Source organism: Antechinus flavipes, chromosome 4 (genome assembly GCF_016432865.1).
Source record: "Antechinus flavipes isolate AdamAnt ecotype Samford, QLD, Australia chromosome 4, AdamAnt_v2, whole genome shotgun sequence".
Classification (NCBI taxonomy): Eukaryota; Metazoa; Chordata; class Mammalia; order Dasyuromorphia; family Dasyuridae; genus Antechinus; species Antechinus flavipes.
In genome coordinates, this window is record NC_067401.1 from 375,109,141 (window position 1) to 375,253,319 (window position 144,179).

The 144,179-nt window shown below is 35.9% G+C and overlaps 1 protein-coding gene across 3 annotated transcripts; it reads left to right on the forward strand.

Moving 5' to 3' along the window:
• Nucleotides 1–2,591: 2,591 nt before the first annotated feature.
• Nucleotides 2,592–90,292, forward strand: LPGAT1 (lysophosphatidylglycerol acyltransferase 1). Of its 3 annotated transcripts, none has more exons than XM_051998435.1 (9): nt 2,593–3,080; nt 10,114–10,354; nt 11,021–11,285; nt 50,633–50,751; nt 58,003–58,098; nt 61,499–61,772; nt 67,834–67,960; nt 83,747–83,853; nt 89,519–90,292. In XM_051998435.1, exons 2-9 carry the CDS (start codon nt 10,178–10,180, stop codon nt 89,668–89,670), a joined length of 1,317 nt encoding a protein of 438 aa, XP_051854395.1. In that variant the 5' UTR covers nt 2,593–3,080; nt 10,114–10,177; the 3' UTR covers nt 89,671–90,292. The 3 variants fall into 3 exon arrangements, with proteins under 3 accessions (XP_051854396.1, XP_051854395.1, XP_051854394.1); XM_051998434.1 differs by lacking the exon at nt 2,593–3,080 and adding an exon at nt 9,513–9,665; XM_051998436.1 differs by lacking the exon at nt 10,114–10,354 and having other exon boundaries at nt 2,592–3,080.
• Nucleotides 90,293–144,179: the final 53,887 nt, after the last annotated feature.

The following is a 144,179-nucleotide window of genomic DNA, read 5'->3' on the forward strand; positions in this document are numbered from 1 at the left end:
AATTCCCTGAAGAGCAGAGAGTGACCTTCTGGACCAGAGCCAGCAGCAGCTAAGGTGAGGATTCTCTAGAAGTGGAATGGACACTGGAATGGACAGTCCAAACTGGGTAGGAACTAAGCTAAATTTTGAGTCTACTCCTCCCAGACTTTGGGGTGTTTTCAGGGACAGTGTGCTCCCAGGTGTTAAAGAAAATGTATTTTGTTCTTGCTGTATCTCTGAAGCAAATACTCATTTGTAAAAGCTAATTGATGTTAAAGGTTAGATAGAAATGGATCTTAGTCATTGGGCCTAACAATGGAAGGGGGCAGAATATAGTCTATGAGAACTGGATCTGACAATCATAGAAAAAAACACCCTAATTACCAATCCCTTAAAGTTACTCCTCAAACCCTGATTGCAGATATAGCATCCTGGATCTTGGAGAGCATATATTAAAAATCCATGACTTCACTATTCTAAGTAGTCTTACCATTAATACAAATTATAACTCCACTATATTTTAATGTAGCAAAATCTCAAAGGGGTCAACCCACACTCATAGATAGCCTGCAAGGGCAATCACCACTCAGCTTACAACTGGAGTTGACAACATTCATTCTCATCATCCTGAATTCTAGGGAATCCAGGGATATGTTTGATTTATTTCCTTATTCATTACTCATTATACCCCAATAACAACCTAAAGAAACCTGTTTACCTAAAATAAATAGTTTTTCTCTCCTTTCCTCTCTCACATCCTCTCTCTTCTCTCTTTTCTTTTTTTCTCCTCTTCTCTCTCCCTGCCTCTTTCCCTCTCTCAAACTTTTTCATATTCTCGCTCTCTGTCTCTTCTTCTTTCTTATCTTTTACACTAATCTCCTGGACACAAATACAAAAGCTACCTGCTACATGTTATGTTAATAATATAGACAACAACACACAATGGAAATAATTATTTTTAATGTTTTAGCTATGAGAAAGCTCATAGCCAAATAAATTCATCTTTGGCAATATCTATTGCTCAATTTCCCCTCACTTTTAGCTCAGAGACCAACTTAACTTTCAGAGTTGCAGCTAAAGAATTTATTTTCCATATTTATTTGTAACAAGGATTAAACAGATCTATTGAGGAATAAATACATTTTTTCTTTTTTAAAATTAAAGCTTTTTATTTTCAAAACATGAATAAACAAGTCTTCAACATTCACCCTTGCAAAATCTTGTTACAATTTTTTTCTTCTTCCTTCCTTCTCACTCCTTCCCTCGACAGCAAGTAATCCAATATAGTTAAACAACGTGCAATTCTTCTATATATATTTATACAATTATCTTGCTGCACAAGAAAAATCAGATCAAAAAGGCAAAAAAAAAGAAAAGAAAAGAAAACAATATGCTAGCAAACAACAAAAAGTGAAAATACTATGTTGTGATCCACCCTCATTTCCTACAATCTTCTCCCTGGATGCAGATGGTTCTCTTCATCATAAGACCATTGGAACTGGCCTGAATCACCTCGCTGTTGAAAAGAGCCATGTTCATCAGAATTGATCATTGTATACTCTTACTGTTGCTGTGCACAATGTTCTCTTGGTTCTACTCATTTAATACTTTCTTTCTCCATCCTATTTATCTTCTCACAGTGTCTCCAGCTGTTATTGGAAAAGTCTTTTCCAAAAGACAGTTTAAAATTCAGGCTAGGTTTTTTGTTTTCTTCCTTTTAAAAAAAATAGATAACAACTAAAAACTTTTTGTATCCTCACAGTCTCCTGAGGAAATGGCAATTAACTGTTATTTTGCTTTTCAAAATTCCAAAGCCCACTAAAGATATGGTAACAGTTTGTCTATGGAAGAGGCTATTGAAACTGCTGTCATATTAAAAGATGGTTTCACTAATTACCTCGGTTCACTCTCCACACCAAAAGGCCATCACCCAGTGATCAGCCTTGAAGATCATAACCCTCAAATGGAACTAGTCTCCTGCCTTCAAATCTAGCCCTCTTTCTACTGCGCCACACCCAATTTTTAAACTTAGGCTGCTTCTTGTACAAAAAGACATCACCAATCAGGCGTAAAATCCAAGCTCCAGCTTGTTCCCCATTCATATGTCCTTTAGGACACTGTTATCCCCTCACTCTGGTCAGAGTAGGATTTTAGGGAAGATGGTACTTCTGGTTATATGATTGCAGTGGTCATTTTAGCAAGGCTGACTAGGTGGCTAAGTAATATCTTCCCCACCTGTAATATGCAGTTTTCCTTGGTATGATAATCAGAGGGGATCATTGTCCCTTTCTTTGAAAAGGCAATCCTAAAACTCAAGGATTTACACATTATATGTTAATAAAGACCTTATGGAATTGATCAATTACTCTAGTAGAAATAGCCTCTGTCATCTAAAAGGTCATCAGTAAGACAAGTCATCATTGATACTGTAAATGTTCTTGTTTAAAACAAGCTTTGAAATTGATTTATCATTTTTGTATATAAAAAATATACTGAGAGGCAGAACTAACCCTATGCATAAGCATAGAATACTAAGACTTTTATTTTTGTCTTTGTATTGTTATCACCTAGGAAACTGGCTGCCATATAGTAAACACCTAACACATACTTGTATTGTTGAATGTTAGGTAAGGAATACTGTTAAGATACTTGTATCCCCCAATAAGTCATCATACTATCGGGGAATTTAGAAAAGGAAGAATGTTAGGAAACATCTACTTTGACCTCTTATTTACAGATAAAGAAACTGAAGCTCCTATCTGTCAGTAGCCTGCTATAGTAACTGAACAACTGCAGATAACTTTATTCCTTTGAATTAAGACAAAGCTCCAGCAGTTCCAATTCAAATACAAAAACCCTTGCTCGGATGTGAAGGAAGTTTAATGAAGTTATCAGCCACTAACCACTCAAGTCTAAATAAGTCTATCAATTGACTAGCAAGGGCTCTGCCTGGAATGACTCAAGTTGGTGAGGTCAAACTGGGCAGTCTGTGGCAGACTGAAGATTTAATATACAGTTAAGGTACATAGTAGTGAACTAAAACTGTGGAACTCCACGAGGACTCTATGAAGGGAGCACAGGACTTCCAGTAACCAGACATTGTAAGTAACCCCTTTGCAATGTATATTTCTGTTCAAAAATCTCACTATTTTTATATTTTAAGTTTGTAGCCACTCTCCCCATCGACTTTGTGAGAGACTTTTAGAAGGCACAGAATATTAAGGACTGTTTCCGAGCTGCACTATTTTTGTTTCAAAGGAAAATGAATGTATATGTGGATTATACTTGTGTCTAATTTTTGTGTATTTTGTACATTGTGTTGCTTCCTTTAGTATCATTTTTAATGATCGTTTTATATTAAAAAGCATACAAGTTTATATCTTCATATTTTGGGTTTTTTGTTTTGTTTTATTAACACTAGATAAAGAACTAGAGATCATTACTGATTACAAAATAGAAAATTTTGATTATATCAAATTGAAAAGTTTTTGTACAAACAAAACTAATAAAGACAAGATTATAAGGGAAACAATAAACTGGGAAAACATTTTTACAGTCAAAGGTTCTGATAAAGGCCTCATTTCCAAAATATATAACTGAATCTACTTTTAGGAGAAATGTTATTTTACCAACTCTTCTTATTATATATCTTGGCTAAAATTAGCTAAATAAGTCTGCTCAGTGTCATTTGGAACCACTTTAGTGGGTTATGAGCTATGGTATGAAAAATTCAGATCTTTAGATATTAAGTGCTAGAATGGACTGACCCTCTAGGGATCTATTCCTCATGATTGAGAATTGGAGAAGTAGTCCTAGAAGTATTGCTAGACAATGAGTTCTTAACTAGGATTGTTATTTTATTTTATTTTTTTTTTACATTTTCAAGGATCTAGTAATGACTTTTTCCAACTGGGATTCTGACTCGAATATTCTAGTTCACTGAAAGCCATTAGAGAAAAAATAACATTTTTTTCTCTTTTGATTATTCACTGCAATTAGTCTATTTTCTGTTATATCCCTCAAAAGAGTACTTTTTGTGCTTTGCACATAGTAGATGATTAATAAATGTTACTGACGAATGATTTGCACTTGAGTTTTGGGGACACTGGGTTGATTGGATTGAAAGGACAACATGGGAAAAGGAAAAGGAAGATGACAGCTTCTTCTGGTATTCATGGCTACAAGAGATTACAATAAACCAAGTAAAAGCAATTCAGGAAGCCAAGCAAGCCAAGTTACATGGAAATATGGAACAAGAAAATGAGTATCATATATATGGGGTAGGGGTCAAGGAGCTGGTTTTGAATCATAATGGCCTGTCAGAACCAATAGCTGAAACTTCTTGATATACTACAAGCTGCCTTGGAGATTGTGTCCCAAATACTCTGAAGGGAAAGGAAATGTGAATTCATTCATGATTTTGTGTGAAGATCTTTCCATTATTATATGTTTGCATTTCAACTAAATATTGCTATTTCAAAGAAATATTAGCCTGGGTTCTGTTGGCACAGTGGACAACTGAATAAATAGATTTGACAGACTTTAGGAATTCTTAATTTAAGATATGATAGAGAAAACCAGCCAGCTGGGGTACATTATCATTCACAGTGTCCCTACAATTTGGATCCGAAATCATGTGAGTTCTATGATGAGTGGAATATGGATTACATAATAATGTATTTATCTTCCATTAGATTTTCAAACTCCTTCACAATACTGTTTGTGTTGTACCTTATTATTTCCAGAGCTTTCCATGTGTCTTAATAACATTTATTGAATTTTGGAAGGGAAGTACATAGCTAAAAGTAGATTCAATCATTATTTATCTAGTCTTAGTAAAAAAAAGTGAAGGCTATAAACTTGTATATTTTTTAATATAAAATGATCACTAGAAATGATACTGAAGGAAGCAATACAATGTACAAAAATTAGACATATATATAATTCACAGGTACATTCATTTTCCTTTGGAAAAAAAACTGAGTGCAACTTGGAAACATTCTGAAATATTCATTTCTAAGCTGTTTGTTTTCTAATGATTGAATATAGTGGGGTATTTGTGGTGAAGCCATGTGAAAAGTCACAATAACTCAAAAGAACCATTGATCAGGAGTCCTGCCATAGTGACAATAACACTGGGAGGAATTGCTTATTACAAGTTCAGTGCTGAATTCAGACAGGTAGGTGAAATCTGGTTTATAATTGCCACGAGGAGGAAGCGCGGGGCCTGAAGGACTTTTCTGCCCAAGGGAACCTCTCCTTGGCTGGAACCTAATTGGCAATACCCATGTGAACAAGATGGATAGAATTAAATCTGATTGGGTTGTTTTCAAGTGGCTGGGGACATAAGGAAAACAATATTTGAGTCATATTTCTACACAAAGGAATATCTATTTGTGCTTCATATAAATATAAAGACTGGATTTTTAAAAATGTTACACTATTAGTGTGTACGGCAACAAGATGAGTGTCTGAAATATATTCCTCATCCTCTAGGAATGTCTGAAAGTCTGCAACATTTGATTTATTATCTGACTTTACAGTTAAGGAACATAGCTTCTGTAATAGTTGAACACTTCAGATCCTTGCTCTCTAGGAATCCACAAAAGCATGAAAGGTGGTACCTCAGATTTATAATGATTAGCAAAAATATTTGTATAGTATATGAAACCTGTGCTAAATTAGTACTGTTCTAAATGATGAGAGTCATTGCAGAAAGATGTCATGAAGCTGAATAGGTAAAAAAGCAGATAAATTTCAACTGAAATAAGTGAAATATAATAAATACATTTAGGGCAATATAATAGAAACTATATTTATGAGATGATGGGCTCTAACCTATCAGTTATAAACCAGGAATAGCATCTAAAAATAATTTTGAATTGCTTTCTTAAGATTTCTCTATGGACCCCCACAGTATATTGTGTAGCACATTGTGCTGTGTGTAGCATATTGTATAGTCGTGTCTTGGATTGCTCAAGAGTCTAATCAAAGTTTCTATCAAAAAAGTATAAACTACATAGGAAGCAAAAGAGCAGAATGGAAAGATAGCCGTGTTTGGGGTCAGGAAAATCTGGATTAAAGTCCTCCTTCTGAAATGTCCTGGCATTTTGCATGTGAGCAAATTACTCTGCCTCAGGCCACTCTTTGATTCTCAGTAGATCTACCTAGATAAAAGGAGTTCCCCACATCACTGAAGGCCGTTCTGAAGTCCGGTAGACTCACTGTTTCTGAGTTCAAGTATGGCTTCAGCTATTACTAGCCCTGTGATCCCCGAGTAAGTTACTGAAGAGGACCAATGCCATCATGATGGTGATATCTGGATTTGCGCATGAATGGATTTAGATGAGGCAAAGTTTCAAAAAGCCATCCACCTTACTCTCTTCCATATCCATCGAAGACAGGCATCAAGATGACCAGCAAGATGGGATGCAAGGGGTGACCTGGACCTTTCTAAATTAAGATCTTTCCCAGGCCTCAGCTTACCAGGAGCAATGCCCACTCAATGGCTAAGGAAAGGGAGATCCGGCTAATCATCTTGATAAACTGAATCTGGGTCAGCCCCAATCCTGGAACCTGTTGGAGTGTCTGCCACAAGCAGGATAATCAGTCAACAAGCATCAAGTCTTTGCTACAGTCAGGGACTGTGATGAGCCATGGGGGCTAGAGTAAGCATCCGACACTCAAGATGCTGAAGAAGAATTTCAGTGAAGCAAGAGAACGAATTTGGACATCTGAAGACTTGATTCTCTGTACTTTGTGTGTAGTATTGTGAATGAATGTAAAGATTAGGTAAACCTGAAAATGTTAATTTTATCATTTTTACCCCTATGTCTGTTACTCTGGAGAGGTATATGGGGTTTTCAGGGAGGACTTGCACCTTTGCTGTGTGTGAGGTAAACAGCAGGCCTCAAACCTGAATTGGGGGATATCCATCTCAAGGATGTGAATTTCCCTCCCCCTCCCTCGTGGAAAGGGTAGGCTGATTTGTCCCAAGATGTTGAGCTGAAGTGGGCACTGTTGGGGTGCTTAGTGCTTGGTCAGGCATTGAAAGCACCAAGGTATCCAGGACCATTGTTGGTCATCTTGACTTTTGTTCTGTCCCTGGGACTTCAATGTCTCTAGGAGAATAAGGTTGAGTACTTCATACAAGTCTGCCTATCAATTGTCATTGATCCTCTTTGAAAAATAAAAAGGATGAACAAGTCTTCTCTTTAGGGTTTAGTAGTAAAACCATCATGAACAATTAGAAGTACAGAACAAATTATATATACTAACACCAACATTATAAAGACAATTTTGAAACAATAAGAACTCTGATCAATGTAGTGACTAATCATAGTTCCCAGAGGACTGATAATGAAACATGCTGTCCCTTGACAAACATGATAGATTCAGGGTATAGAATAAGTTATAGTCCTGAAGTATGACCATATGTGGGAATTTGTTTTGCTTGATTATGTTGTTACAAGGGTCCCCCTCCCCTTCTCAATGAGGAGAAGGATGAAGATAATAGATTATTAATTGAAAACATAAATTTAAAAAGGAGGAAGCAGTGAAAAATTGTAGAAGAAAACTGGGGATAGGATGAGGTTGAACATGGGGAAGAGCTGAGGCAAGCGTCTGATGCAGTAAGCAAATTCTTACAGAACTGGGTTATATGCCCCTCCCTTACATCATTTAACTTCCTTGGACCTGCAGAATGAGAAGAATTAGATCTCTGAGAGCTCTTGGCTCTAATCTGTGACCTTAAGGCATTTTCTCACATCAGCCTTTTGAAATCTTTCTCAGTTTAAATCAGTTGCCACCTAAAGCCTTACCTTATATACTTATCTCCTCCATTCCCCAGATGACCTTTTCCTTTATAGTGTCTTTTATGTCCTGTTGTAGACACCCCTCTAATCACGAGGTGTTTAGAATACGAAAATGGAGATTCAAGGGCTTATTAAGCATTTATTGAATAAAAACATTGGGATGCAAAAATTAACTTAAGGGAACCTGCAGGAGGTAGATTGCATAGTCTTAGGTGGTGAAGTAGAAAGACCTCTAGACTTTGGCCCTAGTCCCAAATCTCTCATTAATTAGCTGTCATTTTACATAAATCACTTCCCTTGAAGGAGTTTGAGCTTTATAAAGTCCCTGTCAGTTTTGACATTACTGTACATAATCAACAAATAATCCTTAGTGCTCACTTTAAAAAAACTGGTGAGTCTTGAAAAGGAAAATATGACAGAAAACAACCAAGGCCTTTATCTTTAGTTTTCCTTCAGATCATTATCTTCAGGAAGGCTCGGCATGTGGTCCTTTGTTTTTCCTCTGTAATACTCAATACCGTGTCTAGATTGCACACCCTGGGCTAAAGAGAAATTGAGGCTGACAAAGGAAGTTGAGAGCCAGACCTTGGAACCGAGCCTCATGTTCGTTCTATAACATTTTTGAAATGGGCAGATGGGTTTTTTTCCTTCCTGCCTTTGGGTCACCAGACAAGGCACTGGGGACAAAATAACCTGTTTCAGGAGGTCATAGATAGAGAAAGCCGGTTCCCTTTCCCTACTCCAAAAGCCCCGCAAAAGGAGGAAATTGAGATGATTAGGGATTTGAGAACCCCTCTGGAGTATTCTCGGCTCCCTCCCAGGGAGGTCTCATTTCCCTGAGCACAGTTCAGTCCTTCAACTTGAAGCCTTGGGCATGGTAAAGGCCTGCGGGTGATGCTCCCTACTCCGGCCCAGCGGCGTGGGTGGAGGGACCACTGCTACCGTTTCCTTCCGAGGGCCCCAGGAGATGGGTAAAAGTTCCCATTTTCCGGGTTCATCCAATAAACGATCCTGCAGGTCTTCTCCAACTAACTAGTGGGCTAGCATTTATTAAGCCCTTGCTATGTGCTGAAATTGAATGGAAATTCCATGATTCTAGGCTCCTTGCTTTCAGCAGTCCTGAAAGAAGTCCCATTCAGGCTTGTGGATTTCTTGGGGAAGGGGAAAGAATTTCTAGGGAAGAAAAACGGGGTCTACTTCCCCGAGGAGTAAGGCACTTCCCACTTGAGGCCACGGTGGCCGTCATGGCCCGAGAGCGCGCTCAGGCTGCCCCGGAGCAAGGTCCCGGGGCGGGGGGAGGGGGAGAGGGCGGCTTTGGCCACTCGGACTTTGTTTGGTCACACTCTGCGGGGGGTTGATGGCCTTCCGCCCCCTTTTCTTCCCCGCCGGAGGCGCGCGGTCAGCCCAGACTCTCGCCATTGCTTCCAGCCCAGAGGGCAGCCGCGAGAGCGTGGGCGAGCCCCTCGCCCGCCTGGCGCCGTGACAGCTCCCAATTAGCCGCCGGCCTGGCCCGGGGCCCCCGGCGGCCTCGGGGAGGCTCGTGCGCGGGGCGGAGGCGAGGGCAACGGGCAGGGTGGCCGGCGGCGGCGGCGGAGGCCCGGCTGTTCATTAGAGGGCGCTCTGGGGGCGGCGCTCGCCGCAGTCTCGGCTCCCGCCGCTTCCTCCTCCTCCTCCTCCTCCTCCTCCTCCTGCCGCCGTCGCCTCTGCCGCCGCTCCCCCGTAGCGTCTCCCGGCTGCTAGCGGGCCGTGGGCACCAAGCGCGACCCGAGGCCGGGGTCCACGCCCGACAGGTCGCCCAGAGCCGCCGCGGGCGATGAATTCTTGGGGCTCCTCTCGCCCCCGCAGCCCGGCGAGGGGCCAGGCCAGCCCGAGGTATAGCCTCGGCTCTTCCCCGCCCTCGGGGCCGCGCGGGTACCAGGGGGTCAGGGCCGGGGCGGAGGGGAGGAAGAATTAAGAGCTGGGGAACGCGGAGCAGCCCCGGCCCGGTGGATCGGGAGGGCAGGCTCGGAGGCGGCGGCAGCCGGTGCGGGGACGGTTGGAGGCGTTGGCGGTGGGGGGAGGGGAGCGAGGGAGGGGGAGAGGTCTTCGTCGTTGTCCTCTGGGAGGAAGCCAGAGCCGCTGCTGCCGCCGCCGCCGCGGGTCACGGGGGGGGGCCGCGGAGGAGGGACCCCGGGCTCCTTAGGCCCTGGGGCGGGGGGGGGCGGCGGCCCCGGGGGTGTCTGCTCGCTTTCCCGCAGCCCTTACCCGCCCCCGGCTTGAATGGGACCCCGCCCCGGTGACAGGTCTGCTCTCTGTCCCACTGGCCTCCATCTCTCCGCAGGCAACTGGAAGGGGAGTGAGAGGCCGCCGCCGCAGCCGGGGCCGGTTCGGCCGCTGCCGAGTCCATGACCCCGACTCCTCCTCCGGGGACCGCCGCCGCCGCCGTCCCGCAGCATCGGGCCCCCAGCAGCCGGCTCTCGGCCCCCCAGACCCCAGCCCCTCCTCCGCCTTCTCCTCCACCTCCTACGCTTCTTCCACCTCTCTCTCCAGCCCTCGGCTGCCCGTCCTCGGGGCTGCAGAAGGTGAGTGAGGGGCTCGGCCCCCTTGTCCTGCACCCCTCCCCTCCTCACATCGTTCCTTCACCCTCCTTTCATTGCCTTGCTCCTCCCTCTTAGCTCCCCTCCATCCCCACCCCCTTACTCTGCTATAAAATAACTCTAGCCTCTCCTTTGCCCCGCACTCTCCCCCTGGCCACCTTTCTGTCCTTGCCCATCCTGTCCCTGTCCCTGCTTCCCCCTCCCTCCGTCGGCCCTCTCTTGTCTTGGAGAGCGAACCTATTAACCGTCCTCTCCGGGGGACGTCAGGGTGCTTGGGGGCGGACGGGGACTTGTGCCCACTTAGACGGTGCCGTGGAGGCCGGGATTGCGGGGGCGTCTCGATCGTGCGTGTACCGGAAAGGTGGGAGATGCTAGGAAACTTGTGGGCTTTTATAATTATTTGGTAAAGTCAAAGGCTGTAATAAGAATGAGTAGGGGTGGGGAGGTTAGTTATTTGTGTTTGGAGTTTGCATTCACATGTGCTAAATATATTATGGCACTGAATCTCAGCAGCTCCTTGACCTTGCGAGAAACCTCTTTCCGTCCCCCTCCCCCCAATTTCCCTTGGAGATCTGGTAGATATTCCACCTGGTAGGTTCTATACTCTTACGGACAGGACAGTCACCTAAGTGTTTATTCATTTCTCTGCAGGAAGAGGCTTCAGACTTGTGTGTGAGAATGGCTTTGTCTTTGGAAGAAGTTCCATGGGTATGTGTGACCTTTGTGAAAGCTGTCCTGAGGTTCCTCTTCATGGTCATGAATAATTTGGTCGCCATTCCATCCTACGTCTTCTACATCATAATTCTTCAGCCTCTCCGAATGTTAGACAGGAAGCAATTCTGGTATATCGAAGGGATCATGTACAAGTGGCTTTTAGCCATGGTGGCTTCCTGGGGTTGGTGTGCAGGTTATACAGGTAAGAGTGCAAATATCCTTATTGATTATTGGCTGATGAGAGTAACTTTTAATGAAATACCTAAGTTGGCAACAAAGTACACGGGCTTCTAGATGATTTTATGTTTATGTAATACAGTTTAAAATAAATAGAATAATTGAAAACTCTGAAGAAATTTTGACAATTGGAATTGCATTTTATTTTAGGAAGCTAAGCATTTGTTGGAGTTCAGGACTGCAGCTGTGGTGAAAATCATCTTAAACATGTATATGTGTAGATAAATAATTATGTGGAAAAAGAAAACATAATACATAATATGATTAAATGTTATTTATCAAAATTGGCCTTCAGAAATTAAGCCAACAAAAATAGAGTGGTTTGCAATATAAGGCACAGGGCCTACCAAATTTAAGATTTAAGCTTATAACCCATTGTAAAAGATTAAAAAGTTTAGCACAGGTCAAACAGTAATAACACCTAGGTGTAGTGTGGTTGTTTTGTTTTTGTTTTTGTTGAGGCAGTTGAGGTTAAATGACTTGCTCAGGGTCACACAGCTAGGCAGTATTAAGTGTCTGAGGCCAGATTTGAATTCAGGTCCTCCTGACTTCAGGAATGGTGCTCTATCCACTGTACCATCTAGCTGCCCCTAAAAATTTATTTTAGGAAGTATAATAATTTAATGTGCCAATAGTTGTCACAAACTATTATTAAAATGTGTCTTAGTCCTTGTGTTTGCATTTTTCCCCCTAAACTGGTTTATACTATATTAAGTCTTTTTAGGAAGTTTAATACAAATAGTTAACAGTTTGTCACATAAACTCGTGCTAGAGATCAATTTTTATGCACAGTACAAAATTCCATTTCTACTTTTCACAGGGTTTTGGAAAAGGGCCACTTTACTTTGAATTGGACTTTTGTAGGAATAAGTGAAAAGCAGTATCCTATTTTCTGTTTTTGAATGTCTGTATGTTCCCAGAACTGTTATACCTTGACTCTCAAAATTCTATATTATATGTCCGTCTTTCCTTCCTTCCTTCTTTCCTTCCTTCCTTCCTTCCTTCCTTCCTTCCTTCCTTCCTTCCTTCCTTCCTTCCTTCCTTCCTTCCTTCCTTCCTTAACTTCCTTAACTTCCTTAACTTCCTTTCCTTCCTAAATGTTTATTTATCTGGATCATATTTTTAAAATTCAGAGGTTTTTACTTTTGTTCTTAGTGGATTTTCATGTTTTAGATTCTTAAAATTTTGAGCTGAAAGAGACTTGTAGGGGTCAAATCAAAGGTGTAATCAATAATTTTTTGTATGCTCATAGCTTGAGAGTGGCAAGAGGATGGGTACTATGTAGAATAGAATAGTACCACAATTTCCCTTTTACACTGTTTATCTTCCTCTTTCTTGCCCAGGCTGTATCTGCAGATTTTATCCATATTTACAAGAAAAAGGATTGACAACATTCAATCTTTATGAAGTCTGAGCAGACTCTTGCTATATCAGAGCATTTGTCTTGTCCCAGATGAAACTTTTTCACTTTCCAGCAAAGACACTTGCAAGAGCTGAAGGTCCTGGGATAGTTTTAATCTGGTGATTCCTTATCATATGCCTTAACAAGATGCCCATACTCTTTGGAGATCCTAGGTGAGCTTCCAGTGCTTTTTATGGGAGATAGTGGCAGTAAAGCTGGTGTTAGAAAAGTGAAGCTCTGACCGGTGGTGCTGAATTCTTGCCAAGTTGCCCTGCAGTATTAGAATTGGCTTTGCCTGGAATAGCTTGAGCTTTCCCAGGTATGCTCCATGGAATTGCTGGTTTTAATCCTCTGTTCACAATGCTTCATACTGCTTGTTGAAAATAAGTTCACCTAACTATAGTTATGGATCTTGAGATTCACTGTTCTTAAACACAATGAAGTTGCTGCAATCTTCTTAGCTTGTGTGTGTATCTGTATGTCTGTGTGTGTATATGGTGGAAGGACTGGCATGATGGTACGGATGACAAAATTAATTCAGTATTGACCTTGAAACTCTTATGGAGAGTAGTGGAGGTGAATGTTGATCATTCTTTGACCACAGCTTGGCTGCCAGTGTATTTTAAGCATATTTTCTTGGGGATGTCTCTCCCTGCTGATGGCAGATCGAGGTGGTTTCTTTTGCCACCTGCTTGGAAAATAGTCTTGGCATGATGTGCATATTTTAGTTTCTATGAAGCATCTGCTGTACGTTGTACTGTTGCTTTTGACAACTTGATCAGTTTGATTTATTTAAATATGGAACTTTTTATAAAGTATATGGTTTGCATTTTAAATTGTTTTTTCTGGTAATAAAAATCCTTGCTCTTTGAGTAGCTCAGTTAGAGACTTTATTGCAGCAGAAAAAAAAATCTCACAAAGGTATAGTTTTATTGAAAGCCCCAGTTGGATTCAAAGAAATATATTTAATCAGGTATTGATTGGAAAGGTTGTCTACCTAAAAAAGATCTTAAATATTAAATTTTTATCCCTGGGAATTATATCTTTATTTTCTCCCATTCATTTCAGGAGGTTAATGAAATTTGCTGTGAGGTGGAAAGTTGTTTCTTTCCTTTTCTTACTACTTATGCATAAGTTTCCTGAATGGAATGATGTTTCTTTAGGGCTTCTAGATATAGTAGATGTACAATTCCATTCGAAAGAGAATAGTTGCTCTTTTTGTTAAAGGTCTCTAAAGATGTCAGAATAACACTAGATATTAAATGGGAAAATGAAATCAGTGTGGAAACATAAGTTTAAAAAACCTTACCATTCAAGTTTTAAGAAAAATCAATTTTAGTGAACTCATTTGTCTGCTTAGATGCTTTTACTTTTAGTGGATGATAGAAAAAATTTTACTCTTAAGTAGCTGGACCAAATGTTCAATATGTAAACATTAAGTATAAGTTTTCAGCTTTCCTTAGGAAAATAACATTTAAGCAAGTTGTACAGGTGCATTATACTTTATTATTAAACAGCATCTTTTTCCAAATCCATTTTATTTTTGCCATTTGAAATTTTAAGAGATGCTTTTGTAAAACATGAGGTATTTATTTCACCATAATGAATTTTTAAAAGTATAAATGAAATGTTCAACTGTATAAACTGGATTCTAACTCATATGCATTTCTCACATACCTAAAAGTATCTCATGGGTAAGGATTAGGTAAGTGAATGATTCTGTAAAACAAAAGCATGTTTGCTTCAGCTTTGAATTCTCAGAGCATTAATAGTGACTGAAATTAGGAGGAAGGAAAGTATATTCTCTTTGCTTTTTTTTTTTCTCCTCCTTTGGACAGGATACATTGGTTAAATCAAATCCTCACTGTACAGCTTCTTGAGTGCAGAGATGCGCTGTCTCCCCCTTTTTGTGAGCTGCTCTCTTTGCCCTACACTACTGTAGAAGCAGTTAGGCCTAGACTCTGCTTTTTACTTTTCTTGTACTAGCCAGATGTAGATTTTTTTTTTCTCTGATTCATGGTAAGCTTGCTTATCTTGATCTTCCAGTAACTTGTTTTGTAAAACCTCCCCTTGAGAGTCACAACATCAAGTTGGTCATGGTGTTGAGGCTGTGCCTGTAGAGCCTAGGCTCTGACAGAGTATGATCAGGTCCTGGTAATCCCTGTTGTCCAAGAAAGCCTCAGTTCAGAGCTATTTATCACCAGAAGGATGGCCTTTAGTTGCTATGGGGATTTTTCCTTAATTTTTGTTTTTTGTCACTTCTCAAGAAAAAAAAAAAAAAACTTGATTACACTATAGAGGAATTGCAGTCCCTTCCTAGGTGATACTCAAGCTGATGAAATTGAGAATTTTTTTAAGTATTGAAAAAGATCATGCATACCATCTGAGCTCACTCTGTAAATGTCTAGAGGAAAATTATATAAAGATTGTGCCTTGCAAAAGAATCTGTAAATATTTTTAACTTGTCTATATTTAGATTTTATGCATTTAGTAAATAAAGTTTTAAAAGAATTGACTGGTAAAGTTTGCAAAGTATTTTTCTCACGATAGCCCTGTTACATACTCATTCTGTGCAAATATTATTTTTCATTTTAAAAGATAAAGAAACTGAGGTTTAGGTTAGGTCTTTCCCAAGGTCATGCAAGCCGATGTGCAGAGGTGGGCTTGTACCTGAGGCGTCCTACTTGGGAGAGGTCAGGTGCGATGACATGGACAACATCCCTGCTCTGACTGTGGTTATTGCTGTGCTCAAGGAAGGGGAAAAGGTTCTTCATATATTTGATGTGTTCCTTTAATCCAAGTTGTATAAGCATGTTCAAGTCTTCCACAATAAGGATGTAAGTTCTTTGAGAGTAGAAGCTTTTTTTGTTTGGAGCCCAGCTCTATGTTTTGCATATATGGAAATACTCAACTGGATCTGTGATTTCACTGGTGTATCTGTTTCCTTAAGTGATACAGGTTGCCATCCGCTGTCACTGCCCACTGTAAAACCGATGGGCATGTTTGTCTCAGCTTTGAATTCCCTGAGCTATAATGGTGACTGAAATTAGGAGGAAGAAAACTGCTTTCTCTCTTTTTTCTTTTTCTTGCAACTTCTGGGCAGGATACACTGATTAAATCCTCACTGTACCCCAAGATTAGTTGCTGTACAGTCATTTTCAGCTGTGTCAGACTCTGCCTGGTGGTAGCTATCTTCCATAAGTTCACCACAGAGGGTTCCCCTTGTCATGGGTATCTTTATCTTGACATCCTGAAGTTACCAGTGCAGCCCTTCTTCGATGTTTGTGCTTCATGAGCACTTAATATTGGATTCAATCGACTGAAAGAACTGGGAGCAAATAAAGAGTATAGTCTCTAAGAAGATGACTGGAGGTGCTTATGGATTGTACAAATACCTCTTTTTCTTTCTGATTCTGGTATAAAGAGTTGACTATTAATTAAGGTAGAAGAGAAGAAACTCATGTATTAGTATCCAAGCTGTAGATCCCAGACACATGCTACCCATGAGATTCAAATACTTTGGATGCCTCCTGCCCTTCAAAAAGTGAAACTAATCTGATCTGTGTGATAATGAAGTAATATACTTTCTACATCCAGCTTCTTTAAAAAAATACTGTTTTTTTTTTTCCTTTTGGTAAAACATTTTTCTGCTCATGTGTTCCTTGTATTTCTCTGATTTCCTATAGCGCTTGTTTAAGTTATGAATAAAATGTTAGAAAATTTTTTTCTTTACAATATGGGTAAGAGATTGTGTCTCTAGTTTTCCTCTTTTAAGGATGAATTCATCAAATCTTAATATTTAGAGCTGGAAGAGGCTTAGAAACTCATTTCATCATGCCTCTTTATTTTATAGCTAAAGAGATTGATGCTTAGAGAATTTTGCTAATTTGTCCAGGGTCATATGGGTGTCAGAGCCGAAGGACTTGAACCCAGGACCTCTGATCCCAAATTCAATGCTTTTTTGTGTATGTTGGTACATTATTTTTAATGTAGTTTAAAATCATATAGTATTTGGAACCAATTTAAAATTGCTATGGCTGCATGTTTATCTTTGTTAAAGAACCAAAATAATGACTTCTTTATAATGGGCCTCCACATACCTTGGCATCCTGAAGTGATTCTTGATTTTTCTGTCCATTTACCTTTGTGAATTTGGGACATAAATGTTTACTCCTGTAGCTGCTCCCATATAGTACATGAAGTCACATCGTATGTAGTAAATTAATGAAAAATACATATTTCAAAGCCACTTTGAGTATTTGATTGATTTATACTACACGCTTTAAGAAAATATCTCTTAACTAGGTCTATGACTTAGTAGTATCTTGAGTATGACTTGTTTTAAAGAGTATAATATCTGGGACAGCGAGGTGGTGCAGTGGATAGAGCATCAGCCCTGAGGTCAGGAGGACCTGAGTTCAAATACAACTTCAGATACTTAACACTTAATACTTCCTAGCTGGGTAACAACCCCAATTGCCTGAAAAAAAAAAGTATTATATTCCCATTTAAGAAAAAGCATTTTTAAGAAGTTCAAGTAAATTTAAAATAATAAAGGCTGAGGAGAGAGGGGAAGTGAAAAAATTCAAAAGTCACTACTTTCTCAATTTATGATTACTTTTAATTGTCATTTGAGTGAAAAGGATTTACATGAATTAATGTAATGTCTATGAGGTAATATTTTAATTTCTCTAAATTGATGTATTTTTAAGAAGGCTTATTACTTAGTAGTGGGATAGTTAGACTTGAGTACATAGAGCTTGGTACATACAACTTGCCTTGAAAATTCATGCATGCTCTCTCATTCTTTCTGTCTTAAGGCAACCTAGCTAGTCAGAAAAAGAAAAAAAATTATTTAAACCAGATTTGTCAGTCTGAGGTAAAGACAGATAGTTTTTCTGGCAAGTAGAGAAATTAAATGGAATTTCTTTTAGATAATATGTCTTTGTAAATCACCAGGAGAAAGAAGCTATATTGATTACAGATTAGTGTGCTGTTTCTTTAAAATTATTAATTAATAGACAAAGTAAATACTATGTCAGGTCTTGAAGATAAGACAAATAAAACAGCCCCTGACCTTTGTCAGGGAAAATAACAAGTACCATCTTAAATGAACATAACGTGTACAAAGTAAGTACAAAATCATTTTGGAATGGCTGTGTGGCCCTGGAAGCTGGGAGGTTCAGGAAAGACCCCAGGTAGGAAGGGGAATGGAGCAGCTAGGTGGTGAGTACCAGGCCTGTAGTGAGAAAGACCTGAGTTCAAATGTGGTCTCAAAACTAGTTGTGTGACCTTAGGCAAGGCATTTAAACCTTGTTTGCCTTAGTTCTTCATCTTTGAAATGGGGACACACCAGAGAAGGACATGGCAACCCAACATCTTTGCCAAAAAAATCGCATGGACAAATCCCTGGGGTCACAAAGAGTTGAACACAGTGAAATAATTGAACCATGACAGGAGGCAGCAAGTGAGCTAAGCTTTGAAGGGAGTTAGGGATTGATTCTAAGATGTAGAGATATCAGAGTACAGTCACAGAGAGGGAGGATGGAATATCATATGCACAGTACATTAATAGGCTACTTTGGACTTTAGAGTTCATGAACAAAGTAATGTCTAGTCTTGAAAGCTTGACTGATAGCAGATGGTGAAAGGTTTTCAGGTGCAAATAGGAGTTTGTATTTTATCCTACAGACAAGAACAAAGCATTGGAGCTTTTTGAGCATTTTTTGAACAAGGGATGACATGGTTAGACCACTGTTTAAGGAATATCTCTTTGGTAATTGTGTGGTGGGTGGATTGGGGAGGGAAGAGGCGAAAAAAACAAGTCAGAGAGACCCTTGTTAAGATGAGAGTTGAAACTATAGTACTGACTGTTGGAAGGAAGCTCACACACAGGGTCTGATAATAAAAAAAGTTTTGTTAAGTGGTGAATTTCATTCAGGCCATTTTTTTTTTGTTGGGTACTATATTAGTGCCCAATTTAAACATCCCTACTATTATAGGTAATAGAAGAACCAGAGATGTAAATAGACAAAAAACCCAGGAAGGAGAGTAGCTTTCAGGAAGCTACTTTTCCATTTGTTTTACCTTCAGCTTGGTGGCCAAAGGAGTTTAAAAATTTTAGTCACAAATCATACTTGGTAGCCTTTGTTTATTTGGCTGCTGTATTAAATTTTTTGTAATTTGCTGATAAATAAATTTGTTTTACAGTTAATCAAAAGCAAGAAACCATACTACTTCAGATCTTCATTTCATTTCAGTTCTACAAACTTTTCAAAGTGCCTATGATCTATAGGACACTGTATTAGATACTGGAAAAAGATGAAACTCTCCTTATCCAAAGCAGTTTTAATCTAAATCTTATGTAATAACTAAATAACTTTGACAATATCTTTAACCTTTAAGCTATTCTTTTAGTCCAGGAATTCTTCTCCTGCTTTAAAAAGCTGAAAACCACATGGCCAATTGTCTTTATTGTCAGTATAAGAAAACTTTATTATATTACAACTTGTCATTATTTAAAAATCACCAAACATTAATTTTGGTGATATATTAATAGTACGATAATATAACTGTTTTGCAACCAAAGTGGTAAAGTTGAATATAGTTTTAATTTTAAAGCACAGGCATTTTCACATAATAAATATTAATATTCTACTGCACTTTGGACCAGTTGGAGGACTTAAGACTGTATCTTGAAAATCAATGTTTAAAGTGGTTCTTTTTATTTCCTCTTTTAAATTATAGATTAATTTACATTTTAATCTAGTCTTCCCTCCCCCTTTTTTAAAGATAATTTGAGAGTTGTACTTAGAATATACCTGTTCATCTTAAAATTACAGTAAAATAAAATGAATATTTCCCAAGAATTTCCTCTTCATTTCATATCACTCAGATCTTCTCCTACAAATCCTTCTTCTTTCTTTTTATGATGATGAGATCAATATACTCTCTTCATTGCATCCCTCCTCATCTTCTCCAGTAGATTTTCCCTACTATCAACTCCACTTTTCTTCTAATCTTCAATTTATCTCTCCACAAAAACTCCTTTGTGGTTGTGCACTGCTCGCTCTCTCTCTCTCTCTCTCTCTCTCTCTCTCTCTCTCTCTTTCTCCTTCCCTTCCTCCCCCCCACAGTCCAAACTTAAAAACTTTTTTCAGCTGACAATCACTGCTAGCCATCATCCAGATTTTTTCCATTTCCCAACTAAACTCCTTTAGAAAGCTATCTGTACTTTGTACTTCTACATCTTCTCTTCCGAACTTTCACTTTGGCTTCTAACTCCATCATTCATATGCAACTTGCTCTTCAAAGTTACTAATGATCTTTTAATTGTCAAAACTAATGGACTTTTCACAAGCATCTATATGTAGCTTTTGATACTCTCTTTCCTTTGTAGATTCACTTCTGGTTTTCCTACCTGTTTGGCCATTCCTTTTTAGTCTCTTTTATGGATCTTTATATAAGTTATGTCCCCAAGGCTTTGTCCTGGACCCCCTTCTGTTTTCCCTCTAGACTGTTTTTCTTGGTGATCTCATCCATTCAGTTATCGCTATGCAGAAGATCATAACTACCCTTTGGACATCTCTTGAAGCTGATATATTATAGATTTCTTAAATTCGACATGTCTAAAATAGAGCTCACCATCCATTCCCTTACATCCTCTGCTCTTCCTAACTTCCCTGTCACTGTGGAAGCTGTCCTCCCAGTGACTGACTTCATCTGCTCTTCTGCATCTTGAGCTCCTCTCTGGGACTTAGCCACCCCTCCCACACCCAGCAGTGTGGTTGGACTTTTACAGCATCTGATGGGCAGCCCCCATTCTAGACCCATCTCCACCTTTTATGTGGACAAGAGCAGTAGATTCCTGGTTGATCTCCTTGTCTCAAAACTCTCCTAAACCCAAATCTGATTATGTCCCTTCTTATTTGATTTCCTGTTACCTTTAGAATTACATTTAAAGCTATTTGGCATTTAAAGTTCCTTAGAATCTGGTCCTTTCCTACTTTTGTAATTTTATTATGTTTGTATATATTATTTATTTGTACTGATATTTGACTACTCTGCATGCACCCTATGATTCAGCTGTGCTGGGCCCTGGCACAGCTCTCATGCCCGTTCACAGGCTGTTGGCTGAACTTGTAATTCTCTGTCCCCTCATCTCCATTTTCTTGGAGTTCCTTTTACACTTAGCTCAAAAATCCCACCTTCTGCAGAAGACTTTTCCTAGTAGTACTCTTTGATGCTAGTGCCTTCCTTCTGAGATTGCCTTCTATTTGCTCTTGTTTATGTAATGTATATGAAGATTTATTTTCTCTCCCTTATTTGAATGTGAGTTCTGTGAGCATTGACAGCATTTTTATCTTTCTTTGTGTCCCCAGAACACATCTCCTGGCACAAAATAAGCACTGACTATTTTTTTAATCTAGCAAATTTATTTATTTTAAATATACATTACTTTATGAATCATGTTGGGAGAGAAAAATCAGAGCAAAAGAGAAAAACCATGGGAAAGATAAAGAACCTAACATGTGTTGATTTACATTCAATCTCCTTAGTTCTTTCTCTGGATGCAGATATCATTTTCTATTCAAAATCTGTTGGGATTGCTTTGGACTGACTGATTTTTGATAGACAAATCAGTTATTGACATTATTAGTAATAGTTAAAAATAGATATAAACTATTATTAGAAAAGTTTTTTTAAAAACCAGCTTTCATCCTTTGGCTTTTTTTGTTTGTTTTTTTTTTGCTGAGACAATTGGGGTTAAGTGACTTGCCCAAGGTCACACAGTTTGGAAGTGCCAAGTATCTGAGGCCAGATTTGAACCCTGACTTTAGGGCTGGTGCTCTATCCACTGCAGCACATAGGTAACCCGTCCCCAGCTTTTATCCTTTGAAAGTAGAGAATCCCAAAGGTAAATAGCTTTCAACAAGAGCCTTAATCAAAATTATTTTTCCCCTTCAAATTTTATACATTGCAACCCTGGCATGAATCTATATGGTACATATGAATTATACTACAAATACTATCTCATTCGATAGAATAACATAGAATCTTACTTTCCAGATGAGTGATTATCAGGCTAAACTAAGATTCTTATTTTTAAAAACCAATATTTACTTAAAAGAGAACCCAAAATGCAATGAGCACCCCCATTTGTTATATAGTTGAGCACTTAGAGCTAAGATAACAATCTGCCCCCCAATTTTTTTTGTGTGCACAGTTGAGATAAATATGGCATACCTTAGTTGTTGAATACCTTAGAATGTTGAAGTTGATCAAATTTTTTTATCCTTCTCATCTTTCTGACAACCCACCCATCCTTTTCTTGAATCCTTTGCCATTGAAAACTAGAAATCTGTTCTGTGCTTATTGGGCTGAGCTGACCTATATTTGTTTGGCAGAATTGTTTAGGGCTGGTGCTCTATCCACTGCAGCACATAGGTAACCCGTCCCCAGCTTTTATCCTTTGATTGTTCCATTGATAAATATGTTATTTTTAAACCTTTTTTTTTGTTTTTTAGTATGAAAAATTTTCATAACTTCAGGCATTAGCAGGTAGGTAGAGAAATATTGAGAGGTGTCAGGGGAAGTGTTACCATATATACCTGGGAGGTATAACCATATGTTAAGATTAAGCATCTTTTGTTCACACTAATGAAAGGCATATGATAACCCCCACATATATCACCTTTTTTTTTTTTTTTTTTTTTTTTTTTTTTGCTACCACAACGGTCCTTGTGGAATAGGGGAAAGGATAAGGACCTGGACTGTGACTCTTGGTTTCTGGGGAGAGGAGAAAGACCAGAGGGCAGACTGAGGGCTATGGCCAACTTTAGAGAGGGGAGGGTTTCCTTTGTCTCTTCACCTCTTAGGCTTTTTGGTGCCTCTCCTTCTGGCAACTCAGTATTCTCATATTCTGTAATGACCAGCCAAAACCAGTACTCTCCTTAGGCAGCAATTTCCTCATGTTCCAAAATTAGCTTGTTCTCTCAAAAAAAAAAAAAATCCCAAATCCTTATTTCTTTAGTCCTCATTGTTAGGAAAGCAATATGACTGAACTGAATTTCTATTCAGATGTAGAGATTGTGACTCAGTTTTAGGCATTTAAGGTTTAAATAATTTTCCTTAAGCAGAAAGATTGGTCTTGTCACTTTATTATTATATTCAGTACAGTATATTGCCTGATAATTATAATATGCTTCATTGAAAATGTTGCTGGTTTTGGATCTTGCTTTTTAAAAAAAAAAAGTTTTTATTGCTTTTTGCTTTTACACAGTAGTCATTAACATTTTAAATACCTCTTTCCCCTGTTGAATTTGTTGAAGCAAAGAAAAACTAAGTAAAACTAAGTAATGCATCAATAGTTCCTATCTTTACTGAGAAGAGGAGATATAGTTTACGATCAGTCCTATAGTTTTCATCCTATTTTATGAATGTTCCTGACTTCTACTAGTCTTATTGCTTTCATGATTGTAGTCATGGTGTAGAACACAAAGATTCTACTTTTTAAGCTATGTTTACTTGGTACAGGGGAGAGAGCCCTCGAGTTGGAGTCAGAAGACCTGGGCATATTTATGACATTGGGCACATCACTCACTTCTCTGGACCACGGGAGCCTCTTCTGTAAAACGACATGATCTCCAGTGTTCCTTTCCAGCTGTAAATCTATGATCCTATGATTACTCTGATTCCACAAGGCTTATGTAGCTTGTTTCTTAGGATTGCTATTATTTCTGTTTATGACACACAATAATATTCCATTACATTTATATATTTCAGTTTGTCTTTTTCTTAGGTACCCATTTTGTTTCTAATTTTTGTCTTTTTCCCAGTTATCCATTGTGTTTCTAATTTTTCTACTGTTACAGAGTATTGCTGTGAATATTTTATGTGTAGGCCCTTTTTTTGTCATTAATATCTTTGGTATAAATGCCCAGTATGAGAAATACTGTAAAGAGAATAAAGTTATTTGTCCAAGGTCATACAGACATTAATAATTCTGTGACACAAACCAAGAGCCTCCTTTGGACAAGTTATTTTCTGAGATCTGGACCACAGTAAGCCCAGTTGTACCAACAAGAACGTTTTTCAATTATTCTTTCTCATGAGTAGTTTTTATTTCCATTTTATTAAATAGTCAGTGGGATTGAGGTCTCCCTTTGTATGGGATAACTGAGAACCTTGTGTTTTATGGCATGGCTGCTGACACAGGAAAGCTGTAAACTAGCAAGGAGGAGATTGTGGTCAGAATGTCTTTGAGAAACCCATTTTCTGTCACTCTCTGGGCCTCTTGGAATCCATTTTGGCTTCTGCTGCTTCAGTTTTTCACTCATCTTCTCTCTGAGCTTCCATGTCTTCTGTCTACTTGATATGTGTTTTTCCCTCAAGGAAAAATCATATTGTATTTCCCTAACAGCCTATGAACAACCAGGCTAGGAGAATCCAATAGGCAGACCAACTTTTAGTTCACGGTTTGAATTTGTTCCCTATCTCGAATGGATCATCATCAAGATAACTGAAAGTCCCATGAAAATGTTTTTTAGAAGCCATTTAGGATTTGCTGGGTGACCTGTACACATAAATCTCTCAGTTTCTGAGATGCTGCAAAAAGAGAGTGACTTATTAATAAGTATTTACTAATTTAAAGTACTTGTAAAATGACATGCTAGATAGATAAAGAGTTGGAATGGATAACAGAGATCACCTGTTACAGCTTCAGATCTCAGCAAGAATTCCCTACAACATCACTAATTTAAAGTTGTCATTTAGCCTTTACCTGTCCTAAAAATAATCAAGTTTTAAACATTTGTTAAACGCCTATTATGCCCTGGATACAGTCTTAGATACTGAGGTTTTAAAGATTAAAATGAAAGTCACTTTCTAGGAGTTTACATTCTACTCTGGGACTAGAACACATACTTGGATAAGTAAAGAAAATATATACAAAATACACAGTAATTTGTTTTTTTGGAGGGGGAGAGAAGCTCTAACAACTGGGATAATCAAAAAAGATTATCTTTCTTGTAGAAGGTTGCTCTTGACTTGAGCCTTGAAAGGAGCTAAGGATTCTAAGAAGCAGAGGTAAAGAGGAAGAGTATTCCAGGCTTGAGGGAACTCCTGCCAAAGAGAAAGCTTTAGTGATAGGAAGCAGTGAGCAGTGCCAGTTTGGAATGTCGGTTGATGAGGTGCAACTTTGGTGTGATCTCCCTGGAAAGATTGGTTAGAATCAGTGTGAAGGGCTTCAGAGGCCAAATACTGAATTTTTATCCTTGGAGAAATAGGGAACCACGGAAGTTTCTGAAGGAGAGAAATGACAAAATTGGGGCTGTGCTTTAGGAGTGGAATCTTAAGCTGGGAACTGGATATAAGATGAGGGAGAGGATAAGCTGCATTCAGGGAGATCTTCTAGGAGGCTCTTGCACTACTTAAGGGGGATCTGAGCTAGGATGGTGCCTCTGTGAGTGCAGCTACTAGGAAGGTGCAGAGGATATTTGGAAGGGGAAATGACACAGGCCACTGACTAAGGTGTGTGGAGTGAGCACCTGATAATAGGGCTGCAGATCTGGGTGACTGCTCTCCCATCGCCCCAATAAATCATTGAAAAGGAAGGATGAGTTCAGAGAGAAAGGTAATGAGTTGTTTTGGATAGGTTGAAGTGGAGATTGTCTCTGGATGTGCATGTAGGCATATGTGCCCACCATGTACTTGATGATAATAGATTGTTGATTAGGGGAATGATAAGGATCAGATATTTAAATGTGAGATTCATTTACATAGAAGTACAGTGAAATCTGTAGAATCTGTGCTAAGATCATTAAGAATAGAGAGAAGAGAAAGGGGCATCATAGAACCCTGAGGATATGCCGTGTCCAGTAGTGGTGGGCACTTAGGTAGCGATCTGCTAAAGGAGACTTGGAAATAAGTCTAGAAGATCCAGGAGAGAATATATCACAAAAATCCAGGTATGGGAATTTTATTCAGTAAGAGGGGCCAGGCAACTTGCTACAAAGAAGAATGACGATTTAGAAAAGCCAACAAGTGTACTGAGGTGGATTGAAGCATAGAATGTTCTCCTTTGTTGTGGTTTGCTTATTTTTTCTTACGTTTTTCCCTTTCAATCTGATTATTCTTGCAAAGCATGATGAATATGGGAGGTTTTGCATAGGTGAATGTTGAAAGCTATCTTTGCATGTATTGGACAAATAAAATATTATTATTATAAAAGAAAAAAGAAAAGCCACAAAGCCTTGGGACTGGCAGCATCTTCCCACTCCCTACCTTCCCCAGCGCATACCTTTAGCCCATTTGGAAGGGTCAGTGTTCAGCCCAATTCCTGCAATAGTCCTGGGAGCCTGTGAATTTGGGACCTGGTGATTTCATCTGAAGATGCTGCCAGCCCAATTCTATACAACTGTCCAATTCCCATAGCTACTGAAGAGAAAAGAAAGTTTCAACCACCAAAATCCTTGACACTGTCAGAAGTTCATTGTCAGAAAAAGATAGGATTTCATTAGTTGAAATGACAAGAAAGATGTTTTACAACTCTGCACTTTAAGATGTGTGGGATCTTTTCCCTGCGACTTGGAGCTAATACTACTCTTATATATGCTTTGCCTCCCTTGTTAGGTGAGCTCCTTGAGAGCAGGAACTGACTTGATTTTGCTTTTTGATTTGTAGCCTCAGCACAGTGCTTTGTACATAAGTGCTTTTAGAAAGTGCATTTTCATTAATTTCTTCAGAAGGCCATTTAGCAAAAAAAAAAGAGATCATGGATGACCTTGGAAAAAGCAGTTTCAGTCCACTAGCAGGGAAACTCCTCCAAGAACTTAAGCAGAGTGAAGTGAGAAAAACTAAAAAAAAACATTTCACACAACAATATTATAGAGAAAAACAACTTTCATTAAAAATTCACTTCATTAAGTTTTCAGGTCCACATTCTCTCATTTCTGACCTTCCCTAGACTCCCATTGAAAAAGTCCCTTATAAACGCACATAATCAAGCAAAACAAATTTCCTGGATTGGCTGATACACACATACACACACACATACACACACACACACACACACACACAAGTATAGATGAATACATATGCATAAGTGTATTGTATATTTGTATATTTAGTTTTTAAAAGAAAGAAAAATAGCCTCTTATTACCTTAGACCATTTGTCTTTTGGGGAATGGCAGTTGGCAATACAGTGGAATGAGTGTTAAACATGGAGAAAGGGAACCCTGACTTCAGATACTGCCTTAGATTTTTACTAGTTTGTGATTTGAGCTCGTTCTAATTCCCAGATTCTCACTTTAATATGCGAAATGAGAATGACAATGGCACTTATTTTCTACAGTTGTGAGAATCTAATGAAAAAATTTTTGTAAAGCTCATTGAAAACCTTAAAGCACTGTATAAATCCTTTTACCATTTACCCATTTGACTTTAAAACAAGCTTTTCCTTCTAATTTTAATTGTATTGGTTTTGTTTTTGAACTTTTTAATTTTATGTAATCAAAATTACCCTTTTTTTGGGGGGGGGATAGTCCTCTCTATCCCCTATTTGGCCATGAACTCTTTTCTCATCCATAATTTTAAAAGGTATTTTTTTTCCCCACACCTCTAATTTATCTCTTAAGTCATGTCTCAATTTAGAACTTACTTTGTTATGTTGTGTGAGATTTACTTTCCAGTTTTCCCAGCAGTTTTTGTCAAGTAGTGGGTCTGTAACCTAGTATTTGGGATCTTTGGATTGTTGAACATTAAACCACTAATCAATCAGTAAACTTTTATTAACCATTTACTATGTGCAGGGACTATGGATTTGGAAAGAGGCAAAAGGACAGTCCCTGGCTTCAAGGAGTTCACAATCTAATGAGGGAAACCAAAAAATATGATAAACAAACCTATATGGAATAGATTGGAAGTAATTAAAAGAAGGAAGGAACTAGAATTAAGACAGATTGGGAAGGGTTTATTGTAGAGGATGGGATCCTAATTGGGAAGTTGGGATGCAGAGAAGAGGAGGGAGAACATCCCAGGCCTGGAGGATGGCCAGGGGAAAAGCCTAAAGCCGAGAGATGAGTGTCAAGGATACCCATGTCACTCGATCTCTGGGTGAAAGGTGTAAGGAACCTGTAAAGGGCATAATGGCAAAGGGCATTGAATACAAAGCAGCATTTTGTATTCCATTCTGGAGGCCACAAAGAGCTTATTGATTAGGCAGGGGATAAGAGCCAGACCTTTGCTTTGATTGTATGAATGGATTGGAGTGGTGAGAGACTTGAGGCAAGCAGACATGGCAGCAGGCCAATGAAATAGTTTAGGCATAAAATTATGAAGGCTATGTTTGTTTTGTCATATTCTGTGCCTAATTGGTTCCAATGATGTATTTTCTATTTTTATACAATACTAAATAATTGTGTTGATTAATTTGCTGCAAATATTCCTTATGAATTTTCTGATTTTAGTTGAATTTTATGTGTGTGGGTGTATGGGTGTGTGTACAAACTTTTAAAGTTTACATAACCAAAATTGATTATCTGGTCCTAGGTTTTTTTTTCCTTTTGGGATTCATTTATGACTTGTTAAATTTCTTTTTCTAAGCTATTTAAATATTCTATATTCTTTTATGTTAATCTGGGCAATTTATAATTTTTTTGTGAAGATTCAATTTCATTTAGATTGTCAATTTTCTTTGCATATCATTAAGAATACCTTTTAGTAATTTCTTTTGTTCATTTGTTGAAAAAGTCATCTTTCTGATTTTTAATACTTATAATTTGATTTTTTTCTTTAAAAATCAAATAATAACATCTATTTTATTGTGTTTTTTAAACAACTATGTGTATGTTTTTCTATCTATATAACACTTTTTTCGGGTAATCTCCATTGATTTTCAGGATTTCTATATTGGTATTTAATTGAAGGTTTTTAAATCTTTGGTTTTCTCAGTTTTTTATTGGCATGCCAAATTTCAATATTGATCTATTCTTTACCTTTTTTTTTATTGATGTAAGCTTTTAGAGATATAAATTTTCCCTTAAGTACTGCTTTGGCTACATTCCGCAGATTTTGATTTGTCATCTCATTGTCATTATCTTTAATGAAATTATTGTTTCTATGACTTATTTTTTGACCCACCCATTCTTTAGGAATATGTTATTTAATTTCCAATTGATTTTTAACCAAGGTTTCAGAAGGCCTTTATCAAATGTAATTTGTATTGCATTATGGTCCATAAAAGTTGCACTTAAAATTTCTGCATTTGTTTGTGAGATTTTTAAACCCTTACACATAGTTTTTTTGAAGGTACCATGCATAGCTGAGAAAATGGGTATACCTCTTTCTATTCCCACTCAGTACTTTCCTGATGTCTACCATATCTAACTTTTCTAAATTCTATTCAACTCAACTTTCTTTTTTTTTTGTCAATTGAAGTTCCCTATAAATACTTTTACTGTCACATTACCTTCTACTTAGAACTTTTAACTTTTTGATCAAGAATTTAGATGCTGTGCCATTTGATGCATATGTTTAGTATTTATATTTATTGTTTAGCAAAATTTAGTTTCCCTGTTTATATTTTTAATTAGTCCGGACAGCTAGATGGTGCAGTGCATAGAGTATCAGCCCTGAAGTCAGGAGGATCAGAATTCAAATTTGACCTCAGATGCTTAATACCTCCTAACTTTGTGACCCTGGACAAGTCACTTAACCCCAATTGCCTCAAAAAAAAAAAAGTACATTTTTCATTATGAGTTTTGGTTTTGCTTTGTCTGAGATCATGATTGCTACCTTTGCCTTTTTTTTTTTTTAACTTCCATTGAAACATAATAGATTCTGCCCCACTCCTTATTTTTAATTCTATGTATCTTTTTGTTTCAAATGTATCTCTTGTTTTTTTGGTTTTTTTCTTTCTTTCTTTTTGTGTGTTTGTGAGGCAGTTGGGGTTAATTGATTTGCCCAAGGTCTCAGAACCAGGAAGTGTTAAGTGTCTGAGGTCAGAGTTGAACTGTGCCATCTAACTGTTTCTTCAAATGTATTTCTTGTAAACAAGATATTGTTGATTAATCTATGCTTGCTATCTTTTTCCCTTTCATGGGCAAGTTCATTCACATTCACAATTGAATTTGTTAATTGTAGATCTCCTTCTAGCCTATTATTTTTTTAAATTTATTTTCCCCAAGTTACATGTAAAAAGAACTTTAACATTCATTTGAAAGTTTTTGCGTTTCAAGTCTTCTCTGCCTCTCTCGCCTCCCCCCTCCCTGAGACAATGAGTAATTTGATATAGATTATGCATGTTCAGTCATGTAAAACATATTACCATATTAGTCATGCTATTAAAAAATATAAACCCAAAGAAAACAAAATACAGAAAATGAAAAATAGTATGCTTTGATCTGCATTCAAACTCTCCTAGTTTTTCTATGGAGATGTATAGAGTTTTTCGTCATGAGTCATGTGGAATTGTCTTAGATATTAATCTAAGTCATTCACATTTGATCATATGATGGTATTGCTGTTGCTGTGGGCAGTTTTCTCTTGGTTCTGCTCACTTCATTTTGCATCAGTTCATTTAGGTTTTTCTGAAATCTGCTCTTTGTTTCTCATAGTACAGTGATTTTCCATCACAGTCATATACCACAACTTGTTCGGGCATTCCCATTTGATGGGCATCTCCTCAATTTCTTTGCCACAACAAAAAGAGCAACTATAAATACTTTAGTACAAATGTTTCCTCTCCCCCTGTTTTTGATTGCTTTGGGATAAAATCTTAGTAGTTATTTTATCCTCTTTCACTTTCTATTTCTCTCTTCTCCCTCTTTAAGAGTTTGTTTTCTGACTAATTCTTCCCTTGGTACTTAGAACCTTACTTTGGAGTTGGGTTCTTTGAGTGGAGGGGTGCTCCTGGCATGAGCTTCGGCCTTTTATGCCTTACCCGTTTTCTCAGTTTTAGCTTAGAGTCTATACACTTTCAATGAGCAGGAACGTGATTCACGACAAGGTCTGTTGGTAGAACTCCTGAGCTGAGCTTTTCATTGACCCAGGTTTGGTCTGTGGGCTTGTTTCTGCTTGGGAGTTTGAGTAGCCTAATGGACTCAGCCCTTATTGTTCTGCTGGGAGTTGTTGCAGATTCGTAGAAATGGAAGGGCCAGCTTTTGTTTGGTTTGGAAATCCTGCCCTGGTTATCCCACTGAAAGCTTCTGACCTGGGTTGCTGGCTAGAATGAGATTCCTGTCCTGCTCCTGAGATCAAAGTGGGTGTTTTGCTTTGGAACATGTTTCCTGCTCACAACGTGTATTTGACTTCTCCTCTCCCCATGTCTGTTATGCCGAACATGGTACATGGCTCTGCCGGCCTCTATCACTGGTCCCTACACCTTGTAGAGATGTCCTGGGATCTCTTCCCACTTTGTTACTTCCTGACCCAGGCTTGTCTCTCCTTCAGTACCCGCACGCTGCAATGATTCCTGCCCACATCTCATTCCCAGTATTTGAAATACTTTTTAATTCCTTAAGCTGCCTGGAGTGGAAAATGATTCTGACTTTCTCCAGATCTTTGGAAAAGATGTGAGGAGATAGGTGGTACTGCTTCCTCTGTCCTTCCTTCTCCATTAGGTCTCTAAAGTGTCATAGTTATAAAAAATTGTTATAAACCCCCCTAAGTATATTTTTCCCAAGTGGTTAAGCAAAACTTCTTTAAAGAGTGATTTCAATGAGTGACACATGTTGCTTTGTACTTTTATAATTTACTATTTGTTAGCAAAAAGGAAGGTTATGAACTTTAATTTTAATAATTCATACCAATGCTATTTCTTGTATCTGACTTGAGTTTTGTTACTCTTTAGTGTTGCCTTCATTGTGTTTATTGTCATTTTTCTTTCCCTCTGGTTCTCTCAGTACTATTTTATTTGGTAATTTCATCAACTTTCATTGATTCAATTCTATGCTGATAAATTTGTAAATCTACTTAGGTAATGTTTCTGGAGCTCTCAGCAGAATAATTGCCACAAGAATAGTCAGGGATAAAATCCAGTCTTTATTGTCTTCTTCACACTCTGTCTCCTTCCCCTGGGGCTTGGGCTAGCTTTCTGGGGGATAGGCCTTGGTTTCAGTGGAGAAATGCAGGAGGCAGGAGAGCCACCATGAGGTTGATCAAAGATGGAATCTCTCTCATTTCAGTGGAGAAGTGAAGGAAACAGGAGAGCCACCATGAAGGTCGTTATCTTCCAGTCTCTATTCCTCCCAGATCTCTTACTCTTATATACTCTATTATAAGTACATCATCTGTAGAACTATTATATCACCATGCTAAGTACTAAGTATATGTAAACTAGATAACCATTGTGTTATCAATTCCACTGAGTTAAGACCTTGTTGTAGGATTAAATCAATCATACTGAACCTTAAGTATATTTCTCCCAAGTTCCTTCCCTTTACATCTCCTGCTTTCTTTTATTTTAGAACATAGGTGGTCACGCCCTCCCTGACTTCTCTGGAAATGGGGCAAAAACACCAAAGAGAAATGAAAAATCAAACCAAATTTTGTTAGTGGGTTTCTGAAGGGTCTCACTTGAAACAGGTATACACAAATCCACAAATAGGAAGTATTACACAAGCACATAGTAATATAACAGACTAGTAGTGATGTAACAAACAACATGAATCAACATGAGGAATCATACATGTCCATAAGTCCTAGAAGTAGTCCAGAACAAATCTATTGTCCATTACTTCATGTGTCAGGGAATCCCATGATTCCTGCAGATTTTGAAGTCTTGCAACAGTCTCATCAATAATTTTTCATCTCAGGGAATATGATGATTCCTGTGGGTTTTGAAGTTCTGTAACATCTCATTATCAGCTATGCTCTTTCAGTGTCAGATGTTTATTGGGTCTTCTCATTTGTTTCTGTCTCACGCTGATGGACAAGGTGAATATGGCTCATTGACACCCACCTAATTCCTTCTCCATTAGTAGAGATACAAGCAAACCCTCTCCCCCAAGCAGTCAACCTATCTGGTCCCTTCTAATCACCACTTTCTGGATCTCTCCTCATCATCTGGCGATTATTTTGGAGCTGCTCACGCTGGACACTCCTTTCTGTTGGGTTATAAAATCTGTATTCTTCCTAATTGTAATCCCTTTTTCCCATCTGATTGCTTCTCTGCTGATTGATCGTGTCTTAATATTGAACTTCTAAAGACTCTCTGGGTGTAACCTCAGCTGCTATCATGCCCCACCTGTTTTTTTTTGGGGGGGGTTTGGGGGGGTGGGGAGGGCCGCTTCTCATTTCCTTGTCAATCTACATTCTGACGCCCAATGGAAGCCTCTATTGCATTTTGGACATGGGGTTTTGGGTCTTGTTTTCCCACCCTGTTTTCTCACTCTGTCTCTATGCCAACTATAGTTGTCTTATAGTTTCCTTCACAGTCTGTCTCCTTCATCTGGGGACAGGCTAGTTTTCTGGGGGACCTTCAGATGGGCCTTGGTTTCAGTGGAGAAGTGAAGGAGACAGGAAACCTACCACAAGGATCTTTATCTTCCAGTCTGTCTTCCTCCCAGATCTCATGTACTCTATTATAAGGACATCATCTGTAGAACTATTACATCACCATGCTAAGAACTAAGTATATGTAAACTAGATAACCATTGTCTTATCAATTCCACAGAATTAAAACATTGTTATAGGATTAAATCAATCATACTGAGCCTTAAGTATATTTCTCCTAAGTTCCTGCCCTTTATACACTTATCCATTCCTCACCCTTCTGCTGACCTCCATTGTCATATCTCTCTGCCTATTGGGCATCTCTTAACTGGATGACCTGTAAACATCTCAAACTTGGTATGTTCAAAACTAAATTCATCTTTTCTCAAACCCCCTTCCACAACCTCTAGAACTTACCCAGGCTCACAACCTAGAGTCATCCTCTTTTTTTATTATTATTAAAGCTTTTTTGTTTTCAAAATATATGCATGGATAATTTTTCAACATTGCCCTTGCAAAGCCTTGTGTTTCAATCCCCTCCTTCCTCCTACTCTCTCCCCTAGATGGCAAGTAATCTAATATATGTTAAATGTGATCAAAGATAATGTTAAAGTAAAATAAATCCAATATACATATACATATACAATTATCTTGCTGCACAAGAAAAACAAAAAGTAAAAAAAAGGAAGAAAATGAAATGTAAGCAAACAACAAAAAGAGTAAAAATACTACATTGTGATCCACCTTTAGTTTCCACAGTCCTCTCTCTCAGTGTAGATGGTTCTTTCCATCACAAGATCATTGTAACTGCTCTGAATCATCTCACTGTTGAAGACAGCCATGTCCATCAGAATTGATCATAGTATAATCTTGCTGTTGCCATTGTAAATAAAGATCATCTATTTGGCTCTGCTCACTTCATTCAGCAGCAGTTTGTGTAAGTCTCCACACCTTTCTGAAATCATCCTGCTGATCATTTCTTATAGAACAATAACATTCCATAACATTCATATACCATAATTTACTCAGCCATTCTCCAACTGATGAGCATCTACTCAAATTTCCAGTTTCTTGTAGGGTCACCTTCACAACATCTTTTCTTCTTTTTTTAAAAATTCAAATCTTTTTTTTCTGTTTAATTTTTTTATTTAAGCTTTTTGTTTTCAAAACACATGCATAAATAATTTTCAACATTCACCCTTGCAAAACCTTGTGTTCCCCATTTTTTCTCTCTCCCTTTCCCTCACCTCTTCCCTTAGATGGCAAGTAATCTAATATATGTTAAAACATGTGCAGGTCTTCTATACATATTTCCACAATTATCATCTTGCACAAGAAAAATCAGATCAAAAAGGAAAAAAATGAGAAAGAAAACAAAATGCAAACAACAACAAAAAGAGTGAAAATGCTATGTTGTGATCTACACTTAGTCCCCACAGTCTCTCTGTAAGCACAGATGGCTCTCTCCATCACAAGACCATTGGAACTGGCCTGAATCACCTCTTTCACATCTTTGCTACACACTTTTTTCTCTCTCCTGCGACACTGCCACCAGCCTGGCATTGGTCCTAATCACCCCTCTGCCCTGCTGCATTGGTTGGTGTGTCTTTCCTCCCATTTATCCTCCCCTGAGTTGCCTAAGCAATCTTCCAAAAGCACAAGCCTAACCATATATACCCAGCCCTGACTCTTACAGCCCCCCCAGATAAAGTGTCAGTGACTTCATGCCATCCCAAGTCTGTAACCCTGTCTTCCCCATTTCTTAGACCTTTCCTGTTCCTGACTCTCCTCTAGCTATGTATGTACTCTGGTCCAGGGACTCGAGACTCCTTGCTGTGCTTTGAACAAAGTAGTAGTAGTGCTTCTCCTGGCTTGCTGTCACACCTGAAATGTTCTCTACTTATCTCCACCTCCTTGTTTCCCTAGGTACCTTCTACAAGAAGTCTTTCCCAAGCCCATTTAATTCTAGTATCTTACAAGGCTGTGTTGATTATTTCCAATTTATCTGGTATATAATTGCTTGTATTGCATGTTGTTTCCCCCATTAGATTGTGAGCTTGTTTAGCTTTTTACCTTTCTTGTTTTTACCTTTCTTTGTGTCTTCAGGAATTACCCTGGCAAATAAAATATTTAATATATGTTCATTGCTTAGCTAACTGGATCTATGTCATTGAACAAAAAGTCTTTTCATATTTGAAAACCTTTCAAGTTATCCTCCTGTATTTCTACTACCATTATCTTGGTATCTAGATCATTATTCATTCCCACTGACCTGAATTAAGCTCTTAGATCTTTGTATTACTTCCAGATTATTTTTTCTCATGCATGTAATTTTTTGTTCAGAATTCCTCACTGCATACCAAATAAAATTGAGACTAATTAGATTATCCTTTAAGATTCTCCATCTATCAATGACGCTGTCTTTTCTTTGTTTTCTCCTTTTTGTACATAAGTTCGAGTCAGGTTGAACTTAAGGATTTGTTGTGTACATCCCATGCTGTCCAGCTTCTACATATTGGTTCATGCTCTTTTCTTGCCTGAAATGCCCTTTGTGTTCATAAGACCCAACATAAATACCATTTTTCCCATGCCAATGAGTAATTACACTGCCCTTTTTCCTCCCACCTTAATCCTCATAAAGTATTTAGTTTATATCTCTTTATACCTTGGACTGCGAATTCTATAAGAAAAGGAACCACATTTCTACTATTTTCATTTTCTTACTATCTAACATGATGCTTATAGTGTCATAAGTACTTAATGTATGCTGAAATTGAATTCAGTATTGATTTGAGGCAAAATATGTATATGGTTTATTTTGCATATTTTTTTGAAGTATTTTAGCATTGTGGTGATGTTTGGATTTTTTTTTTTTTCATCTAAGACTTTGAAACAATTTAAATTCCTCTTGGTAATTTTGCTTCTAGTTTTTTTATTATTCTTTTCTCAGTCATTTTGCTTATAATTATGAGATGTGTGACTCTATTCTGCCTTGAAACTTAAATGAGGAAAATTTTAGTTAAAAGTATTTTTTCCATCCATCTAATCTGAAACAGTGGAAGGATTGGAAATATCCATATTTTCCTAGGAACATATAATAAGCATTTTTCTCATAAATATGGGTTCACTCATAATGCTTAGTGATCTTGGAAAGGACCTAATATAATTGAATTAAGGCAATGCTTATTTTGTGAATTGAATAGAAAAGTATATATATACAGAGATCAAAATATATGTTTTAGAATATTTTGTTCATTTGAACGTCCTTTTTGAATGTTATCTTCTAAAAGAAGACATAAAAGGAGAAGGGGGAAAAAGAGGAAAGAAAGGAGAGAACAGAAACATGTCTTGTTGGATGAGTTAATTGATTATTACAAAATTCAATCTAAACTGCTAAGGCCTGCTTATGCAGGCGAGGGAAAGGTATATTTGGAAATAAATGTAATTAAAAAATAAAAAATAGCAAATAAAACCAAAACAGTGGGCCTTATTGTAGTAGTAACAACTAGAATTTAATACAGTATAAATACAGTCTAAGAGCTCAAGTAATAATATATTTATGTCATTTTAATGCTTACGTTGCAATATATATATATATATATATATATATATATATATATAAAATCTCATTTAATCCCTGTAACAACACTGACAGTGACCTTTCCCTGTTTTTTTTCTTTTTTAATGATTTTATTTCTTTTTTCTTATTTTGTTATCAGTAGATACAAAGAACAGCAAAAAAGATCATTTACTTTGCCACAAATTTTTCAGAAATTAGTTTTGTAAAGTTAGGGAAAGGGGATGCATGTAACTTTTATAATCTGCTAAAATATAAGATTTTTTTTGTTATGTAGCTTTTTTTTTTGGTGATGTCTATCAAAATATGAGATCTTAACAGAATATTATTTGGAATATATGGAGGGAGTAGGCTACAGTGGAGAGTGTATTGGATAGGAGAACCTGAGTTCAAAATTTGAATTTAGAGAAACCATTTAACTTTTATATCTCAGTTTCCTCATTTGTAAAATGAGAAAATTAGACTAGATGGTATTTGAGAGGTCTATTTCAGCCCTAAATCTATGATTCTATAACACAAGCTCCCTTCCAACTCTAAATCTGTGATCTTGATCTCTTAACTTTTCTAAAGTGAATTGTCTAGAAGTTCAAAGACAAGGAAGGATGGTGTTTCAGTTAAATCTGCTTTACAATTAGCTTTCTCACCTACAATGCTGCCTCAGTGACCTTTCTCACAAATCTGCTTTTCTATCATCCAGAATTCTGGTAATATTTTCACAATATTAGCCTGTTAGCTTTCCTCCAACAAAAATTTAAACCAAAAGCAGTTTAATGAAACTAATCAACACATTGTGTCTGACAGCACAAGGAACACTCACGATTCCTTTTATTGATATTTATAGTAAAGGAGGTATATTTTCTCATCTCTTCTCTGGGACTTGGTCATTATAATTATATAGTATCCAGTTTCATTTTGTTTTTTTTTATTCTTTCCATTTATATTTTTGTGGTTATTTTTGCATAGTTTATTTTCCTAGTTCTGCTTACTTCATCACATTAGTTCATATATGTCTTATTGTCGTCATGTTTAAATTATATATGTCTAAATTTTTCATGTGTGCCATTTTTAGGGTACAATAATAGTCTATTCATCTTAATTTGCTTAACTACCCCTTTATCATTGAGCTTATACTTTATTTTTAGTTTTTTGCCTCCATAAAAAAATGTAATTATGTATGTTTTTCTATGAAGATCTATTTTTTGTTCTTGAGAACAAACTATGGTATGATTTGAGCCAATACTTCCCCACTTTTTTAATGAAATTCATTTTTTAATAGGAAAAAATTTTGCATACCTCCTACAGAAACAGAGTTGTATTCCTAGCATCCATTGTTTGAGAAAATATCTAATTGACAGGGATGCAGCATGACACAGTAGATAGGGACTTGAACTTGAGTAAGGAAGACCTTGGTCTTATCTTCCTCAATTGCATGCTGATTGTGAAACTTAATTTTTTCCATTTAGAAAGAATAATTCAGGAAAGTATTACATGATAGAATATTTCCTCTAAGGCTTTTAGTTTTGTTTACTTATTTCTTTGTCCTTAAGTTGTAGTAACAACAGTATTTGTTCTTTGGGATTAAAAAAAAAATGTAATTATAGTAATTCAACTTGGTTATTTTCAGAGTTATGTTCAAGGACCATTATACTTATGCTTTATTTTGATATTTATTTTATTTTCAATAGTCTTGAGATGCAAAGGAAAAATGCTTGTTTTGACTTTACATAAATAAGTTAGGTGTTTGTAGCTTCCATAAAAATCATATCCACTATAGGAGATTTGGGGGACGAGGGAAGGGGAAGTAATAAAGTGAGCCCATAATCATTGGGATGGGAAAGATCCTATTAAGATCTGATTAATAGACAAGCTGAGACACTAGAGGATGAGTCCTTTACAAGTTTCCTGTTTCCTGCTCTCTGACACCTGGCGGTGAGAATCTGGATAGGCCGTGGTTGGGCTGAGGTAGTCTTTTTTTTTTTTTTTTTTAATTTAAATTTTATTTTATTTAATAATAACTTTATATTGACAGAACCCATGCCAGGGTAATTTTTTACAACATTATCCCTTGCACTCGCTTATGTTTCGTTTTTTTCCCTCCCTCCCTCCACCCCCCCCCTCAAGATGGCAAGCAGTCCTATATATGTTAAGTATGTTGCAGTATATCCTAGATATGATACATATTTGCAGAACCGAACAGTTCTCCTGTTGCACAGGGAGAACTGGTTTCAGAAGGTAAAAATAACTCGAGAAGAAAATCAAAAAATGCAAAAAGTTCACATTCGTTTCCCAGTGTTCCTTCTCTGGGTGTAGCTGTCTCTGTCCATCATTTATCCATTGAAACTCAGTTAGGTCTCTTTGTCAGAGAAATCCACTTCCATCAGAATACATCCTCATACAATATCGTTGTCGAAGTGTATAATGATCTCCTGGTTCTGCTCATTTCACTTAGCATCAGTTCATGTAAGTCTCTCCAAGCCTCTCTGTATTCATCCTGCTGGTCATTTCTTACAGAACAATAATATTCCATAACATTCATACCACAATTTACCCAGCCATTCTCCAATTAATGGACATCCATTCATTTTCCAGTTTCTAGCCGGGCTGAGGTAGTCTTGGTATGGTTATTGGATATCTCTGATCTCTGGAAAGGTTTGATAAGTAGGATAGTGTTGGGCTAGGATTTTGATTTTGAATTTCCTAATTTATTTTTCAGAATGTATCTACTAAGTTAAAGATGAATTTCCTTGTCATCAGTTAAGATATACAAGTCTGAACTGGTGCTGAGTTCAAATGATGAGGAACCACAAAATCATACAACCTTCATGTACAATTGTAGTGATTGTGTATAGAGTTCAAGTTCTGTTTATATTCCTCTACATCATTTTGTAAAGGTCTTTCAATGTTTCTTTGTATTCTTTTTTATTTATACAGTTGTCCCTTCTATTTCACAGGGACTAGCAGCACAGTGCCTCCTCAATCTGGAAAATCTGTATAAAATATTTTGGTCCTCTCTTTACACCAGAGAAGAAGTCTGAATATAGTTAGATATGAAGGACAGTTAGAAGACAGCATAATTTTGCTATAATTTGGAATTTATGTAATTTTTTTAAATAGTGTAAAATGATATGAAATGAAGATTGTTTCATATAGTTTACTTTTGTGTTCTATATATGTGGAAATACTAATTTTTAAACTTTTTAAAGTAGAGAATAAACAATTTAATTTAAAAATAAATCGTCTTTAAATTAGCATGGCTGACCTGAAAATCAAGATAACCTATTTTCAAGTCCTTCTTCTGACAATATACTGAATCTGTGACTGTGAACAAGTCATTACACTTCTCAATGCCCTTGGCAATACTTACAATAAGTTCTAGAACAGTTGCATTGTTATAGTTTTCTCACTGGGAGATAAATCTGTCACTTCTGGGAAATCTCAGGTTCTAATGCCAACCCAAGTTAATCTCCCCTCCCCAAAAAATGACAAAACAAAACAAGGAAGATTATGGTTATATAACTTTGCATATGTAATTAATAAAGCCTGATTTTATTGAAAGTTTGTCATTGCATGTTAACTTTTCAGTTAGCCAAAGTGCCCCTCCTCGTTTTTAGCAAGATTATATTTTGGTCTTTTTAAGGAAGCACAATCATTAACTATAATTTGTCAGTACCATATTAACAAGAGAATAGATTTTTAAATTTAAAAAAATCACCTATTTTTATTCATTTTTTGTTATTCTACCACAAATTGATTATTATAAAGTATTTGCTTCACATTTTTTTTTGTTTTTCTTATGTTCACATTTCTTCTCAAATTGGACATAAATAAAAGTATGGTTTGATTTATATATATTTTAGATTTGTGGTATACAATAGCATATTTTCAAAACCCAGTAATATCTGGAAGACTTCTTGAGGGAATCGTCCTTTTTTATTTATTTAGAGATGTACAAGATATCTACTACGGTAGTAACTAACACTTTTGGCAAACATATTTGTTTTATGCTCTACTTGACATTATCAAAGGGTGGTTGAAGGGTTCTCTTTATAGTTGTGTTTATCTTACTGTGTTTTATCTTATATAAAATTTTTTTATTATAACTTTTTATTGATAAGAGCCCATGCCTGGGTAATTTTTGCAACATTGTTCCTTGCACTCACTTCTGTTCCAACTTTTCCCTTCCCTCCCTCCATCTCCTCCCCTAGATGGCAAGCAGTCTTATACATGTTAAACATATTAAAGTATATCTTAGATACAATATATGTGTGTGGATCCATACAGTTCTCTTGTTGCACAAGAAAAATTGGATTCTGAAGGTAAAAATAACCTGGGAAGAAAAACAAAAATGCAAGCAGTCCACATTCATTTCCCAATGTTCCTTCTCTGGGTGTAGCTGATTCTGTCCATCATTGATCGATTGGAACTGAGTTAGATCTTCTCTTTGTCAAAGATATCCACTTCCATCAGAATGCATTGTTATACAGTATCGTTGTTGAAATGTGTAATGATCTCCTGGTTCTGCTCATATCACTCAGCATCAGTTCATGTAAGTCTCTCCAAGTCTCTCTGTATTCTTCCTTCTGGTCATTTCTTACAGAACAATAATAGTCCATAACATTCATATATCACAATTTACCCAGCCATTCTCCATTCAACTTCCAGTTTCTAGCCACTACAAAAAGGGCTGCCACAAACATTTTGGCACATACAGGTCCCTTTCCCTTCTTTAATATCTCTTTGGGATATATATCCTATATAATCTTAACATAGTCTTGAAGGAAATCTTTAAGGTTTTACTTTGTTCATTTTTTAAAATACCATTTATTTCACTTTCAGGTACCTCCCTCTTCTCTCTCAACTCCTCTCTCCACATTCTCCCTGAATATTGAACCCAACAATCCTCTGTTATTTAAAAAAAAAGTGGGCAACAGATTTATTAATCAAATCTAAAAGAAATATACTTTCCCTCTGAAATGAGGGAGATCGCCTTCATTATTTGTTTTTGGGATCCAAAATAAGAAATTTGTATTATTCAGATTCTTGACATCCTCTAATGCTCATTTTATTTACTTTATTCTAACTGTTTTGTGTCTTCTGGTTTTATTTCTTTGACTCTGCATCAGTTTATAGAAATCTTATATTTCTCTGTCACCTTCTACTGCACAATAATCCATTTTCCACCTGCAATAGTTTGTTCATCTATTCTCCAAATGAAGAATGCATCAAATGTGTTAATAAGGCTATGTATTCCTTATCTCTTTTAGTTCAATTCTGTGACCAGAAAGATGTGATCTGTCAGAGTGTTCCGCCTATTCTTTTTCCATTTTTTCATTGAGCTTGTCCTCAATTCACATATAGATAATTTTTGTAAAGATTTTATTAAGATAAAAATTAATTTTATGGGGAGGGTAGAGCCAAGATGGCAGAGTAGAGGCAGAAATCTAACTGAATTCTCTGTGTTCCCCTTTAAACAACTTTAAAATAATGTCTCAGATTGACTTCCAGATTGGCAGAGTCAATCAGTTTGAAGTGAGACATTTTTCCAGCCCAAAATAACTTAGAAGATTGGCAAGAGAGATCTGTGACATTAGGGAAACACTAGCCTAATTAACAAGTGGCAGTGATAGCAAAATTAGCCAAATTGTGGGGGGAGGGAGGAACCCTCTATGGAAGTTCACTGAAGATAATAATTATTTAAAAATTAAAATTGGATATGTGGAAGCTGAGGAATATGAGATACCAAGAAACAACAAAAACAAAGATAAAAGAATAAAAAAATAGAAGAAAATGTAAAGTATCTCATAAAAAAACAATCTGGAAAATAGATCAAGGAGAGATCATTTAAGAATTATTCAGCTACCTAAAATCCATAAGCAAAAAAAGAGGTTAGACATTACATTTCAAGAAATTAGCAGTGAAAACTCATTGATATCCTACAAGCAGAAGGAAAAAGGGAAATTATCTGGAAGAGACTATTCATCACATCCTGAAAGACATCCCAAGATGAAAATTCTCAGAAATAGCCAAATTTCAGAGCTTCCAGATAAGGAGAAAATGTTGCAAGCAGCCAGAAAAAACAACAACAACATCATTTAGATATTATGCAGCCACAGTCAGAGTCCCATAGATGCTTTAGAAAATTCCATGCTAAAGGAATAAAGAGTTCAGAATATGATATTCAAGAAGGCAAAGAAGCTAGGATTATAATCAAGAATAACCCACCCAGCAAAACTGAGTATAATCCTTCAGGGAAAGAAAGGGATATTTAATGAAATAGAAGACTTTCAAGCATTCCTGATGAAAAGACTAGCACTGAATAGGAAATTTGATATTAAAAATATGAGACTCAAGAAAAGCAAAAAAAGTAAACATGAACCAAAAATCATAAGGGACTTTAATGGTTAAATTGTTTTCATTCCTGTAATGGGAAATAATGCACGCAACTCCTAAGAACTTTATTATTATTAGGACAGTTAGAAGTAGTCTACTTAGATTGAAGTGTGAGTTAATTATGTTGGGATGATCTCAAAAAAAAAAAATGAAAGAGTGAGGGAGAAAGGTAAACTAGGTAAAAGGGAAAGAAAAGGGAAGAATGGAGGAAATTATCTCACATAAAAGAGTTAAGCAGAGATGAGATTTTACAGTGGAGGCGGAAATGGGAGGGGCAGATAGGTAATGCTTAAACCTCACCATCTGAATAGGCTCAAAGAGGGAATAATATATACAGTCAGACTCAGTTGGATATAGAAATAAATCATTTTTACTAAAAAGGAAAGTAAGTGGTATGGGGATATGATTGGAAAAGGGGATAAGATGGAGAATGATAAAAAGCAGAGCAGATTAAGGGAGGCAGTGATCAGAACCAAAGCAGATATTTGAGGAAGGTAAAAAGAGAGGAGGAGAAAGAGGAAAAAAATAGAAATACACAATAATCATGTGGATGTGAGTGGGATGAAATTAACCATAAAACAGAAGCAGATAGTAGAGAATTAGAATCCCACAATAGCTGTTTGCAGGCAGCACACTTGAAACAGGAACATACATACACAAAATTTAAAAGTTGTTTCAGCTGAGGTTAAAAAATAAAAGGGGTGTGTGTGTGTGTGTGTGTGTGTGTGTGTGCGCGCGCTTGCACAGGAGCAGTCATGATCTTGGACAAAAAAAAAAAAATAGACCTAAAAGAGATTATTAAATTGACTATATTTTGCTAAAAACATAACAAAGATAACAAAGTATTATCATTCTAAATGGCAGAGCATCCATATTCTTAAAAAAATATTAAGGGAATTGTAGGAGAAATGGGCAGCAATACTGTATCAGTGGGGTCCACAATTTTGCCCTCTATATATCTATAGCTATATCTAATTATTAAATCAATAAGAAAGTAGACCTCTGGAGAAAATTGAATGGAAATAGAAAGGAATATGCTGTTTTTTCAGTGATACATGGCATCATCACAAAAATTGTCCATGTGTTAAGGCATAAAAACGTCACAACCAAATACAGAAAGGCAGAAATATTAAATGTGTCCTTTTCATAGGTATGTAAGAAGAATTTTATAGGAATGTACAGGAATTAGATTCCAGAAAGGCCATGAAAGCTTAGATTAAAAATTAACTAAAAACTGAATAATCTGATCCTAAAGAACTAGTGGGTTGAAGAAAAAAAAAAGCATAGAAACAATCAATAATTTTATTAAAGAGAATGACATCAATGAGACAACATACCATATTTGTGGGATTCAGCCAAATAAGTACTTAAGAGAAAATTTCTATCTCTAAACTCTTACATAAGTAAAAAGAGAGAGAGAGCAGATCAATGAGTTGGGTATGCAGTTTAAAAAAAAAAACTAGAAAAAGAACAAATTTTAAATCCCCATTTGAATGCCAAAATAAAAATCCTGAAAAATTAATGGAGAAATTAATAAAATTAAAAGTAAAAACATGCAATAAAAAAACGAGGGAGTTGGTTTTATAGGTGGGAAGAAAACCAATAAAATAGATAAGCCATTGATTAATTTGATTTTTAAAAAATTAGTTTTTCCCGAATTTCCAATATCAAAAAAAATTAATGAATGTACTACCAATGAAGATGAAATTGAAGCAATTAAGAGCTGTTTTGCCCAATTATATGCCAATAAATCTGACAATTTAAGTGAAACAAATGCATATTTTCAAAAATACAAATTTCCTAGAAGAGAAAGTAGAATATACAGCGATACTTTGGTATTCGTTAATTGATTCCAGAAAGCATGATGAGTGGCAAAATAGCAAGTACTGAGCAAATTTTTCCCATGAGAAGTACATCTCCAGTCCACAGCATCCCTCATCACCTAATACCCCAAAGGGGCAAGTGGAGCTTCCAGCTGCAAAGAAAGAACACAGCCCCATTCAGCCTGGCTCTTCTTTTTTTATCCCAGCTCACTTTTTGAGAGAAAGCACCCCCTTTATTACCCCACCCCCATGCCAGAGGGTCCTAGATATGGAGGTGGAAGTTGTAGTCCCGCACCCTCCGTGGCTCAGGGTTAGGATTACAGCAGTATATCACATAAATCATAAATGACCAGGTAGGTTTTATACCAAGAATGCAAGACTGGTTCAGTATTAAAAAATATATACTTTTAGAAGATTTTAGAAGATAATAATGATGTTCATGTAGAAAATCTCAGAATCAACTAAAAAACTACTTAAAATAATTAATAGCTTTAGCAGAGTTGTAGGATACAAAATAAGCTCACATAAATTATCAGCATTTTTATAATATTACCAACAAAGTCCATCAGCAAGAGATAGAGAAATTCCATTTAAAATATTTGTACATGATATAAAATACTTGGGAGTCTATCTGCTAGTAACTATATGAATATAACCATATAGCACTTTGCACACAAATCACAACTACAGATTAATTATTCATAGTTGTCATAAAAATGACAGTTCTACCTAAATTAATCTATTTAATACTGCACAAATCAAACTATCAAAAATTATTTTACACAGCTAGAAAAAATAATAGCAAAATTCATCTTGAGAGAACAAAAAGTCAAATATATCAAGGAAATAAGTGGAAAAATCTGAAGGAAGGTGGTTTAGGTAAAACAATCATAGTGGCTAAGAAATAGAATGGTTTATCATTGTAATAGATTAGGTATATGTTACATTATGAGAAAGGGTCATACACAGTAATCTTATATATGATAAATCAAAGAGCCAAGTTTTTGGAAGAAAAATTCATTACTTGATGAAAACTGCTGGAAAACACTAGGGAAAAACATGGCAGAAATAAAGTATAGACAATGATCTCACACTGTATACTAAAATGAAATCAAAATGCGTACATGATTTATACATGGAATAGTTTGTCAGATCTACACATAAGGTAAGAATTTAGGACCAAAGAAGATCATAGAGTATTACAAAATGTAAAATAGATAATTTTAATGATACAAAATTTTGAAAGTTTTGCACAAATTTTAAAAGTCTTCATCAAAACCAATGTAACCAAAGTTAAAGGAAAGCAGAAAACTGAATGGGGGGAAGGTAGGATTTTGCAACAAGTATTCCTGATAAAGGCCTCATTTCTCAAATATATAGAAAAGTGAATACATTTATAAAAATGTAAGTTATTCCACAATGGTTGAAGGATGTGAACAGATAGCTTTTAGGCAAATCACTATTGAGTTGAGAAGTGTATATTAAAACAATTCTTAGGTGCTATCCTATATTATTAGATTAGCGAATATGACAGAAAAGTAAAATGACAAAAATGTTAGAGGGGATGTGAGAAAATTGAAACACTAATGCATTGTTGATGGAGTTGTGAACTGATTTAACCATTCTTGAGAGTAATTTGGAACTATACTGAAAGGATTGTAAAACTGTACATACTTTGATCCAGTATAACCAACCACTAAAAAGTCCATAATCCAGAGATTTAAAAAAAAAAAAAGCAAAAAGACCTATATATACAAAAATATTTACAGAAGCTCTGTTAGAGGTGACAAAGAATGGGAAATTGAGGGGATACTCATTAATTGGGGAATGGCTGAATAATGTGTGTTATATGATTATGATGGAGTATTATTGTGCTCTAAGAAATGATGAACAGGAAAAAACCTGAAAAGATTTACATGAACTGATGTACAATGAAATGAACAAAACCAGGAGAGAAGAACATTGTTTCTAGTAACAGCAAATATTATATGATAAAAAAGTTATCAATGACTTATCTATTCCCAGCAATATAGTGTTCTAAGACAGTTCTAAAGGACTTATGATTTTTAAAAAAAAAATACTACCCATCTCTAGAGAAAGAAATGGTGGCTCCTCGAATGCAGATTGAAGCATAATTTTATTTTTCTTAGTTGTGTGTGTGTGTGTGTGTGTGTGTGTGTGTGTGTGTGTGTGTGTGTGTGGATATGTGCTCTTTTTTTTTGCAATATGATTAATATGGAAGTATGTTTTGTCTAATTACACATGTATAATCTTAAAGTGCTTGTCATCTGAAAGGGAGGAAGGTAAGAGCTGGAGGGAATTTGGAACTCAAAAATTATATTTAAAAGAATGTTTAAAATTGTTTTCACATATAATTGGGGAAAAATAAAATACCTCATTGTTGAAAAGTGCCATGCCCATCAGAATTGCCTAGGGGCAGAGTGATTTTTCCAAGGTCACTTAGTACATATCAAGCAAATAATTGAATAACAGTAGATTAATTTTTAAAGTTATCTAATACTGAGAATTTTTATTTCACTTTGCTGTGGTTGAAAAATAAAGGATTTTGTGAAATGAAAAAAGTAGAATATTAGAGTGTTTTTAACTATTTAGCTGAATTATGCATAATTTTATTTAAACTCTTTAAGATATTTGCTTCCTAAAACATTTTTTTTTGTTCAGGCATCTTACTGGATTGTAAAAATCAATATTTATATGTTATATTGCTATTATATAATGAACATTTTAGTGATTAATAACTTTGAGACAGTGTGAGGTTGTCTTTTTTTCAAAAATAACCTGTTTTTCAACTCCCATTATTAAGTTCACTGGAAAAGCAGGATATTGATAGTTGTTAGGTACATAAGTTAAACATAAAAAGGGTAAGTAGCATGATAAATAAATTAGAGGAGCCAGAAAAGTATTAATTGTTACTCTGTTAATGGGGAAAAGTTCATGACCAAATAAGAAACAGATCACAGAATGTAAAGGAGACAGTGTTGTTGCATAAAATGAAAAGGTTTTACACAAATAAATGCAACTAAAAATAGAAGAGAAATAGATAAAGGCAGGGGTAAATTTCTCTAATAAAGGACTCATTTCTTTTATTAATGACTTAGTATTTTATTTTTCCCTTAGTTACATGTAAAATCAGTTTTTTTAATATTTGTTATTACTTTTAAGTTCCAGATTCTTTCCCTTCCTCCCTCCCATCTCACCTTATTGAAAAGGCATATAATCAATAACTTGTATTGATCATGCAAAAGATTTCCATAATAATCATATTGTGAAAAAAACATAAGACCAAAAAATAAATTAAAAATAACTTCAAGAGAAATAAAGAAAAAAAAAAAAGCTGTGCTTCAATCTCTGTTTAGACACCATTGATTCTTTTTTGGGGGCATGGATAGATTTTTTCATAATTCCTTCAGAGGTGTCTTGGGTCATTGTATTGCTGAATGATATAGGTCATTCACAGCTGATTATCTTCTAACATTGCTGTTACTTTGTACATAGTACATTTCATTTTGCTTATGTAAATCTTTCCAGGTTTTTCTGAGGACATCCTGCTCATCATTTCTTATAGCATAATAGTATTTCATCATAATCATATGAATGGACTCATTTCTAAAACATATGGGGAACTAAGTCAAATTTATGAGAATAAGAGCTGTTATCTAACTGATAAATGTCGAATAAACAGTTTTCAAAGAAAGGATCCAGGCTTTCAATAGCCATGTGGAATAATGCACTGAATTTTTGAATAATAATATTATTTAATAATAATAATATAATAATAATTTTTGAATAATTCAAGAAATGCACATTAAAACAACCTTGAAGTTCTACTCACAAACTATCAGATTGGCAAAGTTGGCAAGAAACAAAAAAGAAAAATGACATTCTAGGTGGGCTATATAAGAAAGCACATATGTTAATGTACTGCTTGTGGAGCTATGAACTTGTCTAGCTATTTTGAAGTTATTTGGATGTAAGTCCAAAAGCTATTAAATAGTCCATATCTTTTGAAGTAGTATTATTACTACCCCCAAACAAATCAGAGGAAGAATCAAAGGACCCATTATGTCCAAAAATATAGTAGCTATTTTTGCAGTAGCAAAGAATTGGAAACTGAAGAAATACCTATCAGTTGGGGAATTGACTGAACCAATTACAGTGTATGGATGTGATGGAATACTTTTTTCTTTAAGAAATGATGAAGGTAATTATTTCAGAGAAACCTGAGAAGACTTGACTAAAACTGATGGAATACCAGCACTGTCCAATAACATACTGAAAACTGAGTCAGGAAAACCACTTGGGGAGACATTTTTCTTAACAAGTGATTAACTTTCCGAGGAATTTGTGACCTCATACATTTGAAAAATAACTTCTATCGTACAGCTAACTCTTTTAGAGTTAAAAGAGGCATTTTGTATTTTATGTCTTGTAAATTGTAAAGCCATGTTCATTTATGTGTATTTAATTTTTTGTTGCTTTGGAGCTAATATTATTTTGATATATCCCTGGTGGAGTATTAGGAAACTTTTTGTAGCTTTGCTTATTTTGTCTTTTTAAAAATTTAAGAAAAATTTGAAAGTTAGCCCAAATTTAATTTTAAGTAAAAAATAAGAAATGCTTTATGTTCATTATTTTGAGAAATATAAGGGAATATTGAGATGAATGATTTATATATATTTGAAAATTAATGAATAATACAAAGCAAATACATATGTGTCATATGACTGTTAGAGACATGATTGATTTAAAAAAATAAAATACTGCTCTTAGCTATTAAGCTTCACATAAGAAGTGATATTTGAATTGGATTTTAAAGGAACAATTTTTGTAGATCAAAACATGTCACTTGATAATTTTTTTTCTCTTCATATTTCTCAATTCTTAATTTTTGCAGAAAAGCAAAATCCAGGTTTTTTGTTTCCAAATTCCAATTCTACACATGGGGGTAGAAATTTGCCTGTCAGTTATATAGTAAAATAACTACTCCCTGCTTTATGATTTAGCAAAGTTGTCTATAATTTCTTTAAACCTGATGACTTTCATTATTGAATTGAATGTATATTTCCAAAAAACTTAGCTGAAAACTTTTGGGGTGAAAAATATAAAGATGTTAGATAAGGCAGTGTCATTCTTTCTCATTGCTTTGGAATTTAGTAATCCTTGTAAAATTTGTAAGTACATTTAAAATGGATTCCAGTAGAATTAAATTGTGATATATTTTGTCACTAGAAACAATCACTTAATATATATTACACATTAGTTTGAAAAATCTTTTAAGTTCAAGTCTTTAAGGATTTAAAAACGAAATAGTTCTTGTCATATCATTTCTGATTCAAAATTCTGGGAAATAAATGTTCTTGAAATGAGGGGATAAGATTAAAATGTTTTTAGTAAAAGGCCCCTTTCATGTGTGTAATCTGGAGTTTTAAAAATGTTATGTCAGTTTTCTCACTTTGTAGGAAAAACTTTTTAAATCTGTTTTATACCTTTTAAAATAAAATGATATGCCATACTTAATCTAGGGCATATCACTTGCACATACTACTTAAAAGATTTTTAGCATTCATTTGGCAAATGAAAACTTTAAAACTTTTTATTCTTACAGTAATGGAGTGGGGTGAAGATATTAAAGCAATTTCTGAAGATGAAGCTGTGATGTTGGTGAACCATCAAGCAACAGGAGATGTATGTACATTAATGATGTGCCTACAGGACAAAGGAATGGTAGGTTTATCTCTAGGTTACAAAAGTCTAATTGGAAAATATAAACACAACTTAATTTGCTACATTATAAATGATGAGAGCCTGTTCTTCCCTCTCTCTTTTTTTTTTTTTAATTAAAGGGTAAGATAATTAAAGGGATAAAGGAATTACTATATTTCAAACATGTGACAAGAATTTATCATCAAAGGAATTATTGCTAGTGAGGGGAAAGTTAAAGTAGTTTTGTGTATCACTATATACCCTGTAAGAGAACATCAGTCAATAAATAGAAATAGCTACTAAAAACAAATTACTTTATTAGGTGCTGTCAGGAAGACAAATGAAATTTCCCTCAAAGGACAAGACATAAACATGAAAAGCTAAATATCATTATGAGTTGAGTAATATGACCACTCTAGATAAAGTGGCCCAAGATATTACAATATAAATCATCATGATTCATATGGACAAGAGTTGTACATACAGAGAGGAATGAAATTATTATCAGCTAGATTGGCTTGAAAAGGTTTCAAAGAAGAGGATTTTGAGTGATGGGTGGAATTGGGTTATGTAGAATGGAATTGGAGGAAGAGTGGAACGTAGAAGCAGAAGAGCAGAATGAAAGAATGAATCTGTTGTGTTCCAATAGGAATAAGTAGGCCTGTCTAATTGGAATCAAGATTATATGTTGACAAGGTGTAGCAAATGAAATGGAAGAAGTAGGGGGGCAAGATTATAGAAACCCTCAGTTGTGAGACTGTAGATTTTGGACTTTTTGGTGAAGAAACAGAAAATCATTCAAGCTTTTTGAACAAGAAAGTAACATATTTACGGCTCCATTTTAAGATTAGTCTGATGATTATGTGTCACATAAATAGGCTATAGTTAATTATATATTTATAGGAGATATTGCTAACGGCCTAAACCAGGATGGTTGCAATAAAATGTGAGATAGAAATTAAAAATTAGAAATAGAATATGATAAAATAGAAGTCTTGACTGTGCATCTTGAAATAATAGCAATGATAGCTAACATTTTCATAGTATTTAAATTTTTCATACTTACTAGACTGAGCAAAATGTAGTTATGGACAGTGAAAGGAAATCAAAAGTATACATTTAAAATTTTTGAATTTTGCAGTATGTACTTTTTTTTTCCTGTGATCAAAAAACTCCCTATCTGTTTATCTAGTCCTACAGATTTTTTTCTTAAGCCCTAAATTTGCATTTTCGGCTATATACTAGATATCTCCAAGTAGATATCCTTTGGGTGCCTCAAATTCAACATGGCCCAAACTGGATTTGGCTTCAGGCAAAAACCTGACTTCCATAGGTTTTTTAGTGATACCATTTTTTCAGATAATCAGGTTTAGAATCTTTGCAAACCTTTAGCACAGATAGGGCCTGGCACACAGTAGCCGCTATATAAATGTCATCTTTCATTATTAAATCCAGGTTTTTTTGTTTCCAAATACAGCATTCTTTCCATTGTTTTCTGAAGCATTGATGAATGATTAGATTCAACATTTCTCAATATGTAGTTGTATTTTCATTCTTTTAAAGTGATGAATGTATATGGTATATGTGGCAAGTACAGTTTAGTATATTGGTTTTACCAGAATGCTCAAACTCAACCACTGTAGAGAAGATAGAATTTTGTATAGAAAGATTCAGGCCATTTCTTCTAGATTAATTCTTTTGCCTAGGAGTATTTTCCTATTATGTTTCCATTAAGTTATATCCAACATTGTTATATAAGTTCCTTACAATGTAATTTAACTTGAAAACTGGAAGCATGAATTGCCTTCATCTAAAAAATGTTATTTATGAATATTTGAATGACATTGCAACCCTTATTTCCAAGAATAAGCATATAAACATTTACCAAAGAACAATTATTATACTGAGAAAAATATTTTTTAAATTTTTACTACCCATCTTCATGATCAACAAGTTAGGGTTTGATTTATTTAAAAAAGAAAAACATATAAGATTTTAAACCATGAAACTTAGAATTTTGCTTGCAGTAATTCTTGGAATCCATCTCATTAGTAAATTACTACTTTTAATTTGAAGTGAGAAAATAGATAGTAATTGAGTCCATCATTCACTCTGCTTTAGAAGTTTTGTATCTAATGACATTATTAGATTTTTAATTAAGAAATTGAATTATAGTACAGTTATATAACTTTGAAATCACCAGCAGGACTTGATTGACAGCTCTATAATACTTCATCAAAAAGTGAAGGCAATTAGAGGACTTAGGCCAGAACTTAGTTTAAACAATTTTTAAAATTATAAATGTGCTCCCAAAAAAAGAACAGGATGCCTTTGTTAACAGTTTCAACTGAGGTTTTGCTATGTCAGTCATTGTGTTAAGTGCTGGGGATACAAAAAAAAAAAAAAAGACAAAAAACAGTGGCTGTTCTCAAAGAACTCCAAATCTAACGGAGTAGACAACATGCAAATACTTCCCTATATGCAAGAGTTTTTAATTGTAAAGAGAGTGGTAGTGAGGAGATTCTTGCAACATGAAGGTGGCATGGAAGGGCTTTTTAAAGAAGAGTGTGAGATTTGAGCTGAGCCTTTAAAGGAGACCAGTTCCTTTGTTTTGCCAAGCTATTTATTATAAGCACTCTCGGGAATCTACTTATTTATGTCTGGATTTTTTTGTTTGTCTAAATTATTGGTTAAAAGTAAGGAGGTGATGTTGAGAGACATTTTCTTATTGTATAATATTTTGCTCTATGAAATGCTTCAGGAATAAAAAGTGAAGAAAAAGTTTGTAACTTATCCAGAAGTTTCAGGCATGTTGTTTTGCTAATATTTTCCTTAAGAAACCTCAGGAACACTACTTAACATAAAAACAAATGAAACTCAGTGTTACAGTCCTAGATATAATTGTTTGTGGAAATGGACATGGCATTGAGAAAGAGTAGATGTGCATGAAGCACATCTATGATGGAGGTAAAACCATTTTGAGATCATTGAAAATTAGAAAACTCAAGGTAGCTGAAAGAGATGAAGACAGACAGATTGATGTAGAAGTGAATTTTACCAAACACTTAAACAATTCCAAATATTATATAAATCATTCAAAAAAATAGGAAGAGTTTTTCCAAATTACTTTTATGATGCAAATATGATTTTGGTACCTAAGCCAAATAAACCTAGAAATAAAACTATTGACCAATTTTTCTAATGAAAATTGATGTAAAAATTTTAAATAAAATACCAGTTACAATAATTTATCATAAAGATAATATACTGTGACCAGACTGGATTTGTATCAGGAATTCAGGGTTTGTTCAAGATTAGGAAAACTATGAGTGTAATTGGCCATATCAACAACAAAAACATCAAAAATCTTATAGTTATTTCAATAAGTACAGAAAACAGATTGTGAAAGCACAGCATCCATTTCTATTAAAAACACTGAAAGCATAGAAATAGAGCTTTTCTTAAAATGATGAATGTCTATCCAAAAGCAAGCCCAATCTATATTAATGTAAGCTAAAAAGTCTTTTTAAAAAGTAAGATCGGGGTGAAATAGAGGTGTTCATTATTACCACTGTTACTCAATATTTATTAGAAATTTGCCATAGAAGAAGAAAAGCCCACGTTTCTTTCTTGGGGTATTCCAGGATATCATTCATGATCCAAGGAACCAAAAAAAGCCTTATGCTCAAGTAAACTGGGTTCAGTCCTGGGAGGCATAATCCTAAAGGAGAATTTGTTAGGATTTCTATTTGTTATTTTGTTTATTTGAATATTTTTATTTTATATATTATTATCCTCTTCCTTTGATTATCAGATTTGCCAACATATATTTATATATAGTAGCTGCATGACAATTCTCTGTGAATTCATCTTGTTCAGGCAGCTAGATAACACAGTGGATAAGTTGTTGGACTTATAGTAAGGAAGATAAGTTCAACTCCATCTTAGACTTTTAATTAGCAGTGTGACTCTGGGTAAGTCACTTAATTTCTCTCTGTCTTAATTTCTTCATCTACAAAAATAGGCATAAGAATAGCATCTGTTTTCCAGATTTGTTGAGAGAGAATAAAGTGAGATAATATTTGTAAAACACTTGGCAAACCTTATGGTATTATGAAAATGTTATTAGTATCATTAAAAAAAAAGAGATGAGGAAACCCGAGTGAATAAAATTGAAAACATTATCACCAAAAAAGACAACCAAGACAATATCAGTAACTAACAAACCATGTTCCCACTTTCCCATCTCTACAAAGTTATTCTGAGAATATTCTACATATATATTGAGGACATTCTTAATAAAGTTATGAAAAGGGTGCAGGCAATCTTTTACAAATGATATGCTACAGCAAACACTATTTTATTGCTAAACTAATTATCCAGAAGATAATGTCAAATGAAAGTGGTTAAAGATGTCTCCTAAGCACTTGTTAATATCAGACAAGATTCCTTAGAATATGTTAATAATAAAGATAAATTTTTCAGTCCTTTGATTAATAATATCAAGTGAGGTATAATAAGAGGGAACTATATGTTAATCAAAGATATTTGCAATTTACCTAGAGGATGTTAAGTGCAGAATCTAGATTAAAGAGGACTTCTGTAGATAAAGAGGTCTTTCTGATTCTGCTATTTAGATATGACATTGTGCTGATTTTAAAATTGCAAAATGTCTAATTATACATTTATAATTACTCAAGAGCTCAACCTAATTAAGTAAGAAAATTGTGTGGTTAAAGAATGCTTTATTGTTGAGTCTGTGATATGCAGTTCAGTGAACAAATCACAGAACTGGTCCGTCATTTATCTTGGACAGACAATGGAAAAAGACCAAGAACCATGGGAAAAAATGAACTAAATTTCCTTTTTGAAAGTATATTACACTTTTTTTCCTCAAAAAAAGGCTAAACTTTTTGACAATAGTAGTCTTCAGGTGATTACCAGTCGTGGAATTTCATAATCTCTGAAGCATTAAAATAAAAAAAAAGGCAATGAGAAAACTGGGGGTAGGAGTGGGAGAGCATGAGCAGGCATGATATATTACAAAAAAGAAATTATACAGAAGTGTCATATTGGATATCATCAGAGAAATGTATGACCACAAAAAGATGGTCTAGTAACATGGAGAGTATTGACCAGTGGATGACTCATGTAAAATAGTTACCATTGTGTCTTACCAAGAGAGCATACTAAAGACTCCCAACATGCTGTATGGACCCCTGTGGTGGATTAACAGGAAAAAAGTCACAGAAAACAAGAGCTACTATTCACATTGCTAAGGTCACTGAACCACTGAGGTATCTAAGAAGAAAGTTTTAGTTAAATGTCTTCGCTGTTTTAAAAACATTAAAGCTGAAATTGGGATATGTGTTAAATATTCACTTCCTTTCATTTCCAGACTATCTACTTGTATCTTTATATTTATATGTATGTATGTGTGTGTATATATGTGTATGTGTGTATCTTTTATTTCTTTCCTTGAGTATTTCTTGATAGTTAAGTTCATATTAAAGAAAAAAAACTTTTGTTGGCCAGTAAATTTTTTTGGCTGCTTTTGCAAAACTATCTTTAAAGACCATACTTGAAAAGTACTTAAAAATATCTTTTTAAACCTTGAAAAAAAATTATGATTATGGGATTAACCACCTGAAGCTCTTTTACTTTCTTACTATGACAAAGGAAGAGGAACACTGTAGAAAATGAACTTTCTTGATTGTGGTAGCTAAGTTTTAATGAGCTATTACTTTATCAGTATTCCTCATGAAACAGCTTCAACATGGGTTGTTAACATTTCAGTACAAATCCAAATAACTAAGGGGAATATACCATTTGAAACTGCCTACTTGTGGCCTGAATTTGATAATAAATAAGCAACCTGATGAACCTTGTTTAAAAAAAAATCCTTGTAAATTAGTGTGAGGGCAAAACAGTGTTCAGGGCAGTGAATGGATTTAATAGTAATGGTAGGGAGTAGGAAATTTTTTTTTTATTGTGAGTGAAAGTAGATGGTAACAAAATTTTATACACTGCACTTTACTTAAAGCTAAACCAAGAAGAGCTCATTACCTCATCAGAGAAGATCAATTAGCAAATTCATTAATTAAGTTTGATTTGTATTTTATTTTCAGTTCACTCCTTTGCTTTAAAGTTTTTCATCTTAATAGTGATTAACCCATGTTAGTGATTTATAGTTTAGAATGTCACTCTCTTTCAACAACCAGGAAAGTAATTTTTTTTTTAAAGTAGCACTTCAGGTTGATAACTTAGGACCTTATGGTATTATTTGATTATTCTTGTTAATATGATATATAAATAGAATTCTGTTTCATAAACTTATGCCTGATTTTTGCTTGTTGGACTTTATTCCTTGATGTTTAGTTATAGCACTGACACATTTTATAATATCATAATACTTTGGCAAGATACTGGACACTTAAACATTTCCCTTTATCATTTTAGAAGGAATTTATAAACATAATTTTTTGTTTTAAAATATTGAAGTTTTTAAAAAATAATTTAGCCAAGCATTATTTTAACTGTTGTCATTTTTTTAGAATAGGATATCTTAAAGTCCATAAAATTTGGGAAGTTTTAATTCCAAAGAAACAGTTTCTTGATCATAACAGTATATAACAGCAAGGACCGAGTTTATTTTATTTATAATTAACTAAGAACTGTGCTAAAAATCTATAGAGTTTATGGACCCTAAAACCAGATCTATGCTTAAATCTTTTTTATCTCTAGAACTATCATTACTCTTTTATTCATTCAGTCATTTAACCTGAAGGAAAACCTACTATTTGCCAGGTACTCTGCCAAACACTGAGAACAGAAAGATAAAAACCAGTCCTGCTTTCCAGGAACTTGCACACTATTGGTGAAAATAATATTTATACACAAAACTATATGAAATAATAAAATAGTGGTCAGGGAAGCATGAGCTCAGCTTTGAAGAAAACTAGCGTTTTTTTTTTTTTTAAACAAGGTGGAAGTGAGGAGAGGAGGGAGTGCATTCTAAGGTTGGATGAAATCCTGTACAAATGATGGAATGTCATGTTTGGAGAAATAGCAATGTCCATTTGGCTGTATTGTAGAGTGGGTGAAGGGGAATAATATAAAATAAGCATGGAAAGGTAATTTTGAGACAGCTTGCAAAGGGCTCTAAAAATTTCTTATGGGGATAATCTGAGGCATTTTCCCAAGCTTGAGCCACATTAAGTCAGGTTCCATTTATCCAAGATTTAACTACTTTTCCTTTTCTAAACATTTCAGGTTGTTGCTCAGATGATGTGGTTGATGGATCATATATTTAAGTATACAAACTTTGGTATTGTTTCTCTAATTCATGGAGATTTCTTTATAAGACAGGTAAGTAACAGTATTGTTTTTGTTTTTGTTTTGCTCTGCCTCTGAATTGATCAGTGAATTGAGGTGTACTTATATTAGTGCTAAATATAGCAATTATAGTAAGTGCCCAGTCAGCTTACAAATCTCAGGAAATGTCACTCCAGATTCCCTGTTTCCCAAGATACTTTTAACTTTGGAGTATAAGAAATAACCAATTTATATCTCCCCTTGCAATTCAAGGAGGCAGCCAACATTATTTTCATTTTAGAAGCTCAGATATCAGATATCCCAGGATATGCTATTGGTAAAATGTTTCATTTTCTTTTAAATGGTTGGCTTGAAAAAATAAATGTAATTTATTGTATATAATACTTTATTCAGTAACCTCTGTCTTCTGTAAAAACTGCAGATGAATGAATGGGAGTCTTTACAACAAAAATAGTTGTCTCAAAACTTTGAGACCAGTAAACACACTCCCTTCATTTTTAGGCTTAGAGCATGAGTCAAGAAGCATTTTTTGTGTCTAACATGTGCTTCAGGTGCTTTGCTAGATTCTTGGATTAGGAAGATAAAAATTGTCAGTTTCTTCTTTCAAAGAACTTAAATTATATTATATTTGACTTTATCTTATGTGCAATATTTAACTTTCTGAGTTTTCTTTGTTACTCTTGATTCTGGCTTGCTTTTACATCAGAAAGCAGGAAAAGAAATGACAGGATTTTGGAAGTACTTTGTAAAATTAAGAGTCTAATTTGTACATGAACAGTTGGTGGTTGTTTTTAAGAGTACAGTGGAGACCAACAGTCCCCCAAACCAAGTAGAAAATATAGATAGCTGTGAAAGCAAGTTGCAAACACAGAGGCCACTGGACTAATTTACTATTAAGATAGCAAGTTTGATAATGTGTTGTAAGGAAATCTTTCTTTTGTGAAATCCCAGTGGAAGAAACATTTGACTGAGGTCCTGTGAGTGACTATTTTTCATTATATTCTTTTGCCTGATATCATTCTGGATTAGCTTGGAGTGGAAAATAGTGTACAATTATCTAGACATTTTCCCTATCCAGAATCCTTCATTCATTCAACAGTGCTAGAAAAAATGAGAGAGTATTATAATTATTGGTATCTGCAATGTTGGAATATACGTGAAGTTTTTTAACTAAAGTATTAATGTTAAAAGATAATAACTTTGTAGGATTTCTTAGCTACTCCTTTTCTTGTTACTGTTATTTATATTAGATTGAAAAATGGATTTTTAAAAAATACTTTTCAATTAACAATGAACGTTAAATAGTGTTTTAAAATTGAAGATATTTCACTTTTCTAAAACAATTCCAATAGCTTGCATTTATATGATGCTTTAAAATTTCAAAGTACTTCACATATATTAACTCTCATTTTGATCCTTATAATAGCATTTTGAGTAGATGCTGATTTTTTAAATCTCTTTACAAAACAGTGGCACAGAGAAGTGAAGTGATTTGAGTCAGGATTTGAACTCAAGTCTTTCTTACTCCATATCCTTCACATTCTACATTTTAGCACTTAATTGCTTATAAAATAGTCTTTGCATGTGTTGACATATATTTTGTCACTTGAAGAAATTGTTCCAAATAATACTCCTCTGGGTAGAAATAACATTTTATTGTACATACTGTGCAAAAAAAAAAAAATCTGGATTCTAATAGATCATTACCTGGGAAGAGAAAATAATAATAACTATTGGTAAAAATTGGTTTAAAAATGGTAATAATTGTAATAAAGGCAGAACAGTTAAGTCCTGAGTGTGCAGCGATGGATATCTAGTCCTCGGCATATCTAGAGCTTCCTCATGTGCTCTGCAATTTCAGGGAAACATAGATATTCTTGTGGTCCTGAAGTATCGACATAAATCTAGGATAGTAAATGAAGGAAAAAACATAATCATCAAGGGCTGAGCCAGCTGCTATAATTTAGGCTAATTTTTCTGGATCAGTCATGAAAAGAGTAAATGGATGAGGACAAGAAAAAGAACTCTCAGGGACAGAGCAACTAGCATCTCCAAAAAGGAGGTTGAGTCCATTGGTGGATGATAACTTGGAAGGTCCGAAAGCAAAGGTCCTTGTTTGGGAGCCAGGGAGTCTACATGGAGTAATATACATCTGGAGCCTTGGAGATTCAAAAGGAGATGTAAGGGATGGACCATAGAGAATGAAGGTTCTTTTTGAAGATCCAAATTCCCCCACCTAGACCTGGAGGTTGAGTTAAGCAATTTGGGAAGGCTTTTGAATATTAACATCATAACTAAAACCAAATCCACCCATTTGTAAAAATTAGGTGTAGAAAAGCAAATTGAGAGGAATTAGGGAATATGGTTGAGATGATACAACTTCCTAAGAAAAAACATTCTTTATCTGAGAAGTGTCCTACATTGTATATACCTTTTGCTTTGTTTCATCTTTGTTTTTAAAATTGTAACCTTTGATTTAAAAAGTTATATTTGAACTCTATAGTCAGCTGTCAGAACTAGGTATAATAAAAGTTCTTTTTTGGCTTTATGAAAGTTCAAGGAGAAATTAATGAAGATTAGATTTTAAGGAATGACTTCATTAAGAGGCAGAAGCACTGTCTTAAGTGATGGTAATTCTCTGTTGTTCTTGGGTTTCAGTACCTTTTCAGAATAACTAAGGCTTTTGTATGTAATGTGTAATGATATTTAGTATAAAAAATAATGTATATAATACATAATAAAGCTAAAATTTACATATATTGCTTTAATATTTGCAAAGTACTTTACAGATATTATCTCATTTGATTTTTATAGCAGCTTTGGGTAATAGATGATGTTATTTTCCCCTTTTTACAGATAAGAAAACAGAGGCTGAGAGAGGTTAAGGGACTTAATCAGCATTAAACAACTAGTAAGCATCTGAGGCAAACTCCAGTTTTCCTCAATCCAAGTTCAGTGCTTTATAGACTGCAATGCCCAGCTTCTTGTTGACTTAACTTTGGCTAAATAGAAATTAAGAATTATATGGAAACCATGTGTGAATTTTTGGTAATAGATTGACTAGGAAAAGCAGATTATCTGGCTTGAATTAGAGATACATTTTATTTGATGAAAACTGAAAATAGTTATTCTTGAGAACTAGCAAAAGTTAAACTGGAGAATTTAAAAGAATTAGTTATATTTATATGGAAAATTTTTCTGAAACAAAAATACTTAAATAGGAGTTGTAAAATTTCCTAAGTTTCCTAAGTTAACTTTTTGCTCCTATATTTCTCTGGTGGATGGAAATTAGTGTTGGTAATTTCTTTTTAATCTTGAAATAACTTCATCTGAACTAAGTTGAACTTAATTCCTGTGTGTGTGTGTGTGTGTGTGTGTGTGTGTGTGTGTGTGTGTGTCTGTCTGTCTGTCTTTGTGTGTCTATACCCTCCAGGGAAAATCTCATCGTGACCAGCAGCTTGTTCTTCTTAAGAAGCACCTAAAAAATTATTACAGGAGCCGAGATCGGAAGTGGATTGTTCTTTTTCCAGAAGGTGGCTTCCTTAGGAAGAGACGAGAAACAAGTCAGGCATTTGCCAAGAAAAATAATTTGCCATTCCTTACACATGTCACCCTGCCAAGGCTTGGGGCAACACAAATTATTTTGAATGAACTTGTAGCACAACAAGAAAATGGAACTCCAGCAGGTGGAGATGCTAGGGTGATAGGTAAGACATTTTTTTCCTTTGTGAGAGAGCCTGTTGTTGTTGCTGCTGCTATTGCTGCTGCTGTTGTTGTTCAGTTGTTCGGTCCTGCCTCACTCTTCATGAGCTTATTTGGGGTTTTCTTGGCAAATCCTGGCATGGTTTGCCATTTCCTTCTCCAGCTCATTTGACAGATGAGGAAACTAAGGCAAATAGGGTGAAATGACTTGCTCCAAATGATGCAACTAGGAAGTGTCTAAAATAACGTTTGAACTTAGGAAAATGAGTCTTCATGACTCAAGGCCTGAGACTCTGCTCACTGCTGCCCAAGAGAGCTATAAGATTTTCTTTTTTGGAAAAATCCACAGAGTGGCATTAATCATTTTTAAAATTTTACTTAAAAAAAACATCAAAAGGAATTAATAATTTGGAAGAAATAATGTTTTCATTTATTACATGATAATATCAGTTTATTTTCTCCTCACAAATGTATTGTTATATTTCTATGGTTCCATTTCTCTGTTGTGGTTATTGAATAATGTGTTCACAGGGGCAGCGAGGTGGTGCAATGGATAGAGCACCAGCCCTAAAAGTCAGGAAGACCTGAGTTCAAATCTGGTCTGAAAAACTTAACACTTTCTAGCTGTGTGACCCTAGGCAAGTCATTTAACCTCAGTTGCCTCAGCAAAAAAAAAATAAATACAAGAATTTAAAGAATAAATTAAAGAATTTTTTAAAAAAAGAAAAATGTATTTACAGCATTATTCTAGGTGCTTGTATAAGTATATTCCTCACCTAAAGGGAAGTTGTTATTCAGTAGTTTCAATACACATGTCTTTTAGTTAAGCTATCTCATAAACCAGAATTGTTCCCCCTATATTAAGTTGTGAATTCCTTACATTAAGTGGAAAAATATTAACTTTCAGATTTATCTAAGCATCATGTTATATTGACCAGGCTCCTCTTTTATATATACATTGGGTCAGTGCTATATCAGATAATCCCATTTAATTTTGTGATTTTACACATTGTAATGGTACTCTTTAAGAACCCTAATGATAGGTTAATTTGTTAATAAACTAGTAGCAACTGAGTGTAGGAATTTGACTTTTAAAAATAAATAAACACTATTCAGAATATATTTCTTTAATCACCAAACTGGAAATATCTTTATACCTAGTGTTTCTATTATGATTTCCATTTCATTTTTAGCAATTAGTTTTTCCATAAGAATATTCTAGCCCCAGATTATTTTGTAATGTCGGTATGCTTCTGTAATTTCCCAGATACTATCACACTAAGTGCTATTCTCTTGGCTCACTGTGATGTGGTCATGACTCTCTATTCACAAAGTTTGTGCTAGCTAAGTACGGTTTCTTGTAGGTCCTAAAAATCTGCAAAGATTTCAATCACATTCTTGGTGATGTTTGCTCTTAGCAAAGTTCAGAAAGGGTTATCATTGAGTTGGTTTTATAGTGATAGATAGATAGATAGATAGATATAGTGATAGGTATTTTAACCAACTCAACTCAGTCACCTACTAAATTGTAGAGATTTGCACTCAGTATTAGTAAAATAAGTAACACATCTGACATAATCATTAATTACTGATGTATTAAATATGAGTTAATATTTTATCTGAATATTTATCTTGGTTTTCCTTTTTGAAGACATAGAAAAGAGAATATTCAGGAACCATATTTTTAAAATTGCTATTTGAGTTAAAAATAGTAGAATAAATCAAGGATTTGATATTATAACTTGTTATAGGAAAGAAAATAAGAATTGTAATTGAGAAAGTGTGAGATCCTATCTTTTAAAAAATTGGTCTGTTTTAAGCAAAAGTTTGCTTGCCTTAGAAATCCACAACTTTAGTTAATTTAGATATTGATTGTAGAGAGTAATCCTGGTTTTTTTAATTGATGCCTTTTGTTTTCATTTCATATATTCATTTTTTAAACCTTATATGAGTTTTTCCCTTGTAGCAAAGATGACAAAAGGTTTATCAAAATCAGCCAATCAACTTAAATGTTACTGTCTATTTAATATTTCATTCAGACTCATAACCTCTAATCTCCAATTAAGAATACATTTTGTCATCTCTCTTCTGGGACCATATTTTAATTAGGTATTAAAAATTAATGAAATGGATTAAAATTTTCAGATTATTATATATGGGTGATAAATGTAGGTTCATTTTATTTTCTTTTTTTTCTGTTAGTGTCTGAATAGCCACCATGACTAAGTCACTTTGTTTCTGAGCAGTTTTATCTAGCATTCTCCTTATCTGACAGTTCAGATCTAGATAAAGAGTTTTGCCCAATTTTATATGATTCACACAGGGGACTGGCTGTTCGGTAAAGTAAAGAGGTCTGTAAAATTATGGATCTTTTGAGCATCTCTCTTAAGACATAAGCAACACAGGGTGACTTAAGGACATCATTCTCAGCTGAAATTTCTCAAAACAAGGAAACTATAACTGGTGACATTTCAGAATAGTTTTGAATAATTATAGTATATATTTTTCTTTTATTTTTCTCCACAAAATATTTTTCTTTAACTTACTCATTTTTAAGGTTTTTCTCACCACTTTTCTCATAACTACTACCAACAGATCCCAAGCCACTTAATAAAGACTACACAATTAATATCTTAACATTGTGGTGCTTAAAAATGGCCTTGTTAATAAAGACCATCTTATATCCTTTAGAAACCATGTTGCAGTACTTTATAGTATGCAACTTTAGAGCTATAAGAAACTTAGAAGTCATCCTGTCCTAATCCTTCATTTTATAAACAAATAATTGGAGGCCAAGAAAGGCCAAATGACCAGTGCCCAGAGGCATACGGGCAATAAAGTCAAGTGCTCCAATTCCAAATCCAGTGCTTTTTCCACATAATACCACACTCTTTGAATGTGGCATTTTGAAGTTGAGCCTTATTCTTTTAAAATAGGGACTTCAAGCAAATGAAGAATATTATAGTTTGTTGCTCATTATAGTTCTTATCTGACACTACTCTTGATATTAGTTATAGATATTGATTGATACTGATTACATGACTTCAGATCAATAAATTTTCTATTAAAAACACTTTCATCATGTAATATTACTTATGGGAAACAGCAAGTAGACTGATTTGGCTGAATATAGAGTAGATGAAGGGAATGGAGATAATAAATTTAAGAAGTCACCTGCCAATATGATAGTTGAAGACATGGGAATAAATAAAGGGAAAGAGCAAAGGAACTTAAAGAATGAAAGAGTATGTCTGTGTTTAGGAGATGGAAGAAGAATGATAATTCAGTGAAGGATCACCAAGAAAAGTTTGTCAGAAAGCTGAGGAGTAGAGATGCACATAATTTATTGTTAAAGAAAACAAGAGATAAAAATATCAAGGAGAGGTGGAAGCTTGTCAGTAATATCAAATACTATAAAAGAAATCAAGAAGGAGGATAATTGAAAAAAAGACCTCTATGTGGTATGAATCAAAAGTTAGAAGTGAATCTCAAGTCCTTTTCACCTCCAAAATTCTATCACAATTTTGGAATCAAAAGTAAACTTTTTTGCCATTCAGATACGGAATGGCCATGGAAAATTCTCATATTATCATGAATTCATTTTAACAAGGGATTTTATTGTGAGTTTTAAGGAATGTAGAGGTTGAGATTCAATTTGAAATTAGAGTGGCACATTTTGGAATTTGAATCTGAAAATAATCAGGGAAGAAAAGAAAAGAAAATTTATTGTTCAGTCATGTCCAGCTCTTCATGACCCCATTTGGGATGTTCTTAGCAAAGATATTGGAGTGGTTTGCCACTTCCTTTTCCAGTTCATTTTACAGATGAGGAAACTAAGGCAAATAGGCCTTATATGATTAGTAAGTGTCTGAGACCAGATTTGAATTCAGAAGGCCCAGCTCTCTATCTACTGTGCTACCCAGTTGCCCTGGAAAGAAAAGAACTGGACTAAAAACTTGGAAATCTGGTTCATAACCAAAAAAGAATTATTGTAGGCTTAAAGGAAGGAGTAAAATATCAAACAAAATAAACTCTGAGGAGGGTGAATAGGACCAGAATTGGTGTTGAAAGTAAGGTTAGTGAAAAGATGACCAAGTCTTGCAGAAACTATTACTGGGGAAAATAAGAAGAGATAGAGAACTGAGGTAACTTAGGAAGAACTAGGAGAGTATGGCCATTGGATGTGTATGAGGCACCTTTGAATTGTCAGTATACCTGATGTTAGCTGTTATCCACAAGTCATAAATTGGATATATTTGAAGTGCGTCGTGCCAAAAAGGGTGTCTTTAGTGGCTGCAAAGCCTGAAATGAGATAAACTAGCCACAGGAGGTTATATCTAACATTTTCCCTTTCTGTTTTTTGATTCTGACAAGATACCTGGCTGTTAGACTTCTCTAATAATTCATATTTTATAATATAAAAGAAAAATGGAAAGGTTCTTCTATTAAAAAATGAATTCTCTGAATAGCTTGACTACTATTCATTTACAGTAATGTTAGCCAAGCCAAAAGCTTGAAAATAGGCAAAAGTTTTAGAAGTATTGAACTAAGGAATGTGGCTGATCTTTTAATAGATCCATTCAGCTACATCCTGTGGGATTCTAAATCCTAAAAGTAAATCTATAATGTGGGAGAAATTTTGCCTTTTAGTTTGAAGAAAAGTGTGCCTGATGGAAGTGGGGTTTTTGACCAAAAATTTTCATGACTCTTCATTGTCTCCTAAAATAAAATCGTCATAATCTCCTTTAAAAAGAGTGTAATGCTTTAGAAAGGCAAAGATTATAAAAAGTTAATTCTAGATAAATCTTACCTGATAGCTTTAGAGAAACCTGTTTCTTTTTCTTCCTTTTTTCTTTTTCTTGCCTCTATTTCTTTCTCTTTTTTGTTTCTTCTCTGTCTGTGTGTGTGTGTATGTCTCTGTCTCTCATTTTTTCTTCCTCTTTGCTTTGTTCTCTTTCTGCCGAGCACATGTGCACATGTGTGAGTGAGTGTGTATGTGTGTGTGTGTGTGTGTGTGTGTGTGTGTGTGTGTGTGTGTGTGTGTGTTATCTTCAGTCCTTTTTGGGGGGAAGAGGAAAGAGGATGGTAGGTTATTCAGAATTTAGGTCATTCTGTAAGAACAAAGACCTTGGTGTCTTTGTGTTTAATGGTATCTGTGGCACATGGTGATCCCTCAGTTTTAAATATTGTATGATTAATTTGAACACATGGGTTTTTGAGTTTATTGTTTGTTTAACAAACTTGAAAGTCCAAGGGCATCCTAGATGAGAGCACAATAAAGTCACTAATATAAATTGACTACATTTAAAAGTACTAATTCTTTTAAATAGAAGTAAAAAAAAAAAAAGCTTTTTTCCTAATTGACTGAAAAATCTGGAAAATACACAATTCTATTGTATTATTTGTAGATTTTGAAAAAAACCTTTGATTTAATAAAAACTCTGTACAACAAGAGGTTGCCATATCATCCAACATCAGAATTACACAGAATTTTTTGAAAATATAACAAATAACCATGTTTAGTGCATTTTGATTATAAAATATTAGCCAAGGCATAAAATGTGAAAATGTGATTGTGTAGCATCACGATAATTGTAAATTTCTAAAACAGAGACATCTGTTTTCAACCATATTAATAAAAACGGCTTATAAGTTTAATATAAATTGTCTTTTGTTTATCTGTAATATTGTCTCAGTTGGGTCAGATAATTATAAGTTGACTTATAATGCTTTAAAGGTTTATGTGCTTTATATGTTTTAACATATTGAATTTTCTGGGGAGGGAATGGGGAGAAAGAGGAGAAAAAAATTTGGAACACAAGGTTTTGCAAGGGTAAATTGAAAAATATGCATATGTTTTGAAAATAAAAAGCTTAAAGATTTATGTGCTTTAAAAAAATAACGAAGAAATATTTAATTTTATCCTGAGTACATCTTGCATAGTGGCAGCATCAAAGTCTGTCACACTTTTATTATTATGCTATAAATTATCAAAAATTTAACCCTTGATATTTTAATATAAAAATTGGTTCATCTTTAATCATCTTTCTTTCTCTTTGTTTTTAGAGAATAAACCAAAAGGCCTCCAATGGGTCATAGATACAACCATAGCTTATCCTAAAGCTGAACCTATAGACATCCAAACCTGGATTCTTGGATATAGGCGACCAACAGTTACTCATGTTCACTACAGGTAAGATAAATCCTGAGCCCAGGGTAATTTTAATGGACTTTTGACTACTGGTGTAACATTATACAATTATTCTTTGAAATGATCAAATAGTATGAATAGCTTTCTGGATTCTTTATTTCCAAACTTCATCCAACCATAGAGGAAAGAGCAATGGTTTTGGAAGTCATATGATTTGAATGTGAATTCCAGATCTGTTAATAATTCTGTAACCTGTGTCAAGTCCATGCATCTTCAATAGCTTACTCTTGCTCTCTCCACTATCTCCTAAAAATAGCCTGCAAAAACCTTTTTGTTTAATCTGCTGCACCTCTGTCTGTCTTCTCTTCATGGTCAGACTTCTAGAGATAATCTATACACATCCTCTGTTCTTACCTTAGATCTTCAATCCTATTGTTCATGGATTCTTTGTCACATGGCATCTGCTCCCACTATTCTCATGAAACTGTTCCAGAGTCACTAATTCTTTCTGTGGTTTCATCTTTCTTAGCTTTTGTGTGTTGTTTCACTTTTTTTATTATTCCCCTAGACTGTTGGCATCCATAATACTGCACTCTTAATGGTCCTATCTATCTTTTTAAATGGCCCATGTTTTCTGGATTGATTCTTCATTATCATTCTGCCCCTAAACTAAAGCATCTCCCTTTTTTGTTGTTGTTACTGGATGGGCTCTTTCTCTATATTTTCTCACTTGGTGATATCCATTCTCATACTTTTTGTTATCATCTATATGCAAATCACTCCAAAATTTCTATTTCTCCCCTGGTCTGTATCTGGGAATGTGTGTGTTTGGACGGGGGGGAGGTAACACACATATAGATGTCATTTTAGGAAAGATTTTAATTTTTCTTCTATATGTGATACTTTAATTTTTAGGTTAGTAATATGTCAGGATTGTATTAAGATAAATGTAAAGCACTTTGATAAATGTTAACTATTATAACTCCTATCAAATGCAAGAAACTTTGCAAGAGGATCACATGATGGCATGAAAGATATCAGTGACATAGTTAGAAGGAGGGAAAATAGGAAATGCAATAAGAGGTATAGTGTAGTTACATAAATGGTGTATGAGTCTTATATAATCATAGTGGTTGATTGTAAGATTAGGGATCATTAAAAATTTTAATAGTAATCAGGAAGTTAGAATTTTCTTATTAATCTGCTGCCTATGTGACCTTCAGCAAATCATTCAATCTCTTTGGGAATCAGCTTCCTTTTCCATAAAATGAGGAGACTGGGGATGATTATCTCCTCTCCTTCCAGTTAAATGATATAGTAGCAACACAGGACTACTCTTAGCCTCCCATATTCATTTATATTTTGTTTCTTCCCTTTCTTTGCTCTGTATACCTGGAATATTCTCTTCTTTCCTACATCTCAACCCATTAAACTTTTTACCTAGTCTTTCAAGCTCAACTGAAAGGTCTCTTCCTCCAAGAAATCTTTTCTTGTTCCTATGAGTGATGATTTTCTACTTTGGACTTTACATGGCACATTTTGGCTTTTCTCCAATTTATTCAGTAAGCATTTATTAAACATCTATCATATGTCAGGCACTGTGCTAGGTACCTAGGGATCAGGGACAAAGAAGAAAAACTTTCTTTTATGAGTGCAAGAAACATGTTATTGAGCAGGAAGAACATGAGATAACACCTTGTAAAGTAAACCTTAGTGTTTTCAAAATTGTGTTGTCACCAGAATAGATTGCTTCCTTGGTCCTGGTCTAGCTTATGTTTCCAATTTAATCACCCTTATATAGTATATCTGGGACTGAGGCATTAGGGTCCAGATATTGAGCTTCCATTATTAGATGATCAAAATAGGTTATTATAAATGTTTTCTTAATTTGTTAAATTTTCTATTTTTTCTGTTTTCCTCCTGCCAGTTTTTATCTATAAAAGTCTTTGAGATGATATTGTTCAATTAAGGTTCATGCCAAGATTTCTGTAGACTTGTTTTTGTTAAACTTCACTGTTTCACAGTTTAACAAGGGAATAATGCTTATAGTCTTGCATCATCCTGCTCTGTCCCACTTTACAGATGAGCTTATATTCTAAATCAGTTAAATCAGTTTTGCCGTTGGCTGCCATATTTTTCTTCTTAATAAGATGTTAAAATGTTTACTGAGTGAGGCAGTTTCTGGTTTTCCATGGGACTTTTTGTTGTAGCAACTGCTTTCTTTTGGTTAACTTTTTGCAGGAAATGGCAATAATCAAAATCATTGTCTTTGCTTTTTTCCTACATCAGGTTTTTCAACATTGATAATTTGTTTCAGTATGTTAAATTTAAATTATTAGTTGTTCAGTTTCTTCTCTTCCTGCTGTCTTCTAATTCAGTACTGATTTTTATTTTTGTTCTAATGATTTAATTATATGACTTTTTTTCTGATGTGATTCCCAGTCAGTAACTATGTAGTTAATTGTTTTTATAATATTTGGTGTATGTCAAATACAACATCTTCTGGCTGTTTTCCTAAAAATTAATGTTTATATTTTATACACATAAGACTTCTGAGTAGCCATAAGCTTTTTTAGTCTCTTGTTTCTTAAGCTTGAGCCTTGTTTTCCAAAGTAATCTCAAAATAAATACCTTGTTTTTACTTTTGACTTATAAACAGTTATCAATGAACATAGTTTTGTTTTGGAAGATTTTTTCAAATTCTTTGTAGAATTTCTTTGTTTTATCTTCTGCAATGGATACAAGCACCTGAGATAGCATGGTCTTTTTGATGATCTTTTTGTGTTCATCTTGAGTGGTATAAAACAAGATGACCAAGTATTCTGTGAAATGATGTTTTGAGACATGATAAAATCAATACTGACAGGTCAGCTCCTTCAAAGAGTATATAATATATAGCTAACTGGTGATGAGACTCTCAGGTTCATACAACTGTCTTATTTTTTTTCTGGGACCATTCTTAGAAGTCCATTAGCAGGAAAATGGTAGATTCTTTCTATTTTCCCCTTGCCTTTGGTTTATTTAACATCCCTAGGCCAATTTATAATCTTTAAGTTTGGTGGTTTTGAGTATCTAACAATATTATGTATGAAGCTTTATTCTTATTAGGCTAGAAATTAAGTGTAGGTTATTCTGACACCAATTTGTTATAAAGAACATCATGCAATATTGGTTGCAGAAACATATCTTCTTTTTTATTTTTAAAGCTTTTTATTTTCAAAATATATGCATAGTTTTCAATATTCATCTTTGCAAAACCTTATGCTCCACATTTTTTTCTCCCTCCTTTCCTCCAACCCTCTCCCCTAGATGACAAGTAATCCAATATATCTTAAGCCTGTGCAATTGGAAGCATATCTTTCAATGTTGCCAGTTGGCAGACCAAATATACAGAATCATTTTGAAGTACATTCAGAAGTCAAGCAGTTCTATGGTCACCAGCCTCAAAAATGTCTTCTTAGAAAGATTTGTAGAGCACCCATCATAGGATAAATCATGTACCTAGGTAGAAATCAAAGTTTTTATTTTACACAGAAGCAATTTTATCAGGATTAAAGTAACCTTATTTTTAGGTCTTATTTTAAGCTGTCCCTTAGGAATGTTATGAGATGAAATGAAGAAATCTTTGTGGGTAACATTTCCATTTTGAGTTCTTCACTAGCTGTTATATAAAGAAACCTTTTGCCCCTATTGCACAACACAATACAACACAATGGGTTGCGGTTATTGATGTACTTGTGGACAAGTATCATATTCTTTATCTTTGCATTTCCTTTTGTATAGAACATTTACCTTATGGGAAGTAGGCTCTCAGTATCATTGAATTAAATTCTTCAAATAATAGGTATGTTTGCAATAGACTAATTTACTTTGTCCATAATCTTTTGCTATTGCCAAAGAATTTATGCATCATGTGTCTGAGGTGACTTTAAATATAACAATTTGATTTAAAACTAAAAGTGCTTTTGTCACCTACTTTTTATAAGTTGTTAGATATAGATGCCTAATTTTTTAAAAGTTATTGATTATAATAGCATTTATGTATTTATATAAAGCTTGCAAAATATATGTTAGCTCATTTGATCCTAATAATGAGGTGCTATTTACCCCCATTTTATAGATGAGGAAGCTGAGGCAGATAGAAATGAAGTGACATGAATTAGGATCACACAAGTAGGAGTATAACTCAGGTCTCCCTGACTCCAAATCTGACTTTTTGTCTTCTGTATAATCTAGCAGGCTTAATAAAACCTAGTATTGATGTGTCTAATACAAAAGTCCAAGTAAAGTAATACGTATATACTTTTAAAAGTTGTGCCATATGGATGTACCTCTATAAAAAGTCTGTTATAATTGATGAAAAGAAATAGACTCAGCTCTTAGTGACCATGGATCCTTCCTAAAGGTAAGGAGGAATATTTTTCACTATATTAGCATCCAGGTAATAATTGTAATTCATTTACTCAATGGATATCTATTGGGCAATAGAATGGTCAAAAATGATATCAGTAGGAAAACATGCAGTAGATATGCAATAAAAATGTATTGAATTAATATCCTAAAATCAGTCTTTTATCAATACCTTGTTAGTATCTGCATTCATTTGCTCATTAAGTCATTCAACAGATATTTTATGTAAAATACTTTGCAGTTTGGAGCATGTAAATAAGAATAAGACTTTGAATAAGTAGTTGACTTTGATGAATTTATGTGAAGAGAGGAATATGTTTCAAACTTACTGTGTGCACAATAGCAGTATTTTTATTTCAAGAGAGAATTTAAAAGGGTAATAAGACATGTGGGAAATAAGACATGCACATATCATTACCAGAAATAGCTGCCTATGTGCATCGCTTCAGTTATTGCCAATAGCCTGAAAGGTAGTTCACCTGATCACTATACACAAATTAGTGAGACTAAAAAGATAGATGTTATTCTACAGGGTATAGAAAGAGAAGAGTAATTTGTTTTGTGATTCTATCACTTATTTTCTTCTGATAATTCCATTGCTTCCATCATTACTTTAGTTTGTGGAGATCTTATATCAAGTTAATGTATTTATAGTTTTGCTTTATTATTTGAAATACTGGCTTTGGTGTGATTTTAAAACATACCTATATTGACTCACAATTTATTTGTAGCTGTCACATTTTGGTTTATCATTATTAAGCAGTACCTTTATGATAACTGAACTCTTACTGTCTTATTTGCTCTTCTAAGGAGAATGATCTGGACCGGACAAGGCAGTTCAAAAAAGATTAATAGGAAATTGAAATCCATAAGTAGGAAGGAAGAATAAAGGAGTACTTATCTGGACTTGATGAACTCAAGTTACCAGGATCAGTAAGCATTTATTAAACATCTAAAAGAATTTGCAGGTGTGATTGCTAAATTACTGAAAAGACTATTGAAAATGGGAGAGGAACTACAGGTTTAGAGATAAACAGATGTCCTGTTGTTCATGAAATCAGACAATGATTGCAAACTATGGACCAGTAAATGTGTCTTTAGCAAAATTCCAATTCATGAATAAAGAACTAAAGCCATGAGATCTGAGTTCATGTTACTTCTGGCACATGGGCAGTACAAGCCTGTCTGTGCTCTAGACAGCTTTGAGCTGTAAGGCAAAGAAGGTACAACCTCCACAGGTCTGTTCTCTGTAACTAATGTTAAAGTGATGCTTAGTATAAATCTAGCAAAAGAAACTGTGATCACAGACAACTAGCACAGATTAATCAAGACATCCTGAAGCCAAGGTAGCAATTTGTTTTGTTTGACTATAGACTTTTTTTTTCTCCAGTGATGGTGACAGGCCTTAATTTTGTGCCCCGTAAGGATTTGGTCAAAAGAACTAGAAGGAAAATGACGTAAGCTTCTTATTCCAGGGAATTTACCTACTTTCCTCACTAAATCAAACTTCCTAAATAATTTATGCCAAGAAATTGACACCATTAAAAAGCCCTGCCAATTTTGCCTTTAAATTTTCTTGTAGCCAATAGATTTCCTCTAAGGAAAGAAAGTGGAAAACTTTCCAGTTACCAGTTTATAATATGTACCGTGTATAAGTGTAATAACATGTCTGTCACCTAGAGAATACCTGCATCAATACAAAAAACCACTTGTGCCCATTCAGGATTATCAGGGTATTCTCTTTAAACTAAGGAGTCAGTTGGTCTTCATTGAGCATCCAAAAGAAGTTCAAAGGACTATGTCAAACACATGTGGGAACAAATGCTGTATTTCTTTGGCTCTTCAGTGAAAAGCAAAATTTTCATCATCTACATATTTCATAATTACCTTATCAAGTCATTTGTTTTTAGAAAATTGACATTTGTATTACTCTTAAGCCTTCTTTAATCAATAACCTGTTTTTGAGTGGCCCTAAATGATTCTCAAACTTGTGCTTGGCAAAATGGGACAAGTACCATAACAAACCCAGTGTGAATTGATAGCTATTATTTCAATGTTATTTCATCCTACTTTTGTTTTTAGTCTGTGGGTAAGTGGGAGTAATTTATTCTAGGCTAATTTTGAAAACCAATGCTGCTTCACTTCATCTAGAGTGAAATTACAGGCTTCCTTCAGTATTTATTCCATTCTGGTGGTCAGCTGTTTGGCTGAATTTACTGTGTAGTTGTTTTCATGGCAAAATTATTTTTTAAATTGTAACTTTTTATTGACAGAACATATGCCTGGGTAATTTTTTTTTTTTACGTTATCCCTTGCACTCACTTCTGTTCCAACTTTTCCTTTCCCTCCACCCACTCCCTCCCTTAGATGGCAAGCAGTCTTATACATGTTAAATATGTTATGGTGTATCCTAGATACAATATATGTGTGCATGACCAAACAGTTCTCTTATTGCACAGGAAGAATTGGATTCAGAAGGTAAAGATAACCTGGGAAGAAAAACAAAATGCATGGTAAATTCTAAGAATAATTCTCATTACTTTTATTCATTGTATATGAACTTTCTTGAAACCAAAAAAAAATTTCCTGGAGAAAGTTTTTTCAGTATTAGATGTATTTGTAATTTTTTTTTACTTCTTCCTATATTATGAGTTTGAAATTGCCAGAATCTTTTTTTCTTTTCTTAAAAATGTAAACTTTATATTACCTATTGCCTGAGATTTCTGCCATTACAATAAAGTAAACTCACTTCAGTCTGTTAGAATTAATATTTTGTACTAAATTAACTACCAAACCACATATTTTTAAAATTATGTATCCTTTGAAATTGATCAGAGTAGACATATTACTGTATAACCCCAGTTAGAAAAAATGGTTGCAAAATTTTAAGTGGAAAGCAAATTGAACTAGAGGATGAAGAGACTGAGATTTTGTGAATTATTTCATTTAATCCATTAAAGAAGTGTATACTCTATTCAGTGGGTGTTAGATTGGAGATAGAAAAATGAAATAAGTACTCTGCCCTTAAGGAACTTATAATCTAATAGAGATAACATATGTAAAGAAATCAGTACAATTTAAGATAAGCTGTAATAAGCGTAAGAATAAAATATTGTATATATATAAAATATGTATAATATTGCATATAGAGTTGTGTTCAAATATTTGAAGGGCTGTTATGTGGAAGAGACATTCAGTCTGTCAGTAAGACATTTATTAAACACCTAACTACCAAGCACTGTATTACACATGGACATTACAGGGATAGATAAAAGGCAGCCCCTGCTCTCCAGGAGCTCACAATCTAATGAGGTAGACAGCATGTAAACATGATTGTGTACAAACAGGAAATATGCAGGATGAATTTGGAGATTACCAATAGGGGAAGGCTCTAGATTTAAGGAGTGTAAGGAAAGGGGTTCTCTCTATACAGTAGAACTTGAGCTGGAACTTGAATGAAGCCAGGAGGCAGAGGGAAAGGCCTTGCTGGCCCAGGATCAGTCACTTAGGAGATGGAGCTAAGGAAACAACTAGGAGACCACTGTCACTGTGTCATAGGACAAGATGGGGGAGAAGGTGGGACCCGAGGCTGGAAGAGGAAGAAGGGGCTGAAGTGGGAGTAGCTTTGAAGGCCAAATATTTGGTCCTAAAGGAACCCACTGAAGTTTTTTTGAATGGGGTTTGAAAGAAAAGATGGTCAGCCCTGGCTTTAAGAAAATCATTTTGGCAGCTGAACAGAGGAGAAACATTACAGAGGTAAAATCAACAGACCTTGAAAATGTATTGGAAATATCCAATGGGTGGGGGGTGGGATGGTGTAAGAGATTGAGTGGTCAGGAGGATGACACAACTGGGAGGATAGTGGTGCCCTGGACATTTATAGGGAAGCTTGAAAGAGGGGGGATTTTGAGGGAAAGGTAATGAAATCAGTTTGGGAGTTTTAAATTGTCTACAGAATATCCATTTTATTTTATTCTAGTTCTGGTACATTTGTTAGGAAAACACTATTAAAACTCATACTATGTGTGTATACATGTATAATCATTTGACTTCTACAGCATCATACACAATACTCAAAATATGGTTTTTTGGAGTCAGGATCAAACTTAGTCCAAAGTATTTCAATGTTTTGTTTTCATTACTTATTTAATTTTTATTTCCAAATTCTTTTTCTCTCCATTTTAACCATGTTGCAAAAAAAAAAAACATGAAAAATAAAGTGAAAAATTTTTTACTTCACTTAGCACTTTTAACATTTTTCAGTATATGATGGGGGGAGTGAGGTATAAGGAGACTGAAAGAGCAAGAAGGGGTTGAGTTGTGAATGTCTTTGAATGCCAAACAGGATATTTTATTTGATCCTGAAAGGAACCCACTGAAGTTTTTTGAATGGGGATTGGAGGAAATTGTCTTGGATTGTGTTGTGATCAGACTATATTTTCATAATAGATCATCATTATAATATTGCCATTTATGTTTTTAAACTTTAACTTCATCTCATACTGGAAAAGGCCACCAAATATGTATTTATGTAAAACCATACTATGCATATTTCCATTTATTAATTCTTTCTTTGGAGGTGGATAGCATCTTTCTTTGTAGATGCTCTGTAATTGAGTTGACTGTATTAATCAGAACTGCTTAGTTATTCATAATTATTCTTTAAACAGTATTGCTATTACTGTATACAGTGTTTCTTTTTGGTTCTACTCATTTCACTTTTCATTGTTTCATTCAAGTCTTTCCATGTTTTTTCTAAAAATCAGCTTGCAAAAAATCATTTCTTCCAGCCCAATGGTATTCCATCCTAATCACATATCACAACTGTTCAGCTGTTCCCCAATTGATGAATATCCCCTCCATTTCCAGTTGTTACCCCAAAGAGAGCTGTCATAAATATTTTAGAACATAAAGGATTTTTTCCCTAATCACCTTGGGAAACAGACCTAATAGTGATACTACTTAGTTAAAGGGTATATATGGTTTCATAATTCATTGAGCATAATTCCAGATTTCTCTTTCAAATGGTTAGGTTCCACCAACAATGTATTAGTGTCTCAATTTTTTCCATATATCCGTCAACATTTGTCACTTCCTCTTGTATCATGTTAGTGAATCTGATAGTTGGGAAATGATATTTCAAATTATTTTAATTTATTTTCCTCTAATTAGTGATTTAGAGCATTTTTTTCTTTTGACTACGAATAGCTTTGATTTCTTCATCAAAAAGTTGCCTATTCATATCCTTTGACAATTTATGAATTGGGGAATGACTCATATTCTTATAAATTTGACAAAAGTTCTTTATATATTTGAGATATAAGACCTTTATCATAGAAACTATTAAATTTTTTTCCCCTTAGTTTTATGCTTTCCTGCTAATCTTGTCTACAATGGTTTTATTTGTATAGAACTTTTAAAATTTAATATAATCAAATTATCTATTTTATCTCTCTTAATGTTCTCTCTTATTTATTTATAAATTCTTCTCCTAACTATAAGTCTAATAGATAATATATTCCATGGTTTTTTAATGTTTTTATATTTCCCTTTATATCTTGCTCATGTATCCATTTTGCCCTTATCTTGGCAAATAGTTTAAGATACTGATCTTTACCCAATTTCTGACACATTGGCTTTCCAGTTTTCCCAACAATTTTTACCAAATAATGAATTCTTAAACACAAGGTTACTATAATTATTTACTACTGTGTAATGTTTACACTGGTTTGCTTTTCTGTTTCTTAACTAATATTACATAATTTTAATAATTACTGCCCTATAATACAATTTAAGATCTGGTACTACTAGACCTTTTCCCTTTACTTTTTTTTCTCATTAATTCCTTTGATATTCTTGACTTTTGTTCTTCCAAATGAATTTTATTATTATCTTTATGTTCATAAAATGAATATTATTATTATTATTAGCTCAAAAAAATTCTTTTGGTAATTTAATTGGGATGTCATTCAATAAGTAGATTAGTTTAAGCAAAATTGCCATTTTTGTTATATTGGCTCTGCTTACCCATGAGCAATTAATATTCTCCAGTTATTTAAATCTGACTTTATTTGTATAAAAGGTGTTTTTATAATTATGTTCCTAGTGTTTTCATACAATTTTGAATAACAGTTCAGTAATTGAATCTTGCTTTTCCCTTGATGTTACTGGGAAAGCTTTAATTTAATACCTACTATGGATAATACTTTCTCTTGATTTTAGATACTACTTGGCATTTTAAGAAAAGACTCCATTTCTCAATTTTCAGTAGGAATGGGTTTGGGTTTTTTATGAAAACCTTTTTCAGTGTTCATTGAGATAGGATTTCTGTTGTTTTTGCTATTAGAACCTCTATTACAAGAGTCTAATGCACAGAATGAAGATTAAGAAAAAGTCATGAAATTTGGCAATTAAGAAGTCACCAATAACCGTTGGAGAGAGGTTCAGTTGAATGACAAGACTGGAAACCAGACTAGAATTAATGAGAGGAAGGGAAGTAAAGTAGATGCTTTCTCAAGGAGTTTTAGGAAGCAAGAAAGAGGATGGATGGATCAAGTGAGAATTTGAGCATGGGAGAGAAATGAGAATGTATGTGGGCAGCAGAGAAGCAGCCACTGGACAATAAAAGACCAAAAATAACTGAAAAGTAGGTGTGATAGAGGAAGGTAGTCAGCTGGAAAAAAGAAGGAATGGGATGGCTTGTTTGGGGAGAGGGCTTTGTCTTGGTAAGAGCTGCCTTAAGGGGAGAGAGCTATGAAGGTGAAAATAGGGGCAAGAGGTAACTGGGTGATGAGTTGAGGAGGAGAGGGAAAGAGGGATGGGAAATGACCTCAATATTTTTCAGTTAAATAGAAGGCAAGGTTTTCAGCTGAGAGGGTTGGGAAATGGGGATTATGATTGGTTTGAGGAAGAATGAAAGGTGTTATAGAAGAACCACTGTAGTGAGGAAGGTAGTAAAGGGCGGTGTAAAAAATTGCCTTGCTGCTTGCCATATGGGGGAGGGGGTGGAGGGGAGGGAGGGGAAAAATCAGAACAGAATTGAGTACAAGGGATAATATTGTAAAAAATTACACAGGCATGGGTTCTGTCAATAAAAAGTTATTTTAAAAAAATTAACGTCAAAATAAAGATTTAAAATAATAATAATTTTTAAAATTGCCTTGCTACAGTAAGGGTTCAGGTTCAGATTGCCTAACATAAATTTGTAATAAAGCCTGTCATTATAAGATTATATCCAAGAATACCAGGCACTGGAATAACTATGTTTTTTATATATTTTTTGATGTTTACTAGATTCTTATGTATTTGAGCAGTGATTGAAAAACCAGCATAAAACCTAGTGGAATTCTCAGTCTTTCTTTTTAAAAAGATCTTGTCTATAAAGATTAGTTTTAGAACTAGACATGATCTTAGATTCCATTGAATCTAACCTTTTTGGGGAATAGGGAAGGCAGTTGGGGTTAAGTAACACTCAGGGTTACATAGTAAACTTCTTAATTTAAAAGATAAGGAAACTGAGATTCAGGGAAGTTAACTGACTTGTCTATCATCACACTTATTTGGACCTCCAGGTACAGCATTGTGATTGGTAGAATGGAAACGGAGTTAACAGTTGCCAAGATTTCTACCCTTTTTTTTCCCCCAGGGATAAGATAATTTTTAATGGCTATGACCTGCTGCTTAAGAAGGAATATAGGACCTCTCCAATGAATGTTATGCAGTGCTTTTATACCCACTTGGAGGTGTTTATGATTTCTAATTATTTCTCCACATCACATCCATTAAACTGTCATTGACATGTCATCATTTGTTTTCATTCATTATGTGACATACATATATAATCACAATCAGCATAAAGATTGTTTCCTGATACTTTATATGTGTTGGAAGCTTATCATGTAGCGCTCTCTTCTGTTTTCTTCAGGCTGTTTTCCCCCCTCTGATTCTTTGAGTTAGTCTTCTCATTTTTCTTTTAGAATTAATTAACTTATTTATTTTTAAATATTTAATATTTTTATTTTCCTCCTTAACATGCAAAACAACTTTTTACATTTATTTTTAAAACTTTGAGTTCCAGATTTATCTATAATATTTCTGGAAATTTTCATTTTGGGATTTCTTTCACGAGGTGATCAGTGGATTCTTTCAATTTCTATTTTACCCTCTCATTCAGGAGACAGTTTTCCTTGATAATTTCTTGAAAAATAATGTCAAGGTTCTTTTTTTTGTTCCTGTTTTTCAGGTAGACCAATAATTTTTAAATTATTTCTCCTAATTCAATTTTCTGGGTCAGTTGTTTTTCCAATAAAATATTTCACATTGTTTTCTATTTTAAATTTTTTAAAAAAAATTGTTTCTTGATTTCTCATGTAGTCATTAGCTTCCATTTGCACAATTCTAATTTTCAAGGAGTTATTTTTCCTCAGTGAGCTTTAAGTATTTAAGTACCTCCTTTCCCATTTGGCCAATTTTGTTTTTAAAGCTTTCTAATCATTATTTTTTTGTATTTCATTTTATACCCTTTCTCAAATCTTTCCCTGATTTCTCCTCTATCTCTTATTTGATTTTCACAGTTCTTTGTGAGCTCTTCCAAGTCCTCAGTCCAATACTTATTTTTCTTGGAGGCTTTGGATGTAGGAGCTTTGACTTTGTTATCTTCTTCTGAGTGAATGTTTTTATCTTCCTTGTCACCATAGTAACTTTTTGTGGTCAGAATCTTTTTCTGTTGTCTGCTTATTTTTAACTCTTTGTTAAAATTGGACTCTGAGGGATGTACACTGTCCCAAGCTTCAGGGATTTGTGCAGCTGTTTTCTTTATTTTTTTTAATACACATTGCTTTATGAATCATGTTGTGAGAGAAAAATCAGAATGGGGTAAAACCATGAGAGAGAGGGGAAAAAAAGTGAACATAGCATGTGCTGATCTGTATTCAGTTTTCATAGTTCTCTTTCTGGATGCACATAATATTTTCCATCCACAATTTATTGGGATTGCCTTGGATGACTGAACCACTGGGAAGAACCAAGTCTTCCATACTTGATAATTTTGTGCAGCCGTTTTCACAGATCCTTGTAGGGATCTGACTACAAGCATTCTTTTCCGCCCTGGAACTGCTAGCTCTAAGATGTAGGGTGCTAAAGCAACAGAATCCTTCCTCAAGGCTCTTGAAGCTGAGGCTTCTGAAAGCTGCTCCAAGGCCTGTTCCTGCCTTACTGGTACCTGGGCAGAAGCTGGGGCCGGGACCAGGTCTGGTACAGCCTGCGTGTACCAGATTCCCACCCTAGTCCTGCTGATTTTGTGAGTTGTCTTGGGCTGGATAATGTTCCACTCCATCTTTTGGTGTGTTTCTTATGCTCTAAAATTTGTCTAGAACCATTATTTAAAGGAATTTGGAAGAGTTTGGGACAGAGTTTGGCTAGTCGCTGGCTTTATTCTGCCATCTTGGCTTCATTCTCTCAAACTTCTCATTTCTTTATTGTTTCTATCTAGACCTGTTCTTGCCTTTCTGACACAATCCTTTGTGTTCATCCCTCTCAATCTTATTTTACTATTCATTTATTTGGTAAAATTTGATGGGAAAGCTGGAAAGCAGTCTGACAGAAATTGGGCTTAGAGTAATATCTTACATGATTTACCAAGATAAGGACATCAAGGGAGACATTACAAGAACATTTGAAGAATATGGAAAATATTACTTATCAGACTTATAGATAGATGACAAATTTATTAATGAGCAAAAGATAGTATTGTGAGATATAAAATGGATGATTTAAATTAAATTTAAAATAGCTTGTACAAATAAAACAAATGTAGCCAAGATTAGAAGGAAAACAGAAAACTGGCGGGGAAATGATATACACAGTTCCTCAGATAAAGGTCTCATAACTTCTAGATCATTATTGATTAGAAAAATGCAAATTAAAACAACCTTGAAATAGCATTTTACATCTTACAGATTGACTATAATGATAGAAGGGGAAACTGACAAATGTTGAAACTGATGTTGAAAAGTTGACTTTAATTAATTGTTGGTGAATCTGTGAGCTGATCCAACCATTTTGGAGATAAATTTGGAATTATGTCAAAGTACCCATATCCTTTAACCCAGCAATACCACTATTAGATCTATTTTCCAAGATGATTTAAGGTAAAATGAAAAGAACCTATATATTCTAAAATATTTATAACAGCTCTCTTTGTGGTGGCAAAGAGTTAAAAATTATAGAGTCCCATCTCAAAATTTGGGGGACTAGGAGGAAAAAAGTTGTATACCACCTGTATTTGAAAGGAATAGCACATTGCACATACTAGATCTGCAATTTCAGATGCAGTCCTCTGTTGTTCTGTCCCACTTTGCTATGGAAATGCTTGTCTTATTAAGTTTAGAATAAGATAATTTTTTAAATGAGCTCTTTGAACAGGGACCATATTTTTTACTTCCTTTGTATCAATTCCTCAGCCTCAAGTAGAGTGCTTAGCACATACAGGCACTTTGCAGATGTTTGCTAACTGCTTTACTGACTTGAAATCAGGAGGTTCTGGCTTAAAGTACTGACACTTAACTAATTATGTAGTCTGAATCTTCATTTCCTCATCTGTCAAGTGGAGATAATAGTACCTTTGTAGTACCTAAATGATGTCATGTATATAAACCTTGTAAAGATTGTTATGCAAATATCACTTGTTATTATTATCATTGTTCTTGTTTTCATCTTATATTTGACAAGAGTTCAGATAGAAATGAGACTTGGGGATGTTACTGTCCTGTTTTACCATCCTTTTTATATTCAGTGTTCTGTAGATGATTCCATATATAGGTGGTAAAACATCTACTTTCTATAATCGAATGAAACTTATTTAAAAGTGCACATTTCTTCAGTTGGCTTACTGACATTATTTTTGGGATAGTTCCAGCAGCAGATGAGGTTATAGGACACTGTTAATGAAAATTTTTTTTAATTTTTGCTTGATTTTTATATTTTGAAAGTTTTTCACTCCATGTAGCTTTTGGAGACCACACAGGTATTTAGTATGGTAACATGTATTGAAAATATTATTCCTAAATTTTGTATATATTATTGTTAAATAAATTGTGGTAGTTGTGGGCAACAGTTTCATCTATGATAATCATCTAGTTCTAGTATAATTGTTTATTCTTAGTGACTTTGTTATTAATCCTTATTATAAATGATCTTGCAAAAAGCTAAATTTTTGAAAATAGGTATATCTGTCTGCAAATAGCCAATTGGATTCTATCCGAATATCAACTATTAATAAAATATTAAGAACATTTGTTTTGACTTGAATATAATAGTTTTGATGTCTCTGATTTGCAAAGGCATCAGAAGCATTGTGGGAAAATTGAATAATTTTGATATTTAAATCTGTATGGCTCTATATTTTGATATTTTGATTAGGATTTTTCCAATTAAAGATGTACCTTTGGAGAATGATGCCCTTGCTAATTGGCTCTATCAGCGATTCATTGAAAAGGAGGATCTCTTGTCACACTTTTATGAAACAGGTAAGCTTTTTTTCCAGAAAACTTATACATGAAGTATATGTCCATTTTGCTCAAAGATGATTATTAAATAGATAATGATGCTTTGAAATCTTACAATCACTTCAAAATCCTTTATAATAATCCATATGTGCCAATAATTGTGTTTATTTTTTTCTAAAATATTAACATCATTACCCACCTTAGTGCTGATCACACACTTGAATACATTTGTTTACCATTTTATACCTAGATCGTTGATAAGTAATAATTAGGACTGTCTTGCCAAAAGATTGCCTCCTATAAAGTGACTACTTTGCACATTTCTGTATACAAGCTGTCTGGTTGAAAAATGGTTTAGAGTGTTTAGAATAGAAAAGGTAAGCCCTTTAAGAAACAAATTGATAGTGAGCTAGAAGTTGCTTTACTTTTAATTTTAACTAGTTTATGGAAAATAATGCATAAAGTGGTTGATATTCAAAAACTTGTTTAAAAAGGTAAGTTGGTGCTTACCAAAAAAAAATTTTACCAAGGAACTTTTTTTCCTAAGTCCTAAAAAAACAAGGACTTCCATAAGTCCTAAGTTTCCTAAGAACTTTTTCCTAAGAAAGAGATATCAGTACTGTAACCTATTTAACATGTAAAGGACTGCTTGCCATCTGGGGGAGGAGGGGTGGAGGGAGGGAGGGGAAAAATCGGAACAGAAGTGAGTGCAAGGGATAATGGTGTAAAAATGTTACCCTGGCATGGGTTCTGTCAATAAAAAGTTATTTTAAAAAATTAAAAAATAAACAAATCTCCTCTTTTTGAAGGGGGAAAAAAAAGATATCAGGGATTTTATAGTGATGCAGAAAGCCATACAACAATCATATGCTTCTCAAAGGTAGTAATATTCTCCTTTCTTCTGGAAGAAGCAAAGGAAAAGTTTTCCAATACAAATAGTGATAGAGGTTAGAGAAAAAGTAGCACTGAGTATGCAATGGGGGCATTAAGTGAAGCAAAGTATGAAGTAGATTATTAAAGGCTTTTTATGTATAGCTTCTCTGAGACCCTGAAGAAAATCTGAATTGGTGAGTTTAAAGACAGCTTGTGAGCTGTATAAAAGATTTTTTAAAATAACTTTTTATTGATAGAACTCATGCCAGGGTAATTTTTTACAACATTATCCCTTGCATTCACTTCTGTACCGATTTTTCCCCTCCCTCTCTCCACCCCCTCCCCCAGATGGCAAGCAATCCTTTACATGTTGAATAAGTTACAGTATATCCTGGATACAATATATGTGTGCAGAACCGAACAGTTTTCTTGTTGCACAGGGAGAATTAAATTCAGAAGGTATAAATAACCCAGGAAGAAAAACAAAAATGCAAGCAGTTTATATTCATCTCCCAGTGTTCTTTCTTTGGATGTAGCTGCTTCTGCCCATCTAAAAGATTTTTTAATATCTGAAATATAGATAAAAAATTTTACTTAATTCAGAATATGAAAGTCAAGGCTGGACAAAACAGTGATAGAGAACAGTTGAAGTTGGGATAGGATAGGATTTTAGGTTTATCTAAATGTTTATATTTCCTTTTAAATTTTTTTCTAAATTGAGTAGATATATTAAATGTAGTATTTTAGTTACTTTTTCATAGGAAAATATCATTGTATGCTAATTTTTCAATTAGGGAAAATGTAGTCAGTGATTCATATAATTGATAATTCAGGGTACCACATTTATCTGGGGGCAGCTATTCACATTAAAAACATGAAATATTGGAATAGAGAGTGGGGTAAAATAGTCTTGATTTGTTCTTTCTTTGGATAACCATATTTTTCTTTGTCTCAATTGTATTGTTTGAAAGTATTCTCTCCCTAACCCCCTTCTTTTCTCCCAGCATAAGGCACTTTAAACCAAGGTTATTATAAATCTAAGGCACAAATGACAAACCTGTTCTAGTTAACAAAGAAATTTAAGATCAAAGAGACTCTCTAGACATGTCATTAAAATGACAAGTCTTTATGAGATTGCATAAAACTATAGGATTAAATTTTAGTTAGATGGACAAATGAATAAAAAAAAATTTATCTTTATCACTGATGACATCTGTAGTTAAGTGAATCTATACAATAAAATTAATGAAACCTAATTTCTTAACAATTATAGTTTCACTTCCTTGTTAAAAAGTAAAATACAGAAATGTTTTCTAACATGCATAATTGCATAGTACATTATTGGAATAAATTATTCATGCCTAATACAGAGCAAATTAAGTAGAAATGGAGTTCACTTTCTTCATGTCTTAACTGCAGAAATACAATTAGGAATTTGAAGAACAGAACAAAAATGGTTAACAGGGAGCCATCATCCAAGAAAAGAAGAGAGATTTTAAAAATATATACATGTTCTTCATAAGTTTTAAGTCATGAGAAAGAGAATAACTTTATCATTGGGTGTTGAAATAATTGATTAATTTAATTAGCCATTTTCAATAATCTGTGAATGACCAGAAACACAGAAGGAGCACATTAGGATTACAGGAGGGTGAGAGTTCTGGTTTTCAGAAAAGGGAAAAGAATGGAGCCTACAAATTATAGTTAGTATATTTTACCTTACTTCCTGGCTAAATTCTATATTTTATTATTAAAGGGATACTTGTGGTTTTTTAGACTAGGAAACAGGAGGTGGCTAGGTGGTTCAGTGGATGGAGTGCTGGGCCTGGATTCAGGAAAATGTGAGTTCAACACCATCCTCAGACGTGTACTAACTGCCTGATCTTAGAAGTCACTTAACCTCTGTTTAATCCACTGGAGAAAGAAATGTCAAATGCTGGCAGTAGCTTTGTCCAGAAAATTTTGGACAGTTTTTGCCTGCTGCGGGCCCCACAGGGCCATACCACAATCAAATGGCGTAGCGATAACAAAGAAACAGTGATCAGCTAGAACTCCTGTGATCGCATTGCAAACATGTCATGCAGATGCAACTCATTTTTTTTTGACAATTAGTAAACTAATAGATCAGGGGAATGCTATAAATGTAATTTACCTAGATTTCAGCACAGAATGACAGTCTTTCCTTCTGTTTTTATAGATAGATGGGAATATGAAGTACATGAGAGTAATAATTAGGTGGATACTAACTGGAGAAATGACTAAACCCAAAAATTAGTAATAATGAGCTTAATGCCACCTCCAAAGCTTCAAAGATCACCTCCAGCCATGCCCCAGGGTCCCAGGTCCCTATATTAGAAGAGAGCTGCACAGGATAATTGGACAAGTCCATTGTTCGGAGTAGCAGACAGTAGATCATTTACAGGAAGGCCATATGTTAGCTACGGTCACTCAGAGAAGGCAAGGACAGGGTCAGCACACCACAGAACAGCCCCCTGGCTCCATACTCAAGCCACAGCCCTGGCTCAGCACCCACAGAGGCCTAAGCTGCTGGGGTGCTGGTCCTCAGGCCGGACTGCCAAGGTGGGGCACCAAGTCCCCCCTGTGGCATTGTGTCAGGAGTGCTTTGGAATGGGGGTTCTATACAAGGTGCAAGGGGTCCCTAGAAGGTGAGGCTACATGGCAGGTGATGGATTTGAGCCAAAAAGGAGTTTCTAGAAAGGGGAGGGAGTCAGTGCTAGAAGAAAGGGTAGACCCAGAATCACAGACATCTTCTGGACTGTGGCACAGTTTTCTTAATGACTTGGACAAAGTTTAGTGTTTGTACTAATTGAATTTGTAAATGAAATAAAGCTATGAAAAATGGCTAAAATGTTGGATAAAAAAGAATCCAAAATCACCTTGACATGTTTGAAGGTTGGGTTAAATCTCATAAATGTACAGCGGAATTACTTATTCTCTCCAAGCCTCAGTTTTCCTTACCTTTAAAAATGAGCAGATTAAACTATAAATGATGGAAATTTTTCAGCACTAAATCTATAATCCCTGTAGAAAGAGAAGTATATTTAATATGATCAAATATGAAGTCTCAAACCTGAATTTTAAAAAATTGGCTTCACAAGCATAAGGAGGCAAGGCAAGGTAGATAATTGTTCATCTTTTTTAGTGAGCTGTGCAATCACAATACAAGGCAGAAATGTAATATATAGTAGAGAAAGGCGAGTGGGATTGTTAGACTGCTTTAAAAGAGAGGCCTAGTGTCCAAAACAAGAGAGGTGATAATCCACTTTCATTCTCCCCTAATCTGACAGTATTTTGAATATTGTACTTAGTTGTGGACAACACCTTCCCCCCCAAAAAAAAATGCTTCATGGAAAAGAAAACCTGGATTCTGCCCACAGGGATAATGAAGAGTTTCTAGGATCACTTGTCAGAGGAGAGTTAGCAGAACCATGCTATATAACTGAGTCTTTAAAGAGCTCTCACAGGACAGGAGGTTAATAACCTTGTTTTGCTTGACTCCATAAGGCAGTGTGTAGAAGCTGTAAAGAGGCAACTTCTGGTTTGATGAAAGAAACACCTTTTTAACAAGTATAGCTTTTCAGAAGTAAGGTGAGATTGCCTTGAGAGATGGAAGGGACTTGAGGTAAATGACGTCTTCAGTTTCTTCCACTGATTCTTTGAGTTGATTGGTGTTAAAAACAGCCCCAGTTATATAAGCTGCTCGGAAAGGTTGGGTCGGAAAGATATCAAAATAATAACCAGCTTTAAGGTTTTGCAAATCATTTTACACATGTTCCCTCACTTGGTCATCATGACAATTGTATGAGGTAGGTGCTGTTATTGTTCCCATTTTTATAGATGAAGAAGTTGACTGTGTTGCAAGTTAAGTGACTTGCCCAAGATCACACAACTAGTAATATGTCTGAGTCAGGATTCAAACTCAAGACCCTTGACTCCAAGTCCCACATTTTATCTGCTATTCCACGTGGAAAAGTTAAGAGTATTTTTATTGCCTATTCAGTATTCATTTAAACAGTACAGAAGTCTGTTCTTGGCACTTGTCCCAAGCAATGTAGCTACATTTCTGAAAATCATTTTTGGACTTACAATTACTTGGGCTTATTCTAATGGAAGATGGACACCAGAGACAAGATGAATTGAAAAATGCTTGTGTAGCGGATAGAGTATCAGCCCTGAAGTTGGGAGGACCTGAGTTCAAATCTGGTCTCAGACAGTTAATACTTTCTAGTTGTGTGACCCTGGGCAAGTCACTTAACCCTAATAAAAAAAAAGGGAAACTAAAATACTCTTTATATATCCTTTATGCAGAATTCTGAAGGCCTCTTTTGAGAATAGATTATAGAACTTAAAGGTTTTGCTATAAATTTGTTACAATTAAGAGGTATTCCTATGGTTCACATTGCCTATTAAATTAATAACAAACATCAAACAGTGTTGAAAAAGGTAGAGTATAATAAAAATGACTTTCAAGTAGTAGTGACTATTTCAGAAAATAAATATATGTTTTTTAACCTGCTCCTCCTTCCCTTTATGTAATTATTTTCCACAGAGTAATATCTTATTTTGAAAGACAAAAGTATATATAATTCCCTTATTTCTTGACAAAAATATTAGGTAAAATGTTATGGAAATAGCAGGATTGATTACTGAAGATAGCCTCAAAATAATAAAAGATGCTTTACAATAAATTCATAGTTCTACCAACTTTTTTGGCCATAAGGATGGTAATGACTGTTTTCCAGAAAACTTGCTACCACACAAATTGATTAACTTTTCTGCTTTATTCTTTTAGGAGCTTTTCCTCCCCTAATGGGCCAGAAGAAAGCCATTTCTAAAGAGATGACTCTCAACAACTTGTGGCTATTTTTCATACAGTCCTTAGCATTTTTATCTGGCTATATGTGGTACAACATTCTACGGTATTTTTATCATTGCCTATTCTAGGAGTTGAATGGGACCTATGGACACCATAAGAGTTTAGGCTTTTGCAAATGTGCATTATATTACATGTGCAAATGAGAATATACGCAAGTAAAGGAAATTGGATGGCCAGCTTAATTTTTATCCCACTTTGGGGAAATTTTAAAACTTTACTAAAAGTGAGGATCAGTAATATAATGACCTGCTAATGTATTTTAAGAACTTTCCATGTTTTTAAAAGGTATACCATACCACAAACGTAACACAAACATGCTATTGGCTGAAGAGGAGATTATGACATCATCCTGGAAGACTTAAAAGAAATTATATCACCACTGAATATACTTGGAAACTTTTAAGTTTAGAAAGCTCGATTTTCCTCTTATCCAATAGTCTGTACTACCAGTGTTCTAGAGATCCCTTGTTTCCACTGATTGAAGTTATGTTGCCACTCACATTTCTGGGAGCATTTGGGGCCTCCTGCATAACTGTTTCTTGGTCATCAGTTTCTATTTTAAGACAAAAATGAAAAAAAAAAACCACCATTCCTAAACACCTAAGTGAAATATAGTGTCAGAAATTCTCTGGAAAAACGAGTGCTCATTAGGCCTAATAGTACTAGGGTGTGCTTAAACAACAAGAGAGATTAGTCTCAGCTCTCTCAGCCTCTACTTTGTTGAGTTTATCTTCTACCATCATGTTTACACGTGCTATTGCTTTCCCATTTCCAAGGGAGGGAAAAAATGTCTTGTCATTTGGTTTCTGATGTTACATTTCATGGATTAATTATCTCTTGCAAAATGCACTTTTTAAGAGATTCTCATACAGTGAAGGAAAAGTCTGTGGCTTGAGATGGTTTGAATTTGTCACCAGTGGGTTTCCTGAGAGGCCTTGCTGCCTCCAGAGGTTTCCGTGGGTGCTGATGCTCTTCAACAAGGCTGCACTTTGGGGATGTACCATGGCGTATGTGACAGAGAGCTCAGAAGCCTTTTGTTTCGAGGAATTTTTTTTCCCATTTTGATGTGCTACACTAAATACATTTGGGGATGGTTAAAACACGTAATGCCAAACAACTATATATGTTCTGTTTAGGGAGAAAATAGACTAGTTAGTTGATTAGAAAACTAATAATAGCTAGAGCCAGGTAATGGCTTAAAAATGATAGGAAGTTATTCAGTCTCCTGTGACAAGATAACAAACATAGCCTTCTAGATATCTGTACAAACAGCACTATTTTCACCATATCAAAAGTAGTTGCTAGTCTCAGGAGAAGGAAGGTTAACTAGGAGGCAAACTATTGCAAATGCAGCCTCGCCTCTTCCAAAAGCTTTTAAAGTAGTTCTTATTGATTCCTAGAAAATCTAGTTCTTGTCATCCTGTTTGTGATTTACCTCGTGATAGAACCAAATTCTTTCTACAAAAGAGCTACATCGGTACATAGTTTAAATGTCAGATGTTGAGCTATTGGGTGTTTGTGGTTTGGAATTGTAAAATTATTAAGATCCAAATAAGTCAGTTTGTAGTGTTCTGTGCTGTTGGCAACATAGATTCCCCTGTTGCCTCTAATCACACAAATACCAGTTTTGATAGGTAGTCTATAAGATAAAAATAAAACTAAATGTTTTCCATTTAAAGTAAACCAAAAAATAGAAAGATGTGAATTTCCCCTTAGTTGTGTGGGAAAAGTTAGTTAACACCAAATATAAGCCCACAATAGCTTCATCTTTTAAGGTAACTCAGTGCATATGTAACAAAGAACATAACGCAGTAACTGAAATACCTCATTGACTGGAAATACTGCTATTGATAAAATGCAGAAATGTTGGTGTACCTAGTTTGAGAAATACTAAGATGAAATTTTGAAACCCAGCTTTTCATTGAGTGCCCATACACACAACAACAGTATACACACACACACACACACACACACACACACACACACACAACCCAGTTCACCCTAGGGGCACTTAAGGAAAGGAGGAAAAAGTAAATTCTGTTTGTGCCCCTTCATTTGCAAACCCCTATTCTGTTGTTTTCCTCCTCCATAGTAATGTAGTTGTATTTTTTTTTAAATCCTTTATTCTGATGTTCACAGTTGAAAAAAAAAAAAAGAGTGTTCTATAAAGGGATAGTTAAACTCTTTAAATGATTGCATTCGTCTGAAGAAGCTCCATCCTGGAATATAATACTTTTCCACAGTAATGGGTGGTCAAACAAGACAAATGGCTATCTATGCCAGTTACTTACATATGGTGGGTATGGGCAGTGTATAGGTGGGTATACAGTTGACCCAATAACTTCTTAAATTATTTTAAAGCATATCTTTGTTTGTAAAACATGTTTGTTTCAGAGCACTGATTGTAGTTTCCTTCTTGTGAGTAGTGTTCTCCTAGCTGCACTAAAGAATGTGAAAGGAGAATCAGTGTTCCTTCCTCTATGGTAATCAGGGTGTTTTCTGTTGTTGTTGTTGTTGTTGTTGTTGTTGTTGTTGTTGTTTTAAAAACCAAACTGAATAAAACCTTCCGGTTTGCAGTGTAGTTTTTGTGTTGAAAGGGAAGGAAATTCAAAGGACTCACATTTTATCAAGACAAAGCATTATAAAGCTTATAGGAAATAGTCTGCTAGCTAGCAGAAGTTGTTTGGAGCTCACCAGTCTAAGTTACCCTGTGGAGCATCGCCTCCTCTGCACTTGCAGTTCACTTGGCCTACCTAGCACAACCTCAGCAGAGATGAGCGTGTACTGCTAGAAATCCAACAGTCCTGAGCGTCGCTTTCTTCTTGGTAGGACCAGTAAGTTGGTTTCAGTGACTACAAAAGTGATCTAAATACACCAGTTGACTGTCACTTTTAGAATCAGTTGGTGGTTTAGGTGCATTGCTGTGGAGAAACCCATTATCCAGGGGAGGCTTGAGGGTAAATTGAAGAAAGTAATAAAGGTTTAAAGGGGAAACAGGTTACCTACTACATGTAGTTATGAGTTTCTAGACAATAGGTCTTTTTTTTAAGGTAGTTTGTGTGTTCAAGTCTACATGATTGGGTAGTTTCTTCATTACAGCCAAACCTTGTTTATTATCTGGATAAATGATAAATGAAATTCACAGATAATCCAAAAATGTACTATATCTATTAGTTTCAGTCTCCTCTCTAGTCAAACCTTTAATGTTACAAGAACAAAAGTGACTGATTTGATTTGTAGCTTCCCTGGTCTTGTATTTGTGAATGTGCTGCTGAGCAGTTAAATGAACAATGGCAACCATTAAGAGGAGAAACAACAAGCGTAAATAATCCACACACTGATTAATCAGTTCCTGAATAACCAAGAGTTGGCTGTAATACTGTTCTCAAACTGTTTTGTTAAATTGAAATCTTAAATCAGCAAATGTAAACTTCTGCGGTACATCATTCTATTGTTAATGCCTTTGAAATTTGTTTTATGAATGTTCGTTCTGCCCCATGTGGATTGGTCTAAGTAATTTTCTTTTTTGACAATCACTTCACTAAATACTTCTGTCTGTAATATTTAAACTTGGTTATAATAAATAATCTTCAATCATGATAAGTAGGAGTTGGATTTGTGTTGATATTTAAGAAAATTATTTGCACTGCTAAATAGGAAGATTTAATTGTTTTCTTTTATTTCCTTCTCTTTTTCTTAAATGAAAATGAAATGTACTTTACCATGATGGTAGTATTCAGCTCTAGTTCAGGTAGAGCAAAAAGTAAAAATGATCTGTTTTCTTGCCATGCAGTGCTGTGAACCTTACCTCTGTAAAAATGAAAGGAAAAGTCAAGTACTGGGCTTGACCCACAGGTACATTGCTTCAGTTTATATGTGCGTAAAGCAGAATGTGCTTGGGACCAAAACCACCTAAGTGAGGGATATCTAAATCACAAAGAAGCCTGGGGGTCCTTTGGAGCAGGTATTGGTTGGTACTTTAACTTCAACCGTTTTGTAACACTCCCCAACAAGTAAGATCTGGGCCCTGGAAATAAACTGAGGGTGCTAGACTGTCAGGGGAAGGTGATTGGAGCCATATGAATGATAACAATACGGATTTTTTTTTTTTGCAAAATTACATATTTGTGGATTTTTACATTTAGTGTTTTTTAAAAACAGTTTAAAGAGCAAAATAAAACTTGTATTCTAGTTGCAAAATATGCACACATGTTTTGAATGGCTTTATTTTTATTGTGTAAAACTGTTGAACACATAACTGATACACAAATTCTTTACATGTTAAGGAGTCTATGCATTTGACAGTAACTTCTGTTTTATAATTGGGTAATGAAACAGTTATACATTGAACCACTGTTGTATTAAGACATTGCTTTTAAAGTTGTTATTACAAAATTGTGTTTATTTTATAAAAACGGATTTTAGTTTTCCTAATGCCATATTGTTTACTTTAGCCTGTTTCACCTTTCCCTTTTTTCTTGGTGTGTTATTTGCATGTTGTTCTGTATGATAAGAATGAATGTAAGGCTGTTGTGACTAATTAACTTTTGTAAAGGGCTGGTCACATGTGGATCTGTTTTATTAATGCATTTTAAATGATTTTAGTATCCAGATCACCTTTTCAGAAATTTGGTGTTAATACCAAAAAAAAAAAATCACATAAACAAACAAAAAAAAACACAAAACAAAAAAAAAAAAAACTTTTCTCAACAGAAATTAATAGCTGGCTCTATTTTTTTTTAACTGTGCAAGAAAATAAAATTGATTTTCAAGATAAAGTGCTTCTAATTCTTCTTAGTTGAATGGGGTATTTTGATGTTGTGTGGGTTTTGTTTCTGGGTTTTTTGGGGGGGTTGCTACTTTTTGCATTGGGATTTTGAGGAAAGTTCGTAATGGAAAAAATTGCCCCCAGCAGCCTGAATTAGATCAAATGAAAAAATTTTACTCTTGGTTTGAAAAGCCCGTTTTTTACTTTTGTTCTTGGCCTCTTTAACTCTTGGTAGTGTCTTATATTTCTCACATTTGCTCCATCCAGAGCTCTCAGGAAAATGGATACTCATCACAAAAATTCCTCTTTCTAGGCAAGGGGCTTTTAAAAGTTGAGAATACTAATGTCAGAGTGATACATGTTCTTATGATTTAGAAAAATGAAATTCAGAACTATTCCTGAAGAGCTTTATTAGCCACTATTCTCAAATTCCTTCATCAAAGCCAAGTAAATTCATAAATGTGTATCTCAGATTGATTGGAACACTTGAAGGATCTATCAGATTTGTTGTTACAGGCAACAAGTCTGAGACCATTGAAAACTCAAGCGGACTAGAGCATGTTGCACAATCTACCCAATGAGTGTAATGTTCAGTTCAGTCTACCTCTTCTTTTGGGTCAGGATTTAGGTCATTATTGGGGGGCGGGGGGAATGGAATTTTTGTCTTATGTAGATCTTTCTGTGAAAGGTGAAGAGCAATTGGAGGAAGGAGCCTGAAAGCGAATTCTAAAGCATGAAGAGATCTGTTGCTGACCAGCCCTGTTCCTCATGAGTTTTGGGGAAAAAAGCCATTGTTTTTAATTCCCGCCTAAATATGAATATGATTGTTTTACAAATGTTTGTTCCTGCTGAAAAAAAATGTATTTTTAAAAGGAAAAAAAATCCTTCTTTTGGCTATAAGATAAAGTCAGCTGTATGACCAGGTGTGACCATATCATAACATGCTGATATATAATATAAATCAATAAATTTTTACCTCTCAGGATGTTGACTAATCTTCTTTGTCACCTTAGTACTTGTGGTACTAGTACCAGAGTCAAGGGGACATGCCCCTAGTTGTTTACGGTACAAGCAAGGCCACCCAAATAATATATGTGTGTGTGTGTACACATATATGTATACATAACATGCATCTATGAAATACATGTGCATGGTGTTCAGCATAAGGCCAAACATTTTTTTATCCTCAGACTGAGTAGCCAGTTAAATCATTCAGTTGTGTCTGACTGTGACCTTGTGGAGTTGTCTATGGGATTTTCTTGGCAAAGATGAGTGGTTTGCCATTTTTTCTCCTGTGTATTCCCATTTTACAGATGAGGAATGGAGGTGTCTTGCTCAGGATCACATAGATCTTAGACTCAAGGCCCACTGCTCCATCTACTGCACCACTCATTTACCCTGTTTCTCAATCAGAAGGACTTAGGCCTATCCCCTTCATCCCCCACTGAGAGCAATGAATCTTCTGTATGTCATACAGTCCACACCCAAATGGTTATTCATTGACTAAGTATTAAATTAGTTCCTTCTATCTGTTCACCAATGAGCAAATCCTCAGAAAAGCTAAAGAAATATATTTTTTCTGAAATACAAATGATAATATAGTCAGTCTATAAATATTAAAACTTCTGGGTTTCCAAATGAATTTGTTTCAAAAGAGTAACACTAAAGTTGTCTAGTAGGTATTATTCTTGGAAGCCTTGGTATACTTAAAGAATTAGCCCACAAGGTCTCAAGTTCTTTCGATGGGCCTGATCCCATGCTAAATGGGCATACAAACACAAAAGTCACAGCAAGTAGTTTATATTCTAACAAAGGGAGACCACAAAAAGGGCTGCCGAGTAAAGGTGTGTGGGCTTGGGAAATGGCTGGAGTCGGGAGTATAATGGGTGGTCAGTTGACTCCCATTTTACAGAATGGTCGTATTGATTTGATCACAGTTCCCTGAGCAGCACTAGGTGGAAGGCGGCAGAGCATGTGGCAGGCCCATGGCCATTGAAAGGACACGCCGCAGTCCAGAGAGCTCCTGGGTGAGATGTCTGCCCCTCAGAGGGGAGCAAAGATGGGCTTGCCCTTTAAGCTCGAATGGTCTGTTCAGAGCAAGAGCCGAACAGAAGAAAAGAGCCCAGGAAGGAGCAGGGTGCTACAAGGATACCTCTGGGGGGCTGGGCTTGAAATCAGACTCCCGGGGCTTGAGTCCTGGGTTTGAATTTTCCAGCTGCACGACCGCCAGCGCATCCCCTGGAGCCTTGGTAAAATGAGGAGGCTTATGCCCATCATGGGGTTTTTATGAGGAAAATGAAAGTAAAGCCATGGACAAAGGGAAACCCTTAGAAGGAGCCTGCTCTGATGGTAAACCAAAGAGGAAAATGTGGTAGGAATGACTAAAGGATGAATAGATTTTGCTGCCTGCTAAGTGCAAGGACTTGTACATTGGAAAGGACATTAGAACTCCTGCAGTCCAACTTTGCTCCTGGCGACACTGGCAGCAGCCCACCTTGTGGTTGAGAGCTTCCAGTGACCTCGAGCTCACAAGCGTCATACTGTGTTAGGTGCTAGGAATAGAGAGAAAAGCCTGAGCTCCCTTCTGACCCGCAGACTCCTCTCCAGCTGCCCAGTGCACGGCCATAGAATTAGGTCCATAATAGACACCTTGGATTCAGTATATCCCAAAATGGTCACTTTTCCCCCTCCAACCTTCCCTTCTTTGTAACGTTATCACTGTGGAGGGCACTTGCAGTCACCCGCACTGGAATCGGAGGAGCCATCCTAATCTCACCCCTCCCCTCATAACCTGCATCCATGATCCTGCTGATGGTCCCTCTAGCACATCTCTGAATTTATCACCATAGTTTGAGCATCACGGAGCACCCAGACTGTTACAACAACCTGCTGGTTGGCGTTCCCACTTCAAGTCTCTCCCTCCTCCAGCCCATCCTTTCAAAAGCTGGCAGATTGTTCTTCCTAACGTGCCCGTCACACACCCCACTGCAACTTGGATGGCCTCCTACTGGCTCCAGGATTCCTCTGACACTTAAAGTTCCCCATCCCCTAGCTGCGGACTTGCTTTCCTTCCCCCACAGCGGCTGCCTGGCCCTCAGGAACACCAGCCGCCCTGCAGTCTATCTCGGGATTACAAGCATCCTCACCACTGGTCCTTCCAGTCGGGCACTCTTCCTCCCCATCTCCACCTCGGCACTCCTGGTTTCCTTCCAGACCCCGCTAGAGTCCTCACTTCCTGATCCCCATGAAAACTAGCACTTTCTCTCCTTACAAATGTGTCAGAACCTGCTCATCCCAGCTCCAGAGACTGAAATTCTCAGTACGAGCACTCAGAAACCAGCCAGTGCTACAAGTGAGGGTTCGATTTTTTATCCTATTAGTGACACATTAAACTTTAAGGTATGTCCTGTTCCAAGGGGTGGCAGTAGGGAAGAAATTCATTTCAGATTTTGAAGTACCCCCATACCTGAAAGTATGGAGATGGGAAACAGACCAATATACCTGTACTCTAGGGAATGGGGAGGAGTAACCTGTAATAAAGCAACAAACTGGCCACAACTCCGTGAAATGCCAATGGGGTTTATGGCTGATCCTAGATGTAATAAGGAACTACTAGAGTTAGCAAATAGGAGGCTGACGTCAAATCTGTGCTTGGACAATTCTAGCTGTTAAAAAGTCATTGATTGTTAAAACTGCCATTTTTTATCTTTGTATTCCCCACAATTTACTACTCAAATACTTAATAAATGCTGTTTTGAATAGAATTGAAATTTACTTCAACTCATTGGTCCTAGTTTTCTCCTCAAGAATAGTACAAAAGTCTTATTTGAAAATGACTACGGTATCTTTTCCCTTTTACCCCAAATCTTATTTTCTCTGGGTTAAATATCCCTAGTTCCCTAAATAACTCCTCGTGTTTCTTAAATCAAATGGTTTTCAACATTTGCTTCGCCATTGACACTGTTTCTTCACAATAACCTATTGGGTATTCAGTGGTTTTTTTCAGTCATGTTTAACTGCTCATGACCCCATTTGGGGTTTTCTTGACAAAGGCACTGAAGTGCTTTGCCATTTCCTTCTGCTCATTTTATAGATGAGGAAATTAAGGCAAACAGGGATAAGTGATTTGTCCAAAGGCACACAGCTAGGAAGATGAATCTTCCTGACTCCAGGCCCAGTGTTCTATCCAGTTGTCATTTTAAATATTAGTTGAATCAAATTAAATTAAGTAAAATCAAATTAAATCCAGAGCCTCTCGGGTCTGACCATAGTTGTTGACCATAATCAACAACTTTATCACCTCTAAGAACACTTGATGAGGCACACTAACTGAAACCCTTGAAAAGTGTAATCAAATTCCCAAGTGAAGTGATTCATGGTTGACCTGGGTCCCTTTTGAACATTGAATGTCTGCCAAAGCCCCTCTCTGCCCCAAGCACAGCAGCAAAGGCAGGTCTCCAACCGAGTATGGGTCTGACTGTTCTGATCCCCCTAGTTAAAATCTAGCAGAGAATATCTTCAAAGCATTCAGAGCTTGCCAGCAGTTTAACTCACATTTCACTATAAACCTTAGTATAATAAACATTCTCTGAAGCAGCAGATAAGAGGAAAATATGGTGTTTGTTCCACTCTTTAGTTAGCCAAATTCATATTTTAAGTGCCTATTTTGTATACCAAGTCTAGTTCACAGGGAGACAAAGACACTGTACAAGGCAATCAAGAAACTCTCAGTCTAATGAGGAAAACAGATATGTATCAATAAGTTAGATATATACAAAATAAACTAGAGATACTAGAGGGAACGAAGTAGCATTAAGAGGAATTGGAAGAAATAAGTCTTTGAGCTGGGTCTTAATAATAACCATTTTATATTCTTTGAGGATCTCAACAAATTGGCCTGAACGGAAGAGGTAGAAAGAGAGATCAAAATTATTCCATTTTCTTGTTTATTTCCTCACACATCTATACTTTGAGAAGAAAAATATAACCCCCCCCCAAATTCTCAAGTACTGAAACCACTACTTCCAAGGTCACCAATAACCTTTTAATTGTTAAACCCAATCTTTCCTCAGTCCTAATCCTGCTTGACCTTCCCATACTGCTTTATATTCTCTTTACATCTCTTTTCCCTTCTGTTCTGGTGCTGCTCTCTTCCTAGTTCTCCTATCTCTCAGACCTCTCCTTTTTGAACTTCTAAGTAACATTGTTCTCCCTAAGCATCAGTTTATCTTAAACACTCCTCTCCAGACACTCTATCCCTTGGTAATCTCGTTTGCCCCCATAGATTCAATTTTTATATATGTCATATATAATAAAAATATATATTCCTTTTCCCCAGATGACTCTTAAATACATAAACATTTTCTTAAATGCTCTTTCTTAATACTCTAAACAATTTCTTAAATTCTCTTATTTAAAAGACTCTTAAATACATACACATTCATAAATACATAAATAATTTCTCTTATAAAGTCCAGGTCTTCTACCATATAGACACTCAACAAACTCAATATAGATAAAACTGAGCTAATCTTCCCAGCAAACCTCACCCTTTTCCTAATTTTCTTAACACCTCTGAGAAGATCGCTATTCTTCCAGTTATAAACATTTTGAAAGTCATCATTGATTCTTTCACTTTCCTCACCTCCAATATCCAATAGATGTCCAAGGTCAGTTGATACTATCCATCTCCATGGCATCTCTCACATCAGTCCCTTCCTCTCCACTTATACTGCTACCAACCTAATTCAGACCCTAGTTACTTCTTCCCTAGACAGCAGTTAGGTGACACAGCGGATAGAGTACCTGGCTTGGAGTCAGGAAGACTTATCTTTGTGAGTTCAAATACAGCATTAGACATTTACTAGCTGTGGGACTGTGGGCAAGTCACTTAACTCTGAATGCCTCAGTTTCCTTATGTGTAAAATGATCTGGAGAAGGAAATAGTAAACCACTCCAGTATCTTTGCCAAGAAATCCCCACATGGATTATGAAGAGTTAGACATGACTAAATTAAACAACAAAGCCTCTTAATCTTGCTGTTTCCACAGTCTCCCTCCAATCCAGGTCCAAAATAATCTCTATATCATGATATGACCATATCACTCCCCTAAGGGATGCTCCTCCATATCACCTTTTAGAGGTTTAACAGGAAAGCCTCTTAATTGACTTTGCTATTTCCAATCTTTCCTCTAATCCAGGTCCAAAATAGTCTCTATATCATGATATGACCATATCACTCCCCTAAGGGATGCTCCTCCATATCATCTTTTAGAGGTTTAACAGGAAAGCTTCTTACTTAATTGATTTTGCTATTTCCAATCTTTCCTCTAATCCAGGTCCAAAGTAATCTCTATATCATGATATGACCATATCACTCCCCTACTTGCTCGCTCATCCATATCACCTTTCAGTGACTTAACAGCAATACTATCTCCTACTTCACCACTGGATTCAAATCTTCTGATTTACATAATCTTCCCAAATCAATGCTATCCAATAGAAACAGATCCCCAGGAGTGTATATTGATTAGAAAGCCACAAGTTAACATTATCTATGTTCTATTGAATTTTTTGTTTGTTAAACATTTCCCAATTACACTTTAATCCGATTTGTCTACAATCCCTGTGGAGTTTGACAATTGCCCCCAGAGCAGTATAGCTAAATTACACAATCAACTGGAACAGATTTCCTTTTCAGTGTCACTCCAGTTCATCCAATGGCTTTCTAAGACTATTGGCTTTTGGTCTAAATTGATTGATTAATTGATTGATTGATTAACTAATTGATATGTTTTCACTTGGTTAAGGTATGAAGGCATAGAATCATATATAACTTTAAATGGGATGTAGCAATTATCCATATTGAACACCACCTTCATACTCACAAAATATATCCCTCTTATTACCTCTTTTGTAAACATTCTGGTAGTTTTAAATCTGAGCATTAAAGAAGAAATGAGATAAAAATCTATATGACAACTTATTTTATCCCTAATTATAAATCTGGGAGGATTCATTATTCTTTAGTAAATGGGGATGATTATCACAATAATTAATAAAAGTTATGGAGGATGTCAGTAAAATATAATTCTTCCCCCATCCCATCCCTGTTTTACTGGGAAATATGAGGGGAAGAGAAGGAGGGATTATATAAATTGCAGCGGCTACAGAAGTTGGATGTTCTCTGCCACAATCTTCCTTCACCCCTGTCTCACATGAAGATGTAGCCCTTCTCCTTGCCAAGGCAAACATTTCCAAGTGATTCCATCCCCCTTTCATCCTCACTCTCTTATTAATCTTCAACCTCTCTCTGCCTCAATCCTGAAAGTAAGAAAGGAAAATTTACAAAGGACACGGATTTTTAATTAGGTCAAACAATGTCCTCTTTCCACAGTGTTCTATTTTTAGATACTAGTCATGATGCCATTTGTGAAAAAGTCCTAATCATCCAAAGAAAATCTTTCTTTGACCTTTCTAGGTTCTAACCCAGTAGATCGCCCTTTCCTCTTCTCTCCAGCTCTTCACAATACTTCTCTCTCCTGGTTCTCCTACCTCTCTGTCAACTGCTTCTAAGTCTCCTTTGCTGTATATTCATTTAGGTCATGTCCTGGGTATCTCCCAAATCTCAGTCCTGGTTTCTCTTCTCCTGTATTATTTTCTTGGTAGTCTCTTCTGTTCCTATGGATTTAGTTATCATCTCTTTGCTGATGATTCTCAGATCTATTTGTATAGCCCCAGCCTTTTTCCTGACCTCCCTTCTCACATCTCCAACTGCCTACTGAACATCTTCCTGTAGAATTCCCAAATTCAGCATGTCTAAAATCAAACTCGGCATCTTTCTCTTAAAACTCTCCCTTCTTCCTAATGTTCCTATTACTGTCAAGAGTAAAACCATCTGATATGTATTGGATTTAATATATATTTTAACATGTATTGGAATACCAGCCATCTAGGGGAGGGGGTAAAGAGAAGAAGGGGAAAAATTGGAACAGGAGGTTTGGTAAGGATCAGTGCTGAAAAATTACCCATGCATAAGTTTTGTAAATAAAAAGCTAGAATAAAAATGTTTACTATACAAAAGGAGTAAAACCATCTTCCCAGTCACTCAGGATCCCAACCCGATGTCATCCTAGACTCTTCAATCTGTTTACCCACACACACACACACACACACACACACATACATAGCCTATATCCAATCATCTCTTTCCCAATCCTTCAATCTCTTGTATATTTTCCCCCGACATTGCCTCCACCATGGTGAAGAAAGGCCTTTATCACTTTACACTCATGATATCGCAATATCCTTTTGATTTATCTCTCTCTGCTTCAAGTCTCTTCCCACTCCAGCCCATCTTTTATTCACCTGTCAAACTGATCTTCCTTATCATCAGCCTTCTTTTCAATAAACATCAGTGGCTTCCTATTACTTCCAGGATCAAATATAAAATCTTGTTTGGCTTTTAAATCTCTTCATAACCTGTTCATTCTTACACTCTCCTCTCTTCTGCTCTGTGTATTGACTCTTTGCCATTTCTTGAACAAGACATTCTAATTCCCAATTCTGGCATTTTCACCAGCTATCTCTCCTACATGAAAAACTTTCCCTCTTTGTCATTCCCTCCTAGCTTCCTTCAAACCTCAGATAAAATTCTTCCTTTGTCAAGAAACTTTTCCTATGTCCCTTTAATGTTGGTGACTTCTTTATTTCCAAAATTACCTACAAATTATTCTATTATCAATCTATTTTTCTATCTATCTATTGATATGGGTAAATATTTGTCTCTACCTTGTTTATACATCGTTATTTACATATTGTTTCTGCCATTGTTATGTGAGCTTCTTGAGGGAAGCCACCATGGTTTTCACTTTCTTTATATCACCAGCATTTTCATAATGGCAGGCACATAGTAGGTGCTTATCTATTTATTGACTTGAATTTGGTGTAAGAAAAACACTTTGATGTGGGTTGACTAAAAAATGGAAGGAAGCAAAGAAGAATTATTTATTTGGGGATGGAGGAAAAAGTAGTACCATCCCTGGCTCCTTTCTAATGGAAAATTTTCTGGTCCAAAGTGTAAGAAGAAATCAAGTTCCAGGAGTAAACTCTCCTCGACCTCCAATCCCATGAGAACATCCTCATTATCATGGACATAATGCTCAGGTCACATAATTGCAGTCAGATGGGATGGTGGTAGGGAGGCATTGCAGTGCTAGGGCAGTTACTGAATGCATTGTAAAGTTGGTGTTCTTTCTGTCCTACCCTCTGGGGAGTTAATAATAGTTACTGGATACTCATAACATACATCTAGTCTCTCTCCAAGTCCGTGTATCTCTTATATTTCCCTCTGACCTTGCCACCACCATGATGAAGGCCTTCATCATTTCATTACCAGGACTATTGCAATATCCTTTTGATTTGTCTCTGTCTCGAGGTTCTTCCCACTCCAGACCATCTTTTATTTAGTTATCAAACTGATCTTCCTAAAGTATAGTTTGACCCTACACCCTTCTTTTCAATGAACAAGGATTTTTAGATAATAAGAATATTTAGATACCAGGACTTGGAAATCGGTTATGAGACTACTTCCAATTTTCTCCAATTTATTGTGTCAAGGATTCCTAACCTGGGATCTGTAAATTTGTTTTTTTTTTTAATATTTTGATAGCTCTATTTCAGTATAATTAGTTTCTTTTGTAATTATGTGTATTTTATTTTATGTCTTTAAAAACACTTCTGAAAAGGGGCCCATGGACTTTACCAGAACGGTAAAGGGATGTGTGACCCAAAACAGCTAAGAATTCCTTTGCTCTGGGGATAGAACTTTCCTGTGATATCACTATATCTAAGACAATAATACAGTTCTCTATATCTTTTCCCTGTACTTTCCAGACAAGTTAGATCACACCAGGTATCTCCTTTACTTACAATGAAAATAAGTTCATGAAGTCATTTCCCTGACTTCATCCCCTTGTGGTCAGGCTAGTGAGCAGTTTAGTAATGCCTTCTAGAGGGCAGCTATAAGGGTTTTTTTTTTTTAAGATATGAAAGGCAATTAGGCAAAGAAAGTAAAACTTATGAAAGACAAGGTTTTTATTAAGGTCAAACAATGCCATCTTTACACAATGATCTATTTTTAGATATTAGCCATGATGCCCATTTGTGGCAAAAGCCTAATCATCCAAAAAAGAAAAGGGAAAAATAATTTCTAGTGTTTGGGAGTTCTAATAGCCTTTCAGCCTTCATGTATAATTCATACCACTCTAAATGTAAGGGCAAACTAATTCATATGTTCCTTGAAGCAGCAAGAAATTCAAAGAAATTGAAAATTCAATTTTTCAAGAGAAATTCAAAAGAATCTTTTCTTTTTCACTCAGCAGATAAAGGCTTGCACATTAATAGCACTAGAGGAGGAGATTCAGCATTGCCTCATCAGAGGTAATTGATCATCTGGTTTAACCCTGTTTGAAGGAAGGATCTCTCCTCACCATCTCTAACAAGTGACCATTGAGCATCTATATGAACACTTCTCAATGATGGGGCCTCAATATCTCACAAGCACATTGTTAGTGAGTTTTTTCTTATTTTAAACTGAAATTTGTCAGTAATCACAGGGGTAGGAAAAGTCTTGAAATGGTATTCCATCTAGAGCTCATTCTTAGAAACACTGAATTAAAGCAATTGTGAGCAAAAGGCTAGCCGGATTTCTGGAGGTCTTCCAGGCAGAACCAGGTCAGATCAAAGGCCGTGAGCAAATGAAATAAGAGGCAAGACCGAATTTAGAATTAAGTTGACTTGAATTGTAGTTTCAGCTCTGAAACTTCCTAGGTATGCAGTTAGGACAGTCATTCACTTCTCAATTTTCTCATCTATAAGTCAGGAATGATGCTACTTATAGAGCAGTAGTGACGCTATGGATCTGGAGATGTTAGGTGAAAGGTGTTTGGGCATATTTCCCCTTGGCTATGCCTTTCTCTTTAGTCAATGTTTTCAAGCCTACCCCTTCCAGATTACTTCCATTTAAAGAAAAAAACTTGCATTAGATGAACTAAAAAAGGGGGGGGGCAATGTCACTTGGTGTACTACTTTGCATACCAGATGCAGTCTGCATTAAATAAATACTTTATTTATTGTATCTAGTTTCATATAAACCCTTTCTCTTTTGTCCCTAGGACCTCCCATCATCTCATATTTTATGACATTATTGCCTCCTATTTCCTTAGGAAAGAGTGGAACTGAATTTTCCATCACAATCTTACTGTTCCCCAAAGGTTCAAGTAAATTAGCATTAGTCAACCCTAGTTGCTGCTGCAACTAAATAGCTTATAGGGTTGTCGTGTGGAAAATATTTTTCAAAGTTCTATTCAAAAGTGGAGTGTCATTATTGCTTTTAGAATGGGCCACTTCCAGGATCTCTATGGAGATCTCAAAAGAGAGCTTGAGATCCATCTGTTGAGAAGTCATTTCTAAATGATGCATTCTCTCCTTGCAATTTCACTTCTGAAATTCTTCTTCTCTCAAGACCTAGTTTAGATGCCACCTCCTCTAAGATGTCTTTCCTATTCCTTGGAGCTGAAAATTATCTCTAAAATGTCATTCTTTATGCATTTTTTGCCATCATACACACTCCTCAGATGGGCATTTTCAGTAGGAGCCTACTGGTCAGTTTATTTTGTAGCACCTTTTCAGGGCTTGCTTGCTTGCCCAACTCCCAATACCACTGATAGGCTGGGTTCTTAGGGTGGTGACTGCTCCCACTTTTAGGGTTCTAGAGGTAACCCCACAGGAAGTAATCCTCCAGAACACTAACTCATGAGCTCACGCTGTTGTGCTTCTTAATAATTAGTCAGCAAACTTTGTTCTTTAGCAAATGGAATAGTGGACACAGAACTTAACATTTTCCACAGCATCAGAGGCTTCTGGTTCTCCAGTTCTCTTCTAGATTCTCAGTCTAAGAAGTAAAGAAGAAAAGGCACAAATATAATGGGAGTGAGACATAGGTAAAGGGAACTATATTCAAACTATATCTTTTTCTATTCTACCTGCCAATCCCATCTCCCTTTCTGGTCAGTATAATAACTAAGTTTCTAAGTAGCCAGTGTAAAGGAGTAGTAGCTGGAAATAAGATGGCAAAAGATAACTGGAAATCAGGTAAAAACTGCCCATAGATGGAAGAAGTGTAATGTGCAAATCACATCATCTAGTCACCAAAATTCACATTCTATTAATATGTGCTCAATCAGCAGATGCCATGTAGGCACTGCAGTCAGGGTTCTTGATCCTATGATACACAAAAAATTCAGACCTTCACAGTTCCAGACCAGCAGTACATCAAAAGGTGCTGTTAACTTTGAGATGATGTGAACAGATTAACTTTAAAGTTTTAGCAATAACTTTGAGATGATTCAGACAGATTAATGAATTAACTCCAAGATGGTGCAGATAAAAGCTTAGCTATTTCCCTCCAAACCCCATAATAATCAGATCTCAAATCCTTGCTCTCTTTACCCCTTTGCTCCTCACTATTGCTCAGTGCTCTCCCATCTTCCCAATCTTGTTGCCATGTATAATGTCTTTCTGGTTCTGCTTATTTCACTCAGCATCAGTTCATGTAAATCTCTCCAGGCCTTTCTGAAATCATCCTGCTGGTCATTTCTTACAGAACAGTAATATTCCATAACATTCATATACCATAACTTATTCAGCCATTCTCCAACTGATGAGCATCCACTCAGTTTCCAGTTTCTTGCCACTACAAAAAGAGCTGCCACAAACATTTTTGCACATGTGGGTCCCTTTTTCTCCTTTAAGATCTCTTTGGGATATAAGCCCAGTAGTAATATTGCTGAATCAAAGGGGATGCACAACTTGATAGCCCTTTGGGCATAGTTCCAAATTACTCTCAAAAATAGTTGGATCAGTTCACAACTCCCTCAACAACATATGAGTGTCCCACTGGGTTTTTTTTTTTTTTAAGAGTCCCATGTTTCTATTGAATTGATCCCTCTGTTGGTTTCTTGAGCTTCCTTTCTGATAGGCAACTACAATATTCTTCTACCTTTAGTCACTGGCGTGGCTGGAAGTACTATACTCTCTTCATCTAGAGGGTTATGAGATTTTTAGCTAAATAGATATAGAGCTATTTTAGCTAGGATCAGCATAAGCACGGTCTCATCAACTCCCTCATCTGCACTCTGGAGTAGTTTGTTACCTCCAGGCTGAACTTGAGAAAATCCAACCCCCTCTATTCTCTTCAGGCTCCTGCTTGCCATCTTTAAGAGAGATGAACAATATTAAACCCAATTCAGATTGTTGATGGGAGGGAAAAGCTCTGAGAAGTCAGTGTGACAGGAGTAGGCAGTCTCCATCATATCCTTACCCCTAAGTTGCTAAAGTAGAGACTTTGGAGAATTTCCTTTTAAGTTAGATCTGGGATTCTCTCCTAAATAAGCTAAATTATCTAGTTTCTAATGGGGAAGAACCCTTTCAATCTGTATTGTCTGATATATATTTTCATATGTATGCTTTCTCTCATTGCTATTTTTTTTAATCAACTTGGATAAATAGGTTTCTTTGTTAATTGCTTTGTGTATTCATTGTGGAAATCCCTGCAAACAAAAATATCCTATTGAGAGAGCTATTTGGAAATATATAAAATTAGAAATTATGAGGAAAGTGAATTGAAACTGAAATTATGGAGCTGATCTATTAAAACAAGACATTCTTGGCTTGGAAATCACCATCTGACCATCTGGTCAACTTGTCCTGACCTATGATGAGTCACATAATAGAGGTATTCACCTGGGCATGCCCTGGAGATAATGGGATTAAGTCATACCAGCAATGATTTATAAAAGACAGATTTAAGCTTTGTTTTCCAGGGAATTATTCCAAAACAGGGACAAAGTAGGATCATAGGATTTAGAGCTGGAATGGATTTGAGGGATCATCAAATCCCACTTCTTCCTTATATGAAGGAGGAAGCTGATGCCCAGACTACTTAAGTAGCTTGCTCAAGGAATAATCAGTAACAGACCCTTAATTTGGATCCAGGTCCTATGACTCCCAGATTCTGGGTACATATCCCTAGACATGGTGACTTTTCAATATCAGCCTTCAGGCTACTTATTTTAGACAAAGGGAATGAGAACAGAATTAAAGGGTGGTGGTGATAGAGTAATTTTCAGAAATGTTGATTTTAACACTCTTTTTGGCTTTAAAACAAAAAAAGAGAGAGATTAAAAATGTTTTTATTTTGAAATGTAGATTGACCATACTTTTAGGGATGGACAGGGATGGATCTAACATACCCAAACTAAATGTTGCTGTCTAGCCCTCTGGATGAGAGAGAACTTCATCTGAAATACATTTAACAGGTGAGAGGGAGATAAGTAGAGAGCTGTTACCTCTGACAATATGATCACTACTTCTAATAAATAGCCTAATATTTATATAGAGCTTTTAAGTTTGCAAAGCTCTTTACATATAATATCTCAGTTTCAGATGCAAAATAATGGAATACAAAGAAGAGGCTGATGGAGCTGAGGTACCCTATTGGGACATAAAAGCTAAAAAGTTCCAACACATTGGGCACTACACAGATACTTGCATAAGATCCAAGCTATGCAATATTCCTCCATAGTGGTCCCTATTCTTAACATATGAGAGAAGTGTTGTTGTTAATGTATTATCTTGAAGATCCCTTCTCACTCTAACATTCTATACTTTTAGGACTCCCCAGGATGAGATCATTTAATGTAAGATCTAATATTGCAATTCATATTTTAAGAGCATTAAGTTCACTGGTGATTGGAGGCAGGAGAATTTGATGAGCCAATAGTATGGAGAAAAATTTATCAGTTTTCTTTTGACCAGTCAGAAAAGGAATTAACCAATGCATGAATATTTGACTCATTCATTCATTTTTGACTAATCAAAAGAGAAGAGAACTCTGATTAGTTGTCTTCTATATGGCAGGTACTATACTAAGGGCTGGGAATATAAAGCCAAAAACATACCAGCTCACATTTTAATAGAGAGATTAGGAATCTATACTGGGATAACCAGGGAAATGTGTTTTGGCCTGGAAAGTCACAGGAATAATGAATGGAACAATAGGACAATCAATTAATATGGCTTCCTGAAAAGACCTGGAAGAAGTAAGATTTTAGAAGCTGAGGAAATAAAAGGAAGGGGAAAATTCAGTAGGTGATGAAAACTAGAGGAGGCTGAGAAACAGTTTTCCAAAAATTACAAGAAGTCAGGTTTGAGCTTTACATAGGAAAGAATTCTAACATTTTGGAACTCTTTAAAAATAGAATGGGCAGTCTTCAAAAAATTATGAACTCCACTGGAGATGTTCTGGAGATTATAGCTTTAGCTTTGGAAAGAACCTTAGAGATCATCTAGTCACGGATGAGAAGCCTGAAGCCCTGTGATTTAAGAGTTTGATCCAAGGTCATACAATTAGTAAATAGTAGAATTCAGGTCTTTTACTCCAAAGCCAGTGCTCATTTCCTCTGTCTTGCTCTTTGTGCAGTGGATATGTGAGTATCTGTCAGGGGATGGATTCTTGTGTCAGATGGGAGGTTATTCTGGATCAAAATTATCAAACTCACACCTGCTGGCATTTAACACTCCTGAGTATGGCTAGAACTAGATTAACACGTAATCAGATGCTAAATGAAGAGAGTAGAATCAGGAGAACATTGTACACAGAAACAACAAGATTATGTGATGATCAATTCTGAAACAAGGCTTTTTTCAATAGTCAGGTGATTCAAGCCAGTTTCAATAGACTTGTGATGGAGAGGTCCACCTGCATCCAGAAAGAGGATTGTCAGAACTGAACGTGGATCATAACATAGTATTTTCCCCTTCTTTTTTGTTGTTGTTTTTTGTTTTCTTTCCTTTTTGATCTGATTTTTCTTGTGCAGCATGATAATTATGGAAATATGTACAGAAGAATTGCACATGTTTTACAAAAAAAAGCAAAAATGTAATCAGAAATATTTGACAAAACAAATAAAAAAATATAATAGAACAGATATTGTTAGCATAGGGTTAGCTATATAGCTATATATATAACATAGCATAACCTGCAGGGATCCATATGGATAGTTCAGTGGACTAGATAACTAGATAACTAGGTAGACTTTAATGTTAACATTTTATATTTAAGTGACCATGGACAAAATTCTCCATGGTACTGACTAATAAAGCTGAATTTCCCACCTTGTTCAGTGTGAGGGAGAGGTAGGGAAGCTAGCCCAGAGGTAGCTGGGTAGAACTGATTTTTCCTGTCTTCTTGAGAGATCTCAGTGGCAAAGCCAAAGAGAGGGAGGGGAGACAGAGGGTTTTGTCAATGTAGGCCTCAAGTTCAAAAGGAGCCTTGAATTACTCAGATAATTAACTGTCATAATTTGGTTACTTGGCAAGCATGTTTGAAAGGCTTCATTATGATTAATATCAGTTGTGACATTTCACAAAAGCTAAATTTCCCCTTCAATGATGCATCTGCATAGGAAAAAAATTCTTTGTTAAAGTTTCCAAAAATTCAAATGCTTTCTCACTTTAGAAGGGTAGCTTTTGTTGTGTATTCATTTTTGAAAATCAAAAAAAAAAAAAAAAAAAGAAAAAAAAAAAAAGAAACTAGTTCAGGACTTCAAAAGCTGGAAATAGTCTAGGACCTCTCTGGACCTCAGAAAAAACAAGCTTCCTGAGTGCAAGAGCTCCAGGGTATTGACCCCAGCTATGAGGTCTCTGGATCTTCTCAAACCCAGCTCTTCATCCTTAGCTGTTGTTTAATGCTAGCTCACAGGTGTAGCCAGATTACCTCCGTGCTTAGGGAGGGCCATCTTCAGTCTTCCTGAACTATATCTTGCCACTGGACTCAGGTGACTCTGGAGAAAAAAGTGAGGCTGGTGACCTTGCACAACCCTCTCCTAATTAAATCCAACTCACTTGCATATCAGGGCTTCCTGGAGAGGACAAACAATAATCACAGCAAGCTAATGCAATGAATGGGGACACCAGAGGGCCCTTGGAGAAGAAAAGGTCACTGGATGCATTCTAAAGCTCTCTCTGGCTCAGACATTCTGTGTTTTTGTCTTTTGGCAAAGGGCAGAATTATTTCTACTAGAAAATATATAGTAAAATGCAGGTTGTTTGGCTTTATTGATCATAAAGATAAAGATTTCTGTGGAAGGGAAGGAGAGAGAGATAGAGAGACAGAGAGAGAGAGAGACACAGAGAGACAGAGACAGAGAGACAGAGACAGAGAGAGACAGAAAAGTAGAGACAAAGAGAGAGGAGAGAGAAAAATAGAGAGAAAGAAAGAGACAGAGAGAGAGAGACAGAGACAGAGACAGAGACAGAAAGAGAGAGATAGAGACAAAGAAAGAAAGAAAGAAGGAGAGAGAGAAATAGAGAGAGAGAGAGACAGGGAAAGAGAGAGACAGAGAGACAGACAGACAGAGAGACAGAGACAGAGAGAGACAGAAAAATAGAGACAAAGAGAGAGGAGAGAGAAAAATAGAGAGAAAGAAAGAGACAGAGAGAGAGAAAGAGAGACAGAGACAGAAAGAGAGAGATAGAGACAAAGAAAGAAAGAAAGAAGGAGAGAGAGAAATAGAGAGAGAGAGAGACGGGGAAAGAGAGAGAGAGACAGACAGACAGACAGACAGAGACAGACAGAGAGAGAGACAGAGACAGAGACAGAGAGACAGAGACAGACAGACAGACAGAGACAGAGAGAGATAGAGACAAAGAAAGAGAGAGAGAGAGAGAGAGAAAGAGAGAGACAGGGAAAGAGAGAGACAGACAGACAGACAGAGAGACAGAAAGAGACAGAGACAGAAAGAGAGAGATAGAGACAAAGAAAGAAAGGAGAGAGAGAAATAGAGAGACAGAGGGACAGAGACAGAGACAGAGAGAGATAGAGACAAAGAAAGAAAGGAGAGAGAAATAGAGAGAGAGAGACAGAGACAGAGAGGCAGATACATAAAGAGAGAGAGAGAGAGCAAGAGAGAGAGAGAGAGAGAGAGAGAGAGAGAGAGAGAGAGAGAAGACAGAGATGGAGAGATAGACAGAAACAGAGGGGTGGGAAAGTATTCAGGAAGCAGTCAACATTCAGAGGAGATGAGTTCTCACCATGTTCCTGATTTCCAGTTTGCCTCCCCAGGGATTTTCAGAGAATTTCTTGTTGGGTAAAATCTCTTGTTGAATTGAGATACATTATCTCATTGTCCATTTTCTGGTATATTCTTATCTATAATTGTTCTGACTCCTGTTTCTTCTCTGCTTGCATCACTGGGTTTACCTAGTAGTCATTTTTTATAGTCTTCTGTTTAATTAGAATTTGATGTGGGGTGAAGTCTACAAGTGAAAACTTGGAGTTACTCATTCCCTTTTAAGAGCTATCAACCAGGAAAACTAGTATCTTTGCTGCTTTTAAATTTAAAAATATATTCATCTCCCTAGACCAGCAATAGTTAGGGGGTTAAATAGATATAATTCCAGTCAGGAACCCTCCTCAGAGAAGAGAGCAGTCACCTTGTGACCTCTTGTTCCCTTCCAATCAGGAGTCAAACGTTCATTTGAAGAGGAGTAGAAAGATTCCAGAGAGTTTTATCAGTGTCTTCCCATGGGCCTCTTTTTAGAAAACCTAAATGAACATACCCACCTTACCTAGGCAGCATACACACTTTAAACACATAGAAATATGTACAAATATATTCAAAATCTATATACAAGTTAAATTGGTAGTTGGGGCGGGGGAGGGTAAGAGTAACTCTGAACCTTCAAAGAAACTAAGCATTAGAAGCCATTGAACTGAAGAAAGAATTTGGCCATTTTCAATTCCACCTCATTCAATTCAATATTATGTTCTCTCCATTTTGTTCTTTTTAACCTCTTTGTTAAGTTGTAATAATTCAAGCAAGAGGCATGAGACTAAGGAAGTGAATTTTTTTAAAAGTAAGAATCTGAGAAAAAGAAGAAAGATGAGCTCATGGCTCCATTCTTGTCTGACAGTATTTATCCAAACACTAAAAAGTGTTCCTGGGTGGGTTACCTATTCAGTAATTGGATCTCCCAGCCCACTCTGTGCCTGTCCACACTCTACTCAGATGCCCTAGCCTTTATCCTGGTTCATGTCTGCAATGCTAGATCCAAATGCTGACTGGTTCATATTTCTAATCTATCTTATTCTTAATCAAGAAAAGATTATTGTTGCTGTCTGTTTACCTGAAGAAATGCCTTAATCAAGAGGCACTTTCTGAATTCTCACTGAAGCAAAGAAGAAGAGAGCTGAGAAGGCTCAAAATTAGGCAAAAAGGGTTCAAATGAAAGGGAGGTAAAGCTGTTTAATAGTATTATTGGTCATTTTCAGTCATGTCCAACTTTTTGTGACCCCATTTGGGGTTTTATTGGAATAGATTTTTGTCATTTCCATCTCAAATTTACAGATGAAGAAACTGAGACAACCAGAATGAAGTGACTTGGCCAGCTTTTCAGTATCTGAGGAAAGATTTGAACTGAGGTTTCCTAACTCCAGGCCTTTTTCTCCCCCTACTTGCCATTTAGCTGCCCAGTAGAACCTATAATCTATGAGGAATTACAGGTTCAGACTTTTCTCTACTCCTCTCTCCCCACTAAAAATTTATAAAACATTTTCCTAGATCAATGAAATCACAGATCTAGATGAGAAAAATGTTTATAAAATGCTTTATGTACAGTATCTTGAGTGTTATACCAATTCTGAATCACAGAGAAAGTCCTGGGAATAAGATAAGAATAAGGGAATTTTGTAAGAAGCTGGAATGGAGGGAATTCATTCCCCAAGAATATCCTCCTACCATCAAGATAAACCTTTACAATTCTGACTTCTTTCAGGTCACTGCTATTGTTCATCCTTTGTGGTAGAAGAGGACCAATGGCATCACAGGTAATGTTTTGACTTGGGCATAAATTGGATTTAAGTGATACAGTTGCACAAAGTCCTCAGCCTCCAGAATCATCGAAATCCAGGGGCAGGACAAAAGTCAAACTAACTAGTGATGCTCGGAATGCAGTGGATCCCCATTTTTCTATGTTTTCCATGTCTTACAATGCTCTAAGTGCTCCAATGCTCCTGCTTGCAATTCTCATTCATACGTTTCCATAAATCCAATAGGTCTTCCTCCATTTCTTTATTATCTCAAGATTAACTGTGTAATACTAGAGAGATCTCCTTGCTTTGAGTAACCTTCCTCCTCTTCTAGTCATACTTAATGAATACTACTACAACTAATAGCTAACATGTATTTATTATTATTATATTATATATAACATATAATTATGTTATAATTTTATTGTAATATGATAATATTATATATTATTCAAGATTTGCAAGGTTTACAAAGCACTTTATTTCATTAGATCCTCACAGCATCCCTGGGAGGTAGGTGCATTATTATTATCATTTTATAAAAGAAAAAACAAGGCTGACAGGTTTAGGTCACCCAAGTAGTAAGAGTCTTAGTCTAAATTTGAGCTCAGATCTCCTCAATTCTAGGCCTATGTTCTTTTTATCTTCCTTTGAAGCTGGGATTCAGGTCAGTATTGGTACTATGCTAAATTAGCTGAAGAACAAAGAAGTCAGAAGGGAAGGGTACAGAGAAGTAATGGGAAAAACAGCATAGTATAGCGGAAAGAGTGCTGGATATGGAGCTGGACACCTGGGTCCACAGAATCGCTGAATCAAAAAACTGGAAAAGACCTTGGTGACCATCTGGCCTAATCCATACATGAAATGACTCCTGATTCTGTTACTTAAGAGTCTAGGTGACCTTGAGCAATTTTCTTAAACTCTCTGGGGCTCAATTCCCTCAGCTTTAAAATGAGCAGATCAACCTATAAGTCATCTATAAAGTCCCTTTTAGCTCTGACCCTACAATTCCATAGGAACCAAAATGGATAGCTCAGAGTGAATGACAGAGACCTTACCAGAACAAACGATCAGCTTTGAATATGATTCTTTGTTGAGCTTCACAGTAGTGGCCAATGGAAACAAAAGAGACTTCATTTTATGAATCAAGATGTTTAAATCACAGGAAATTAAACCATAGTCAGACTTGCCCATGGGTCATAGGTTCTACACTCCTGATATATAGACATATATATATATATGTATATATACACACACACACACACACACACGTATAGACATATATGCATATACATTCTCTTATAGAATCACAGAATTGGATAGTTGGAAGGGATCCCGGTGACCATCTAGTCACTGAAAAGAAATCCCTGCTAGAACATTCCTAAATGCTTGAAGACCTCCATGAAGAAAGAATCTATTATCTCTTGAGGTTGCCTATTCCACTTTTGGGCAGCTCAAATTGTTAGGAAATATTCTCTAATTTGTTTCTTTGTCCATTGTTCCAGATCTGGGGCCAAACATAACAAGTCTAATCCTTCCTCTGCATGAAAGTAATTACACCCTGCCATTCACCCCACCCCCTTCTCCAGACTGCTCATCTCCAGACCAAATCTAATTCCCTTAAAAAAGGAACTCTCTGAAAATATTCATATTTGTATTCTCATTTAACCTCCCAGAAATTCATCCATGTACACGCAGAGGGATCATTTAAGACCCAGAAAAGTTAAATGACCCACGTGAGTCCCTGGCAAAACTGAGAGTCCTGGATCTCCTATGTTGTTAGTCTATACTCCAGGTTAATATTCTGTCATATGACTTCGGTTTCTGGGAGTGATTAAGTAACCTGTGAGGAAGATCAGTTTACTTTGTCCAGTGCCATGTGATCTCCTTATAAAGGGAACAGAAGATTTGTAAATTATTCAGGAAACCTCAGGTGTTTTCAACAAAGAGTGACACTGATATACTCGGTAGGTAACTGGAGAGCAATTGGAGTCTTTCTTGATCCCTGAGCTGGGATTGAAAAAACAATCAGTTCCCAGACCTGTAGGCTTTCCTGGATCAGAGAACATAGACTTAGAGAACCTATAGAGACCTTTAGGGCTCATCTAATCTAACACCCTTCCTGTTATAGAGGAGGACATTGAAAAGGAAAGTACCTTATGGAAAAGACACATGGCTATTTAATGGAATCTGGAGCTGGAGTCAAAGCTTTTGAAGTTCTTTCCAATATCCTCAAACTGAAAATACCAGCTGAAACCAGCTAACTTGGCCAGTCTTTCAGGAATCTGGACATTCAAGGTCTATGGGAAGAGTGACAGATTTTGAAGATATTCAAGAAATTGGTTTTGCCAAAAAATAGCTGAATGTTTTAGAAAGAAAGGATTGGGTATATCAATTTAATAAAAATACATAGAATGTTCATTCCTTAAAAGGGATGGTCAGAGGAAACATCAGTTTGCCATTGATAAGAGAGAGACAAACTGATAGCTTTGATTCTAGTGGAGAAACAAGTTATGTGGCGCTGTCAATGAGTTCATACATAGACATAAAAAAACATTAAATATATATAACAGATACATAAATGCAAACAGCCTTTCATAGTCCATTATTACCTCATGACTAGATTATCACTATGGCCTGGTTGGTTTCCCTGTGACAAATCTCTCTCTATTCCAGTTTATCCTATTCCGCTGTTAAAGTGATCTTCCTGATTTATATGATTGTATGAACTGAAGTGTGCAGAATAAGGACAAAACTGTATGCAATAATAGCAATATTATAACAATGATTAGTTGTGAAAGAATTAGCTACTCTGATGAAGACAATGATCCAATAGAGTTCCAAAGGAACCATGATGAAAAATGCTTCTTACCTCCATAGAGAGAACTGATGAATTCTGAATCCAGATTGAAACATACTTTTAGAGTTTTCTTTATTTTTATTGTTTGGAGTTTATTTTCTTTTGCAATATGACTAATCTGGAAATATGTTTTGCATGACTTCTATGTATAATTTATATCAAATTGATTGCCTACTCAAGGAGGGGGGATGAGTGGAAGGCAGGGAAGAATTTGGAACCCCAAATTTTTTTTTTAAAAAGATGTTAAAATTTTTACATGGAAATTAGGAAATATTTAACAAAATAAAAAAGTTAAAATACATTTAAAAAACCCAAATAAAACATATAACAAATAAAATATTCTTACACTGAAGTATAGATCTGAATGTGTCATCTCCCTTAAATAAACTCTAACAAGTCCCTCTTAACTCTAGAATCAAACATAAAATCCTCATTAAAAAAAATGTTTTAATGGTATTTTATTTTTTCCTTAATTATATCTCTCGACAACTTTTAGCATTCATTTTTACAAAGTTTTACTTCCAAATTTTTCTCCCTCCTTCCTTCTCTTCCCTTCTTCCCCAAATATGAGACAATTTCATATAGGTTATATATGTACAGTTGTATAAAACATTTTCCCATACTAGTTAGAATTATGAAAGAAAATCAAAAGGAAAAATAAACATGCAAAAAAGATAAAGTGAATATGGAGGCTTCAATCTGTATTCAAAGCTCATCAGTTCTTTATCTGGATGTGGATAGCATTTTCCATCATGACTCCTATGTATTTGTCTGGGATCCTTGTGCTGATGAGAAGATCTGGGTCCTTCATAATTGATCATTACACAATATTGCTAATACTGTGCACAATGTTTCCTTGGTTCTGTTCATTTCACTTTGCATCAATCTGTATAATTCTTATTGCATAATAGTATCAGGACATTCATATTATGAAAGTAAAATCAACAGCTTGTTCCCCAATTGATGGATATCCCCTCAATTTATACTATTTTGCCACTGTGAAAAGGACTGCCATATATAATATTTGCACAGTGGGATATCGGCCCAGCAGTAGTATTGCTGGATCAAAGGCTCCTATTTTTTCCCCCAAAGTCCTTCATAACCTATCCTACCCACTTTTCCAGGTTTCTTATACCTTATTCCCCTCCACATACCCTGTGCCTGTTCAAACAATAATTGAGGGGCAGACAGCTGGCAGCTAGCCTCTGGTTTTCATTTGGCCTTCTGCTATTAAGAAGCCCCTTTATTTAATAAGTGTTCACTTCCCGAGACCCCTGGATTTTTGTTCCCTAGCTGGGTCACTTTCCTGTAGCCAGGTGAGTTTCTGTGCGATCGTATCTCTGCCCATCTATTTCTGGCACACACAAGTTTGCCAGTGGGTCCCCTGAAGATCTCCGGCACAGAAGGTCTGTGTACAGAACAGGGAAGTTGGCTTTTGAAAGAACTCTGATATTTATCTCTGAAATGATACAGTCGGTTACAATGACCCTTGGATGTTGAGCTGAACATTGACCTGTGTCTAATCACTTCCACACGGTGCTGGGCTTTGCCCCAGGGCTGCTGTTTTTACCTTTGATCCAGAAAATGTGCTCAAGGCAATGCAGGGGACGTGCTGAGCTGCTCTGGCAAAGGAAGGAGGAGAGTGGGGAGGGACAGCAGAGGAGGAAGAGCTACAATGTCTTCCCCAGAGCCGGATTGAGAGCGAGGGGTTTCCTCCCCAGAAAGGCTGTCCCCCACACTTGGTGCCCCAAACTGCTGTGGTCTGCCACATTCTAAGGTCCGGTGGCCATCCTTCCTCCCCTCGGATGACCCCTCCACATCCTCAATGGCTACCGCTCTTTTGGACGGTTCCACACATGATGTACTTTGTCCTATGCCAACTGAACTGATGGACATGATCTTTCTCCTCTCAGTTCTCCACAATAAACAAAATACTAGCTCCACCTGGTCCCTCTCTTCTTCTGTCCTCAGTTCCCCTTCTCTGTGTGAGGCAACAAAATATAAAAGCAGCAGAATATGAATGCTGAATTTTTTTTGTTGTCTAGTCGTTTTTCAATCCTGACTGACTTTGTGAAAAAAGATAATGGAATGGCTTGCTACTTCCTTCTCCAGCTCATTTTACAGATGAGGTAACTGAGGCTAATTGAAGTTAAATGACTTGTCCAGGGTCACATAACTCTTAAGTGTCTAAGACTGGATTTGAACTCAAATCCTCCTGATCTCAGACTCAATGCTCCATGAAGTTTAGGAATCAGATAATTGTCCAAATGGATTGTAGGAAGGGGAATATTGTGAAATCAGACTAAAAATTTAATAAAAGAAAGGTTATGGAATCTTCTCCCCTTGAGATAGTTTTAAAAAAATAGACTGTCTCTTATTCAGTCCATTCATTCATTTGCATGCTTGTTTGTGTACTTGCTTATTTGCTTTTCTGTGAATCTATTAAAAATTTATATCACTTTCACCTCCCAGTCTTCCCTCTTCCCTCTTCCCCCCACCCCAGAACAACAAACAAAGAACAGTTAACCAATAAATCACTCATGAACTATCTTTGCCAGGCTAGACCTCATTCTGACCCTGTATTCTGCCACCTCTACAAAGAGGGGGGAGATAGATCTCATCAATAATTCTGGAGACAAAATAAGCCACAGCATTGATCTGAGCTCAGATATTTTAGGATTGTTTTTACTGACCATTATTGTGGTTAGTGTATATATTGTTTTAGGATTATAGATTTAAAGCTAGAAGGAACCTTAGAGGTCATCCAGTCCCGAGTCCCACAGAGATCAGTGGATTTGTCCAAGATGACAAAGGTAGTAAGAAACCAAATTGGGATCTGAATTCAAGAGGTTCCAAATCTGGCTCTTTCCAGGATACTCTGCAAGCCCTTGGTTACTTCCTGGTTGTCAGATCATTTGAGACTTTTTATGTAGGGACAGTGAAGTGGCCAGTAGATAATGGGCTGGACCTGGAGTCTGAAAGAATCCTTTTCTGAATTCAAATCCTGTCCTTGACACTTACTAGCTGTGTGACCCTGGTCAAGTCACCTAACCTATTTGCCATAGTTTCTGAAAAATGAGCTGGAGAGAAAGGAAATGGCAAACTTTTCCAACATCTTTGCCAAGAAAACTCCAAATGGGATCACCAAGAATAGCATGTGACTAAACAATAATGTTCCTCTTAATTTCTCATAATTGTTATTTCTTGTGTCACACCGTTATTCCATTTCATTTATATGCCACAATTTGTAAGCCAATTTGCTAAGTAATGGACATCCACTATGCTTCTGGGTTTTTTGGCCACCACAAAAAAAAAAAATTGGTATGATAATTTGGTGTATAAGGGAAGTTTTCTTCTAGCTTCGAACTCCCTGGAGGGTATGTTCAGTAATAGAATCTTTGCTATATAGTTTAGTGTATGGTTTATAGTTTCATATATATATTTCAGGACAACCAATCAAATTATGGCTCCATCAAGAGTGTATATGTGTGTTGATTACAAAGATAAGGAAAAACCAATATCAAAGATACTCGAACTTGCCTAGAATTACCAGATTGATTCGCTTTTCTCCCTATGTGACCCCAACCCTTCATTAAAACTGGCCTTTTATCAAGATTCATTCTGTCAATGAAAAACTATAATAATAATAATAAAAGATTCATTCTAATCATTTTAGAATAAATGACATTCATTCTAGACAGTTTAAATAAAGCCTGTCTGTAAATGGAAAGATGAACAGAGAAACCAGTATGATTTAAGAGGAAAGATTTTGGATGGGAGGATTGAATAAAAGGAGGAATGGTCGATGGTTGATACATCATGAATTTATTCTCTACTTACGAAGGCTTCCAAAAGTAGGTGTGACTTCAGGAGAAATTTGAGAGTTTGTCATTTATGAGTATCACATGAAAACAAAACAGAACAGTTATGCAGCTCAATGCCACAGACTGAACCCCATTGGAATGTAGAAGTTGGGAAGACAATTGCACAAGATATAGAGGAGAAAGAAATTCAATCTGGTGACCCTTGACACGCTCTAAACTATCTTATCTGTGTAACCTTTAACCCAGAGACACCCTCCTGCACCCAAGACTATGGACTCACTGTTTAGGTGTCAGCTGGACTAGATGATTAGACTGAATCTAATCCTGGGGCTGACCCAAGAATATCATTTTCTGTCTTTGGCTCACTGTCCCCACCTGGAGTTTTTCTAGGAAAATCTCCAAAATATTGCTCAGTTAATTTTCTAAATGTGAACAGGTCTCCAGTAATAAGGTTAACAAAAAGCAGAGAAATATGTGCTTGGAGTAGTTCTTAGGTTGGGATGAGAAAAAAGGAAGAAAGGGAGGGAGGAAAGAAGGAAGGAAGGAAGGAAGGAAGGAAGGAAGGAAGGAAGGAAGGAAGGAAGGAAGGAAGGAAGGAAGGAAGGAAGGAAGGAAGGAAGGAAGGAAGGAAGAAAGAAGGAAGGAAAAGAGGGAGGGAGGGAAGGAGGAAAGAAGGGAGGGAGAGAGGAAGGGAGGGAGAGAGGAAGGAAGAGAAGAAGGGATGGAGGAAGGAATGAGGGAGAAGGGTTATAGGGAGGGAAGGAAGGAAGGAAGGAGTAGAAGGGAAGGAAGTAAGGGAGGGAAGGAAGGAAGGAAGAAAGCAAGGAAGGGAGGGAGGAAGGAAGGAAGGAAGAAAGAAGGAAGGGAGGGAGGAAAGTGGGAATGAAGGAAAGAAGGAAAAAAAAGAGGAAAGAAAAGAAGGAAGGGTGGGAAGAAATAAAGGGAGGGAGGGAGGGAAAGAAAAAGGAAGGGAAGGAGAAAAGGAAGAAGGGAGGGAGAGAGAAAGGAAGGAAGCAAGGAAGAAGACAGAGGAAGGGGAAGGAGAGAGAAAGGAGGGAAGGAAGAAAAAAGGAAAGGGAAGCAAGGAAAAAGACTGAAAGATAGAAGTGAAGAAACAGCACTTGGAACTGAAAGGACCTTATAAATTATTTAGTCCAATTTACTTAACAGATAAAAAAGGTAAAGCTCAGAGAACATAAGATCCTTAAGAGAAGGATAGGCACTTCATAAATACCTACTGATTGATCCAAATGACTTGCTCGAAGTCACACAGATAGTAGATAACAACTATTATTCAGACCTAGATCTTTAGATTCTCAAATTCACTAGTCTTTCCTTAACTCTATCATGGTCAGTGATGAAGCTCTGGAGACTGAGAGGTGTGATCTCAAAAACAGTTCATTTTGTTGTGATTAGAGAGGGAAAAGGAAACAAAGTAATTCAGAGTTTAGTTCCTTATCAATGAAGAGTGAGGTCCAGTACATTACTCTACTTGTATAGTGGGCAAAAGGATGAAGTGTCTCCCTAAGGGAGGAGGGATGGTGGAATATGTTAAAAGGGAGTTTGTAGCTGCTTAATAAAAATCCTTCCTTCTTCATGACTTTTCCCGGGGACAAACTTCCTGGGCACAATGGGAAGATAAAGAACTATTTTTAGAGAAGAGGGCTTTTATTTTTCTTTTTCGAGGTTTTATTGATGCTCCTTTGTTTATATTAGTAGTTATTTCCCAATGACTATCTCCTCACACCCAACAAAACTCTTTTCAGAGAAGATAATGTAAAGCACTTTGCAAACCTTAAAGTACTATATAAATGTGAGCTATTATTATCACTTATTATAGTCCAGCAAAAACAAATCAATATATTGACCTTGTCTGAAAACGTGTGCTTCATTCTACCCCTGGAGGCCACCACAATTTACCAAGAGTCTTTGGAAGCCATGATAGGACATTGCAGGGGCCAGAGCTCTAAAGTCTTTCTACCTATTTTACATTTGAACGACCTTGTCATTGTGTAAAACGTTCTGGTCCTGCTTACTGTGCTCTGCCTCATCAGTTTATACAGGTCTTCCCAAGCTTCTCTGAATTCTTCACATTTGTCTTTTTTTGTTCAGTCATTTCAGTTATGTCTAATTCTTTGTGATGCTTTTTGGGAAAAGATACTGAAGTGGCTTATTTCCTTCTCCAGCTCATTTTACAGAAATGGAAACTGGGGCAAACAGGATTAAGTGACTTGTTCACAGTCTCACAGCTAGGAAATATCTGAGGTTAGATTTAAACTCAGGTAGAGGAATCTTCCTGACTCCAGGCCTGATGCTCTATAGTCCTGGCTGTCTCCCTTCCTTTTCTTCTAAGATCTTGCAGTAAGCAGGCTCCGGGCTTTCTCTCCCATCTTGACTAATCTGAGGAAACTGAGGTGAACCTCAGAGTTGTTTTAATTAGTATTTCTCTTATTAGTGGTTTGTAGAATTCTTTCATGTGGTTGTTTATAGCTTGTAGTTCTTCTGGAAAAAAATTGAGAAGACTTTCTAACTGTGAAATGTACCTTGCCCTCTTGCAGTTCCATCCAGTCATTCTGACCTTTACTCCCTCTGGCTGGAAGAAGATGGATTTGAATGAGGTTGTCTTTTGATATAAATTCATCTGTTAATAGTAAGGAAATAAGCATTTATTAAGTGATTACTATATACCAGGCACTATCTCATTTGATTTTCACAAATCTGTTTTTTTCTATTTTATAATTGGTGAAATAATCTGTGAAGCAGAAAGAAGTTAAATGACTTGCCCCAAATCAAAAAACTAATAAGTGTTGGAGGCCAGATTTGAATACAGGCCTTCCAAATTCCAAATTCTGTGCTCCATTTACTGTACCACCTAGCTGCCACAGCATTTATGGAGGACAGGTATCAGGGTCAGGAAAATCTATCAGGATTAGCAAGAGGGCAAGGGGATAGATCCTGAACTTCTTAAGAATGCTGTAGACATTTTAAAAATGTACTCCTTCCTTACCTTACTCTCATAGAATCTCTATTTTTCATTAAAATGATGCTCTTAGGGGCAGCTAGGTGGCTCAGTGGATAGAGCACCAACTCTAAAGTTAGGAAGACCTAAGTTCAAATCTGAATTCAGACATTTAACACTTCCTGGCTGTGTGACCCTAGGCAAGTCACTTAACCCCAATTGCCTCAGGGGAAAAAAAAAGATGCTGCTCTTGTAGCCCCTTCTTCATGAATCTTTCTCTGAGCCAGTAACTGTTAGTGCTCTACCTCTCAAGCTATCTTGTATTTAACTGCTTTGCATGTATATTTATTCTCTCTATATTCATTCTGCTTGTGTGCATCCATATACACAAATCCTTTATCTTCTCTTCTTGAATATAAGCTTCAAGAGGATAGAAAGTATTTCATTCATTGTATTTATTTCTCCATCAACCAACACAGTACTTGACACATAGTAGCATTGAAGAAACATTTTTTATTCAGGAAAAACAGGAACCTTGGAGCTTCATTATATAACTATTTCTGGAAGAGACCACTCTACATAAATGGCAACAGTGGCAATTGGGTAGATCATCAATTACTATCTCTTTTTCTACCAAAAGATACATAGAAAGTCATGGCACCAGGGACAAATGAATCAAGGTTAGCAGGAACCCAGCTGCACAGGTGAAGTCAGGTCAGGAGTTAAGGATGTGGTAGCAACAAGAGTCAGTGGCAATGGCATTGGAGGGGGCAGCAGGAACTAAGGAGGCTGACAGCCTCTTTACAAATGGTCTTTGTGATTTGTAACTACCTAGGGCCCACAGTCTGTGATCTTTGGAGGCTTGTCAGAAAATTGCACCGTAGGTGTAGCCAGAGCCATACTATTTAGATACACCAGACTGTCATAGATATTCCTATAAAAAAGAAAAATGGCAATGTTCTATTAAGTCAAATTTAAGACCCCAAATCTGAAAAAAAAAATTAGGTGATCAAAGAATTAAATATCCTTATAAAACTCTGTCATTGAAGAAAATATCTTAAATATTTGATGATTACTGAATACATCTAAAAATGTTAGAGGAAGAGATTGAAGATTAGAGGAAGAGATCGAAGACTCACTGGACAGCATGATTTCCAAAAAAGAAAGAAAAGAGTTGTGGTTATCTTATTGCTTATGAGAATAAGCACTTAAGAGAGCACTTAAAAAAGATTCATACTTCAGGTCTAGCTTGGGTTGGAAGATCCTCGAAGGTCCCTTTTAATTCTAAGATTAGCTGCAGTTCTAAAATTTTATTATTTATTTCTCCCCCATTTTATAGCTTGATAGATTGTCTCTCCCTGATCTAAGTAGGTTACTATTGTTGTTATTTACTAAGTTGTATCTGATTCTTTTAAATCCTATTTGGGGTTTTCTTGGCAAAGACACTGGAGCAACTTCTCATTTCCTTCTCCAGCTCATTTTATATATGAGGAAACTGAGGCAACCAGGATAAAGTGACTTGCTGAGGTCTCACGGTGAAGAAATATCTGAGACCAGATCTGAACTCAGGAAGATGAGTTCATACCCAGAGCTCTATGCACTATGGCACCACTTAGCTACTTCTCCAAAAGAGAACATAGATTCAATTCTTGAATATCTGAGTAAACCCAAAGAAGGTTTAATACCAGATAAAGGAGGGCACCTGTACAACCCTGAAAGCTGCCTTTAGAGAAAACCCAGCATGAACTGGGATTAGAAAGAGCTCCTGCTGTGTAGGGGGGCACTAATGGGTAGGGGGTGGGTGCATCTGCCTTCCCACCATACAACCAGCCGCCCAGAGCCACATCAGTCAAGCCAGGAACTCCCAGCAGATTCACCTGTTTTCCTCCTTTGCCCATCTAGGGCATCTGTTACACATCTGTTTAAACTAGCTAAGGATGCTGACTTCTGATGAAGCAATTGAACAATCTGCCTAGCTCTTGGAAATCCGTGGGATAACAAGGAGAAAAGCTCAGACTTTAACATCTTGCCTGGGAGTTTGAGAAGATATTGATCTGGTTTAGATTCTGGCCCTCCCTCCAGCCTGAGAATGGAGGGATATTGCAATTGAAACTATCCCTTCCTAGGAACAATTCTATTAAGTGTAGCTATAATTTGACAGTGGATGAAATTTCTTGGAGAAGAGCCTGCACAGGAAGTCCAGGGAATACTTCTTCAAATGTCTTCTGGCATTGGTATTTGTCGATCTCTGTTTGCTTTCCAGGGCTGGTTCTGCCCAAATAGAAAGCAACTGTTTCTATTTATAGAGCTCTTATAATGTCCTAATTCAACTCAATAAATTTTTATTAGGTGCCTACAATATGCTAAGCTTTGTGCTAGATGCTGGAGATACATAGATAAAAAAATCTAATTGTCCCCAGCCTCTAGAAGGGCTTCTTAAACTTTTTCCACTTGTGACCTCTTTTTGGACAAGAAATTTTAACAGGACTTTGGATATGTAGGTATATACAATAGATATACATATATATGATATATAAAATAGATATACATATCAAGCATTTACTGATAATAAATCATAATTTCATGACCCTCATATTCAGTTACAAGACTACATATGGGGTCTTGACCCACTGTTTAAGAAGCTGGGAGCAGGGAAGCTAAGGGGAAGAGAACTGAATATATACAGATAAGCAAATTAAGATATATGTATGTTCGGTCTGTGCAATGTACATAGTCTGGCTAATGTGGGACAGGAATAGATGGCTGGTCTGGGATATGGCCTATTTTTCTCCAAAGGAGTGTAATTTCTGCCTTTTTAGGGAGTAGCAAGAAGCTCGAGCTGGACACTTTCTGCTTCGCTCCCCAATGTACCATATGGATATTGAGCTAAAATTATACCTATCTATCATCTCAAATATTGGGAGTCTAGGGGTATAATACTATGGCAGCACAGGAGAAATGTCATTTTCACTTTCCCTGATTACTTTCAAAAGAAAAGTATTACTTACCTTATGACTGATAGCTTAGCTCCTTCTCACAAAAGACCAACATGAAGACTAAAAAAAAAAAAAAAAAAAAGCCAGGATATCTTGTTAGTAAACTATGTGTCCAACAAAAAATGGGAAAATTATATGGATTAATGAATTATAATAAAATAAAGCAAACACCAGAATAAATGACCTCTCCAATTTGCAAGCAAGATAATAAACAGTTCAGTTCACCCAGAGAGTGAAGAATCTTGACAGGAGAAGAGGATGAAGAGAGGACCGTGTCTTAGCATTTTCTAGGGTATAAATGCTGGAAGTCTGCAGTTCCAGACTCCTAAGACCACTTTCCTTAAAGTCCTTAATTATCTGAAGAAATCTCTTCTCCATTCAAGCAGGTGGAAAACATTATTCATTGACTCAGTGAAGTCTCTCAGTCAATCAGGAGTCCTGAAGCCTGTCCTTCTGGGCCCAGACCAACCTAAATGGTTGGAAGTATTATATAAAGACAAAAAATATACAAAGTAGTTTATATAAGTGGGGAGGGAGGCGGGGAGGGGGGCACTAGGAAGGAATCAAGAAAGACTTCTTGCAGGAAGTGGCCAAGGACCTGGGTCTTGAAGAGAGAGAAAAAACCTAAAAGGCTGAGGTGGACAGCGAGACAAGCTTAGAACAGGCATATGGCCTTGCAGAGGCCCCTCTGGGCCCACAGGGCATGTATACCAAGTACACAGGTTTGACTGTCTTGCAGATTACAGCAAAAGAGAGGAAATGCATAATCCACTTGGAAAAATAGGTTGGAGTCAGCTTACAGGTTTTAAATGCCAAATGCCAGAGTTTGTATTTTATCCAAGAAGCAACAGGAAACCAAAAAAGCATTTTGATCAGGGGAGTGATATGGTCAGACCTGTATTTTAAGAATATCAGTAAACAAAAATATTTTACACTTCAGCCAAAAGCTATTGCTTTCTCTCTTTAATTTCTTGCAATCTTTATACTACTATTACAGTATTTATCACAGAGTGACTGGCATTATAATTACTTGTACACATGTTTTATTTCTCCTACTACTCTATGAGCTCTATGAGGGCAGGGTAGGATGAATTATTACAGTCAAACAATGACATATTAAAACACTTGCCATTTTCAAGCCACTATGCTAAGTGCTAGGATTACAAAGATATAAATGGAAAAGTCCCTTATCTCAAGGAACTTGCATTTTTCTGGAAGGATAAAATTATGTTCAGTGATGAATATTATACAGCAACTACTGTCAGCCCTTCACAAAGTCCTGTGTTTCCTCATGTCATTCAGGATTCTCACAGGTTATGCCAGCAGAACACAACCTCTGTCATATTATACATTGTGGAAAAGGCTGAGTATAATCTCAAAGTGTAGACTATGTCTACTTTCTGAGGAACAATCTTGGGAATTATGGAGAAATTAATCACCATTAAGCTGCACATGGTGAATTCTCTGACCACATAACCGACAAAAAATAGGAAATATCCCTAAATCCTAGGTGGCCCCTTTCTACCTCCCCATTGATAGGTAGATTGGCAGAAGAGGTGACAAAGGCTATAAAAATAATATGGTTTTTAGACTGTCTATAAACATTCCTTTAGCTATCTCTATTCTGTGAAATATTTTTTCTGTGACCAATGAGCCAAATAATATTAATCTTGACATTTTTGCTATAAATGAAACCAAAAATAATATATTTTTCTTGGGTAGGTGTATCATGTGGCAAAAATAAGGGATAACTGAAAAGCTATGTACTCCACTGGTGTTCACCCCAAGTGAAGTGAATCAGGAAAAGTATGAGATCCTATTAGGGTAGAATCAAGTAGGTGCTAATAAAATGTTTAACTGGTTCTGGAAAAATATATATATACACTACTCACTTTCAGTTTAATCTTCATTATTAATATTTTCTCCATGACTTTTGTAAATCTAGATAATCCATAAAACAATAAATCAAGCTAAGATTTGTAGCATTTACTTATTTCCAAGATGTAAATGCTCATATTGAAAATTTAACAATTGGTTCTCCCAAGCTATTAAGAACTAGCTCCCATACATCCTTGGGTAGAGCCCTGAGGAAGACATGGACAAAAGTCAATGGATTTGGGGCAGCTAGCTGGTATAGTAGATAAGAGTACAGGCCCTGGAATCAGGAGGACCTGAATTCAAATTCAGCCTCATAGTCTTCTCACTCACCAGCTGTAAGTAATTTAACCCTTAACCCTGATTCCCTCACCCACCCCTCCAAAAAAATGTCGATGGGTTTGATTGACATTATTGGAAGGAATATGCATAGCTATGAGATTACATATCCAATTTGTAAAACCCATTGAGAAAGCATCTACTTTGGGAAATTCAACCATAACCGGAAAAGAGCATTAGCAAGAATGATCAGATGTCAAGGGAATTAGAGCTTTGGAGAACAGTGGAGAGAAAGACCACCAGAAAAGAGATTCTGATTGATCAGAGATCAAATGCAAAATGGCCAATTAGCAGCTTTGCAAAAAAAAAAAAAAAAAAAAAAGAATGTATGTCTTAATAAGGCTTAAACATTAGCTTTTCAACTGATTTTGTTAGTAGTGATGTTAGTGAATTCTATTCGAATTTTTCCATATTTGCTATAATTTTCTTGTGATTAGTTTTCCCTTTTCTGTATGGGAATAAAGAGACTCTTCCATACCTATTTCATATTATATAATGGATACCTTTCATATTTGTATACATATTTCATATTTGTATAATGGATCCCTTTTTTACTCCTTTTTGGGGGAAAGAGGAGAACCTACAGCTTTGGCCAATAGTAAAACTTCCACCAAGCAGCCAAGGAGAAAGTGATGGTCAATGAATTTGAGAACTAAAAAGCCTCCAACTGAATGGTGGGGCTTCCTTAACAATAACAGTTCCTTAACACTTTAACAATGATGGAATGGCTACATAAAGAGTAAGAAGGACTGGGTACTCTGAGCTTCTGTATCTCAGCAGCAATTGTCTCAAGCCTCTGTGTTTAAATGACAAAAGGGCAAGTATCTTAGCAGATGCTCCGTACAAAGACCACTTAATTAGATTCCAATCCTGCTTCTGCCATTTGTTAACAATATGGCTATAAGCAAACATTTGACTTTTCTGAGTCTCAGTTTTCTTATCTGTAAAATAAATATGATAATACTCATTCTATCTAATTCATGAAGTGATTTGTTTATTTAATGAGGAAAGTGATTAGTAAATTCTAAAGACAAGATTTTAGATTACAGTCACCAAAGGGATGTTTTTTCTCTGTAGCATTGTCACCTGTGATTTGTTCTGGTCTGAAAGTGACAATCACTGGTCCAGGAGAAGGTCTTGCTATCTTTTGTATTCCTGAAAAGGCAGTGTCCTCTTGTGGGGGCTTCTGGTCTAGGTGTCTTTTGAGAAGCTTTCATTGGTTAATCTTTGTCATAGAAACCTTTGGAGAAGAATTGCTTCAATGTGATAGTTGCAGTGATCTGTTTTAAACTGTTTAAGATAAGAATAGAATAGAGGCAGTTCAAACTGGTTAAAATTAGAAGATAAGCAGATTATATATCATTCACAGTTATAGGCATGAGATGTATTCCTAAATAATGGATGAAGGGAATAAAAAAAGATAAAATAGATGGTTTTTATTATTTTAATTTTATGAAATTGAAAGACTTCTGCACAAACAAAATCAATGCACCTTAGATAATAAGAAAAACAGTCAAATGGAAAACAAAACTTTGCCTTAAATTTCTCAGATAAGTATTTGGTATCTAAGATATGTAGACAACTATATGTGACCAAAAGCCATTCCCTGGTAGAAGAATGACCAAATAAATTAAGCAAAAAATTTTCCTAAAAAAAGAATCAGAAACTATTAACAAACATATGAAAGAGTGCTCCAAATCACTAATAATAAGAGAAACTCAAATCAAAACAAGGTTTCTCATCATACCCTATAAATTGGCAAGGATGACAAAAAATGAGAATTAGTGTTGCAGGATTTGTGGAGTAGATAGGCACAGTAAGGCACTGTTCATACAGCTGTACATCTTCATAAACTTTTTGGAAAGAAATTTGATTAAATTATTGTCAAACACCAAAACAAACAAATAAATAACCATCATTTAGTGATGTCAGGAATTAGAAAATAAAAAGTCCAAATGTTATTTAATAATAAAAAATTGTAATTATGCAGATAAAGTGACTAAAATGTCCATATCATATGACCCAAGAGATTTTTTTGCTAGGCATATATACTACAAGGAAGCCATTTATAAAAAGAAAGTTCCAGATACACCAAAATATGTATAGTGGCACTTTTTGTGGTAGCAAAGAAACAGAAATAAAGTAGATACCCATCAATTAGGAAATGGCTAAACAAATTCTAATATATGGATGGAATGGAATTATTATTGTGTTATAAGAAACAATGGGTGTAAAGAATATAGAAAGATTTACTTAAACTGATATAAAACAAAATCAAGAAAATAATACACAAAATAATTAGAATTACAGTATAATGGAAAGAACAACAACCCACAATAGTAGAAATTGAATGCTGCAAAATTACAAGGGACAATTCAAACCTGGAAGAGAGATAGAACTACTTCCCTGCTTTATTTGCAGATGTAGGTGGGATGGTCTATGGATGGGATTATTACATATATTTTCAGATTCCTTTGATATATTGAAAGGTTTTGCTGATTGTCTTTCTCTTTTCATTTGTTTTAAAAATATTTGTTATACAGGATGACTCTATGGGAGAGAAAAGGAGAGGAATAGAGGGGAAATTTTAGGTAATCTAAAAACTGAAAGTGGTAATCAAATTTCATTTTATTTTATTTTTTAAAACAAAAGCAACTATGACGTGAACTACTGAGACACCTCAAACCTTTCTTATAGGACACAGAAATATTTGGTATAAACATAGCTTGGAGAAAGTCTATGAAAGGTTTGGGATCCAGATTAGCTTTCATCAGCATCATTGAATCACAAATGTTAGAGCACAAATGGACTTCAGAGGTCACCTAATTCAATTCCCATCTTCTACAGGGCTAGAAAGACATCTAGTATGTATTTATAAATGCTAGTTGCTTTGGACTGGAGAAGTACATAGAGGGTAATTTGGGGACTGGGGAGGAAACCTTAACAACTAATGTTTCAAAGGCAGTTTTAGTGGAAGGAACACTGGAATTTGAGTGAGACAGCCTTTTTTTATGTCCTGGACCCACTACTCTGTAGAATGAATCATCTAATCTTTCTGATCCCCATTTTCCTTTCAAAAATGTGGATAACAGTTTACATTTGTCTGAATGTTGTTTTAAGGATCACATGAGAAAATGTATATAAGTGCTTGATACAGAAAAAGTAATTATTATTCTTTTGATGATCTTTAATCATCTTCAGTGTCAATATTTAAGTAGTTCTCTGATTTCAATGAGGTGGGCATTTCTTCCACCACTGAAAATCATCATCCATTCATGTCTTCCACTCCAGGGTGATTCTTTTTCATCTTTGCTTATTGATCTTTGAAGAGAACCAATTCCAAACATGAGCTGGCTTCCTCCAAGTCCCTGATATTTTGTGTGTACCAGTTAGCCACAATGGACCAACCATCTGGTCCAAGAATAACATTCCTGGTTATTCCGCCAGCTCACCTTCTTTTCTGATCACAAATTTCCTGAATCATAGATGCTTTATGCAACTTTTGTGGTTGGTTCATTACTGGGAATACGCTACAGCATATTCTTGTGGCTTCCCATGATCTCAGCTCACCTATAATCTGATTCTAATAAAGATTCTAATATACTCTAATTAAGTAATAAACCATGTAAATAATGAGATGCAATGCAATGAATGGATCAGGGCTAGATAGAATGCTTCACAGAAGGTCTCAAGATGGAGTACTATGTGGTTAAGAATGAGCATGGGCTAATTGAGAAGCACTGGACTCAGAACTAGGTGCTGCAGTTGTATCCTGACTCATACTTATTAGCTGAATGATCAGGGCAAGGCTTTTTACTCTGATCTTTTGTGTCTCTATGTATAAAATTAACATACGAATTCTTACATTGCCAACCTAAAATGATTGCTGTGAGCAAAGTTTTATAAGTTGTAAAACATTCTATAAATGTAATTACTAATGTTTGTAAAGGTCTGAACCTCTGCTTCTCATTAGCACGCTTTCCACTTATGTAATCAGTTATAAGGTCTTGTCCCATCGCATTCACTACCTCTCTTTTTTGCATCCCTTCTCACCTTCTGTGCTCATACAGCCTCCCATTTTCCCAGATCCCATTTTCTTCTTACCTAGAGGACTGCAGGAGCCTTCATGTGGATCTCCCCACTCCAGCCATCACCCACTCAGCTGCCAAAGTCATTTCCCCAACTTATAGGTCTGATTATGTAATTTTCTTACTTAATAAACTCTAATTGACTTTATAATATTCAGGATCACATATAGAATTCTCTGAAAATTAAAGCCTTTTCTACTTTGCTCCCTCCACATACTCTACAACCCACTGACACTGGCCTTCTTGACCTTCTTGACATGACACTCCATCCCCCAATTGCATGCTGACTCTTCCCCAGGTCTGAATGTCTTCCCTCCTCTCCTCTACCTTCTGACCTCCTTCAAGCCCTTCTCCACTTCTAGTACCTTCCCTCTGAGATTCCCTTCTATTTACCCTCTATATCTTATATGTAGATAATTATCTTCCTCATTATCATGTGAAGTGCACGAAAGAAGGGACCATGTTTTTGCCTTTCTTTGTGTCCCTCATTATCTATCGATCCCCAGCACACGTTCAGTCATTTCACTTGTATCCGACTCATGACCCCGTTTGGATTTTTCTTAACAAAGATCCTAGAGTGCTTGGCTATTTCCTTCTCCAGCTAATTTTACAGATGAGGAAACTGAGGTAAATAGGGTTGAGTGCCATCCCCAGGATTACTCAGCTCTAAGTGTCTGATACTATATTTGAACTCAGGAAGATGAGTCTTCCTGACTCCAAACAAGGTGCTCTCTGTTCAGCACCACCCAGCTGCCTGGCTTGGCACATAATAAAGACTTAAAAATCGCTTGTTTTACTAAATACTGAGGCATTGAGGTGGCCCAGTGGGGAGAGTCTAGAGTCAGAAAGGCCTGAGTTCAAATCCAACTTGAGACACTCTCCATGAGACTCTGGGCAAGGCACTTGACCTGTTTGTCTACAGGTTCTTCAACTATAAAATAAGGAATCAGTAAGATCTGACTCTCAGAGTTGTGTGAGATTCATGAGCTATTTCTAAAGTGCTTAAGAGGCCCTATTAAATGCTCATTCTCTTTCACTTTCCTTCGTTTTGACTGATTGGGAGATTGGCAAAGAAGAGAAGGGGAAAGATAATTCCAGGTGATCTAGTAGTACATTATTTATTCACTCAGTAGTTTTACTTATTTATCCATAATTTCTGAGACTTCATAGATAATTAAGACATGCTTTTTGCCCTTGTGGAATCTTCTTTGATTTTGCTAGTGATCTACTAGGGGAAATAAGACAGAACAGATTGTTGTGCGATGGTTCCCTTTTATTGTCCTAACTCAGTTTCCCTAAATTGTCCTGCCTCAGTTTCCCCAATTGTTCTGCCTCAATCCCCCTGGTTGCAACCCTCCTTTTCTGCTCATTAGAACTGAGATAATTAGGGCTGTGGAGATCTGACATTCCAGAAGGTAAAACTCCAGATGTCCTATCTCAGATACCTAATTGGTACCTCTAAGTCTCAGACTTCCTGGCTTTAGTTGGACACCTCCTAAGTCCTCCCAGTTTGTAAGAATTTATGGTCCTACCCTCCAACCTGTCAGAACTGGATTGATGATCCCTGCGGGGAGATTCCTGATAAGCAGAATTTGGACTCCACCCCCTGCCTTTGTTTAGCTACCTGAGCTAACAGCTATAAATATGTCACTGAGAACTCAGATTCCTTGCTGGATGCTTTGAGACATCAGCCCTAGGGACAACATGCCCCCAGCACAATCTCTCCCTCTCAGAAATCCAAATAAAATATTTAAAACTCTCTAATCTCTACCTTGCCTCAGTTTCTCCAGCATTACAAGATAACTAAAAAAAGGTGGGATGTAGAAGGGGAATAAAATGGAATCAAAATATTATCGATGCCAAAGGATGGAGAGCTCCCTTCCAACATGTGGTTTGTACAGAATCACAGAACATAGACACGAGTTAGATGTTTGAATCTAGCATAAAAACTGGGCTAGACATAAAGAGGGATGGACAAGATGGAATTTTTCTGGGTAGGAATAAAAGGACTCTTGTGGAACAAAAATGTTAACAAAATCAGAATTACAGAATCACAGAGTTGGAAAGGACCTTGGTAAACATCTAGTTACTAGAAAAGGGTCTTCATTATACTCAAGGATAGCTCTAATTATTGGAAAGTTTTTCTAAATCAAACCTAAATTTGTTTCTTTTCAATTTCTGTTCAGTTCTCCTGACTCCAAGAGAGCATCTCTTGATCCAAAGGGACAAGTCTAATCCCTCTTCTATCCTTTCTGGGCCAGTGCTTCTTCCTCCTCAGTTTACTACAAGTGGTAAGGTTATGAGATAAAATAATGCTGCCCTGGGAGTCAAAATGATGTAAACTGAGATCTTTTGGGAATCTTGTTGATGTACATTGTTTCCCCTTTAATCTTTGTGGGGAGAAGGGTTGGAAAGGAACCTTTGAGGGGAAGGGTGTCCCTGAGTCTCAAACCCTGGGAGGGACACACCTTTCCTACACAACATCGTTGTTTCATTCAATTGGAAATCTAGGCCAGGAGCATAATCACCACCCTCTATTGAATTGGGGATAGTCCCTCAAACTACTCCCAGCTGGGGGCTTGGGCAAACCCCAATAAAGCCTCAGAAGGCTAATAAAAGATGATTCTGAACCCCGAATCTTTGCTAATTCCTAATCAGGAGTTATTTGCCTTTCTGGACTTAGCCCACTGATGAAAATATTTTCTTCTCAGTGTCAGCCCATCTTTGCAGAAATCCTAACAGGATTTTGCCCACTGATGAAGATATTTTCTTCTTAGTCTAAACCCATCTTTACAATAGTCCTAAAAGAATTATTGTAAATAAAATATTAAAAACTCTCTAATCTCTCTCTTGCCTCAGTTTTAGAAAGCTGTCTCCTTAGCGCAAATAAATCCCTTTTTGCCACAAACTTCGGGTTTGTGAATTCTTTCACAAGGAATCTGTGACATGGACCAGAGAGGATCTCTTACCTTTAATTCTCACACCTCATCAAAAAGACATGGATTCTAATTCCAATGAAACTTGCAAAGTGATGAGTTTAAATTTCAGCATACCAAATGATGAGATTAAGGAGAGCAATTGGCACAAATGTTGAGGTGAAGAATTCACAACAACCTTTCTCTTTGGCTTAGGTAGGTATACTTATGGGAAGAGATTACAGACAAAATGAAGAGATAAAATTGACATTAGGAGTGGTAAATAAGGAATAGACTTGGGAAACATATAGTTAGGAAGTAAAGAGATTTTAACAATTAACAATGGAAAAGATTAGTTCCCTAATGGAACTCAATTTGTCAGAGGAAAGTGGAAGTACTTCATTGAGTGGCAGGCTACATACTAAAAGGGATTTAGCAGTCTAAAAGCGTCATATCTAAAAGATATGACAAATAAAAAGATATCATGAGGCTTGGGGGAGAGGGGAGGAGAAAGCTATCAATAGACATGGGGACTAAGTCAAAAGGGATTCTGCAAAGATAGTAAGGGCCACGGACAGATTTATGGGAGAAATTTAACCTCGAGTGTTTGACATCTTAACTTGGTTTTCTTTTCTTTTTTTTTTTTTTTTAACTTGGTTTTCTGATTGAACACAGTAAGGAGAGTTACTCAAGACCTCCACAGGAGGTAGGCTGTAATGGTTAGTTGATTCCCATAAATGCCCTTCCTTCAGGGAATAATCTATAACTTCTTGATTTCTCTGCCAACCCCACCTAGTTACCCAGGATCTTGGCAAAAGTACTCTGGGTACATTATTGTTTTTGATTCTCATAACAACCTATGAGGTAGATATTACAACTATATTATCCCGGTTTTACAATTGAGGAAGCATTGAGAATTTTTGCCCATAGTCATACAGCTAGTCCAATGGCAGTCTGGTCCCACAGTCAGAATGGAGCACAGCCACGTCCCAACACACACACACACACACACACACACACACACACACACACACACACACACATCGGAGAGACCTCCACTGGTGGATTAAGGAAGGACATGGATACGAGCCACACAGGATGGGCATAAGTGAATAATTAATATTGTCAGAAGAAATATCAATTATGGCTCCACTGGAATAGTAACATTTCGGAGTATTTTCCTCAGGAATTTTTCCAATTTGGAGCTGATCTTACCTCTTTACTTAAAGACAGAGTTTTGAATTTGAATTTTCTATTACTTTTGTATGTCCCACTATATACAAGACTTTTTTTCCTACCAATTTAGCATCTCTCACTAAATAGAGACAATCTATAGGCATTTTTAAAAATCAGATTGTGTGTTTCTTGGAGTCAGAGACTCCAATAAGTAATCTCATTCAATTGGAAATCTAGGCCGGGGCATAATCACCACCCTCTATTGAATTGGGGATTAGTCCCTTAAACTGCTTCCAGCTGGGGAGGTGGGGAGGGGATCTTGGGCAAACCCCAATAAAGCCTCAGAAGGCTAATAAAAGATGATTCTGAACCCCAAATCTTAGGTAGCATTCTTTCTACAAAACTCTAGAGTCAGGGGAGCAGGTGAGAATGTCTAAGGCCTACTGATGATTTAAAGAGAAAGAAAAGAATGATGAAAGAGGTCATGAGACAACAGCAGGTGGGAGAGGTGATGGGGAAGAGGTTTGAGAACTGAGGGGGAAATCTCTCAGCTAAAAGAAATTTAGACTCAAGGTGATAGAGAAGAGTCATTAAGGTGAAATGGAGATGGAAGCTTATTTCTTGCCACAGCCTGACAACCCTTGATCCCTAAGTGATAAACTAGCTATGTTAAGAAGCATCTGGAGATCCCTTCCAGTGTCAAGAGACCACACAGAAAAGCCTTAATTATATAAGTTTTAATTTGTGCTGGATCCTATGCCCATGTCTCCAAGGTAGAAGGAGGCAGCTGTCATCCAGGTTCAGAGGTGAAAAATACTTATTTGTCCATACTAGGAAGTACAATTAGAAGATCAGTACATTGTCTTAGTACATATAGAGATTTTTTGAAAGACAAAATAAGTTGGTCCCAGAATTGAACAGGAGAAAGAGAACAGATTGATATACGAGGGACATGCAAGGACACCATGATTCAAACAATCAATACAAGAAATACTAAACAATTCCTCTTTCCCTCCTGCAAGAACAAATAACTCCTAAGCATTATCATAGACGAATCACAACACCATCAAAAATTCTTTTCCTTTTTTTTTTTTCCTGTTGTCTGTATCAGGTTTCATTTCAGAAAGAGACTGATGTTCTCATGTCCTCATTAGAGTTAATGGTATTTGTCTTCTTTATTAGGGTAACACTCTTTGTCCTTGGGGATGCTCCATAATCTCCAGATACTCAGATCAGCATTTGTAGATTCTAGTAATATATTTCAGATCCTAGTGTTTTGTTGCCAATTAGTTTAGGAAACTTTGGCTTACAGTTTATCTCTCCTAGGGGGTATTTGCAATTAATTGGAGACACTTGAATACTGAAAGCCTTTAGAGATAAAGAAATGAGGAATGAATTTATATTAAAGGAATAGTAGGGACAGATTGGTATCTCTCAAAATCACATTAGGTAAGTATCTGTCTACTCTGTCTCCTTATTTAGCTGACTTGGAATTTAAAGGTAGCTCTGCATACTACTTTTGATGACCGTCCCCAAGCTACTTCCTAAAAAAAAAATCTGTCATTTATATTCTTCTGGTGATTCTGTATAGTTGCAAGTCATGAAATATCTCCCAAAGGAAATCAAACTCTTAGACTGCAAATGTCTAATGTATAACAGACACATTTCCTCTCTGGAAAATTGAAGGGGATTTGGTAATGAGTGTCTAGCTTCTGGAACTGTCTGCCCCTGCCATCCCCATCCCCTACCTCCACTAAAGACTTCCTCCTACTGTCCATTAAGATGGGACTCTAGTCTCCTTGGAGATGGTATGGGACATTCTCTCTGTCTCTGTCTCTCCTTCCCTCCCACCCGTCCCCCCCAGCTTCCTTTCTCTATCGCTCTCTTTCTTTTTTTCCACCCTCTTTCTCTTACCCACCTCTTGTTTCTCTCTGTGTCTTCACACACACACACACACACACACACACACACACACACACACACATTAATCTATGAAATATTTTCATAGATTATATTTTAATGTGTAATACAGCATTCTATTATATCTCAAATGATTCTACCTTTTATCTGTCCTAGCTCTATATTATTGCTCTAGCTCAATCCTCTAAGAACAATCAGAAAAAAATCTAATCCCTTTGCATGTATGTGACAGCCCCAACATACTCCCATCTCTTAATTAAATCTTCTCTTAGGGAAATAAAACTCCTCATTCTTTAGCTGATTCTTATGTATTATGATCTTGGAGTCTTTCCCCCATCTTAGTTACCCTCTCCTGGATATTCTCCAATTATTAATAAATATTTTAAAATCAATCTTATTTTATTTTTAGTTCTGATTTTTTTTTCTTCTCCCCTTTCCTCAGTGGAAAATAAAATCCATTACAAATATGTAGAGTCACATAAATATATTTCCTAATGTAACTTGGTTCCCAGAAATAAAGCTCTGGGTTTATATGTATTTAGGTCAATACTAGGGCTTCCTGAAAATCACTTTTTGACTTCTATTCCCAACCAGAAAACATCAGAATTTGCCTTGTTTTGCCTCCTCCATGGGTATAATACTCCCTGAAGCAAGCAGGGAAGGGCACTTGATGAGATCTTCTCAGCCTTTAGTAAGTCTTATTCTTAAATAGGCCTTTTGTTCAAATGGAGCTTTCAATTACAGTCCCATCCCTAGCAGAGGTCTTTGGAAACCCCACCTTACCTTATCCAATCAGAAAGCCAAATTATGATCTCACCCCTCCTTCCTCAGGTTAAATTTCCCTTAAAAATCTGCCTATGGACTAAGGCCATCTTTGCTAAAATCCCTTTTCATCTTCCATGGTATCCCTTTCCTCCATGATTCATCATGTCTTTCTATGTTATAGCTCACTCTTTTAGGGTGCTAAATCTCTTTTAGAGTAAATGATGTAATTCCTTTCCCTTTTGAATCTCTTTTGGAGTTAGTCTATTAAATTCTATGGATTTAGCCTTATGATGAATACTTTCTCCTGGTTAATTGGGAGTTGCATTAAGGAGTATGTCTTTCCCCTTTAATTGTTAAAACTCTTTGTTTGCTAACATAATATTCTTTCTTTCACTCTCCCAAATCTATTTCACATTTACAACTTCTGTTGTCTATTTTACCTTTTGGCAAAGAGAATGCTATTATGAATTCTTCACATGTGCCTTGTGCTTCTTATTTCAAACTAGAAATTGCTATCCCAATCCCATCAAGAACCATCCATTTTTCCCAACTGAGATGCTCTTCTCTATATCTGTAATGATTTGGATTTACTTGTATATATTTTGAATTAGCCTGTACCTAGTAGGTAATTAATAAAAAACTTACTGAATTTGAGTTAATCTTATTGGCAGATTGACCATCTAAGCAACCTTGATTCCTGAATATGAATTCCAGTGTTCCCTAAATAAAATTTGCTATAAGTATGTTAGGATTGTTTCTATTGTTAATCTATCCATGAAAATAATTGTGATAAGTAATTCTTGTTTATTTTTAATGTAATTCTATCTGTAGAGCTCTGATATATTGGTAGAGACTCCAGGCATATGCAAGGATAGTCACCTAATGGGTTTTTAAAACAAAAGAAGAAAATGAAGTTACATATAGTAAAATGCAGACTGCCACATTTTTCATTTCCATTGAATTCTATACTATTGAGTGGCCTTAGGGGGTAGTCTCTCAATTAATCATTCAACTGACAAATATAAGTGCTTCTATTTGCAAGACTCCTGAAGATACAAAGAAGAATGCATTAATATGGAAATATGTTTAGAAGAATTGCACATGTTCAATCTATATAGGATTGCTTGCTGTCGTGGGAAGGAGGGATAAAAATTTGGAATGCAAGATTTTACAAAGGTAAATGTTGAAAACTATTTTTGCATGTATTTGAAAAAAATTAAATACTATTAAAATAAAAAATATATAAAAAGAAGAAAAAAAAGGAGAAGGGGAAGAAAGAAGAAAAAGAAGAAGGGGAAGGAAGAAGAAGAAGAGGAAGGAAGAAAAAGAAGAAGAAGAAGAAGAAGAAGGGGAAGGAAGAAGAGGAAGAAGAAGAGTAAGGAAGAAGAGGAAGAAGAAGGGGGAGGAAGAAGAGGAAGAAGAAGAAGAAGGGGAAGGAAGAAGAGGAAGAAGAAGAAGAAGGGGAAGGAAGAAGAGGAAGAAGAAGAAGAAGAAGGGGAAAGAAGAAGAGGAAGAAGAAGAAGAAGAAGGGGAAGAAGAAGAGGAAGAAGAAGAAGAAGAAGGGGAAAGAAGAAGAGGAAGAAGAAGAAGAAGGGGAAGGAAGAAGAGGAAGAAAAAGAAGAGGTGTTATGCCACAGTTCCCTTTTAACGTCCTGATGCAGTTTCTCTAATTGTCCTACTCAAATACTCTGCCTCAGGTTACCCAGTCCCTCTTACTTAATGTTCATGGGATAAAGGTTTTTATCCATTTTAGACATCATTAGAATATCAGGAGCCTCTCCAATACCTCCCATTATGTCATCCTAAGTGCTTCCCTCCATTATGTCATCCTAGGTGCCTCCCCCCATTAAGTCACCCCCATCCAGGTACCTCTCCTATTATGTCATCATTCTTGTTATCCTATAAAAGAATCTTGTATCCGACATTCCACTCTTGGATTCTTGGAGATGAGTCTCATTCAGCTCCGGGACCAAACCATGGATCCATTTGGTCCCAGTAAATCTCTCCCCTTTCAAATAAAATATTAAATTGTTCTCTAATCTCTATCCTGCCTCAGTTTCTTCAGCATTGCAGAGGAAGAAAGAGGAAGAAAAGGAGACAGAAGAGGAAGAGGAAGAAGAAAAAAAGGAGGAAAAGAAGAGGAGGAGAAAGAGGAAATACAAAAGAGAGAAGAGAGTCCTTGTCCTCCAGAGTCACTCTGGGTAGGAGGCACATATATGTGACAAGTTAATACTGGCAAAGTGGAATGAGCAGTGTACTTGTGTTCTAATCCTGGCTCTCACCACACACCTGCCTTGTGACCTTGGGCACATAAGTTAATTGCTCATATTCATATAGGATTTTAAGGCTTGGAAACCAGCTTCTCAGCAGTGTATATGAGAAAGGTCATTATTAACATTATTCATCTCTTTTATAGAAGATGAGAGACTGAGGCTGAGATGCTAAATGACTTGCTGTGAAATCCTAGGATCAGGATTTAGACCCAGATCTCATGACTCCAAGGCTAGCACTCCTTCCAATCAATACTCAAAGCTGCCTCTTTCATCTATGAAATAAAAATAATTCTACTATCTACCTAACAGGGCTATTGTACAGAAAATACTTTGTAGCCTGTAAAGTATTATATACATCAGAACTATCGCTATTATTATTATTGTTATTACTACTTACAAAAAATATTTCCAAGCTCAGCTCCAAGTTGTATCTCTGGTTCCCTGGTTCCTTTCCTGATCCTTTTGGCTGTGTGTCCCCTGAAATTATCTTGTTCTTATAAGGGGGCATTTACTTATAAATGTATGTGGTTTTTCCTCTCAAATGAATAGTAGTTCTTGAGGGTAGAAACCATTTCATTTTTGTGCCTTTCTCTTCAGTATCTAGCAAAAGGCTTACTACATAGTGGGTATGCCTAATAAATGGTTAGCAATTGATGGATTTCAACCTAGTGAACTTTATAATCTAAAGTATCTTTACATCCCCTCAGGCAAATAAATAGTCTTTTAGATTTCTAGTAGAGATGGCACAGAGGATTGAGTGCTGAATTTAGAGTAAGGAAGAACTTTGTTCAAATCCTCTCTCGAATACTTACTAGCTATATGACCTCTGTTTATCTCAGTTTCCTCAGCTGTAAAGTGTGAATAATAGCTCTTACCTTCCAGGGTTGTTGGGGGAGCAAATGAGAAAACTATTTGTAAAGTGCTAGCTATTAAGAACAAATCATGATTATAAACCCCATTATTTATGGATGTTTGCTAGACTGGTAATTCTCTAAGAATTTTATAGATATAATACAACATATAAAGTTTAGTAAAGAAAATGGTAAATAATAATAATAATCTTTCATGCTCTCTTTCTACAAATGTTTGTCAATTGATTGGTTTGAACAATTAAAATGAGGAAATGAGGATTAGACCACAGTAAGGTTAATCCTACCCTAAGAAAGTTAAGAAAGCTCCATAGTGAAAAAAAACAGGAAAAAAAGAACTGGGTTCACTCAAGACTTGTGCAAGCCACATATAGTACTAATAAAATACAACGTTTAGATTTCTTCTTGGGTAGGTAGGTGGTGCAGTGGGTAAAGGGCAAAGTCTGGAGTAAGAAACACTTCTTCCTGAATTCAAATGTAACCTCAGACACTTACATGATGTTAGCTATACTCTGGGTAAATCACTTAGCCTGTTTGCCTATTTCCTCATCTGTAAAATGAGCTGGAAAAGGAAATGGAAAAACATTCCAATATCTTTTGCCAAGAAAATCCCAGATTGGGTTATGAAGAATTGGACATGACTGATTAACAACAAACAAGAGGGAAAAGAAGCTGAGCCTCTGGCATTAAGATAATATTGTGCTCCAGGTTTAGAGCAGAATTACTTTCTAACTTTCCCTCCCCCAGCAACAAGGGAAATTGTCTTTTAACCTTTTTCTTCCCCCTCCTCCCAAAAAAGATAATTGTAATCTGAGACTGAAGATATTCTGTATATTAATAGCTAGATAGAATTTCAAGCCCAATATTCTGCTCGATAATAGGAGAGTGGGGGAGAGCCATCCTGGATTCGACTTGTCCCTTCTCCAGCTACACTGATGTTCTTCAAGTTTTCCTTTCTAAAATAGAGATCTAGTCTCCCTGGAGATGGAGTAGGACATTGCAGACTTATCTGTATTTCCA

What these genes read in the sequence shown, in the direction of transcription:
- LPGAT1 (XM_051998435.1), top strand. Translation starts at nt 10,178, where the DNA reads ATGACCCCGACTCCTCCTCCGGGGACCGCCGCCGCCGCCGTCCCGCAG. An exon ending in GAGATTTCTTTATAAGACAG is followed by an intron (nt 58,099 to 61,498) that starts GTAAGTAACAGT and finishes TATACCCTCCAG; the next exon opens with GGAAAATCTCATCGTGACCA. An exon ending in GTCACACTTTTATGAAACAG is followed by an intron (nt 83,854 to 89,518) that starts GTAAGCTTTTTT and finishes TTATTCTTTTAG; the next exon opens with GAGCTTTTCCTCCCCTAATG.